We start from the raw sequence: 144,179 nt of genomic DNA, 5'->3' as shown, positions 1-144,179 counted from the left end.
CACTGGCCACAGCCTTTCTGCGAAAACCCGTTGGGGTTCTCCAGATAGCTGCACAGTCCCTTCCACACGGTCGAACGGACTACCGTCGTCGACTCCCATTACTTCTAAAACTTCCTCCCTGAGATCCTCATACCCTTTCCGTCCCTTCTTACTCTCATCTGAGAGGCACTGAAGGATTGTGCAATCCAGGGAGAAAAGCAACATTTTCGCCTGTTCCTGATCATCACAGTCATTAATGGCTGCTGTCTCCTCTCTCTCCCTGAAATGAATCGAGGGATCTCCCTTTACTGTGAGTCTTGCGAGGTGGCTTACCATGGACCTTAATTGCTGGGCAGCGTAGGGCACCATGAGCTGGTTCTGGTGGGGTCCGGCATCACCGTTTGTGGCGTTGGGACAGAACCTCTGGTGCCGAGCAGGACACATTGGTGCCGGTCCCGGCATTGCTACGAGTGGCTGTTCTTCCTCATATTCCACCTCGGCTACCTCCTCTTTTACCACCCCCTGTTTATCCGGCCAAGCCTCACTGTAGCTCGGCAGTGCTGAGGGTTCGGTGGCTGGTGCCTCAACTACTTCGGCTGGAATAGGCTGTTTCGATTCCTTTAAAAAGCCCATGTGACTGGCTTTCTGTTGTGTCCGTGTGTTAATAGAGACACTGAAGACAGGAGTTGGTTTTACAGGCGTTTACTGAACAAAGTCTGGAGGGGAACTAACTGATACAACACAATATACAGGCTTATATAGCCCGAGTGGTCATTACTGGCATTACAGTAGACAAGGGGCTCTTAAAAGCACATACACTACAATTCCTCCCCTTTTAGCCAACCAGTACATAATATTTTAAGTAATCATTAATTACATGTTACAAGAAAAATAATCTACACATTGCTGCAGTTAATCAATTATAAGTCAGTCTCTCTGGAGGCTTCCTGACTCGGTCCGGATAACGCCTCGGTGGTGTAGTAGTTTCTGGTGGTGTAGTAGGTTCTTTTGGCAAGGCTGATTCGGCTTGAATGCCAGTGTCGGGTTCATCGGGTTCCAGTATCACCGGATCGGAGCTAGATACTATGGGTATCTCTACTTCATCATTAGGCATATAGAGTTGTGGTGTAGGTTGTCCCTTTTCGGATGACTCTATGATTTGGTCAGCATGGCGCCTTATTATGCTTTCTCCAATGTCCACGGTATACATCAGCGGTCCTAGTCGTGTGCAGATAGTTCCAGGCTGCCATTTCTCGGTATGGTAGTCCCGGGCCAAAACTTGTTGACCTATCTGGAAGGTTCTAGTTGGCCTTTCATTCATGCCTTGAAATTGCTGGTTCTCCACGTCCCTTCTGATGTTTGGCTTGATCAAATCCAGCCGGCATCTTAGGCTTCTATTGAAGAACATCATGGCGGGAGTTTGGTTTGTAGCCACATGTGTTGCATTCCTGTACGCAAACAAGAAGTTATCCACCTTATGCTGAAGTTTTATGTCTTCATTACGCATGGCCTTTATGGCCTTCTTGAAGGTCTGGACAAACCTTTCAGCCAATCCATTGGTGGCGGAATGGTATGGGGCGGACGTGTAGTGCTTAACCCCATTGTTTTTTAAGAACTTCCTGAATTCTTCGGACACAAATTGCGGTCCATTATCAGAACAGTTCTGTTCAGGCAGCCCATTCCTGGCAAATATGATCCTTAATACTGTGATGGTTTTTTCCGTGGTGGTGGAGGACATCTTTATTACCTCCGGCCACTTGGAGTGTGCATCAACCGTGATTATGAACATTGAGTCCATAAATGGACCAGCAAAGTTGATGTGTACCCTTTGCCATGGAGATGAGGGCCACTCCCATGGATGTAGAGGGGCTTGTGGTGGAGCCTTTTGGACCTTCTGGCATCCTAGGCAGCTCTTGGTCATTTCTTCGATGTCTCCATCGATACCTGGCCACCATACAAACGCCCTGGCTAGGTTCTTCATTTTCACTCCACCCAGATGCCCCTCGTGAAGCTCCTTTAGAACTTTATCCTGGAGTTTGGGTGGAATCACCACTCTGGATCCACACATCAAGGTTCCTCGGCACACTGACAGCTGTTCTCTTCTTTGCGAGAATGCTGGCAACAGTGGTTCGCCATGTGCTGGCCATCCCTTCACTGTTAAATCATAGACTCGTGAGAGAGTCGGGTCATTTCTAGTTTCCCTTTCAATGGCAGAATTTGTTATTGGTAGACATTCGACTATGGTAGGGTGGAAAATTTCCACTGGGTCTACGGTAGGTGCCTCTTCTACCGTTGGCAACGGTAGGCGCGATAAACCGTCAGCATTCCCATGCTGTTTTGATCCTTTGTATTCTATGTTATATTGGTGTGCCCCTAGAGAAAGGGACCACCTCTGTAGCCTTTGCGCTGTCATAATGGGAACACCCTTTTTAGGGTTGAATATGGAGATGAGGGGTTGATGGTCAGTCAACAAAGTAAATTTTTGTCCGTGTAGGTAATGGTTGAATTTCTTCACTCCCCATACCAGGCTGAGTGCTTCCCTGTCGATTTGGGCATAGTTACGCTCAGCTGAGTTCAATGAGCGTGACGCAAAAGCTATCGGCCGTTCCGAGCCATCAGGGAATTTATGCGATAATACCGCTCCTACGCCGTAAGGGGATGCATCACACGCCAGTCTGATTGGCAGCGATGGGTTGTAATGAGCCAAAACTTCTTTGGACGTGATTAAGTCTTTGCATTTATGGAAGGCACGTTTACAGTCTTCGCTCCATTTCCAAATTACTCCTGTTTGTAGCAGTTCATTAAGAGGGTGCAGAAGAGTTGATAAGTTCGGTAAAAATTTATGATAGTAATTTATGAAACATTTTCAGGTGCTGGGGCTTTTATGACCGCTTCAATTTTTTCAGGTGACTTATGCAACCCTTCCTTATTAATAGTGTGGCCACAATATGATATTTGATTCTGGAAAAATTCTCACTTGGGGCGATTTGCTCGTAGGCCCCGTTCTCTCAGCCTAGTGAGCACCTGCTCCAAATTGGCAAGGTGCTCGTTGTCGTTTTCTCCTGTTACAAGGATGTCGTCTAGGTAGCATTGAGTCCCCGGAATCCCTTGGAGAACTTGCTCCATAGCTCTTTGCCAGATAGCTGGAGCGGATGCTACTCCGAAAACCAGTCGATTGTACTGGTACAGGCCTTTGTGTGTATTTATCGTGAGATACTTTTTAGAGGCCTCTTCAACCTCCATCTGTAGATATGCCTGTGCCAAGTCAATTTGGTGAAACGTTTCCCTCCGGATAGTGAGGCGAAAATATCTTCTATCCTCGGAAGAGGATACTGTACCGTGTGAAGGACCGGGTTTACAGTCACCTTGAAGTCTCCACAGATGCGAATTTTTCTCTGTTCTTCAGATTTATCATTATTCAACGTTTTCTTCATGGCTGGGACGATGGGTGTTGCCCACTCGCTCCAATCTATTTTGGATAATACGCCTGCCTTTTCCAAATTCTCCAGCTCTGCCTCAACTGCTGGACGAATTGCGTATGGCACCGGTCTTGCCTTAAAAAACTTGGGAATTGCCGCATCTTCCACTTTTATTGAGGCGGTGATGCCTTTCAAGGTTCCTAGTTTCTCTTGAAACACTTCTTTGACGTTGGCCAAGATGTCTTTTAATCGTTCAGGTATGATGTTATCATCATTTTTTTCCTTACTGGTCACCGTCAGTGCTTGAATGGAGTGCCAGTCTAAACGTATTTTCTTGATCCATTCACGTCCCAACAGCGGTGGACCACCATCTTGTAGAACGTATAAATACAACTTTTGTATTTCCTTGCCGTTGTATACAACAGGCACCCTTATTTTTCCTTTGGGGTACACTTTCTGCCCCGTATATGTTTTCAAGATAATGGATGTGTCTTTTAAAGGTATATGCGGAAATAGCCGCTCGTAATCCCGTCAATTTATGACGGTCAGAGCTGATCCTGTATCTAGCTCCATTTTAACTGGGGACCCTGCTATCGTGTGGGTAACGCAAATGGTCTGGTAATCTTCTTTGGCAATTACATTATGTAATTTGAGACAGCTTAGTCTCTTGTTTTTGAAGTCGCTATCGCTCTTCTGGTCTTCGGAGCTACTGTCCGTCATCATTTGTACCTTTCTGTACTTTTCTTTATTGATTTTTTTCTTCCTGTCCGTGGATTTTTTTTGTCCAGATCGGCATACCCGTGCAATGTGTCCAATCTTTCCGCATTGCCTGCATGCTTTGTTCTTGAACCAGCAGTCCCTCTGGTCATGGGTGGATCTGCCGCAGCGATAACATCTCTCGAAACCCTGTGTCATTTCATGGGTGCCGAAGTCTTGTGTCTTTTGTTGTATCTCTGCAGCTCCTCTTGCAGCTGCTTCATATGATACAGCCATACTGAAAGCCTTGTCCAGTGTTAAATCTTTCTCAGAAAGCAGCCTTTTCTGTGTTCCTTCACTTAGGAGACCGCAGACGAATTTGTCTCGAAGATAATCTGATAGTCCTGCACCGAATTGGCAGTGCTTTGATAGCTTTCTTAATTCGGTGAGGTAATCAGCGTTACTTTCATTTTTGTGTTGATTCCTCTTGAAGAATTTGAATCGTTCCGCTATCAGCAGCGGTTTTGGGTTTAAGTGCTCCTGTAGGGTATCAACAATTTCTTTAAAATTCTTGTCCTTTGGTTTGGCTGGAGTGATTAAGTTTCGTAACAGCCCGTATGTCTTTGCGCCCATTAGATTTAGAAGTACTGACGCTTTTTTATCATTTTCTATTCCATTTGCGGTACAATATACCTCCACTCTTTCCACATATGTGGTCCAATCCTGTATATCGTTATCAAAAGCATCAATATTGCCAGCCTTAGGCATCCTGGAAAAAAAATGGCACTTCCCGCGCTTTTCTTTCTTTTCTGCAGAAAAGATATGGCGCTTCCCACGCTTCCCCGCCGCTGCTGCCAATGACAACGCTGTTTTCCGCGTTTTAAAAAAAAAAAAAATTTTATTATTTATTTACAGGTGGAGACTCGTTCCCGCCGGACTCTCTCTGCTAGGTCTGAACACCGACCTGCTTGCAGCGCCGGCCGTCTCCCGAGTGCTCCCTCCCCGTCTGTTACTGCTTGCCTCTGCCTTCGCTGCTTGGCCTCGCTGCAGAGCCAGCCGCTGGAGCCCCAGCCCGACGCCCAGGAAGGATTATTGCAGCACCTGCCACCAGCTCGGCTAGCTGGTGAAACCACAGCTTTTTTCTTTTCTTTGCTTCGACTTTGGACGTCAGAGGAATCGATGTCCTTGAGGTGCTGCCGAATTGCAGGTAAGTCCGTTTCCAATTCATCGCCACTGTTGTGTCCGTGTGTTAATAGAGACACTGAAGACAGGAGTTGGTTTCACAGGTGTTTACTGAACAAAGTCTGGAGGGGAACTAACTGATACAACACAATATACAGGCTTATATAGCCCGAGTGGCCATTACCGGCATTACAGTACACAGGGGGCTCTTAAAGGCACATACACTACACTTTCGGGCTGACGAGACACAGCATGCCTTTTGCCTTAACCAGGGCCATTCTCAGGTCCTCTATGGTCTTTTGGCAGGGGCCATGGTCTGTGCTCTCGAACCCGTGCTCGAGGACTAGCTTGTAAGCTGCCTTAACCTCCACTACTCTCTCCTCCTGCGCTCTTAGCTGTTGTGCGAGGCGGGCGTTTTTCTCCCGTATCCTCGTTTCATTGATCTTTGCCTCAGTAACCTGGCACTCCAGGTACTCTATCCTAGCCTGATGTTGACTAGCTACCACTTGGCATTCCTGATTCAGCGCGTGAAGCGCTGTGATGAGTTTTTCCCCACCCATGGCCTTTTCCTCTATCTCTGCTGCCTGGGTTGTGATCCTGGCTGCCTGTGCTGCAACGACTCAGTCCAAGATCTGGACTTGCTTCTTGTAACACATCTTAGCCACACTGCCTTCTCCACTGACTTCTTATGCTCTTTGCTCTCTGTCCACCTGATGGTTGCGTCCACCGGACGCCCATCCTGTAAGAGATCGGAAATCCACTGCTTAGTGAGATTTACCTTGTCAAAGACATAATCTGCTATCCTCTCATCCATACCATTTCGCCCATTCGCAGGGCTACGGGGAAAGGGCAGTGGAGCTGAAGTGCTCTTGCAGAGAGCCGGCACAGGCTCAACGGGCCAAACATACTCCTTCTGTGCTGTAACCATTCTATGATTCTATGATTCTAGTAGGCAGGACTGCTAAACATACTGGTGAGATGAGGTCAGTGTAAAATCAAGAAGCTGATTTAATATGCAGAATACACATGACTGAATAGAATAGTAATTCCAGGATTTTCCAACTTCTTCTATAATGATTGCTGTGACACATAAAACAACAAAAGCACCCTGAATGGCAGGCAGAAGGCATGGTTGCTTCCTGGTCAGCCTCTAGCCATAAAAACTGAATGGTTATAGTTTAATGTCCAACTCAGTCCAAGGCCTGCCTCGCATTGCCATTGCTTGAAGTGCCTGCTTTAACCAAACGTTGTTCTCCCTTTTTGTCACTTCTGATCACAGGAAGTCGGTGTAGGGGTGGCTATCGCTCAAACTTCTCCCCTGTTCAGTGATTCACCAGTAGGCCTGGCAATAAAACCGAGTAATGTATCTCTTCCCAAGAGTAGATTCTCGGCAGACACTATGGTCATGTAAATAGGCTATGCCCATGATAAAGGTGAGGATGTGTGCAGGAAGTCTGAAATGAGATGACAAATTAACTATTGTCCCCAAACATTGTAGCGCATAGCTGTCAGATTAAAATATAAACTCCTCTTTGTCTCAGGGGCTGTGAAGTGTAGCTGTAAGGAGAATTTTAACCCTGTGAAAACCTATTTTAAGTTAAAACACACCACTTAAGTGTAACTGGTTTCTAAATCCTTTCGTGAAAAAAGTCAAAAATCCCAAAACACAACAACAGAAAACTGTAAGTGCGAAATCTACTCAAAGCTGTGTGTCTTTTGATAATAGTTTTTCGACTTTTGTTTTTTGGTTGGGCTTACGTCAATTTTTTACAGCACTGAGCTTTTCTCTGCTAAAGACTGCATTTTTTTTGTGATGTGTCTCCAACCAAGTGTAACGTTCATTAGATGCTAATATGCTTGAAGCTCAATAAGGTAAAATAGAGCAAACAAATTTAAATTAGGTTTTTAAAAAAGGTTTCGTACATGGGATAAAACTAGTCACATTTTTTTTCTGAGGGGGTGGGAGGTGGAGAATAAAGAACTCAAAACCTTAGTTTCAGTTTCTGTAGCATGTTCACCCTTCAACAACAACCCATAGATTGACTTAATACTGGGTTGGGAGATTCTCTACAAATATTGACACACTCTGAAATGCTTCCTGTCCTAAACTCAACTATCTAAAGGAACGCAGTGCTGTAATTAAGGAAAGTGTTTGTATTAGTAGACAGCAACAAAATTAATATGCTAATAAGTCAGCAACTGCAGAAAAATATGGCATTTTGATGACATGGGAACAGGCATGTTATTGACCTTATGGATACCTCTCAAACATCTTCTGGTCATGAGGTTAATAATTATGATCTAATTGGGATTACGGAAACATGGTTGCAGGGTGAGCAGGGCTGGGAGCTTAACATACAGGGGTATTCAGTATTTAGGAAGGATCGACAAAAAAGAAAGGGAGGAGGGGTAGCATTGCTAGTAAAAGAGGGGATAAATGCAATTGAAAAGAAGGATATTAACTCAGTTAATACAGAATCTATATGGGTGGAGCTAAGAAATAGCGAGGGGCGAAAAACATTAATAGGAGTGGTATATAGGCCTCCAAATAGTAAAATAGAGGTTAGGGAGGGCATCACGAGGGAAATTAGAGAAGCGTGCAATAAGAGCACAGCTGTCATCATAGGTGACTTTAACTTACATATAGATTGGACTAGCCTAATCAGTAAAAATAATGAGGAGGAGGAATTCCTTGAGTGTTTAAGGGATGGTTATCTGGATCAATATGTCGAGGAACCAACTCGGGAACAGGCTATATTGGACTGGGTACTGTGCAATGAGAAGGGACTAATCAGTAATCTTGTTGTACGGGGACCCTTGGGTCAGAGCGATCATAACATGATCGATTTCTCACTCGAAATGGAGAGCGAAGAAATTGACTCAGAGACTAAGGTCCTGAATTTAAACAAGGGGAATTATGATGCCATGAGACGGGAACTGAGTAGGTCTGATTGGACAACGTTCCTGGGAGGACTGGAGGTAGATAAACAATGGCAAACATTTAAAGATAGAATGACAAAATTGCAAAAATTGTTTATACCAATCTGGCATAAAAGGAAATCTAAAAAGGTGACTCAACCGTGGATAACAGGGGAAATTAGAGACAGCATAAAATCCAAAGATAGGGCGTATAAAATAGCCAAAAAAAGCGCCAGAGCGGAAGATTGGGAACAGTTTAAGATAGAGCAAAGGAGGGCAAAGGGCATGATCAAGAGGGGCAAAATAGCTTACGAAAACAAGCTGGCGGAAAATATAAAAACTAACTCCAAAAGCTTTTATAAATATATCAAAAGGAAAAGACTGGTGAAAACCAAAGTTGGTCCATTGCAGTCAGATACGGGGGAATATATAATGGGAAATAAGGAAATGGCAGATCAACTAAATACATACTTTGGGTCAGTCTTTACGAAGGAAGACACAAAAAACCTCCCTGGGATATCGGGAAAAATAGGGACATTGGCAAAGGAGGAACTGACGCAAATCAATATCTCTAAGGATATGGTGTTAAGGAAGCTAAAGGGATTGAAGGTGGACAAATCCCCAGGGCCTGATAACATGCATCCTAGGGTACTGAAGGAGGTGGCCCTAGAGATAGCGGATGCACTAAGGATGATTTTTCAGAATTCATTAGACTCGGGAACAGTGCCGATGGATTGGAGGGTAGCTAACGTTACCCCACTATTCAAAAAGGGGGGTAGGGAAAAAGCAGGTAATTACAGACCTGTAAGCCTTACATCAGTTGTGGGCAAAATGCTGGAGTCCATCATTAAGGATGAAATAGCGGAGCACTTAGCAAATGGGGACAGGATAGGACAGAGTCAACATGGATTTACAAAGGGTAAATCGTGCTTGACTAATCTATTGGAATTTTTTGAGGGAGTAACTGGTAGAATAGATGGGGGAGAGCCAGTAGATGTGGTGTACCTGGACTTCCAAAAGGCCTTCGATAAGGTCCCACATAAAAGATTAGCATGGAAAATTGAGGCTCATGGGATAAAGGGGAAAGTTTTGGCGTGGATAGGGAACTGGCTGTCAGATAGAAAACAGAGAGTTGGAATAAACGGCTCATTTTCTGAATGGCAGGCAGTAACAAGTGGGGTACCACAGGGATCTGTCCTGGGCCCCCAGCTGTTCACAATTTACATTAATGACCTGGATCAGGGAGTCGGATGCAGCATTTCCAAATTTGCAGACGACACTAAACTAGGAGGGGGGGTGGGCTCAGAGGAAGAGACCAGGAAGCTCCAGAGCGATTTGGACAGACTGGGCGATTGGGCGGATAAATGGCAGATGCACTATAATGTGGACAAGTGCGAAGTTATCCACCTTGGGTGCAGGAACGGGAGGGCAAATTATTATTTAAATGGCAATAGATTGGGAGAGGGGGAAGTACAGAGAGACCTGGGTGTTCTTGTACACCAGTCACTGAAGGCGAGCATGCAGGTGCAACAGGCGGTCAAGAAGGCAAACGGTATGCTGGCCTTCATAGCAAAAGGGTTAGAATACAGGAACAGGGATACCTTGCTGCAGCTGTACAGGGCACTGGTGAGACCACACCTCGAGTACTGTGTACAGTTTTGGTCGCCTCATCTGAGGAAGGATGTTCTTGCCATGGAGGGGGTGCAGCGGCGATTCACCAGGCTGATACCAGGAATGGCGGGAATGACCTATGAGGAGAGACTATGTAGTTTAGGGATGTACACACTGGAGTTTAGAAGATTGAGAGGGGACCTCATAGAAGTGTATAAAATTCTGACAGGTCTAGACAGACTGGATGCAGAAGGAATGTTTCCCTTGGCGGGTGAGAACAGAACTAGAGGACATAATTTAAGGATAAGGGCTAAACCATTTAGGACAGAGATGAGGGGGAATTTCTTCACTCAGAGAGTGGTGAACCTGTGGAACTCATTGCCACAGAGGGCAGTGTACGCCAGCTCATTAAATATATTTAAGAGGGAATTAGATATATTTCTACGGGCAAAAGGGGTTAAGGGTTACGGAGAGAAGGCGGGGACGGGATACTGAATTAAAGGATCAGCCATGATCTCATCGAATGGCGGAGCAGGCACGAAGGGCCGAATGGCCTACTCCTGCTCCTATCTTCTATGTATCTATGTATCTATGTATCTAGTCATTTGTTTCATTGCTGTTTGTGGGATCTTGCTATGTGCAAACTGGCTGCTGCATTTCCCACACTTCAAAAGTACTTCATTGACTGTATAGTACTTTGAGACATCCTGAGGCCATGAAAGGCGCTATAGAAATACAAATTATTTATTTTCTTTAACCTGGGCTACAATACCATGCATTGTACTGATTACCTCCTTTATTGTCATTTTTGACTATAAACCCTTAATTCTTTTTGATTGATCCTTGTGTATTTTTTTCAGATAACATCCTTTATATTGATAATTTCTATCTGTTGGCACTTACTTATCAAGAACATCAAGAACTTTATTATCAGTGTCACATTACAGCCTCAGAGTTCCCTGAGTTAACATTATAATCTCAATCTCCATAACATGTCAGTATTGATTACTGGATATGGGGAATGGCTTATGGAAAGATGTTTTATTACTAAACAGCTCATTTTGCATGAGCCACTGAGAAAAATTGCACCACATTTGAATTCCAGAGAAAAGGGTATGTTGAATATATGGAAAACAAGCTTTTGTGAAAACCCACAGAAAACAAATTAAAGTGGAGAGGGTGAATAAAGTCATAGTAAAAGTATAACCTAAAGGAAAGAAGTACTGCTCCAAATGTGAACAACAGGAAATACAGTGGAAAGTTTCTGATTCTGGTATCCCATGATACCATATTGGAACAAGACTTTCTCTTCCCACAATGTTCTTATTCACATGGCCAATAAGTTCTTTGTTAACTCTATTAGATCTAGTCAGTAAATAACACATGTGGCAATGGAAGTTTGTAACCAAGTCGGTTCTTTGTGGCACACTCGGTGATCCAATACCAAAGGCAGACAGGCCCATAATACTCCAGAGCACTATCTTTGATTGGCCAGACAGCCTGGCTCATTAATGGGATCTGGAGGGAAGATTGGAGGATTAGATGCCCTAATAGGTTAAGTCATTCTAAATGAACTAGCAGCAGAAAGCCTACCAATGCACTGTGCTGTTAGGCTGAACAGACTTAACTAGCCCTGAGCACACTTGGGCATCATTAAGTTTTGACTCTTTCCACATAAGCTCTTAGAGTCAGAGAAGTGAGGTGTTCCTAAAGGGAGAGAGTGTGGCATACACAGATTTTGGGCATACAGAAACTCGACCTGTGTGGATTCTTCAGTAGCTTAGTTTGGAGATTCCTAAGCACAGTGATGGGTTTCCAGGCATATCATCCTATTCATCATTAAAACTGCCTGTTTTCATCTGTGCAGTATTATTTGCCTCTGTCTCTGCCTCGGCCTCTCTGCGGCTGAAACCCTAGACTTGATTCTTCTAATGCTCTCCTTGTTGGCCTTCCATCCTCCACAAACTCTTATTTTGTCATAAATGCAGCTCCCTGTATCCTGTTCCACACTAAGTGCTATCACTACCCATCCTTGGTAATCTACACTCTCTGCCCTCCAAAATATTTAAACTCCTTGTCCTTGTCTTTAAATCCCTCCATTGTCTTGCCTCACCCTTTGCAAACTGATTCAATTTTCTAACCACCGCCTGCCCCTTCCCCCTTTGGCTCTTCATTGGCAGAGGTGTCTTTAACCACCTTAGCCCCACTCTCTGGAATTCCCTCTATAAACCACTTCACCTCTCCATTTCTCCCTTCTCCTTTGAAAATCTTCACAAGCCCATCTTTTTGATAAGGTTCCAGTGACTCTTGGTCTCTCCCTCCATAGGGTGACGTCTGTTTCTCTATCTTATTTTCATTTGTGAAGCACCTTGGGATGTTTTTCACATTAAAGGCTCCCCATCAATGCAAGTTGTTGTGTTAAAATTAACAGACAGAATCATGGACTGTGCATAGCCTGCCATTTTCCAAGGATACACTGCTTATGGACACTGATCCCCTGCTCCAATCACTGGATCCTGGAATCACCCCTTTAATAGTAACAACCGGCTGATCAATGAGTTTCCAGAATCTGTCAAAGAGTGTTGGCAAGATCTTGACAATTAAATAGCCATTGAATCATCATGTGCCATGACACAGCATAATCTGACAAACCAGCTTTTAAATCACCCAACAAGTGGACGGATTTCTCGATACTAAATTTGTTACTTCACAGCAACAACTTCAGGCTCAGCAGGGTCAATGTACAGTCAAAATTATTTACTGTCTGAACGCACCCCAGATGAAGATAACCTTTGTTCCTCGACCTGTGCTGAATTATTGTTACATATGAACATAGCTGTGGAAAAAAAATGGTAAAGCATCATCTGGTAGAAGGTCACAAGTTGAACACATTAACGAGGACATGTTTAATGTAAAAAAATAGCTGTAACTCATGTCAGTGAGGCTCAGTGAAAGATTTACAAGAGATTCCGTCAGCAGGCAGATGTAACAGCAAAGGAAAACTGCAGAGAATATGTATAGAATCAGAAAGCAATTTCAAAGGAAGTCAGTCTCATTCTGACGATATCCTTGTCTTTCTGATGTGGAAAGATTCTGCCTGAGACAATTCAGAAATAATGAAACAGTAGCCATTTGAACTGATAAATACTCATGCACAAAACATTAGGTAACATTTATATAGCCTAGTTTTAATTTCTTATCACACAATTCACTCTTCTCCCATGTGATTTCTTCCATCCACTTCAATCTCTTCAAACAGTCCCACGGTCCAGGCTGGCAGATCCAATACCCAGGCCCATCTCATCCTTACATTACCTGCTAATCCTGTTAACGTGAAGATTTAGCTCAATGACTATCTCTGCAAATTCATTCTCGGTTAGTGAGTGGAAACAAAGCTGCTATTACTGCTCCAGTTTTAATAGCAGCCATTGCTTTCAACCTGCTGTATTCAGGAGTTCAGTGGGAATAGTACCAGGATTCCTACATTACAATAGTGACTGCATTTCAAAAGTACTTAATTGGCTGTAAAGTGCTTTGGGACGTCCTGAGGTTGTGAAAGGCGCTATATAAATGCAAGTTCTTTCTCTCTTTTTTAATTTTATTGTTTTTAAAATTATGCTTACATATATTGATGGCGGAGCAGGCTCGAGGGGCTGTATGGCCGACTCCTGCTCCTAATTCTTATGCTCTTATATCATAGGTGCAGAAAATCATAAAAATGAATGGACAGAAAATCATAGGGAGCGCAAGCCCGAAGTCCTTGATATGTACTCCCCGTGGGGGATTTTATTAAATTATCTCCATGTGCTCATCAAGGGGAGTGTCAGTGCTGGGGAATAAAACATTTTTCATTTCAGGCACCCAGTGTCCGCATTATGCATCGCATGGTCGGGTATAACATAGTTAAACATAAAGTAAAGCTGCTTTTGAGCAAGACCAGTACTAGCATTGCCAGTTCCCCACACACAGGTCCTGGGCAACTGGCTGTTAGTCAAAGTAAATCTGCTGAAATGTGCTAAAACCGACAGGTCGGAAGGCCATTTTGTATTGAGTATTCCTGGCTGCTGGCTAGAGTGAATCTGGCAAGTTTAACTTCAGATTATAGCCAATTGTGTAAGACTCATGCATCAGGAGCCAGTGGTGCCAGTGTAAGTCTTGCCTGGTATAAGTGCAGCTTAAGTCTAACAGTAAGCCAACAGTCAGGTGGGGGGGGGGGGGTGGAGGGGTGGGAACTGGGTGCCAAGAGAAGACAGGATATGCTCTCACTGCAGTCAGGGAGTAGTTGAGACAGAGATGCACTTCCTCACAGCCTGTGGAAAATATCAGGGCATCAGAGAGAATTTCTATCAAAAATTCTCACAAATATGCCCTGAATTCAGAAATCTGACTGACAACCAAAAACTCCCATTCCTACTGGGGGAGGAGAGAAGCTGTGTAACACTGGCGGCACACTATGTTACAGCTTGCCATGAACAGAGGGACAACCAGTAAACTAAGACAAGAGTATATATAAACAAGGCGAAAATATATTTATAAACTCAGGGATATACCTGTTTATACACTGTATGAATGGAACCGCGTTTATGTGTTCAACCATAAATGTATTTTGATGCTTTGGCAACATAAGATGTACCTTATCATGCCAATAAAGCGATTTGTATTGTATTGTATTGGGTGCAGCTCTGCAGCGATATAGCATGGCTGTCTGGACAAGCAGAAGAATCTCTCACTTTCCTCAGTGTGATCAATCGCTCTCTGATCAATCACTCTAGGTGAGGCAGTACTTTGAAATTGGCCCCCTCCACCACTGTTGTCTCGGCAGTGTTGGGTGCTAGGAATGCACGGAGCCACTGATACCAGCATTGCTAAGACGTGAATGACAGGAAATACTTAAAATGTTGTATTCTCATTATTAGCGTAACATTTGGTTGTTTCCCCCTGCCCCCACCCCCTGCCAACCCCCCCGCCGCCCCCCCACCCCAAATATGGGTAGTGGAAAGTTCGAGTAAGTAACAAAAAGCTAGTATCAGTAATGGTAACCATGTAACTACCAGATTGTCGTAAAAACCCATCTGGTTCACTGATGTCCTGTAGGGAAGGAAATCTGCCGTCCTTACCTGGTCTGGTCTATATGTGACTCCAGATCCATAGCAATGTGGTTGACTCTTAAATGCCCTCTGAAATAGCCCAGCAAGCCACTCAGTTGGTCCAAACAGCTATGATAAAGTATAATAAGAATAAAACTGGACGGACCACCCAGCATCGACCTAGGCATGGAATTTGGACACAACAAACGCACACCCAGCCCAGTCAACCCTGCAAAGTCCTCCTCACTAACATCTGGGGAATTGTACCAAAAATTGGGAGAGTTGTCCCACAGACTAGTTAAGCAACAGCCTGTCATAGTCATACTCACAGAATCATACTTTTCATCCAACATCCCAGACTCCTCCATCACCACCGGCAGGACAGACCTACCAGGGGTGGTGGCACAGTGGTATACAGCCAGGAGGGAGTGGCCCTGGAAGTCTACAAAATTGATTCCGGACAACATGAAGTCTCATAGGGTCAGGTCAAACATAGGCAAGCAAACCTCATGCTGATTACCACCTACCGCCCTCCCTCAGCTAACGAATCAGTACTCCTCCAGGTTGGACACCACTTGGAAGAAGCACCGAGGGCAGAAAGGTCACACAGAATGTGCACTGGGTGGGGGACTTCAATGTCCATCACCAAGAGTGGCTCGGTAGCACCACTACTGACCGAGCTGGCTGAGTCCTGAAAGACATAGCTACCAGATTGGGCTTGTGGCAGATGGTGAAGGAACCAACACGAGGGGAAAAACCTACTTGAACTCATCCTCACCAATCTACCTGTCGCAGATGCATCTGTCCAAGACAGTATTGGTAGCAGCGACCACCGCACAGTCCTTGTGGAGATGAAGTCCCATCTTCACACTGAGGACACCTTCCATAGTGTTATGTGACATTACCACCGTGCTAAATGGGATAAATTCAGAACATATCTAGCAGCTCAAAACGGGGCTTCCATGAGGTTCTGTGGGCCATCAGCAGCAGCAGAATTGTATTCCACCACAATCTGTAACATCATGACCTGGCATATCCCTCACTCTACCATTACCATCAAGCCAGGGGACCAATCCTGGTTCAATGAGAAGTATAGAAGAGCATGCCAGGAGCAGCACCAGGCATACCTAAAAATGAGGCACCAACCTGGGAAAGCTACAACACAGGGCAACGTGCATGCTAAGCAGCGGAAGCAGCATGCTGTAGACAGAGCTAAACGATCGCACAACCAACAGATCAGATCAAAGCTCTGCAGCCCTACAACATCCAGTCGTGAATGGAGGTGGATAATTAAACAACTAATGGAAAGAAGAGGGTCCATGAATATCCCCATCCTCAGCGATGGCGGAACCCAGCATGTGAGTGCAAAAGACAAGGCTGAAGCATTTGCAGCTATCTTTGGCCAGAAGTGCAGAGTGGATGATCCATATTGGCCTCCTCCTGAGAATCCCACCAGAAGCCAGTCTTCAGCCAATTTGATTCACTCCACGTAATATCAAGAAACGGCTGAGCACACTGGATACAGCAAAGGCTATGAGCCCCAACAACATCCCAGCTGCAGTGCTGAAGCCTTCTGCTCCAGAACTAGCCGCGCCTCTAGCCAAGCTGTTCCAGTGAAACTAAACATAGGCATCTACCCGACAAAGTGGAAAATTGCCCAGGTATGTCTTGCCCACAAAAAAGCAAGACAAATCCAATCCGGCCAATTACCGCCCCATCAGCCTACTCACAATTATTAGCAAAGTGATGACAGTGCTATCAAGTGGCACTTACCAATATCCTGCTCATTGATGCTCAGTTTAGGTTCTGCTTGGGCCACTTGGCTCCAGACCTCATTATAGCCTTGGAAACATGGACAAAAGAGCTGAATTCCAGAGGTGAGCTGAGAGCGACTGCCCTTAACATCAAGGCAGCCTTTGACCAAGTGTGGCATCGAGGGGCCATAGTAAAATTGAAGTCAATGGGAATCAAAGTGAAAACTCTCCACTGGCTGGAGTCATACCTAGCACAAAGGAAGATGGTTGTGGTTGTCGGAGGCCAATCATCTCAGCGCGAGGACGTTGCTGCAGGAGCTCCTCATTGCAGTGCCCTAGTACCAATTATCTTCAGCTGCTTTATCGATGACCTTCCCTCCATCATAAAGTCAGAAAAGAGGATATTAGCTGATGATTGCACAGTCTCCAGTTCCATTCATAATTCCTCACATAATGAAGCAGTCCGTACCTGCATGCAACAAGATCGGAACAACATTCAGGCTTAGGCTGATAAATGGCAATTAACATTTGCGCAACATAACTGCCAGGAAATGACTCTCTCCAACAAGAGAGAGTCTAACCACCTCTCCTTGACATTCAATGGTATTACCATTGTCGAATCCCCCACCATTAACATCCTGGGGGTCACCATTAACCAGAAACTTATTGGACCAGCCACATAAATGCCGTGACTACAAGAGCAGGTCAGAGGCTGGGTATTCTGTGGCGAGTGTCTCACCTCCTGACTCCCCAAAGCCTTTCCACTATCTAAAAGGCACAAATCAGGAGTGTGATGGAATACTCTCCACTTGCCTGGATGAGTGCAGCTCCAACAACACTCAAGAAGCTCAACACCATCCAGGAGAAAGCAGCTCGCTTGATTAGGACTCCAAACACCACCTTAAACATTCACTCCCTCCACCACTGGCGCACCATGGCTACAGTGTGTACCATCTACAAGATGCACTGCAGCAACTCGCCAAGGCTTCTTCGGCAGCACCTCCCAAACCCACGACCTCTACCACCTAGAAGGATCCTGACTTGGAAATATATTGCCGTTCCTTTATCGTCGCTGGGTGAAAATCATGGAACTCCCTCCCTAACAGCACTGTGGGAGTACCTTTACCGCATGGAACGCAGTGGTTGAAGAAGACGGCTCACCACCACCTTCTCAAGGGCAATTAGGGATGGGCAATAAATGCTGGCCTTGCCAGTGCCGCCCATATCCTGTGAATACATTTTTAAACATGGAAACCCACCACAATTCCCACTACGAACTGCCCTGTTGCTCCCAATTACTATGGCCCAGAAGTAGCAGAAATCATACAGCGCTACTAAAACATAAGGGGGGAAAAGTTATTCCCTCAGCACCGCCCATTAGCACCAGTAGATGGCGCTAATGGGGTGTTAGACCAGTATTGCTGGGGTGAGGTGAATCCAGGGCCATATGCCAAATCTGGCCCTCCCCGTAGTGCTGCCAGTAAGATGTTTCACCGGGAATGTCAACGCCAGGTAGATCGTGACATCAGTGAGTCTGCAATGCTCACTGGCCACCCGATTTAAAAATTGACTCTCGCCACTTACCTCACCATCTGGAGGAAACACTGACAGGGAGAGCTGGCATGCAGCACCAGGAAGCTGGCTCCAGGGATGTTATTAAAAGGAATCATCAGTAATCACTAGCAGCTGTCAGGTTAGGGCAGTTTCAGTGTTTTTTTGTTAGTTTCATCCGCTGCAAAAGTTTTGTTCAGTAATTTCAAGGTTCTTTTGTATCAGGAGTCTTCTGGCAACTAAAAGGTAGCTACATTTATTCTTCAAAGATTCAAACTGCTACACTTGGTAACATTAATGGCAGCTGTACAGGCAGTCAACCTCGCCCTCCAGGATCTAAGGTGGAAGGAGTGGAGGCAGCGAGAAATATGGGAACATATGCGCAGAGGGAGGAGGAGGGCCATCAGGGCTCTCAACAGGAGAGGCCTTACCCTCTGAGGATATTCCGAGAGCACCTCTCCTACCTTCAATTAAGTGAAGAGCAGTGTATTAGAAGGCTATGCTTCGCCAAGGAGGTGGTCACAGAACTCTGCTACCTCCTGTAAGCAGACCTCCAGCCTCAGACCACGATCATGGCTCTCCCAGTGGCAGTCAAGGTCACTGTGGCCCTCAATTTCAGTAGATCCTTCCAGTCTGCAACAGGAGACATAGCTAACATCTCATAGTTCGCTATCCATCGCTCCATCCGGGAGGTCACTGAGGCTCTCTACAGCAGGAGAAGGGATTACATTGGCTTTCCGATCACCAGAGAGGAGCAGGACAAGCATGCATGTGGTTTTGCTAAGATAGCGGGATTCCCCATGGGGCAAGGCGCCAATGACGCGGGCACCGCATAACAATCCTGAGATCTTCCATAACCGCAAAGGCTACCATTCACTTAATGTGTAGTTGGTGTGCAACCACAGACAGTGAATCCTCAATGTGAATGCCTTCATCCTACGCCAGACCGGTGTGCCAGCACTCTTCCAGCCATCATGTCAAGCTCGAGGGTGGCTGCTGGGAGACAAGGGCTACCTGCTCTCCACCTGGCTCATGACTCCCCTCCGCAACCCCAACACTCATGCCCAGCACTCATATAATGAGAGCCATGCTGTCACCAGAACATCATCGAGCAGACCATCGGCTTAATTAAGCAAGGGTTCCGCTGCATTGACCACGCGGGAGGAGTCCTCCGGTACTCACCGGAGTGGGTGTCCTATTTTGTCGTGGTCTGCTGCATGCTCCACAACTTGGCCATCATGAGGGCGCAGCCCTTGCCAGCAGGGATTGAGGGACCACCTCAGGAGGACGAGGCAGAGGAAGATGAGGATGAGGAGGAAGAGGATGAGGAGAAGGAGGAACAGGAGGGAGGGAGGAGGCAGCAAGACAATCGATCTTCTGGACGGGCTCTCCATGACTGGCTTATCAGACTCCGATTCACATGAATGAAACCCCAGATTCCTGTAGCTCACCGCATCCCCATCATACACTCCCTGTCTCATGGCGTATCACGGCGTCCTCCTGGGTGCAAAGGTGAAATGAGGGAGACCACAAAATATTCCAAAGACCATTAATAAATTTATCTCTAAACATATCACACATATCACATGAATTCAAAAAATGAATGACCCTTGTGCCTGCCATAGTTTAATAGCTGTCATTGTGTGCAAGGTGTGAGATGTGGGTGTGAGTGTTGCTAGGTAGAGATTGTTGGTGGGTGAGTGCTGGGGGTGTGGTGCTTTGGGCAGTGTGTGAAGATTGTGGTACAGATGGTGGTATGTAGCATTTGTTGAAGCATTCACTCACCCTGACCACCCGAGTGAGGTTGTTAAATTTCTTCCTACACTGTGTGTGGGTCCTGGGACCACAGTCCTGCCCGAGATGTGCTGTGCTACTTCCCTCCACATGATGCGAAAGACTTGTGGCAAGGGCCTCCTGCCCCTTGCCAGGTAGAGCGCCGCCCTTCGTCTCTCCACAGCGAAAACCAATACCTCCAATGCTTCATCGGAGAATCTGTGGGCTCTCTCCCTGGGGCATGGGCCTGCCATGAGCACACCTGCTTCAGTCCTCCGGCTCTTTCATGTTCTGCTTCTACTTGCTGAGGCAGCTGCACAGCCAGCAATGCTGAGAATGAGGTGCTGCAGCATCAATGAACCTCCCCTTTAAGTAGTGAAAAAAGCCTGTGACAATGATGAGTTGTGATTAGACTGCACCCGATATTGGTCCACCCTTTAAGTCTAATGCCAATGAGCTTGGGTTTTAAGACTTAATTTGGGAGTCCAATCCTTTTATTGAGCAGTGAGCATGAATTTTTCGTGCAGTCTAAAGCATTTGCGCCTGTTGCTAATTCTTCAACTTTTTTACTGACACCACCCATTCCTGGGCTATAATGAATTTCTAGCCCAAGGTTTCTCAAAGCACCCTGAAAGAAAATTGAGATATGTGACACTCCATTTAAAACATGGAGTAAAATGCTACTGCAGTCCTTCCCTGGTTCCTGCATTGTCTACCATTCCCTCCAAGAATATGATTGCAAAGTGTAATGTTCCAGTCATACTTTCAAAAGCTTCAGACTGCATGCAATGCAAACTGAAGGTTATCTCCTAGGGTTTATAGTAAAAGTTGCTCCCAGTCCATTAAATGACATTACATGACCTGCCTGACACATGTACTGACTTTTCATTTATGATTTACATCAACAGGAGATTCAGAGCAGCCATTTATAGTCAGCTTGATGTGAACTTCCTGCTTTGTAAAAACTAACGAAATGGAGGGAAAAGTAACAGGGCCTTTTACTCAAAATTGAACAGAATAAATAACTTATCTCCCCTCACTCCTCCCCCCACAACCCCCTACGCCCGCCCCCTCCCCCAATACTGATCACACTCCCTGGCCTGCTGTTCCAACTGTGCTCCAAATTCACAAAGAATTGGAAACTGTAGTGTATGTACCTTTAAGAGAGAACTACTTTTACAGCTCCTGTATACTGTAGTACTGGCAGTGACCACACCTGTATATAAGCCTTGAGCTTGCCTCTGTACCCCAGTCTTGAGATTACCCTACTCCAGTAAATACCTGTTGCTTGTTAAGTTACAGCATCCGTGTGGTTATTGAAAAACATCATACTCTCAGAATCACGGATCTAACAGTGGCGACGAGTGTCGATTCGAATCTACCTGCAACTCTGCATTTCCCTTCGAGGATTCACTCCGGGAGGGCGGTGGAAGAAAGTCAAGGCCAGAAACACGGGCGTCGACCACGAGCAACCGCCCAGTCATCCGGCAGAGAGTGAACATTGCAGGGGAGGCTGTGGAGAGCCGGGCTTGGTTCCCCAGCCACGACGATCAGCAATAGACTGACGACAGGTACAGCGCAGACCCTTCCCGGACAGCGGCGGCTGGAGCCGACCGACGGCGGAGAGAAAGCCGAGCAGCGTCGACGGGGTAAGACAGAGGGTGAAGCGCACAGGGCGCAGCCGGGGGTTGAAAACCGAGCGGCGTCGAGGAAAAACAAAATGGAGAGAGAGAGGGTAAAGCAACAGCCGGGTTCAGGACCGAGCGGCGGAAACGGGAAAGGCGCACAAAAAAGAAAAAAGAATGCACAGAGCACAGCCAGGGCTCAAGGGCTGAACAGTGTCCGCGGGGAGAAGAAGGGAGAGCGCAGGAGATGCCATTGAGCCGCGGAAAAGAAGGGAGAGCGCGGGAGACGCCATTTTTAGAAGCCGCAGCGGAGAAGAAGGGCGAGCGCGGGAAGGAAGGAAAGCATGGGAGATGCCATTTTGTGCCAGCGGAGAAGAAGGGGAAGCGCGAGAGACGACATTTTTGACAGTTGAATCACACCCAGGGATGCCGAAGAGTGGCAGTATCTCTACGTTCGACAATGAAGTCGAAGATTGGGCGACATATGTGGAACATATTGAGGTGTACTGCAGGGCGAATGAAGTGCCAGATGCTAGGAAAGCACTGGTTTTGTTAAATTCCATGGGTGCCAAAACTTATGGGTTACTGCGAAACCTAATAACCCCAGAGAAGCCTGTGAACAAGAATTTCGAAAGCATAGTAGAAATCCTACAGGACCACTTAAACCCCACACCGCTGCTGATAGCAGAACGATTTAAGTTCCATAAAAGGAACCAACACAAAGACGAAAGCAATGCTGAGTACCTAACGGAACTGCGCAAGCTATCGAAACACTGCCAGTTTGGAGCGGGACTAGCAGATACGTTAAGGGACAAGTTTGTGTGTGGGCTGCAAAGTGAAGGAACCCAGAAACAGCTTCTATCAGAAAAGGATCTTACGCTGGACAAGGCTTTCAGTATGGCAGTATCACATGAAGCAGCCGCAAGGGGCGCTGCAGAGATACAATGGAGACCGCAAGAATATGGCACCAATGAAATGTCCTATGGAACAGGGAAGTGCTATCGCTGTGGCAGAACAACACATGACCAGAAGGATTGTTGGTTCAAGGACCAAGTGTGCAGACAGTGAGGAAAAGCAGGACACATAGCAAGAGTCTGCAGGTCTGGGAAGAAAACCAACAGTAAGAAATCTCCACAGGAGAAGTACAAAAAGGTACACCAGGTGATGGACAGTGGTTCAGATGAACAGAAAAGTGACACAGACTCCGGAAGCAAGGAGCTGGGTTGTCTGAAACTACATAAGGTAACCAAAATGGAGGATCACCAGACTATCTGGGTTACACTCAAGATAGACGGAGTCCAAGTGAAAATGGAATTGGACACAGGATCAGCCCTAACAGTCATAAACCAAAGGGACTACAAGCGGCTATTTTCACATATACCCTTGAAAGCTACAGAGATTGTCTTGAAGACGTACACGGGGCAAAAAGTCTACCCCAAAGGAAAAATAAGGGTGAAAGTGATATATAAAGGCCAGGAAATACCTAAAATGGATATATATGTATTGCCAGATGGAGGACCACCACTGCTAGGACGTGAATGGATCCGGAAGATACAATTAGATTGGCATTCCATACAGGCACTGAAGGTTGAGGCCAAAAAGGATGACGACGTCACACCTGGACGACTGTCAAAAATGCTAACTGACACAAAAGAAGTGTTCCAGGAGGGACTCGGAACACTAAAAGGCATAACAGCAACGATTAAAATAGAGGAAAATGCAAGCCCAAAATTTCTTAAGGCCAGACCAGTGCCTTATGCGATCAGACCAGCGGTCGAAGCAGAGCTGGAAGGGTTGGAACATTCTGGAGTACTGTCCAAAGTAGACTGGAGCGAGTGGGCTACACCCATCGTTCCTGTAATGAAGAGGTAATTGAGTAATACGCCTGGGGAACCAAAGAAGGTCCGCATCTGTGGGGATTTTAAGGTGACAGTGAACCCAGTCCTTCACACAGTACAATATCCGCTTCCACGAATTGAGGATATTTTCGCCTCGCTATCTGGAGGTAAACGCTTCACCAAAATTGACCTAGCCCAGGCGTACTTGCAAATGGAGGTAAAAGAAGCCTCGAAAAAATACCTTACGATTAACACTCATAAAGGTCTTTATCAATACAACCAGCTGGTGTTCGGGGTAGCATCGGCTCCGGCTATTTGGCAAAGGGCGATGGATCAAGTCCTGCAAGGGATTCCAGGGACCCAGTGTTATTTGGACGACATCCTGGTCACAGGCGAAAATGACAGTGATCACCTCACCAACTTGGAGAAGGTGCTCACCAGATTAAAGGAATATGGGCTACGAGCTAATCGCCACAAGTGCGAGTTTTTCAGAAGCAGATCTTGTAATGTGGCCACGTCATCAATGAAGAGGGGTTACATAAGTCCCCTGAAAAGATTGAGGCAGTAGTCAAGGCTCCAGCACCGGAAAATGTGTCACAACTGAGGTCGTTCCTCGGGCTGGTAACCTACTACCATAAGTTCTTACCAAATTTGTCCACGGTATTACACCCACTGAACACCCTACTGCAAAGAGGGGTACCATGGAAATGGAATGACGAACGTAGATGAGCTTTCCAGAAGTGTAAAGAATTGATCACATCAAAAGAGGTGTTGGCCCATTTCAACCCAGCACTACCAATTCGTTTGGCATGTGATGCATCACCCTATGGTATTGGAGCGGTGCTGTCGCACAAATTCTCGGACGGGTTGGAGAGGCCAGTAGCCTTTGCGTCTCGGTCACTAACCTCAGCCAAGCGCAACTATGCCCAGATTGACAGGGAGGCCCTCAGCCTAGTATGGGGAGTAAAAAAATTCAACCACTATCTGCATGGGCAGAAGTTCACCTTGCTGACTGACCACCAACCACTTGTCTCCACCTTTAATCCTAAGAAGGGCGTTCCAGTGCTGACGGCACAACGGTTACAAAGATGGTCCCTGTTTCTAGGGGTGAATCAATATGAAATAGAATATAAAGGCACGAAACAGCATGGAAACGCTGATGGGCTATCGCGCCTGCCACTGCCTACTGTGGAGGAAGCACCAGCAGTGGACCCTATTGAGATATTTTATTCGTCAATAATTGAGCGATTGCCAGTAACGAACGCGGATATAGAGAAGGAGACCCGCAATGATCCGACGCTGTCTCGGGTATATGATTTGACGGTCAGGGGATGGCCAACACATGGCGACTCACTGTTGCCAGCATTCTCATCCAGAAGAGAACAGCTGTCAGTATGCCAGGGGACAGTGATGTGTGGATCCAGAGTGGTGATTCCACCCAAGTTAAGGGAGAGAGTGCTAAATGAGCTACATGAAGGTCATCTGGGGGGAGTGAAAATGATAAGCCTTGCTAGGGCTTATGTGTGGTGGCCGGGAATCGATCAACAAATCGAAGACCTAACCAAGAGCTGCTCAGGATGCCAGAAGGTCCAAAATGCACTACCACATGCCCCTCTACACCCATGGGAGTGGCCCTCTTCTCCATGGCAATGGGTGCATATTGATGTTGCTGGTCCATTCATGGACTCAATGTTCTTAATAGCAGTGGATGCTCATTCGAAGTGGCCTGAGGTGATAAAAATGTCCTCAACCACTACAGAGAAAACGATTGCAGTCCTACGGACCATATTTGCCAGAAACGGCTTGCCAGAGCAGATTTGCTCTGATAATGGACCACAGTTTGTGTCCGAAGAGTTTCGAAAATTTATGAGAAGGAATGGGGTAAGGCATTACACATCCACCCCGTATCATCCAGCCACAAATGGATTGGCTGAGAGGTTCGTACAAACCTTTAAGAAGGCGATAAAGGCCATGTGCGACGATGAAATTCCATTACAGCATAAGGTGGACAATTTCTTATTAGCCTACCGAAACGCGACACATGCAGTTACCAACCAGACCCCGGCCATGATGTTCTTTAACCGAAGGTTGCGATCTCGTCTGGACTTGCTCAGGCCAAATGTGCGAAGAAATGTTGAAGATAAACAATTCCAGCACATCAATGAGAAGCCGACAAGGAGCTTCAATGTAGGACAACCAGTCTTGGCCCGTGACTACCGAACAGAGAAATGGCAACCCGGAACGATATGCACACGGCAGGGGCCATTAATGTACACAGTGGATGTCGGGGAGAACATTGTGAGACGCCACGTTGATCAGATCTTAGCGTCACAGGAACGAGTCAACCCCATGTCTTGCGTACCTGGGGATGAACCCGACATACCGGTAGCATCTACCTCTGAACCAGTAGCAGTGGAACCCGATGAACTAACCGATGAAAAGGGGCCAGAATCGCCTCCCCACCAAGAACAAGAACCTCAGGAAAGGCGCTATCCCGAAAGAATCAGGAAGCCGCCCCAAAGACTGAATCTATAAAGGGACTATTGTTGTTTAATGTACATGTTAAAGTGTTAATTGTTATTTGAATATTATGGGTACTACTAATCTAAAAGGGGAGGAATTGTAGTGTATGTACCTTTAAGAGAGAACTACTTTTACAGCTCCTGTATACTGTAGTACCGGCAGTGACCACACCTGTATATAAGCCTTGAGCATGCCTCTGTACCCCAGTCTTGAGACTACCCTACTCCAGTAAATACCTGTTGATTGTTAAGTTACAGCATCCGTGTGGTTATTGAAAAACATCATACTCTCAGAATCACGGATCTAACAGAAACTTGCATCCCAGGCTTGAACAGTAAAGCACATGCCTATACATGCTGCAGTTTACAAAATCCTTTCCTACTAATCTCGTTGGAGACTAACAATCAGATTTGAAACTGCTTCTTACTACCAATACACACAGCCTGACTGTAAATATATCTGCCTGCTGATTACACCTGGGTATTACTGTACAGACTACATGCAAGTAAAAACCGGGCACTAAAAACGTTTGAGCTTGTATACATAGAATTATGCAAAAGCTTTGTTTACAATATAAATCGACAGGAAGAGCAAATGCAGCATGCTGGTGGCATACTGGCAATGACATCATAAGCAGGCAATAGTAGCAGAAGCTGGCACAAGAACTGAGAATGGGCTTATTCTGGTTATTGTATACTAACAACAAAATGACAGCCTTATCAAATAAAACTAATGATCATGGAATACGGTAATGGAATTAGGGAAAGGCTGGTGTGAACACTGAACTGGTAATGCTATAGGAACTATATCTACATGGTGCTGAACCTGTAGTGGCAAGACAAGTAGCACATTTGACAGCACCTAGCTCTTAAGGCTGTAACCCAATTTTCCAGCTCCATTTCATTTTTCTGTCCTGATGAAATAAGCTGCATACACCACCAGTAGGCTTTGTGAATTCATTCATGGTGCATCTACCACTAATAAACTAATATGTATTGTGTCACTGTTGGATACAGGTTTCTAAAACTGGAGGGTTCATTTTCTCATCTCTAGTGCCCTCTGCACACGTCAGTTCACCAGGTCTTACTGATCAGGAAAAGGAGCGGAGACCCATAACATCAGTGTCTCTGTCCCTTTTGTGCATTACACGCATTGCTAGCAAGCGGAAGCAAGCAAGAGCCTCATTATTATACACAAATGATGTGAGCTAAGTTAAGTCTTTTTACAGAAATTATGCCGGGTCTACCCCAGTTCAAAAGGATGGCCATGGGTCCTTGGAACTGAGCAGTACCTAGAAATAAGTGTAAAGGGCCAGAAAGAAAATTCACCCAGCAGTTTTAAGGCCATTTCTAATCCAGTTATCTTAATTTTGATTCTTTTCTTTTTGTCTTCAAAGCCATTACTGGCATCAGTGGGTTTCTCAGTGAGAATCCCTGTATCTGAGGTGCTTGAAGAAGAGAAGAACTATAAAAATGGATGTCAAGCAGGTCAGGCTACATGAGAAGGGATCTGTGCCCACCCACTGGCGCCTGCACACCCGCAGCTTCAGACAGACATGACAGGATCACACTTTCATAGAATCATAGAAATTTATGGCACAGAAGGAGGCCATTTGGCCCATCATGTCTGTGCTGGTCAAAAAAGAGCTGTCCAGCCTAATCCCACTTTCCAGCCCTTGGTCAATAGCCTTGTAGGTTACAACACTTCAAGTGCATTTCCAAGTACTTTTTAAATGTGATGAGGGTTCCTGCCTCTACCACCCTTTCAGGCAATGAGTTCCAGACCTCAACCATCCTCTGGCTAAAAAAATGTCTCCTCAACTCCACTCTAATCCTTCTACCAATTACTTTAAATCTATGCCCCCTGGTTATTGACCTCACTGCTAAGGGAAATAGTTGTTTCCTATCCACTCTATCTAGGCCCCTCATAATTTTATATACCTCAATTAGGTCTCCCCTCAGCCTCCTCTGTTCCAAAGAAAACAACCCCAGCCTATCCAATCTTTCCTCATAGCTACAATTCTCCAGTCCCGGCAACATCCTTGTAAATCACCTCTGTACCCTCTCTAGTGCAATCACATCTTTCCTGTAATGTGGTGACCAGAACTGTACACAGTACTCAAGCTATGGCCTAACTAGTGTTTTATACAGTTCTAGCATAACCTCTCTGCTCTTATATTCTATGCCTCGGCTAATAAAGGAAAGTATCTCATATGCCTTCTTAACCACCTTATCTACCTGTCCTGCTACCTTCAGGGATCTGTGGACATGCACTCCAAGATCCCTCTGATCCACTGTATTTCTCAGTATCCTACCATTTATTGTGCATTCCCTTGCTTTGTTAGCCCTCCCCAAATGCATTACCTCACATTTCTCCATTTTATCAAATGAGTAGTGGATGTGGTGGCTCTAAAGGTAATTTATGACAGTCAATCCAATGGCACAGGTACATGGAAATGCTTGACCAACTATTTTTCAAAACACCCCAATTCCAGTGGTACAACATGAAAGTAGGCATGTGTGGACGATCATCAACCAGCAAAACCAAATTGGTTGCACTTGCCACAATGCTACCAGTAATGTTTGCGGGCATTGCTGCGCCTGTCTGGCAACGAATGTGGGAAATTATCTTCACAGGGTCCTGGTCAGCTGAAAGACAGATGCAGTACTTTACCATCAGCTATAAGGACACCTGCTGCTAACATGCATTATAGGGCTAGCACAGTCGTCTGCAGCCTCAACCTGTCTCCACTTCCTTTTAAGCATGCCAGAGCCATATGATGCAGTTCCAACATTTGCATGCCGTTATTGTATGACTGCCCTTTTGCGGATGGGTATATTTTGTACCCGCCACAGTTCTGGTGGAATTCCTGAAGGGTGGGAAAAGAAGCAGGGACTCAGCATGACCAAGTAATGAGAACCTCCTGCTACTGTCCAGCTGTGGTTGCACTATAAAAGCAAAGAATTCGTAGTCTCCATGAATATGACAAATTCCCATCACTCAACCTGTGATGCCCTCTTTCTGCCTTGTACCAGCATTTACAATATTGCCACAACTGAAACCAACAAACAGTGGCCAGAAAAAGTATAAATAAAATGATCTTGTGCTATTTACATTGTGCTAAGTTCCCTAATCCCTACACCTATGCATCTCTTTATTCACCGCATATAGTGCGCTTGACCTACTTTTCAACCTTATACTGTGGTGAACTACTTCCCAAATGAGAGGAACGGCTGTGGTGGCAGCTTGTTGTGGCCTCACTAGGATAGTCATGCTTAAAATATTTGGATGCAGTGACACACAATGGCTGGAATTTTCCCTACCTGGGTGGGTCCGGTGCGGGCGGTGGTCATGACAGGTTGCGATCCCGTTGCTGGCTCCATCCCATGCCACAGAATGGCTTTACATTAATAGGGCCTATTAAGCCCGCCCTGCGTGTTACCCAGCCCAATTAAATGGTGCGGGTCTGGTGATATCATTCATGACGTGTTTTCAGCTGGGATCTTTAAAGGGGCCATGGCCACATTATATTTGAAGGTCAATGTAACATAGTGCTGTCAGCGCACTACAGCATTGGAGTGCTGCAAACACTTTGACAATGACTGCACAGAGAAAGAGGGCTGCACCCAGGTTCTCCAGGGCATGCAGGGAGGTCCTTTTCCCTTCCAATGGGTGGAAGAGACCTCCGCAGGAAACCAAAACAACCTGGTTGAAGATTGCAGAGGAGGTCAACAGCAGGGATGTGGTCAGGAGGACCTGGGTACAATGCCGCAAACATTTCACTTATCTCATTAGATCAGGAAATGTGAGTACAAAGCTGCACTGAACTTCATCCTGCTGTACCTCTCATCAATTCTCCATCACTCTACCTTCCCTACCCTACTCCTGCACATCCTTACTCACACCAACATACCTTGCACATCCACCCATACCTCTCTATCTGTATTATCACATCCCCATCTCACCAGCCACCCCTCACACTCACCCTCATCCTAGTGCAATCATACCTACTAACAACACACAAGGAGGCCACTTGGCATTGCGACCCCAATCCATTATAGTCTCCCTCTAAAGATGTAACCCATCCATAGTGTAGTGGTGTCAACTGGTGTCTCACAACTCACAAGTGAGCAAGAGCATATGGTGGAGGCAGGGACACCAGTGGAGACTCCTCGCCGGAGGGCTCAGGATGCCCCCACCTCTGCTCAGACTCTGAACCTCGGGGGCCATCCAGAAAGAGGGTGATCGTGGAGGTGCAGGAAAAAGTGCAGGGGAACCTGACAGGTTTTGCGAGTGCGATGTCTGCAAATGTTCAGATAATGGAGGTGTCCCTCTCCAACATGAGCACCACCGTGTCGCAAGCGATGGTGACTTTATGCTCCTCCATGGATAGGATGTCCACCTACATGGAGCAGCTAATGCGGCACTCATGGGAGCACATGGTCTCTATGGAGAATAGATGGCTATCTATGGAGAATAGATGTCTATCTATGGAGAATAGATGGCAGAGGCTCATACACCTCCTCTCTAGGAGGGATGTCAGCATCAATGTGGGTCCTCATGGCTCTCCAGCTCCTTGGCAGCAGGGAAGTGAGCAGGCTGCCTCTACCTCTGCTGAAGCCACAGGGCTAGCACCTCATAGAAGCACACAGAAGAGAAAGATGACACACAAGTAGATTCAAAAAGGTAAGCACTTGGGTGTTTTATCCAGTGTTTATGTAAAGTTTACGTTAATGTGCTGTCAAACATAAAAATCTTTATTTTCAACACTTTCCGGCCTTGGTCAGATTTGTGTGCATCTTTGGAAATGGCTTAGTAAGTTGCAGTGAATGATGAGACATAGCGGTACCTCCAGCAATGGTGGTGAGTGTGAAAGGAATGGTTTGGTCATTGTAGGGATGCTTTATGGTGTTGGTGTGGGGTCGTGCCAACCTGGCGCATCAAGTGGCAGCAATATGGGTGTACAGTGTCAAGTTAAGTAAATCTGGCCATGATGAGGCCATCCCTGGCCTCCAGGGCAGCAATGTGCTTAGGTGCTGGTGCTCTCTGTCCTACGTAAGAACATAAGAACATAAGAAGTAGGAGCAGGAGTAGGCCATACGGCCCCTCGGGCCTGCTCTGCCATTCAATAGGTCATGGCTGATCCGAATCTAGACTCACGTCCACTTCCCTGCCCTCTCCCCGTAACCCCTAATTCCCTTATCTGCTAGGAAACTGTCTATCTCCATTTTACATTTATTTAATGTTGCAGCTTCCACAGCTCTCTGGGGTAGCAAATTCCATAGATTTACTACCCTCTGAGTGAAGAAGTTTCTCCTCATCTCAGTTTTGAAAGGGCAGCCCCTTATTCTAAGATTATGCCCCCTAGTTCTAGTCTCACCCATCAGTGGAAACATCCTCACCGCATCCACCTGATCAAGCCCCCTCACAATCTTATATGTTTCGATAAGATCGCCTCTCATTCTTCTGAACTCCAATGAGTAGAGTCCCAACCTACTCAACCTTTCCTCATACGTCAACCCCCTCATCTCCAGAATCAACCGAGTGAACCTTCTCTGAACCGCCTCGAGAGCAAGTATATCTTTTCTTAAATATGGAAACCAAAACTGCACGCAGTATTCCAGGTGTGGCCTCACCAATACCCTATATAACTGCAGCAAGATTTCCCTGTTTTTATACTCCATCCCCCTTGCAATAAAAGCCAAGATTCCATTGGCCTTCCTGATCACCTGCTGCACCTGCATATTAACTTTTTGTGTTTCATGCACCAGGATCCCCAGATCCTTTTGTACTGTAGCACTTTGCAGTTTCTCTCCATTTAGATAATAACTTGCTCTTTGATTTTTTCTGCCAAAGTGCATAACCTCACACTTTCCAACATTATATTGCATCTGCCAAATCTCTGCCCACTCACTTAGCCTGTCTTTGTCCTTTTGCAGGTTTTTTATGTCCTCCTCACTCACTGCTTTCCCTCCCATCTTTGTATCGTCGGCAAACTTGGATATGTTGCACTCGGTCCCTTCCTCCAAATCATTAATATAGATTGTAAAGAGTTGGGGTCCCAGCGCTGACCCCTGCAGAACACCACTGGTTACTGATTGCCAGCCCGAGAATGAACCATTTATCCCAACTCTTTGTTTTCTGTTAGATAGCCAATCTTCCACCCATGCCAGTATATTACCCCCAATCCCGTGATATTTTATCTTGATCAGTAATCTTTTGTGTGGAACCTTGTCAAATGCCTTTTGGAAGTCCAAATACACTACATCCACTTGTTCCCCTTTATCCACCCTGTATGTTACGTCCTCAAAGAATTTGAGCAAATTTGTCAAACATGACTTCCCCTTCAAAAAACCATGCTGACTCTGTCCTATTAAATTATGTTTATCCAAATGCTCTGTTACTGTTTCCTTAATAATGGACTCCAACATTTTGCCAACCACAGGTGTTAGGCTAACTGGTCTATAGTTTCCGGCTTTTTGTCTACTTCCCTTCTTAAATAAGGGTGTTACATTAGCAGTTTTCCAATCTGCCGGGACCTTTCCTGAGTCCAGGGAGTTTTGGAAAATAATCACCAATGCATCCACAATCCCTACCGCCACTTCTCTCAAGACCCTAGGATGTAAGCCATCAGGTCCAGGGGATTTATCCACCTTAAGTCCCATAATTTTACTGAGTACCATCTCCTTAGTGATTTTAATCGTGTTTAGCTCCTCCCCCCCCCCATTGCCCCCTGTTTGTTCAGTGTTGGGATATTTTTAGTGTCCTCTACTGTAAAGACTGATACAAAATGTTTGTTCAGCGTCTTTGCCATCTCCATGTTCCCCATCACTAGTTTCCCGGTCCCACCCTCTAAGGGACCAACGTTCACTTTAGCCACCCTTTTTCTTTTTATAAAGCTGTAGAAACTCTTGCTATCTGTTTTTATATTTTTTGCTAGTTTACTTTCATAATCTATCTTCCCTTTCTTAATTAATCTTTTAGTTATTGTTTGCTGGCTTTTAAATGCTTCCCAATCTTCTATCCTCCCACTAGATTTGGCTACTTTATATGCCCTTGTTTTCTGTCGGATACTATCCTTTATTACTTTACTAAGCCACGGATGGCTGTCTTTTCTTTTACTCCCCTTTTTCCTCGGTGGAATATATTTATCTTGAAAGATGCGAAATATCTCCTTGAATGTAGACCACTGCTCTTGTACCGTCTTACACTTTAATCTGTTTTCCCAGTCCACTTTAGTCAATTCTACTCTCATACCTTCATAGTCTCCTTTATTTAAGCTCAGTACACTGGTTTGAGATCCAACTCTCTCACCCTCAAACTGAATTTGGAATTCAACCATATTATGGTCACTCATTCCAAGGGGATTCTTTACTAGGACTTTTTTATTAATCCTGTCTCATTACACAGGACCAGATCTAAGATTGCCTGCCCCCTTTTTGGTTCAGTTACATACTGCTCAAGGAACCCATCCCTAATACACTCTATGAACTCTTCCTCAAGGCTGCCATGCCCAATTTGATTAGTCCAGTCAATATGAAAGTTAAAATCCCCCATGATTATAGCTGTTCCCTTATTACAAGCCCCAACTATTTCCTGATTTATACACCGACCAACAGAGTTGCAACTGTTAGGAGGCCTATAGACTACGCCCACTAGTGACTTTTTCCCCTTATTATTCCTTATCTCCACCCAAACTGTTTCACTATCCTGATCCTTTGACCCAATATCAATTCTGACTATTGCAGTGATTCCATCCTTGATTAACATAGCAACCCCACCTCCCTTTCCTTCCTGTCTGTCCTTCCTAATTGTCAAATACCCTTGTATGTTTAGTTCCCAGTCATGATCATCTTGCAGCCATGTTTCCGTAATGGCCACCAGATCATACCCATGTGTAGTTATTTGTACCGTCAACTCATCTATTTTGTTACGAATGCTGCGTGCATTCAGATAAAGAACTTTCAAATATGTTTTCTGACAATTTATTCCTGCTTTTACCCCCTTTACTACTTTACCATTATACATTCTGTCCCTTCCTGACACGCTCTGGTTCATAATTCCCCCACTGCTACCTTGCTCTATTGCCTTCTCCGCTGTCATTTTTATTTTTCACTCTCTTAAAACCTCCCCCCCACTAATTAGTTTAAAGCCCTCTCTACAGCCCTAGTTATTCAATTCGCCAGGACTCTAGTCCCAACACTGGCCAAGTGAAGTCCGTCCCAATGGAACAGCTCTCTCCCGTCCCAGTACTGATGCCAGTGTCCCAAGAAGCAAAACCCATTTCTCCCACAACAGTCTTTGAGCTATGCATTTAACTCTCTAATTTTATTTACCCTAGCCAAATTTGCACGTGGCTCAGGTAGTAATCCAAAGATTATTACCCTTGTGGTTCTGCTTTTTAATTTGGCCCCTAGCTGCTCAAACTCCCTCAGCAGAACCTCTTTCCTTGTCCTATCTATGTCGTTGGTACCAACATGGACCATGACAACTGGATCCTCCCCCTCCCACTCCAAGTTTCTCTCCAGCCAGAGGAGATGTCCTTAACCCTGGCAGCATCAGGTGATTGCAAAGAAGGATGGTGGTGTTGTTGTTGGTGCTACTGGTGTGTCTGGTGCTGCTGGTGTTGGGGCTCATCGTGGTCAGATTCTGAGGACCAAGGTGAGAGAGTGTAAATGGCACCCATGTTGATGGAATAGATGGCAGGTGAAGTAGAGATGACAAAAGCAATCTGTCAATGGTGAGAGAGGTTCTTCCAATGAGGTGACACTGGATGGAGACTTTGCTGGAAAGACTTGCAGCCGCATATTCTGTGCTGGGAATGCAGTGAGCAACAGCTTCTGCCTGAGGAAAGTGATCAGCTGTCAGGTAACATAGAAACATAGAAACATAGAAGATAGGAGCAGGAGGAGGCCATTCGTCCCCTTGAGCCTGCTCCGGCATTCAATGTGATCATGGCTGATCATCCAAGTTCAGTACCCGGTACCTGCTTTCTCCCCATACCCCTTGATCCCTTTAGCCTTTAGAAATATATCCAACTCCTTCTTGAATATATTTAATGAATTGGCCTCTACTGCCTTCTGTGGTAGAGAATTCCACAGGTTCACCACTCTCTGGTTGAAGAAATTCCTCCTCATTTCTGTCCTAAAAGGCCTACCCCTTATCCTTAGACTGTGACCCCTGGTTCTGGATTCCCCGACCATCGGGAACATCCTCCCTGCATCTAGTCTGTCCAGTCCTGCCAGAATTTTATAAGTTTCAATGAGATCCCCTCTCATTCTTCTAAACTCCAGCAAGTACAAGCCCAATCAACGCAATCTCTCCTCATACGTCATTCCTGCCATCCCAGGCATCAGCCTGGTGAATCTTCGCTGAACTCCTCCCATGGCAAGAATATCCTTCCTCAGATAAGGCAAACAAAACTGCACACAATACTCAAGATGTGGTCTCACCATGGCGCTGTACAACTGTAGCAAGACATCCTTGTTCTTATACTCAAACCCTCTCGCTATGAAGGCCAACATACCATTTGCCTTCTTAGCCGCCTGCTGCACCTGCATGCTTACCTTCAGCGACTGCTGCACAAGGACACCCAGGTCTCGTTGCACTTCCCCTTCTCCCAATCTATTGCCATTCAGATAATAATCTGCCTTCCTGTTTTTGACACCAAAGTGGATAACCTCACATTTATCCACGTTATATTGCATCTGCCATGCTTCTGCCCAATCACCCAACCTGTCCAAATCATCCTGTAGTTTCTTGGCATCCTCCTCACAGCACATTCGTCCACCCAGCTTTGTGTCACCTGCAAATTTGGAGATATTACATCTAGTTCCCTTGTCTAGATCATTAATATATATTGTGAATAGCTGGGGTCCAAGGACCGATCCCTGCGGTACCCCACTAGTCACTGCCTGCCACTCAGAAAAAGACCCGTTTATTTCAACTCTTTGCTTTCTATCTGCCAACCAGTTCTCTATTCAAGTCAATACCTTGCCCCCAAAAGCAGGCCTTATGCCCACCCAAGAGCACAGACGGGACCTCGGTTTAACGTCTCATCCGAAAGACGGCACCTCCAACAGTACAGCGCTCCCGCAGCACTGCACTGGAGTGTCAGCCTAGATTTTTGTGCTCAAGTCTCTGGAGTGGGACTTGAACCAACAAGCTTCTGACCCAGAGGCAAGAGTGCTACCCACTGAGCTTTTATACTACATTTCATGCTGTCAACTAATCAGCTGGATCAATGGCCACTCAACTCCTGCCTCAGGTTGACAGACGTGGCTCCCGAGCAGTGTGGTTCCCATGGCCATCCAGTTAAATTAAAAAGGTACGGTTAAAAAGATTCTTAAGGGTCTGAGAACAAGCTAATAATACTTTAAATTGGGTCGCTCGCCTCTGTTTGTCGGGTCGCTACAGCGCTGACAGACGCACCCGAGGGAAAGGCACGTGGGGGCGGGATGACGGCAGGTTCCCGACCTGCTCCCAAAAATATCAACTTTCCCACCCGACCTGCCTCCGATCACGTCTGCAACATCCCCAGAAAATTCCGGGCAATATCTCTGTAACAGCTAGAGTATATCCTATGCTTGTCTGCTCTCTGGCATTCCCTTATTCCTTCAAATGGGAATTGGGGTCACCTCCTGGATGAGAGGTTGCCTTCTCCTACCACACCCTCAGTGTTGGGCCTCCCAGATGGATGCCCCACAATCTGCAAGAGAGCAACCTGTAGTGTGTTTCCAGTATGGGTAAAACCTGCTGTCACAGCTATTTCCAAATCATCACGCAGTGTATAAAATCCAGCTGCGAAACCTCCTCTAACTGAGTGCCCACGGTATTGATGCCAATCACAGTGCTCATCAGAGGGCTCTTTTCTGTGCTTCAATGATTTGAGGTTCCCTGCAGAGGTTCACAAAGACGGCTCTCCATGCTGGAACACACCTACATTTCTTTTCACCACAGTTAAATAAATAATTTTAACACAGTAAGAAAAAAAAACACCTTATGCTTGTAGGGATAATTATTCTTCCTTGGTTAATCCCCTGTCTATGGGTTTCTTTAAAGTTGCAAATCAAGAATGCTTTCTATGGGATTATGTTGATTAGAAACCATGACCCCAGCTAGTTAATCTGTGTTACACATTGGTTGATTGAGTTGTGTTTATTGGAGAAAACCCTGGCACTAACATCACAATCATTTGTTTTTTTTCATCTGTTAAACAAGAAAAGAAGCTTGGCCCAGCTGGGTGTGAGGAACACGTCTTAAGAATTCATTAACCCTCAGGCAAAAGCTCACAATCTCTTTATTTTCTCCTTCGGGCTTCCCATGAAGAGAGAAAAAAAGCAGCTCTGCTTGGTAGATTTTTACTTTGATTTTAAACTTTGAGATTGAGATCATTCAAAGTCTCAGAACACTGTAATTAGCAGTTGTAAGCAAACATCTTGCTCCCTATTAGAAGCATAAATTGAATTTTACACTGGTCACCTGAAGACAAGGTTGTTAGCCTGTTCCCTACCTGCCATACAGACCACTCTGGGACTTCGAATGACATTATTATTAATCAACAAGATTTCAGCTTTGCAATTCTCTATTGCCTTGTGTTGGAAAGGTCTATACGTCAGAAATGACGGGCATTGTTATTTGCATTTGACACAAAGTTGTTGTAGAAATGACCACGTTGAGCTAAAATGCAAAAATACTGTTGTATAGGTTAGAAATTACTGTTGGCATATTCATAAGAACATTTAATGTGCTTGTATCAAATTCCTCTCCACTATTTTAATGGCGATGTTAACCTGGATTAAGTCCCAATTGAAACAACAGAGAGAAACATTTGATATTCACACCAACAGTAATTTCCACTCATATCACTTCTCACTGCTGTGCAATGTGCACATTGTATTAATGTTCGAAATGAAGATCTAAGCTGACTTCTGGTCCACTTGAATGGCAATACCAGCATTTTATAGTGCAGCACTGGAGAAAATTGTCGCACAACACTGGAAAGTCCCTGGATTATTCTATCTTGCTTTCCTTAGTATTGTATTTATTATTTTAGAACTCTTGTCCCATCGGGCTGTAACTGGAGTCCTATCCACAAGTTTATCTGCTGTGTCTAAAGGATTTCTTGCAATAGCCCTGTGTTTATGAAAAGTAGTTGTTGTAGTGTATGTAACTGTTCTACCTTTAAGAGAACTATTGTATGTAACCGTCCCCCTTTAAGAGAACTATTTTAGGTGTGGCACTATTTCATCTTGGCTGCTGTATACTGTAATACCAACAGTGACCACACCGGTATATAAGTGCTGCGTCAGGATTTATTGGGCAGATTCGCCCTGACCTTCGAATAGTAAAGTCCTGTTAAAGTTACTCTTGTAGTCTGTGTATTAATTCGCCATAATACCTACAGACTTTACAGTGGCGACGAGTTCGATCTTACCCTGCGGCAACAATACTTCCGAAGCAGTTAACGAGCGTCGAGAAGAGGCACCCGCCCTCGTCATTCTGCTGAGAGAAAACTCGAGTCTGCAGAGCAAGGAAGAAGGAAGAATTCAGACACGAAGCCTTCCATCAGCAACAGGCACTGATTGTCCCTTCTGCCACGGTGGTGAGTGAGCCGATCAGCACGAGAAGCAAGTCGGCCACGGTGACTGTGATTAAAGGGAAAATAAAAAAATAAACGGAGGATAAGGGCGGTGAACTCGACCACGGTCGGGGAAAGGAGCCGGACAGAAGTCGGGCCCAGAGGCGCTGAGACTGGGGCAGCGTGGAGCACGGAAGCCGCGGTACAAGCGGGCTGGGAGACGCAACGGCGTCGTGAGACAGCTAGACCGCGACCGGCGAAAAAGGCCGGGCAGCGACCGAGGCCACGAAGCGCTGCGACCGGGATCGTAAGGCGCGGGAAGATATAAAAATAAATAAACCGCGGTGAACTCAGCCGCAGCCGGGGAGGAAAGCACCGGACTGCGAGAGGGCTGGGAGGCGCGCTTGGAGTGAAAAAGGCCGGGCAGCGACTGAGGCCACGAAGCGCTGCAACCGGGATCGTAAGGCGCGGGAAGATATAAAAATAAATAAATCGCGGAGAACTCAGCCGCAGCCGGGGAGGAAAGCACCGGACTGCGAGAGGGCTGGGAGGCGCGATTGGAAGCCGCTGAGGGAGAGACAGAGCCCGAGCGAGCGGGAGGGACAGAGCCCGAGCGAGGGAGACTGAGCGAGATCCAGCCCAGCGGCTGAAACTGTTCGCCGTCAACGGGTTGTACCCAGCGCCGGTTGCCCTGCTGAGAAAAGGGAACAAGGAACGTACTGAAGCCGACGCGCAGGCTGCGAACCCCGAAAGCCAGTGGTCGTCGCCCGAGGGAAAAGCTTACCCCTCCCGCCAGGGGAAGAAACGCGGGAAGCCGCCAGTAGGCGGGGAAGAAGACAGAAGCGGGAAACCGCCATTTTGAAAGTGGGCGGGGAAAGAAGACAAGCGCGGGAAACCGCCACTTTGGAAAAAAAAAAGTTAAAGAAATATTTCGTTGTTGTTTCTCAGGAAGAGGGTGAAGATGCCTAAGCGTAGTAACATCAACGGTTTCGATTCCGATGTGGAAGATTGGGCCACGTATGTAGAACGCATCGAGATATATTGTAAGGTCAATAAGATAGCAAATTATGACAAAGCTCTAACCTTACTAAACTCAATGGGTGCGAAGACATACGGGTTATTGAAGCATCTTCTATCACCAGCTAAACCGGCGGATCAGTCTTTCGCTTATATTGTTGCTGTCCTGAAGGATCATTTGAACCCCGCACCGCTGATGTTAGCGGAACGATCTAAATTTTACGTGAGAACGCAACTAAAAGAGGAAAGCAACGCAGAGTACCTGGTTGAACTGTGTAGACTAGCAAAATACTGCCAGTTTGGGGTAAATCTGTCAGAGGCACTGAGAGACAAGTTCGTGTGCGGAATGTCGAAGGAAGGAATACAAAAATGACTGCTCGAAGAGAACGATCTTACACTTGAGAAGGCTGTCCTTATTGCAGCATCGCACGAAGCCGCAGCGAGAGGCACGGCGGAAATGCAGCGGAAGACAGCGGTACTCAGTATGGATCAAATGACTTCGGGTACAACGAAATGTTATCGTTGTGGGAAGACAACACACGACCAGAACCAATGCTGGTTTAAAAACCAGGAATGTAGAAAATGTGGCAAGCTTGGTCACATAGCTAAGGTATGCCGGTCAGGGAAGAAGACCAACAACAACAAAAAAAAGTCACCGCAGGAAAAGTACAACAAGGTACACAAGGTGGCTGAGAAGAGTTCAGATGAACAGAATTCGGATTCAGACCCAAACGGCCAGGAACTGGGTAGTCTGAGAATTCACAATGTGAGTAAAGAAACCGACCTACAAACTATATGGGTCATGCTAAAAATAGCCAGAGTCCGAGTGAAAATGGAATTGGACACAGGATCAGCCCTATCAGTCATAAATCGAAAGGATTACAACCGGCTATTCTCACATATACCCTTGAGAGATACTAAGTTTGTATTGCAGACATACATGGGGCATAAAGTATACCCCATGGGAAAGATAAGAGTCAAGGTGAGAGACAGGGGCAAAGAACACCCAGGAACGGATTTATATGTACTACCTGAGGGAGGACTACCAATTCTAGGACGGGAGTGGATCAAGAAAATAAACATGGAATGGCACTACCTAAAAGCAATAACGAGTGAGGACTCGGTGCAGACAATCAACTCAGACTCTGAAACGGATGACGATAAGACCAGCCCAAGTACGAAAGACAAGTCTAAAATGGACTTGCTGACTAAGGTTGGAAAAACGAAGGCGTGCATAAATGCTTATGCTCCAGAGGAGAACAAAGTTGCAGAACAGAATTCCACTGAACAACAACAACATAGCTTGACAGCGAATTCTGAGTCTGTCCAGGTTACAGACATATACATTACTGAGGAACACCGAGCTCGAACTCAACTCCATTGCAAATTACGACAGCAATTAGAACAATTGAGTTGCCGTCTCGAGCAAGAGATGAAAGCAATGCAAAAGTTCTTGGACACCGAATGGGAGAATCTGGAAAGACAACAGAAGCAGCTGAGGGAGAAAAGGGAGCAGGAGCACACAAACCGTCTACGCGAGGAGGCCAAACGAATCAAAGCTGATTCGGGTTCTGAAGGTGCGTGCTCTAATCTGGTGGAACATGATGTTCAGCAACTGAAGGCGCTTGTTAGCAGGTTGCAGGCAGAAAAGGCTGAGTTGGCCGACATGACTTCCGAGCTCCTACTGAAGTTGGGTGCAGCATCACCGGACGATTCAATTGTGGAAATTCGAATGGTGGAGGCTGCGGATGATGGCGAAGTAGAAACAGCAAAGGAGCCCCAGGGCAAGGTTATAAACAGCCCTGCAGCTAATGGGAAACGGATGATGGCAGAAGAATTAACAGTCAGCCAACTCCTTCATATGCTGAGGGACAAGACTCTAAAATGGAAAAAACTTGAACACGAGCCTCAATCTTCAAAGAAAATGGGTTCGGAGCTCTCAAAAATTATTGAAATAGCTGAGGTGGCAACACAGACTGAGAAGACTGCAGCAGAGCAGCCCTTGGATGCCAAAAGTACGCTGACTCGCGTCAATGTAGAACAACGGAATGCTGAAACAGCTACTTCAGTAGAAGGATTGAATAGTCCGATCAATCAATCTCCGAATGAAGTTGAAGCATTGAAATCACAAATGAGGTCATTAGTAAAAGACTTGCAGGAAGCCCAGGAAAAGCGGGATGAAGCTGAACGCATGAAGAAGTCTCTTCAGGAAAGATGTCTGGATTTGGAACAAAAGTTGGCTAACGTCCAGCTGGGTAAGGAGGAAATAGAAGACCCTCTCGCTGGTCTAGCTCAGGACGACACCGAATATTACCATGACCTGTTGAGCGACACTGAATATTACGATGACCTGGTCTGCCCAGCTTGTGCTGAAAACTCCCAAAGTGCCGAAACCATGATGAATCACCTAAAGTCTAAGGAACATCGGGAGATGGTGGCGCTACTACGGGAAAAGGAGGATGAGAGGGAGGAACTGTGCATGCAGCTGGCAGCTGACAGTGGAGCCCAGAGAGTCTCCAGGAAGCAGAAAAGGAAAAGATGAAGCAGAAGACGCTGACCATCTGAACCATTATCACCTCTACCAGATCACGCACGTGGTCCCTCCGAACGGAGCCAAATCAGTTGGGAAGTAGAGAAACTTCCCAAGGCAATCTAGCTGTTTGTAGAAGTCAACAATGCTGGTTCAGAAGTGACGGAAGTTCAAGCTGTTAAGTTAGGGAAGGACTATTGGATGAGTCACTCCAGCAACGTGAACCGACTACACCACAAGGAACTGCTACACCATGGAGGCGTTGTCCGGACCGAGTCAAGAAGCACAGGAGACGCCTCCACAGAGACTGAATCTGTGAACTGTTTCCCGCAGAGACTGAATCTGTGAACTGTTTTCCGCAGAGACTAAATCTGTGAACTGTTTTCCGCAGAGACTATATCTGTGAACTGTTTTTACATGAAGTGAATATATGTTATGTTTAATGGGGAATAAGTATGTTGTAAGCTAAAAAGGGAGGATTGTAGTGTATGTAACTGTTCTACCTTTAAGAGAACTATTGTATGTAACCGTCCCCCTTTAAGAGAACTATTTTAGGTGTGGCACTATTTGATCTTGGCTGCTGTATACTGTAATACCGACGGTGACCACACCGGTATATAAGTGCTGTGCCAGGATTTATTGGGCAGATTCGCCCTGACCTTCGAATAGTAAAGTCCTGTTAAAGTTACTCTTGTAGTCTGTGTATTAATTCGCCATAATACCTACAGACTTTACAGTTGTATTTTTAACAAACTTTTTTTTCCACTCTTGTTCACTTCTGTGCTGAAGGCACCAACTCTCAGTGGTGTATGGTTCCACGAGTACAAGTTACATTGATGCCCAAAAGTGTGTGGCTCCCAGCATGCACTTGACTGTGCTAAGAATTCTAATCTGCCACTGCATTCTCGTTTAGGTTGCCCCGTGTCTGTTGTAACTTTGGAGGAGGAGCTACAGAAACTCTTCCGAAAAGAAAAGAAAGACTTGCATTTATGCAGCGCCTTTCACAACCACTGGACATCTCCAAGCACATTACAGCCAATGAAGTACATTTTTTGAAGTGTAGTCACTGTTATAATGTAGGAAACATGGCAGCCAAATTGCGCATAGCAAGCTCCCACAAACAACAGCAATGTGATAATGACCAGATAATCTGTTTTTGTTATGTTGATTGAGGGATATATATTGGCCAGGATCTGCAGCTCTTACATCAAAGTTACAGTGGATGAGTGAGAGAACCCCCATGGGAATTCACCCCATGTAACAAAACTGTATAATTTTCATTTTTATGAATAAAAGAAACAAATATTTCAAAAAAGAAATTAAATGGAGAGTTGATCCTGTAGTCAAACATGGGTAGACGTCAGCAGATATACCATGAATGCATATACCACACGTAGAGTGAGGAATCTGGTTGTAATTGGTTACAATTTGACGACTGCACTGGCATCTCTGCATAAAAATATAATCAGATATGTACTCCTGTGACTTGAATAAACTACTGACTGTTAGAGTCTTGGTTCACACCCATGATTTCCTGATCTTGACTGTTCTCAGGGCAGGCTGTGAACTGAGGTCAGACAATTCCCCAATCCCCACACAGAGGGAGAAATAATTAGAGGATGTCACTCATGGCCACTCTCGTGCACCTCCTTCTGCCTTGTCATAGTTGGCAGAGATCCAAGAATAGGTCATCTGTCTGTACTCTTTGGCTTTTGAATGCTGCATATTTATTTCAAAACTGTATATATTTTTTTAATTAATTGTCGGCATGTGGGTGTTGCTAGCAAGGTCAACGTTTATTGCCTACCTTTAGCTGCCCTTGAAAGGTGGTGGTCAGCCTTCATCTTGAACCTCTGTAGTCCGTGTAGTGAAGGTACTTCCACAGTGCTGTTAGGGAGGGAGTTCCATGATTTTGAACCAATGACAATGAAGGAATGGCAATATATGTCCAAGTCAGGATGGTGTGTGACTTGGAGAGTTATTCGATGTGGTGGAGGTCGTGGGTTTGGGAGGTGCTGCTGAAGAAGTTTTGGCGAGTTGCTGCAGTGCATCCTGTAGGTGGTGCACACTGCAGCCACAGTACACCGATGGCGGAGGGAGTGAATGTTTAAGCCAGTGGATCAAGTGCCGATCAAGTGGACTGCTTTTTCCTGGATAGTGTCGAAAATCTTGAGTGTTGTTGGAGCTGCACTCATCCAGGCAAGTGGAGAGTATTCCACCACACTCCTGACTTGTGCCTTGTAGGTGGTAGAGGGGCTTTGGGGAGTCAGGAGGTGAGACACTCGCTGCAGAATACCCAGCCTCTGACCTGCTCTAGTAGCCACGGCATTTATGTGGCTGGTCCAGTTGAATTTCTGGTCAATGGTGAGCCCCCAGGATGTTGATGGTGGGGGATTCAGTGATGGTAATGCCATTGAATGTCAAAGGGAGGAGGTTAGGCTCTTTTTTGTTGGAGATAGTCATTCCCTGACACTTGTGTGGTACGAATGTTACTTGCCACTCATCAGCCCAAGCCTCGATGTCGTCCAGGTCTTGCTGAATGCGAGCATGGACTGCTTCATTATTGAAGGAATTGTGAATGGAATTGAACACTGTGCAGTCATCAGCAAACAGCCCCACTTATGACCTTATAATGGAGGCAAGGTCATTGATGAAGTAGCTGAAGATAATTAGCCCTAGGACACTGCCCTGAGGAACTCAGGCTGCTGTGATGATAGGCCTCCAATGACCACAACCACCTTCCTGTGTGCTAGGTATGACTCCAGCCAGTGGCGAGTTTTCCCCCCGATTCCCATCGACTTCAGTTTTACTCGGGCTCTTTGGTGCCACGCTCGGTCAAATGCTGCCTTGATGTTAAGGGCAGTCACTCTCACCTCCCCTCTGGAATTCTTTTTTTCGTATAATGAAGGCTCCGTATGATAAAATTCCATGGTATTTGGAAATACTTCAAGATGCTTTGACTCACTGCCATAAGCCTTCAACCTTCTGCTGTATTTTTTAAATCATGGTAATTGAAATTTGAGGCAGTGCAAGGCGCAAGTCCTAGGTTTAGTGTTGTATATAATCACAGTGCTGTAGCTTCCATTTGGAGCTTGGTTTTTCACTTTGCTTTGTATTTCCAATTAGTGTGTGAGAGAAAATAAAAATGATTCTGCACAATATTTCCACCTGTTTCTTGAAATATTGTAACACCATCAAATTTCTTATTATATCTTACATTTCTCATGTTTTTTCCTTCTTCAGGCTGTAACCTAGACTTTAAGTACAAGGCTTAAATGATAAGTCCCTTTTCCAACTGTATGATTAGTGCAGTGGGCCAGGAAACTGTAATTGAAAGTTTTCAGAGCACATGATTATTGGTCCTAGTACAATATCAGTAGCTATTCATGTCGAGACAGGTATAGGTGGCTGTGAAATTCCACTATAAGTAAGCAATCCTACAACATATATGCCAGTGTTATACTGCAATTCTTTGTGCCAAATTAATGCCAGATTCAGCACAATAACTGTAGTATTCAACAGCTGACTCTCGCTCCACCTCCACTGAGACTCATCCATGTAGATGCCTTGTCAATGAAGCAGCACTCAGCTCTAACATTGAAGTGGGAGCCAACACAGTACTTCTCAATCAAATTGTGCATTATAACTGCCCTAACCATTAGCAGAAATACCATTCTTCAGAGCAGATTTGTACTGGTGATTAAGGCTATTAATACGTCAGTAGGTGGAGCATGCATGACTCAGAACACCCAGGGTAACCACAGAGGAATATTTCTACTGCTACCATGTTTAATTGGTGATCATATAGCTGCAACTTGTGACAATTAAAAGTATCCCACGAAAAATGTTGAGTTACTGATTGTTATAAATCTCATCATCATAAGAAACTACTCATGAAATAACACTGGACAGCCAGCTGGTGGCACCGTCCAAGGAGTATAAATACTCAGGCGTGGCCCAGCTTGCCCAGGGACAGTTTGTAAGACAGGAACTAGTGAAGTACAACTAGACCTCCATGTTTTGAAACAAGTTGATTAAAGCCTTGCTTTATACTCGAACCAAGTGCGTAGTGAGTTTTATTACATCACTGATGTTATTAGAGTGATGCAGTGATCCCTTGATAACTATAGGTTACATATTGGGGTTCAGTAGTTTGTAGAAAATAAGCAGTTCCCAACATGTATTTTATTTATTTATCCAATATACAAACAAGCAGAAGTATGTCTCACAGGTTCTGAATTTGGAGTGACACATTGCACACCAGCACATTTGCTTCAAGTGTAAATCAACATCCTTTTTAATGTATTTTGTAGTTCTGTGTGTTGCCAATTAATGCCAGTACATCATTTAGAAAAAGAAGTTCCTTTGGTTACTAACAGGGAGTGTGCACCATTGAATACAAGTTAGCTTTTGCGTTCTGGGCTTTGTACCTGTTGTAAAATAAATTCACACCTTTTTAAAAAAAGTACTTAATTGGCTGTATGGTGCTTTGAGATGTCCAGTGGTTGTGAAAGGCGCTATATAAATACAAGTCTTTCTTTCTTTTAGGTGTTCCGGCCCTACATCAGAACCAACCCTATGTTGAAGGCAGAACGATTGAATTTTATGGACCTCGAATTTCCTGGAGCCACTTGCATAGCTCGGCAGGACACCTGCGCTTGCAAGAGTGAATCAGTGACAAGGGTCCCGGACCCTCCACCCCGCCCTCTTCAAAACGGGCCAAAGATATTTTTTTAATTACGTTTTGGCTCCCACTGAAGCCACACCAACTAGAGAAATCAATTACCTTACTCTAGTGATGGTTTGAGGTCTTTAGAAGGCCTCAAAGGGAATTATGGCCGCTCTTAACGGGCATGAGTTCTGCTGATACCTTTCAAGGGTTTAAAAGGAGGAATTTCCCAAGGAAGCTCAGGAAATCCGCCAACATGCCACCTTGATCGAGGAGGGTACGTGCAGGAGATCCATCCATGGCCTCTGTGACCGGAATTTAAAGGTCCGGTCCAAATGGGGTCAAATTCTGACAGAGCCTGGATCGGGCCCATGTTCCAGGTTGTAAATGGCTGTCAATGCAACTTAGGCCCCCTGCAGCCCCAGGAATTTCAGGGCCCAAGTAATTTAAACAAAAACATGGAGACAAGAATCAGTTGCACAGGGCAAGAAAACTTGAAGGACAGGAACAATTTTCACTTAGTTTAATGTATAGTGCGGTTAATCTTGTGAATGTTGGAAAAATGCTTCCTTTTACAAGAGAGACGTGTGGGTATACATGGAAAAGGTGACAAATTATTCATTTGTGGAACAGAAGTTGCAAGTCATAGTGTTAAAAACTAAATGCCAAGAGTTTCCACTTTGGGTGCAAACGGCGATTCAGATGCAAATTGCGCTAAAAATTGCGCTAGTATTGAGAAGTGTTCTTTTTTCACAAGTTTTCATAGAGTCATAGAGTCATACAGTTATACAGCACAGAAAGAGGTCCTTCGAACAATCGTGTCCATGCCGGCCATCAAGCCCTATCTATTCGAATCCCATTTTCCAGCACTTGGTCCGTAGCCTTGTATGCTATGGTGTTTCAAGTGCTCATCTAAATGCTTCTTGAATGTTGTGCGGGTTCCTGCCTCTACCACCCTTTCAGGCAGGGACTTCCAGATTCCAGCCACCCTCTGGGTGAAAAAGTTTTTCCTCAAATCCCCTCTAAACCGCCTGCCCCTTACCTTGAAACTATGCCCCCTGGTTATTGACCCCTCTACTAAGGGGAAAAGTCCCATTCTACCTACCCTATCTATGCCCCTCATAATTTTGTACACCTCAATCAGGTCCCCCGTCAGCCTTCTCTGTTCAAAGGAAATCAACCCCAGCCTGTCCAGTCTCTCTTCATAGCTGAAGTGCTCCAGCCCAGGTAACATCCTGGTGAATCTCCTCTGCACCCTCTCCAATGCAATCACATCCTTCCTATAGTGGCAATCAGAACTGCAAACAGTATTCCAGCTGTGGCCTAACTAGCGTTTTGTGCAGCTCCATCATAACCTCCCTGCTCTTATATTCTATGCCTCGGCTAATGAAGGCAAGTATCCCATATGCCTTCTTAACCACCTTATCTACCTGTCCTGCTGCCTTCAGGGATCTACGTACTGTACATGCACACCAAGGTCCCCCTAATCCTTTGTCTTTCCTAGGGTCCTACCATTCATTGTGTATTCCCTTGCCTTGTTAGTCCTCCCAAAATGCATCATCTCACACTTTTCACCTGTGGAATTCTCTGCCACAGAGGGCGGTGGAGACCAGTTCATTAAGTATATTCAAGAAAGAGTTGGATATATTTCTTAAGGCTAAAGGGATCAAGGGATATGGGGAGAAGGCAGGGACAGGGTACTGAATTTGGATGATCAGCCATGATCTCATTGAATGGCGGAGCAGGCTCGAGGGGCCGAATGGCCTACTCCTGCTCCTATCTTCTATGTATCTATGTATTTTCAGGGTTAAATTCCATTTGCCACTGTTCTGCCCATCTGACCAACCCATCTATATCGTCCTGTAGCCTGAGGCTTCCCTCCTCGCTATTTACCACCACTTCCCACCACTCCACCAATTTTTATGTCATCTGCGAACTTACTGATCATACCTCCTACATTTATATCTAAATCATTAATGTACACTACAAACAGCAAAGGACCCAGCACCGATCCCTGCAGTATACCACTGGACACAGGCTTCCAGTCACAAAAACAACCTTCGACCATCACCCTCTGCCTCCTGCCACTAAGCCAATTTTGGATCCAATGTGCCAAATTGCCCTGGATCCCTTGGGCTCTTACCTTCTTGACCAGTCTCCCATGTGGGACTTTGTCAAAAGCCTTACTGAAGTCCATGTAGACTACATCAACTGCACTACCCTCATCCACACACCTAGTCACCCCCTCGAAAAATTCAATCAAATTGGTTAGACATGATCTCCCCCTGACAAAGCCATGCTGACTATTCTTGATTAATCCCTGCCTCTCCAAGTGGAGACTAATTCTGTCCCTCAGAATTTTTTCCAATAATTTCCCTACCACTGATGTTAGGCTCACTGGCCTGTAATTCCTTGGTTTATCCCTACTACCCTTCTTGAATAATGGTACTATGTTAGCTGTCCTCCAGTCCTCTGGCACATCCCCTGTGGCCAGAGAGGTTCTGAAAATTTGTGTCAGAGCCCCTGCAATCTCCTCCCTTGCCTCACACAGCAGCCTGGGAAATTTTCGGTAAAATTCATATGCATATTGCCATGAACCGGTGCAATAGAATGTAATGTTTTTTTTTAAATTTTGCTTTAAAAATATTCTGTGATGCCTTTAAGAGTGGTAACCCAGTATGGTTCTATCAATACAGCTGAAAATTGGTTTATCACAAAAAAATATAAGCATTTTAATCAGTGTCTAGTCCACCACCTGCGAGTAACCTGATTTTAATTAACTGAACATGACTTTAAGAAAACTAAACAGAACCATTTACTAGTTATATTGGTGTACAGTAGTCAGTTTCTTAGTAAATTAAAGAAAATGTGTTTAATACCTTTAGAATGTGCCTATTAGTGTCCTTGCGGCAAAATAAAGCTTAATTTTAAAGCCTCCTCGAAGGCCCGCAAACGAGTGCAATTAGTGGAAACTCGCCATGTTGATTAATTCGATCTGGGGGGTGTGGCCAGTTTGCTGGGCGGGGCCGGCTTCCAGCACAATGTTTTTTTAAACCAGCACAAAAGGTCACGGAAACTCGACTGGCGCTGATTTTAATTTGCGCTTAAAATTCTGTGATCTTTCGTCGATTTAGTTAAAATTGTACTGAAAAACCAGCGCAACCGAGCGGAAACTCCAGGCCAGAGGTTCTGCCAGAAAGAAATTAAACATATTGCTGGAACTGGAGAAAGAAAATATCGTAGTTACTTATCAGTGTGCAATCTGTAACTTTCTCATTGTTTTCTTGTGACAGGCAATCAAACTGTCAATAATTCATCCCAAGTCATTTGCTTAACCTCACATCACAGTTACAATTTATGAGATGCAAAACCCACTGATTTTCCATTGGAGTCTCTCACTGACAATCTGGTTGTAGTGTATGTAACCGTTCTACCTTTAAGAGAACTATTGTATGTAACCGTCCACCTTTAAGAGAACTATTTTAGGTGTTGCACTACTTTATCTTGGCTGCTGTATACTGTAATACCAGGAGTGACCACACCGGTATATAAGTGCTGTGTAAGGATTTATTGGGCAGATTCGCCCTGACCTTCGAATAGTAAAGTCCTGTTAAAGTTACTCTTGTAGTCTGTGTATTAATTCACCATATAACCCACAGACTTTACAGTGGCGACGGGTTCGATCTTACCCTGCGGCAGCGACACACCCGAAGCAGTTAACGAGTGTCGAGAAGAGGCACCCGCCCTCATCGTTCTGCTGAGAGAAGACTCGAGTCTGCAGAGCAAGGAAGAAGGAAGGATTCAGACACGAAGCCTTCCATCAGCAATAGGCTGTTATTGTCCCTTCTGCCACGGCGGTGAGTGAGCCGATCAGCCAAGAGAAGCAAGTCGGCCACGTTGACTGTGAGTAGGGGGAAAATAAAAAGAAACGGAGGATAAGGGCGGTGAACTCGACCACGGTCGGGGGAAAGGAGCCGGACAGAAGTCGGGCCCAGAGGCGCTGAGACTGGGGCAGCATAGGGCACGGAAGCCACGGTACAAGCGGGAACGCAGCCGGTGTGAGAGACCGGGCTACAAGCGGGAACGCAGCCGATGTGATAGACCGGGCTACAAGCGGGCTGGGAGACGCAACAGCGTCGTGAGACAGCTAGACCGCGACCGGCGAAAAAGGCCGGGCAGCTACCGAGGCCGCGAGGCGCTGCAACCGGGATCGTAAGGCGCGGAAGATATAAGAATAAATAAAACCGCGGAGAACTCAGCCGCAGCCGGGGGAGGAAAGGACCGGACTGCGAGAGGGCTGGGAGGCGCGATTGGAAGCCGCTGAGGGAGAGACAGAGCCCGAGTGAAGGGGGAACGGGACCGAGCGAGGGAGACCGAGCGAGATTCCGCCCAGCGGCTGGAACTGTTCGCCGCCAACGGGTTGTCCCCAGCGCCGGTTGCCGGCCGAGAAAAGGGAACAAGGAACGCACTGAAGCCGGCGCGCAAGCTGCGAACTCCGAAAGCCAGCGGTCGTCGCCCGAAGGAAAGCTTACCCCTCCCGCCAGGGGAAGAAACGCGGGAAGCCGCCAGTAGGCGGGGGAGAAGACAGAAGCGGGAAACCGCCATTTTGAAAGTGGGCGGGGAAGAAGACAAGCGCGGGAAACCGCCATTTTTGGAAAAAAAAAAGTAACGAACAAATTCGTTGTGGGTTCTCAAAAAGATAGTGAAGATGCCTAAGCATGGTAACATCAACAACTTCGATTCCGAGGTGGAAGATTGGTCCACGTACGTAGAACGCATCGAGATATATTGTGAGGCCAATAAAATAGCAGATGATGATAAAGCTCTCACCTTATTAAACGCAATGGGGGCGAAGACATACGGGCTATTGAAGCATCTTCTATCACCAGCTAAACCGGCGGATCAGACTTTCGCTGATATTGTTGCTGTCCTGAAGGATCATTTGAACCCCACACCGCTGATGTTGGCGGAACGATTCAAATTTTATGCGAGAACGCAACGGAAAGAGGAAAGCAACGCGGAATACTTGGTCGAACTGCGTAGACTAGCGAAATACTGCCAGTTTGGGGAAAATCTGACAGAGGCATTGAGAGACAAGTTCGTGTGCGGGTTGTCGAGGGAAGGAACACAAAAGCGACTGCTCGAAGAGAACGATCTTACACTTGACAAGGCTGTCCTTATTGCAGCATCACACAAAGCAGCCGCGAGAGGCACTGCGGAAATGCAGCTGAAGGCAGCGGTACTCAGCGTGGATCAAATGACTTCGGGTACAACAAAATGTTATCGTTGTGGGAAGACAACACATGACCAGAACCAATGCTGGTTTAAAAACCAGGAATGTAGAAAATGTGGCAAGCTTGGTCACATAGCTAAAGTATGCCGGTCAGGAAAGAAGACCAACAACAGAAAAAAGTCACCGCAGGAAAAGTACAGCAAGGTACACAAGGTGGCTGAGAAGAGTTCAGATGAACAGAATTCGGATTCAGACCCAAACGGCCAGGAACTGGGTAGTCTGAGAATTTACAATGTGAGTAAGGAAGCTGACCTACAAACTATCTGAGTCACACTAAAAGTAGCCGGAGTCCAAGTGAAAATGGAATTGGACACAGGATCAGCCCTATCAGTCATAAATCGAAGGGATTACAACCGGCTATTCTCACATATACCCTTGAGAGATACCAAGATCGTATTGCAGACATACACGGGGCATAAAGTATACCCCATGGGAAAGATACAAGTCAAGGTGAGAGACAGGGGCAAAGAACACCAAGGAATGGACTTATATGTACTACCTGAGGGAGGTCCACCACTTCTGGGACGGGAGTGGATCAGGGAAATAAACATGGAATGGCACTACCTAAAAGCAATAACGAGTGAGAACTCGGTGAAGACAATCAGCTCAGACTCTGAAACGGATGACGACAAGACCAGCCCAGGTGCGAAAGACAAGTCTAAAATGGACTTGCTGACTAAGGTTGGAAAAACGAAGGAGTGCATAAATACTAATGCTTCAAAGGAGAACAAAGTTTCAGAACAGAATTCCACTGAACAACAACAACATAGTTTGGCAGAGAATTCTGAGTCTGTCCAGTTTACAGACATGCACACGTCTGAGGAACACCGGGCTCGAACTCAACTCCATTTCAAATTACAACAGCAATTAGAACAATTGAGTTGCCGTCTCGAGCAAGAGATAAAAGCAATGAAAACGTTCTTTGACACAGAGTGGGAGAATCTGGAAAGACAACAGAAACAGCTGAGGGAGAAAAGGGAGCAGGAGCACACAAACCATCTGCGCAAGGAGGCCAAACGAATCAAAGCTGATTCGGTTTCTGAAGGTGCGTGCTCTAATCTGGTGGAGCAAGATGTTCAGCAACTGAAGGCGCTTGTTAGCAGATTGCAGGCAGAAAAGGCTGAGTTGGTCGCCATGAATTCCGAGCTCCTACTGAAGTTGGGTGCAGCATCACCGGACGATTCATTTGTGGAAATTCGAATGGTGGAGGCTGCGGATGATGGCGAAGTAGAAACAGCAAAGGAGCCCCAGGGCAAGGTTACAAACAGCCCTGCAGCTACTGGGAAACGGATGAGGTCAGAAGAGTCAACGGTCAGCCAACTCCTTCATATGCGGAGGGACAAGACTCTGAAATGGGAACAATTTGGACATGAGTCTAAATCTTCAAAGGAGAGGGGTTTGGAGCTCCCAAAAGTTATTGGAATAGCTGAGGTTGCAACACAGACTGAGAAGATGGTAGCAGAGCAAACCTTGGATGCCAAAAGTACGCTGATTCACGTCAATGTTGAACAACAGAATGCTGAAACAGCTGCTCCAGTAGAGGGATTGAATAATACAATCAATCAATCCCCCAATGAAGTTGAAGTATTGAAATCATGAATGAGGTCATTAGTAAAAGACTTGCAGGAAGCCCAGAAAAAGCTGGATGAAACTGAACGCATGAAGAAGTCTCTTCAGGAAAGATGCCTGGATTTGGAACAAAAGCTGGCTAACGTCCAGCTGGGTATGGAGGAAATAGAAGACCCTCTCGCTGGCCTAGCTCAGGACGACACCGAATATTACCATGACCTGTTGGACGACACCGAATATTACCATGACCTGCTCTGCCCAGCTTGTGATGAAAACTCCCAAAGTGCAGAAACCATGAAGAATCACCTAAAGTCTAAGGAACATCGGGAGATGGTGGCGCTACTACGGAAAAAGGAGGACGAGAAGGAGGAACGGTGTATGCAGCTGGCAGCTGACAGTGGAGCCCAGAGAGTCTCCAAGAAGCAGAAAAGGAAAAGACGAAGCAGAAGATGATGACCATCTGAACCATTATCACCTCTACCAGGTCATGCACGTGGTCTCTCCGTACGGAGCCAAATCAGTTTGGAAGTAGAAAAACTTCCCAAGGTACTCAAGCTTTTAGAAGTCAACAATGCTGGTTCAGAAGTGACGGAAGTTCAAGCTGTTAAGTCCAGTGAAGGACTATTGGATGAGTCACTCCAGCAACGTGAACCGACTACACCGAGACTGAATCTGTGAACTGTTTTCCCGCAGAGACTGAATCTGTGAACTGTTTCCGCAGAGACTACATCTGTGAACTGTTTTTACATGAAGTTGGATATATGTTATGTTTAATGGGGAATAAGTATGTTGTAAGCTAAAAAGGGAGGATTGTAGTGTATGTAACCGTTCTACCTTTAAGAGAACTATTGTATGTAACCGTCCACCTTTAAGAGAACTATTTTAGGTGTTGCACTACTTTATCTTGGCTGCTGTATACTGTAATACCGGGAGTGACCACACCGGTATATAAGTGCTGTGTAAGGATTTATTGGGCAGATTCGCCCTGACCTTCGAATAGTAAAGTCCTGTTAAAGTTACTCTTGTAGTCTGTGTATTAATTCATCATATAACCCACAGACTTTACACTGGTGTTTGAGGATTTACTAATCCCGAAGATCTTTCTGCTCTTCCTTAAACATGTAAGTGCATCAAATGTTTCTTTTGGGAGAAGAGGCCTTCGTGTGTATGCAATTGCAAAACTCCTGCCCCAGATTTGAACCCAAAACAGAGAATGTAACAAGCATATCACGCTGATCTATAAGCCCACTGAGCCAACTGACTGAAAAAGGGTGAGAGTTCATGATTTATCTTTTTTCTGAGGCAAGAAAGGTCTGAGCTAATTAAATTCAAATATTTGTGAAGCCAAAGACAAGAAAATATCCCAATACAGCAGCCAAGGTTGTAAGCCTCCATAAGCCACTGCACACTCACTCAAGGTTCTTCATCAGTAGGCTGCCAGTTGTCCAATAGCAATTTGCACAGTAGATCACTAATAATTAGATGCCACTGGATCACCAAATATCAGATGTCCCTCATGTAATGTATGTAACTTTAAGGGGGAGAACTACTTTTTACAGCTCCTGTATCCTGTAGTACCGGCAGTGACCACACCTGTATATAAACCCTGAGTAGTGATCTGGACAGTCAGTTGCAGTTTGAACCCTCATTCAGTAAACACCTGTTCATCGTTTCCTGCAGTCTGTTGTCTGATTATTGAAGGACACAACATTAAGATACACGGATATAACATTGGCGACGACGCAGATTCGAACCTACCTGCAACTCTGCATCACCTCCCAGGGATTCGCTCCTGGAGAACAGTGGAAGGAGGTCGAGTCCAGAAGCACGGGCGTCGACCACGGGCAACCGCCCAGTCATCCAGCGGAGATTTGAGCATCGCAGGGGAGGCTGTCGAGAGCCAGGCTTGGCTTTCCAGTCACAGCGGTCCAGCGAAATGGGCTGGCAACAGGTACTGCGCAGGCCCTTCCCGGACAGCGGCGGCTAGAACTGACCGAGCGGCACAGAAAAAGGCCGAGCAGCGTCGACGGGGGAGAGAGAGAGGGCAGAGCGCACAGGGCGCAGCCGGTGTTCAGGACCGAGCGGCATCAATGGGGAGAGAGACGAGAGAGAGCAGAGCGCAGCCGGTGTTCAAGGGCCGAGCAGCGTCAACAGGGGAGAGAGGCGCGCAGGAAAAAGCGAGGTGCTGCCATTGCCACGAGAACCGCAGAGAGTGGCATTGGCAGCAGCGCAGGAGCAGCACACGAAACCCACAGGGTGTCGCCATTTGCCACGAGGACCGCCGAGAGCGGCGTTGGCAGCAGCGCGGGAGACGCCATTTTAAGCCGCAGCGGGGAAGAAAGGAAAGCGCGGGAGATGCCATTTTAAGCCGCAGCGTGGAAGAAAGGAAAGCGCGGGAGATGCTACTTTAAGCCAGTCTAACCACACCCAAAAATGCCGAAGAGTGGCAGTATCACAGCGTTCGACAATGAAGTCGAAGATTGGACGACATATGTCGAACGCATAGAAGTATACTGCAAGGCGAATGAAGTGCCAGATGACAAGAAAGCGCTGGTATTGTTGAATTCAATGGGTGCAAAAACGTATGGCTTACTACGAAACCTAGTAACCCCAGAGAAGCCAGTAGAAAAGGATTTTGAAAACATAGTATCAATCCTACAGGACCACTTAAACCCCACACTGCTGCTGATAGCAGAAAGATTTAAGTTTCACAAAAGGAACCAGCATAAAGATGAAAGTAATGCTGAGTATTTAACGGAACTGCGCAAGCTATCGAAACACTGCCAGTTTGGAACAGGACTAGCAGATACTTTAAGGGACAAGTTTGTGTGTGGGCTTCAAAGTGAAGGAACCCAGAAACGGCTTCTATCAGAAAAGGATCTTACGCTGGATAAGGCTTTCAGCATTGCAGTATCACATGAAGCAGCAGCATGGGGCGCTGCAGAGATACAACGGAGACCGCAAGAATATGGCACAAATGAAATGTCATACGGAACAGTGAAGTGCTATCGCTGCGGCAGAACAACACACGACCATAATAATTGCTGGTTCAAGGACAAAGTGTGCAGACAGTGTGGAAAAGTAGGACACATAGCAAGAGTCTGCAGGTCGGGAAAGAAAACCAGCAGCAAGACATCTCCACAGGAGAAGTACAAGAAGGTACATAAGGTGACGGAGAGTAGTGCAGATGAACAGAAGAGTGATACAGACTCCGGAAGCAAGGAGCTGGGTTGTCTGAAACTACATAATGTGATCAAAACGGAGGATCACCAAACTATCTGGGTCACGCTCAAGATAGCAGGAGTCCAAGTGAAAATGGAATTGGACACAGGATCAGCCCTAACAGTCATAAACCGAAGGGACTACAAGCGGCTATTCTCACATATATCCTTGAGAGATACAAAGATTGTCTTGAAGACGTACACGGGGCAAAAAGTCTACCCCAAAGGAAAAATAAGGGTGAACGTTATATATAACGGCAAGGAAACACCAAAAATGGACCTATATGTATTGCCAGATGGGGAACCACCACTACTAGGACGTGAATGTATCCGGAAGATACAGCTAGATTGGCATTCCATACAAGCACTGACTGTAGATGCCAAAAAGGATGATGACGTCACACCTGGACGACTGTCAAAAATGCTAACTGATGCACAAGAAGTGTTCCAGCAGGGAGTCGGAACACTAAAAGGCATAACAGCGATGATCAAAATAGAGGAAAATGCAAGCCCAAAGTTTTTTAAGGCCAGACCGGTACCTTATGCGATCCGCCCAGCTGTCGTAGCAGAGCTGGAAGGTTTGGAACATTCAGGAGTACTGTCCAAAGTGGACTGGAGCAAGTGGGCTACACGCTTCGTTCCTGTAATGAAGAGGTCATTGAGTAATACGCCTGGGGAACCAAAGAAGGTTCGCATCTGTGGGGACTTTAAGGTGACAGTGAACCCAGTCCTTCACACTGTACAATATCCGCTTCCGCGGATTGAAGATATTTTCGCCTCGCTATCTGGAGGGAAACGCTTCACTAAGATTGATCTGGCCCAGGCATACCTGCAAATGGAGGTAGAAGAAGCCTCGAAACAGTACCTCACGATCAACACTCATAAAGGCCTCTACCAATACAACTGGCTGGTGTTCGGGGTAGCATTAGCTCCGGCTATTTGGCAAAGGGCAATGGAACAAGTCCTGCAAGGGATTCCAGGGACCCAGTGTTATTTGGACGACATCCTGGTCACGGGTGAAAATGACAGTGATCACCTCGCCAACCTGGAGCAGGTGCTCACTAGATTGAAGGAATATGGGCTCCGAGCTAATCAGCACAAATGCGAGTTTTTCCAGAAGCAGGTCTCGTATTATGGCCACGTTATTGATAAAGAGGGGTTACATAAGACCCCTGAAAAGATTGAGGCAGTAGTCAAGGCTCCAGCACCGGAAAATGTGTCACAACTGAGGTCGTTCCTCGGGCTGGTGAACTACTACCATAAGTTCTTGCCGAATTTGTCTACCGTACTACACCCACTGAACACCCTACTGCAAACGGGGGTACCATGGAAGTGGAGTGACGAATGTAAACGAGCTTTCCAGAAGAGCAAAGCATTGATCGCATCAAAAGAGGTGTTGGCTTATTTCAACCCAGCACTACCAATTCGGTTGGCGTGTGATGCATCACCCTATGGCATTGGAGCGGTGCTGTCGCACAAATTCCCGGTCGGCTCGGAGAGGCCAGTAGCCTTTGCGTCTCGGTCACTAACCTCAGCCGAGCGTAACTACGCCCAGATTGACAGGGAGGCCCTCAGCCTAGTGTGGGGAGTGAAAAAGTTCAATCGCTATCTGCACGGGCAGAAGTTCACCTTGCTGACTGACCACCAACCACTTGTCTCCATCTTTAATCCAAAGAAGGGCGTTCCGGTCATGACTGCGCAACGGCTACAAAGATGGTCCCTTTTTCTAGGGGCGCAGCAATATGAAATCGAGTATAAGGGCATGAAACAGCATGGAAACGCTGATGGGCTATCACGCTTACCACTGCCTACTGCGGAGGAAGCACCAGCAGTGGATCCTGTCGAAATATTTCATTCGACTATAATTGAATGCTTGCCAGTAACTAACGCTGGTATAGAGAAGGAGACCCGAAATGACCCGACACTGTCTCGGGTATATGATTTGACGGTGAAGGGATGGCCAGCACATGGCGACTCACTGTTGCCAGCATTCTCATCCAGAAGAGAACAGCTGTCAGTATGCCAGGGGACCTTGATGTGTGGATCCCGAGTGGTAATTCCACCCAAGTTAAGGGAGAGAGTGCTCAATGAGCTTCACGAAGGTCATCTGGGAGGGGTGAAAATGAAAAGCCTTGCTAGGGCTTATGTGTGGTGGCCGGGGATCGATCAGCAATCGAGGACCTGACAAAGAGCTGCTCAGGATGCCAGAAGGTCCAAAATGCACCACCACATGCCCCTCTACACCCATGGGAGTGGCCCTCATCTCCATGGCAACGGGTGCATATTGATTTTGCTGGTCCATTCATGGACTAAATGTTTTTAATAGCCGTGGATGCGCACTCGAAATGGCCTGAGGTGATCAAAATGTCCTCCACCAACACGGAGAAAACTATTGCAGTCCTACAGACCATTTTTGCCAGGAACGGCTTGCCAGAGCAGATTTGCTCTGATAACGGACCACAGTTTGTGTCCGAAGAGTTTTGAAGATTTATGAAAAGGAATGGGGTAAGGCATTACACATCCGCCCTGTATCATCCAGCCACAAATGGATTGGCTGAGAGGTTCGTACAAACCTTTAAAAAAGCAGTAAAGGCCATGTGCGATGACGACATTCCACTGCAGCATAAGGTGGACAATTTCCTGTTAGCCTACAGAAATGCGACACATGCAGTCACCAACCAGGCCCCGGCCATGATGTTCTTTAACCGAAGGTTGAGATCTCGTCTGGATTTGCTCAGACCAAATGTACAAAGAGATGTTGAGAATAAGCAATTCCAGCACATCAATGAGAAGCCGACAAGGAGCTTCAATGTAGGGCAACCAGTCTTGGCCCACGACTACCGAACAGAGAAATGGCAACCAGGAACGATATGCACACGGCAGGGGCCACTAATGTACACATTGGATGTTGGGGAGAACATCGTGAGACGCCATGCTGACCAGATCCTAGAGTCACAGGAACGAGTCAACCCCATGTCTCGGCCATACATACCTGGTGAGGAACCCGACGTACAGGTCGCATCTACCTCAGAAACAATAGCATTGGAAGCTGATGAATCAACTGACGACAGGGTGTTAGAATCGCCTCCGCACCAAGAGCGAGACACTCGGGAAAGGCGTTATCCAGAAAGAATCAGGAAGCCTCCCCAAAGACTGAATTTATAAATAGACTATTTTCAGTTAATGTTGCATGTTAAAAGTGTTAATTGTAATTAGTTTGATATTTAATTGTTAAATGAGTGTTATGGTACTGTTAATCTAAAAGGGGAGGAATTGTAATGTACTGTATGTACCTTTAAGGGGGAGAACTACTTTTTACAGCTCCTGTATCCTGTAGTACCGGCAGTGACCACACCTGTATATAAACCCTGAGCAGTGATCTGTGCAGTCAGTTGCAGTTTGAACCCTCATTCAGTAAACACCTGTTGATCGTTCCCTGCAGTCTGTTGTCTGATTATTGAAGGACACAACATTAAGATACACGGATATAACACCTCACCAGACCAACAAGTGAGGACTGATGAAAAATCCAAAGAGATGAAGAATATGATAAAGCCGCATTTAATGGTGTGGCAAGTGGCTTTCACAGAGGACTACCGCTGGGCGTCCAAAGCACCCCCCTGTTTCAGATGGTACACCCCTTTTAATATGCAAATCAGGTTTCTCTGATTCACTTAGAACCCCGATTGCCATTTTATGATTGAACCGGCTAGAGCGTGCACTCTCTGATCAGTTCCACAGGCGTCCGATATGAAGAGACTCTGAGAAGGTAAACTTGAAATTATTTTTGTTTGGCCTGGAGGAGCAGGAATGCTCTTCCGGGCCACTGCTGGTCTGGGCTCATCCCCTCGGCCTCGTCTCCCCCCCTTCTCCCCAGGAGTGACGTGCAGCAGCCAGTGGTGTCCAGTAGCCGACATACTTGTGGGCCAAAGCAGACAAGTTGCCTCAGGACACCTGTTTGGTGTCCGAAACTCGCCGGCCTGATTTAAATGAGGCACGGGCCTCATAATCGCACCCTGGGCCCTCTTCACCTCGGGTACAGGCGACTGGGCCCACTGGTTAGGATTAATGGCGTGGTAAGGTGACCAGACACATTTCTAGGCTCTTACCATCCCATTAACGGCAATTTTACCAAGTCAACCCCATTATGCCTCATATTCTTCATCTTTCTGGAGATTGGATTAGATTTTTCATAGTCTTTATTACTTGTTGGTCTGGTGAGGGACATCTGATATTTAGTGATTTAGCAGCATCTAATTATTCACTGCCAGTCGGCCACCCAAAAGTCAAAATCCACCCCAATATTTGAGCTAACAGGCATGCCCACACTACCAGATCTGACCATACTAACAGATCTGCCCACACTATCAGGCCTACCCACACTACTAGATCTGCCCACACTCACAGATCTGCCCACACTACCAGATCAGCCCACACTACTAGATCTGCCCACACTATCAGGCCTACCCACACTAACAGACCTGCCCACACTAACAGACCTGCCCACACTAACAGATCTGCCCACACTAACAGGCCTGCCCATATTAACAGACCTGCCCACACTAACAGATCTGCCCACACTAACAGATCTGCCCACACTAACAGGCCTGCCCATATTAACAGACCTGCCCACACTAACAGATCTGCCCACACTAACAGACCTGCCCACACTAACAGACCTGCCCACACTAACAGACCTGCCCACACTAACAGATCTGCCCACTCTAACAGACCTGCCCACACTAACAGACCTGCCCACACTAACAGATCTGCCCACTCTAACAGATCTGCCCACACTAACAGACCTGCCCACACTAACAGATCTGCCCACTCTAACAGACCTGCCCACACTAACAGATCTGCCCACTCTAACAGACCTGCCCACATTAACAGATCTGCCCACACTAACAGACCTGCCCACACTAACAGATCTGCCCACACTAACAGATCTGCCCACTCTAACAGACCTGCCCACACTAACAGATCTGCCCACACTAACAGATCTGCCCACTCTAACAGACCTGCCCACATTAACAGATCTGCCCACACTAACAGGCTTGCCCACACTAACAGATCTGCCCACACTAACAGATCTGCCCACACTAACAGACCTGCCCACACTAACAGATCTGCCCACACTAACAGGCCTGCCCACATTAACAGATCTGCCCACACTAACAGACCTGCCCACATTAACAGATCTGCCCACTCTAACAGGCCTGCCCACATTAACAGATCTGCCCACACTAACAGATCTGCCCACACTAACAGGCCTGCCCACACTAACAGATCTGCCCACACTAACAGACCTGCCCACATTAACAGATCTGCCCACTCTAACAGGCCTGCCCACATTAACAGATCTGCCCACACTAACAGACCTGCCCACATTAACAGATCTGCCCACTCTAACAGGCCTGCCCACATTAACAGATCTGCCCACACTAACAGATCTGCCCACACTAACAGGCCTGCCCACACTAACAGATCTGCCCACACTAACAGACCTGCCCACACTAACAGATCTGCCCACACTAACAGGCCTGCCCACATTAACAGATCTGCCCACACTAACAGGCCTGCCCACATTAACAGACCTGCCCACACTAACAGACCTGCCCACTCTAACAGGCCTGCCCACATTAACAGATCTGCCCACACTAACAGGCCTGCCCACTCTAACAGGCCTGCCCACACTAACAGACCTGCCCACACTAACAGGCCTGCCCACTCTAACAGGCCTGCCCACATTAACAGATCTGCCCACACTAACAGATCTGCCCACATTAACAGATCTGCCCACACTAACAGGCCTGCCCACACTAACAGATCTGCCCATATTAACAGACCTGCCCACACTAACAGACCTGCCCACACTAACAGACCTGCCCATATTAACAGACCTGCCCACACTAACAGACCTGCCCATATTAACAGACCTGCCCACACTAACAGATCTGCCCACACTAACAGACCTGCCCACACTAACAGATCTGCCCACTCTAACAGGCCTGCCCATATTAACAGACCTGCCCATATTAACAGACCTGCCCATATTAACAGACCTGCCCACACTAACAGACCTGCCCACACTAACAGACCTGCCCACACTAACAGATCTGCCCACACTAACAGACCTGCCCACACTAACAGATCTGCCCACACTAACAGATCTGCCCACTCTAACAGGCCTGCCCATATTAACAGACCTGCCCATATTAACAGACCTGCCCATATTAACAGACCTGCCCACACTAACAGACCTGCCCACACTAACAGACCTGCCCACACTAACAGATCTGCCCACACTAACAGACCTGCCCACACTAACAGATCTGCCCACGCTAACAGACCTGCCCACACTAACAGATCTGCCCACGCTAACAGATCTGCCCACACTAACAGATCTGCCCACTCTAACAGGCCTGCCCATATTAACAGACCTGCCCATATTAACAGACCTGCCCATATTAACAGACCTGCCCACACTAACAGATCTGCCCACACTAACAGACCTGCCCACACTAACAGATCTGCCCACGCTAACAGACCTGCCCACACTAACAGGCCTGCCCATATTAACAGACCTGCCCACATTACCAGATCTGCCCACACTAACAGACCTGCCCATATTAACAGACCTGCCCACACTAACAGATCTGCCCACACTAACAGACCTGCCCATATTAACAGACCTGCCCACACTAACAGATCTGCCCACACTAACAGATCTGCCCACACTAACAGGCCTGCCCATATTAACAGACCTGCCCACACTAACAGACCTGCCCATATTAACAGACCTGCCCACACTAACAGATCTGCCCACACTAACAGATCTGCCCACACTAACAGACCTGCCCACACTAACAGATCTGCCCACACTAACAGGCCTGCCCACACTAACAGACCTGCCCACATTAACAGATCTGCCCACACTAACAGACCTGCCCATATTAACAGACCTGCCCACACTAACAGATCTGCCCACACTAACAGATCTGCCCACACTAACAGGCCTGCCCATATTAACAGACCTGCCCACACTAACAGACCTGCCCATATTAACAGACCTGCCCACACTAACAGATCTGCCCACACTAACAGATCTGCCCACACTAACAGACCTGCCCACACTAACAGATCTGCCCACACTAACAGATCTGCCCACACTAACAGACCTGCCCACATTAACAGATCTGCCCACTCTAACAGGCCTGCCCACATTAACAGATCTGCCCACACTAACAGATCTGCCCACACTAACAGACCTGCCCACACTAACAGATCTGCCCACACTAACAGACCTGCCCACACTAACAGATCTGCCCACACTAACAGGCCTGCCCACACTAACAGATCTGCCCACACTAACAGATCTGCCCACACTAACAGGCCTGCCCACACTAACAGATCTGCCCACACTAACAGGCCTGCCCACATTAACAGATCTGCCCACACTAACAGGCCTGCCCACATTAACAGACCTGCCCACTCTAACAGGCCTGCCCACATTAACAGATCTGCCCACACTAACAGATCTGCCCACACTAACAGGCCTGCCCACTCTAACAGGCCTGCCCACACTAACAGACCTGCCCACACTAACAGATCTGCCCACACTAACAGGCCTGCCCACACTAACAGATCTGCCCACACTAACAGGCCTGCCCACATTAACAGATCTGCCCACACTAACAGGCCTGCCCACATTAACAGACCTGCCCACTCTAACAGGCCTGCCCACATTAACAGATCTGCCCACACTAACAGATCTGCCCACATTAACAGATCTGCCCACACTAACAGGCCTGCCCACACTAACAGATCTGCCCATATTAACAGACCTGCCCACACTAACAGACCTGCCCATATTAACAGACCTGCCCACACTAACAGACCTGCCCATATTAACAGACCTGCCCACACTAACAGATCTGCCCACACTAACAGACCTGCCCATATTAACAGACCTGCCCATATTAACAGACCTGCCCACACTAACAGACCTGCCCATATTAACAGACCTGCCCACACTAACAGACCTGCCCATATTAACAGACCTGCCCACACTAACAGACCTGCCCACACTAACAGATCTGCCCACACTAACAGACCTGCCCACACTAACAGATCTGCCCACACTAACAGATCTGCCCACACTAACAGACCTGCCCACACTAACAGATCTGCCCACACTAACAGATCTGCCCACACTAACAGACCTGCCCACACTAACAGATCTGCCCACGCTAACAGACCTGCCCACACTAACAGATCTGCCCACACTAACAGATCTGCCCACACTAACAGGCCTGCCCATATTAACAGACCTGCCCACATTACCAGATCTGCCCACACTAACAGACCTGCCCACACTAACAGATCTGCCCACACTAACAGATCTGCCCATATTAACAGACCTGCCCACACTAACAGACCTGCCCATATTAACAGACCTGCCCACACTAACAGACCTGCCCATATTAACAGACCTGCCCACACTAACAGATCTGCCCACACTAACAGACCTGCCCATATTAACAGACCTGCCCATATTAACAGACCTGCCCACACTAACAGACCTGCCCATATTAACAGACCTGCCCACACTAACAGACCTGCCCATATTAACAGACCTGCCCACACTAACAGACCTGCCCACACTAACAGATCTGCCCACACTAACAGACCTGCCCACACTAACAGATCTCCCCACACTAACAGATCTGCCCACACTAACAGACCTGCCCACACTAACAGATCTGCCCACACTAACAGATCTGCCCACACTAACAGACCTGCCCACACTAACAGATCTGCCCACGCTAACAGACCTGCCCACACTAACAGATCTGCCCACACTAACAGACCTGCCCATATTAACAGACCTGCCCACACTAACAGATCTGCCCACACTAACAGACCTGCCCATATTAACAGACCTGCCCACACTAACAGATCTGCCCACACTAACAGATCTGCCCACACTAACAGGCCTGCCCATATTAACAGACCTGCCCACATTACCAGATCTGCCCACACTAACAGACCTGCCCATATTAACAGATCTGCCCACACTAACAGATCTGCCCACACTAACAGATCTGCCCACACTAACAGACCTGCCCATATTAACAGACCTGCCCACACTAACAGACCTACCCACACTAACAGACCTGCCCACACTAACAGATCTGCCCACACTAACAGACCTACCCACACTAACAGACCTGCCCACACTAACAGACCTGCCCATATTAACAGACCTGCCCACACTAACAGACCTGCCCACACTAACAGACCTGCCCATATTAACAGACCTGCCCACACTAACAGACCTGCCCACACTAACAGACCTGCCCACACTAACAGACCTGCCCATATTAACAGACCTGCCCACACTAACAGATCTGCCCACACTAACAGACCTGCCCATATTAACAGACCTGCCCACACTAACAGATCTGCCCACACTAACAGACCTGCCCATATTAACAGACCTGCCCACACTAACAGATCTGCCCACACTAACAGATCTGCCCACACTAACAGATCTGCCCACACTAACAGATCTGCCCACACTAACAGACCTGCCCATATTAACAGACCTGCCCACACTAACAGACCTGCCCACACTAACAGACCTACCCACACTAACAGACCTGCCCACACTAACAGACCTACCCACACTAACAGACCTGCCCACACTAACAGACCTGCCCATATTAACAGACCTGCCCACACTAACAGACCTGCCCACACTAACAGACCTGCCCACACTAACAGATCTGCCCACACTAACAGACCTGCCCACACTAACAGACCTGCCCACACTAACAGACCTGCCCACACTAACAGACCTGCCCACACTAACAGATCTGCCCACACTAACAGACCTGCCCACACTAACAGACCTGCCCACACTAACAGATCTGCCCACACTAACAGACCTGCCCACACTAACAGATCTGCCCACACTAACAGACCTGCCCACACTAACAGACCTGCCCACACTAACAGGCCTGCCCATATTAACAGACCTGCCCACACTAACAGACCTGCCCACACTAACAGACCTACCCACACTAACAGACCTGCCCACACTAACAGACCTGCCCACACTAACAGACCTGCCCACACTAACAGGCCTGCCCATATTAACAGACCTGCCCACACTAACAGATCTGCCCACACTAACAGACCTGCCCACACTAACAGGCCTGCCCATATTAACAGACCTGCCCACACTAACAGATCTGCCCACTCTAACAGGCCTGCCCACACTAACAGATCTGCCCACACTAACAGATCTGCCCACTCTAACAGGCCTGCCCACACTAACAGATCTGCCCACACTAACAGACCTGCCCACACTAACAGACCTGCCCACACTAACAGACCTGCCCACACTAACAGGCCTGCCCATATTAACAGACCTGCCCACACTAACAGACCTGCCCACACTAACAGGCCTGCCCATATTAACAGACCTGCCCACACTAACAGATCTGCCCACTCTAACAGGCCTGCCCACACTAACAGATCTGCCCACACTAACAGACCTGCCCACACTAACAGGCCTGCCCATATTAACAGACCTGCCCACACTAACAGATCTGCCCACTCTAACAGGCCTGCCCACACTAACAGATCTGCCCACACTAACAGATCTGCCCACTCTAACAGGCCTGCCCACACTAACAGATCTGCCCACTCTAACAGACCTGCCCACACTAACAGACCTGCCCACACTAACAGGCCTGCCCATATTAACAGACCTGCCCACACTAACAGATCTGCCCACACTAACAGGCCTGCCCACACTAACAGACCTGCCCACACTAACAGATCTGCCCACTCTAACAGGCCTGCCCACACTAACAGGCCTGCCCACACTAACAGATCTGCCCACACTAACAGACCTGCCCACACTAACAGATCTGCCCACTCTAACAGGCCTGCCCACACTAACAGATCTGCCCACTCTAACAGGCCTGCCCACTCTAACAGGCCTGCCCACACTAACAGATCTGCCCACACTAACAGACCTGCCCACACTAACAGATCTGCCCACTCTAACAGGCCTGCCCACACTAACAGATCTGCCCACACTAACAGATCTGCCCACTCTAACAGGCCTGCCCACACTAACAGATCTGCCCACACTAACAGACCTGCCCACACTAACAGGCCTGCCCATATTAACAGACCTGCCCACACTACCAGATCTGCCCACACTAACAGATCTGCCCACTCTAACAGGCCTGCCCACACTAACAGGCCTGCCCACACTAACAGATCTGCCCACACTAACAGACCTGCCCACACTAACAGATCTGCCCACTCTAACAGGCCTGCCCACACTAACAGATCTGCCCACACTAACAGACCTGCCCACACTAACAGATCTGCCCACTCTAACAGACCTGCCCACACTAACAGACCTGCCCACACTAACAGACCTGCCCACACTAACAGACCTGCCCACACTAACAGACCTGCCCACACTAACAGACCAGCCCACACTAACAGACCTGCCCACACTAACAGACCAGCCCACACTACCAGATCTGCCCACACTAACAGATCTGCCCACACTAACAGACCTGCCCACACTAACAGATCTGCCCACTCTAACAGGCCTGCCCACACTAACAGACCTGCCCACACTACCAGACCTGCCCACACTAACAGACCTGCCCACACTAACAGACTTGCCCACACTAACAGACCTGCCCACACTACCAGATCTGCCCACACTAACAGACCTGCCCACACTAACAGACCTGCCCACATTAACAGACCTGCCCACACTAACAGACTTGCCCACACTAACAGACCTGCCCACATTAACAGACCTGCCCACACTAACAGACCTGCCCACACTAACAGACCTGCCCACACTAACAGACCTGCCCACACTACCAGATCTGCCCACACTAACAGACCTGCCCACACTAACAGACCTGCCCACACTACCAGATCTGCCCACACTAACAGACCTGCCCACATTAACAGACCTGCCCACACTAACAGACCTGCCCACACTAACAGACCTGCCCACACTAACAGACCTGCCCACACTAACAGACCTGCCCACACTACCAGATCTGCCCACACTAACAGACCTGCCCACATTAACAGACCTGCCCACATTAACAGACCTGCCCACACTAACAGACCTGCCCACACTAACAGACCTGCCCACACTAACAGACCTGCCCACACTAACAGACCTGCCCACACTAACAGACCTGCCCACACTAACAGACCTGCCCACACTAACAGACTTGCCCACACTAACAGACCTGCCCACACTACCAGATCTGCCCACACTAACAGACCTGCCCACATTAACAGACCTGCCCACACTAACAGACCTGCCCACACTAACAGACCTGCCCACATTAACAGACCTGCCCACACTAACAGACTTGCCCACACTAACAGACCTGCCCACATTAACAGATCTGCCCACACTAACAGACCTGCCCACATTAACAGACCTGCCCACACTAACAGACTTGCCCACACTAACAGACCTGCCCACGCTAACAGACCTGCCCACACTAACAGACCTGCCCACATTAACAGATCTGCCCACACTAACAGACCTGCCCACACTAACAGACCTGCCCACACTAACAGACCTGCCCACATTAACAGATCTGCCCACACTAACAGATCTGCCCACACTAACAGACCTGCCCACACTAACAGACTTGCCCACACTAACAGACCTGCCCACGCTAACAGACCTGCCCACACTAACAGACCTGCCCACATTAACAGATCTGCCCACACTAACAGACCTGCCCACACTAACAGACCTGCCCACATTAACAGACCTGCCCACACTAACAGACTTGCCCACACTAACAGACTTGCCCACACTACCAGATCTGCCCACACTAACAGATCTGCCCACACTAACAGACCTGCCCACACTACCAGATCTGCCCACACTAACAGACCTGCCCACATTAACAGACCTGCCCACACTAACAGACTTGCCCACACTACCAGATCTGCCCACATTACCAGATCTGCCCACACTAACAGACCTGCCCACATTACCAGATCTGCCCACACTAACAGACCTGCCCACATTAACAGATCTGCCCACACTAACAGACTTGCCCACACTAACAGACTTGCCCACATTACCAGATCTGCCCACACTAACAGACCTGCCCACATTAACAGATCTGCCCACATTAACAGACTTGCCCACACTAACAGACTTGCCCACATTACCAGATCTGCCCACACTAACAGACCTGCCCACATTAACAGACCTGCCCACACTAACAGACCTGTCCACACTAACAGACTTGCCCACACTAACAGACTTGCCCACATTACCAGATCTGCCCACACTAACAGACCTGCCCACATTAACAGATCTGCCCACACTAACAGACCTGCCCACACTAACAGACCTGCCCACACTAACAGACCTGTCCACACTAACAGATCTGTCCACACTAACAGACCTGCCCACACTAACAGACCTGCCCACACTAACAGACCTGCCCACACTAACAGACCTGCCCACACTAACAGACCTGCCCACACTAACAGGCCTGCCCACACTAACAGGCCTGCCCACACTAACAGATCTGCCCACACTAACAGACCTGCCCACACTAACAGACCTGCCCACACTAACAGACCTGCCCACACTAACAGACCTGCCCACACTAACAGACTTGCCCACACTAACAGACCTGCCCACACTAACAGACCTGCCCACACTAACAGACCTGCCCACACTAACAGACCTGCCCACACTAACAGACCTGCCCACACTAACAGACCTGCCCACACTAACAGACTTGCCCACACTAACAGACCTGCCCACACTAACAGACCTGCCCACACTAACAGACCTGCCCACATTACCAGACCTGCCCACACTAACAGACCTGCCCACATTACCAGACCTGCCCACACTAACAGACCTGCCCACACTACCAGGCCTGCCCACACTACCAGGCCTGCCCACACTAACAGGCCTGCCCACATTACCAGACCTGCCCACACTAACAGACCTGCCCACACTACCAGGCCTGCCCACACTAACAGATCTGCCCACACTAACAGACCTGCCCACATTACCAGACCTGCCCACACTAACAGACCTGCCCACACTACCAGGCCTGCCCACACTAACAGATCTGCCCACACTAACAGACCTGCCCACACTAACAGATCTGCCCACACTAACAGACCTGCCCACATTACCAGACCTGCCCACACTAACAGACCTGCCCACACTACCAGGCCTGCCCACACTAACAGATCTGCCCACACTAACAGATCTGCCCACACTAACAGACCTGCCCACATTACCAGACCTGCCCACACTAACAGACCTGCCCACACTACCAGGCCTGCCCACACTAACAGACCTGCCCACATTACCAGACCTGCCCACACTAACAGACCTGCCCACATTACCAGACCTGCCCACACTAACAGACCTGCCCACATTACCAGACCTGCCCACACTAACAGACCTGCCCACATTACCAGACCTGCCCACACTAACAGACCTGCCCACATTACCAGACCTGCCCACACTAACAGACTTGCCCACACTACCAGGCCTGCCCACACTAACAGACCTGCCCACACTACCAGGCCTGCCCACACTAACAGACCTGCCCACACTACCAGGCCTGCCCACACTAACAGACCTGCCCACACTACCAGACCTGCCCACACTAACAGACTTGCCCGCACTAACAGACCTGCCCACATTAACAGATCTGTCCACACTAACTGACCTGCCCGCACTAGCAGACCTGCCCACACTAACTGCCAGGTTATATATTTGTAGTAAAATCTTTTCTGGAACAATTGTCACCTGCTTAATTCATCCTAAGCTACAGGACTATGAAAGATTCTAGTAAGCTATGCTATTTCTTGTCACCTATAATTAGTTCCCTATCACAGCACCAACCTAAGCTTTGACAGATGACAATAGAGCTCCGGAAAACTCCAGGAGCTTTCTCCTGAAGTGCCAATCGTTGCACACAATGCACCAAATTTCATCCATTGTTCGAACCTAGTTAAATGTAACCAGCTAAAGGAACATAATGAACTAGAAGACAAGAGGGTTTTTTTTTTACAGAACTTGCACCTTTTTACAACCGTTAAACTGAACCAGCAGATGAATCAAAGACAACTTCCTTCCTTCTAAACATGTGCAGATGTTTAACAGACTGGAAAAGAGAGCACACGTTATAAAGATCATGAGGTGAACTTCCGTGAGGATTCTCCCAATCATTTGCTGTAACTTCGGCCGATGAGCTGCAGAAACCCTGGAAAAAAATTGAGTAAATCGCATTTATGCTGTTTTTCTGTGGCTCTTTATGGCCAACTTTATGGCAGACCATCAGGAGAACCACTGTGGAAATTGACCCCCCCATGTGATTTTTTGGGATGGGTGAAGGAACTTTGGGAACAGTGCGTAAGGCTCTCATATTTCGCCACACATGGGAACCATCCTTTTCTTTTCCAATGCATATTATTTTCAATAGGAGCCAATACCATATAAAACCTGACAGAAAACTTCAATAGACTAGGTTATGTGTAAACCTAGGAAAACGTTATCATACATTGACAGTGATGAATGCATCATTATCTTCCTCAAATGCTGCGTTGGCGATTTAAGAAGTAACATGGAATGTCAAAAGAAGTCAACAAATTTACTACAGACAGCCAATTTAATTGTACTTGAAAGTAAAAGTGAATAACCTTGCTACATTGAATCAGATTCACTGCTACATAGAATTATCAGGCATTGTTTTGATATTTACATCTCTGACTGTCAATACTAAACATTAGTTTGACAAGGGCCTTCATTTAATATTTCTTTTGCATAACTATCTAACCTCAGAGGCAGAGAATGCGTTTTCCTTTGTACAAAAAAGGAGCATTGTCAAAGATAAATGGAAATGAAAACCTTGGATGTGCGCAGGCAGTATATCCAGCTGACAAGAGTGAAAGGTTTCCTACTTATATGAGTTATGGATGATATCAACCTTTCCCGGCTAGATTTTGAGCAATCACCTGGCCTTTAAACTACAGCTCATAAGTAGAGACTCCATGGAGGGTATATTAGAACGGGAAGGCAGCGGGCCAACACTCATCTGATCCTGTCGGCCAAGGGCCCAAGCCATTTCAAGGGCTAGACCTCATTTCCAGGCTGCCGGCAAGCTGCACACCCTGAATGGCTGTCCCACTGCAGTTTGTCGGCTCCGCGCTGGAGCAATATCACGTGGCTCTGATGCCGAGCCAGTCGGTAGGCAGGTAGGTGGAGGTGGGGTGTGTGGGGGGAGGGTGAGCCTGGGGCAGCAGCAGCCCATAGTGTTCCTGTGGAGCCTGAGGACTGTAACAATGAAACTCCCTTGTGATCTGAGCTGGATCTCCGTGTCTCGCGCACGTGTATTTCTTCGATCTCTGCAAAGGTGGTCCAAGCCCATAGAATCATAGAAATTTACAGCACAGAAGGAGGCCCTTTTGGCCCATCCTGGCTGTGCTGAGTCTTTGAAAGAGCAGTCCTGCTTAGTCCCACACCCCCGCTTTTTCTCCGTAACCCTGTAAGTTCCTAATCCTCAAGCACCTGTCCAACTCCCTTTTAAAATTATTTATGGAATCAGCTCCCATCACCTTTTCAGGTAGAGCGTTTCGGATCCCGACAGCTCTCTGTGTGAAAATATTTCTCCTCAAATCCCCTCTAGATTTTTTTTCCGGTGATTTTGGATCTATGGCCTCTAGTTATTGACCCACTCACCAGAGAGAATAATTTTTCACTATTTCCTCTATCAAAACCTCTCATCATCTTGAAAACCTCTATTAGGTCACCACTTAACCTTCTCTGTTCCAAGGAGAACAGTCCTAACTTTTCCAACCTCCCCTCATAACATAGAAACATAGAAAAATAGGAGCAGGAGTAGGCCATTCAGCCCTTCTCGGCCTAACTGAAGTCCCTCATCCCTGGTAACATCCTGGTAATCCTCCTCTGTACCCTTTCTAAGCCTTTACTTCTTTCCTGAAGTGTGGTGCTCAGAATTGTCCGCAGTACTCCAGCTGAGGCCTAACCAGTGGTTTATAAAGTTCTAGCATGATCTATTTGCTTTTATATTCTATTCCTATATTAATAAACCCAAGTAACCCATATGTTTTTAACCACCTCATCAACTTGCGATCTCACCTTTAAGGATTTGTACTTTTCAAAATCATGCCATTTATAGTATACTGCCTTTGCATATTGGTCTTCCCAAAGTGCATCACTTCATACTTCTCCGCATTGAACTCCATCTGCCATGTTTCTGCCCATTTCACCATCCTGTCTTCATCATCATCCTGAATCCTGTAACTATCCTCATCATGATTTGCCAAGTTTTGTATCATCTGCAAACTTTATAATGCTGCTCCCTACACTTGAGTCTAGGTCGTTTATAAAAATTGAAAAGAGTAAGGGAACCAAAACTGACCCTCGGGGAACACTACTGCAAACCACCTCCCAATCTGAAAAACATCCACCCACCACCACCCTTTGCTTCCAGTCGCTAAGCCAATTTTGTATCCATACCACCACTTTCCCCTCAATTCCATGGGCTTCCATCTTTTTAATAAGCCTCCTGAATGGCACTTTGTCAACTGCCTTCTGAAAGTCCATATGTAAAACATCTACTGCACTACCTTGATCAACCTTCTCTGTTGCCTCATCAAAGAATTCAATCAAGTTAGTCAGACACGATTTACCTTCAAAATATCCATGCTGGCTTTCCTTGATTAACCCATTACAGCCAGAAAAGGGAGAATTTATAATGGGGAACAAGGAAATGGCAGAGCAATTAAACAAATACTTTGGTTCTGTCTTCACGGAAGAGGACACAAGTAACTTCCCAGAAATGCTAGGGAACCAAGGGTCCAGTGAGAAGGAGGAATTAAAGGAAATTAGTATTGGTAAAAAAATAGTGCTGGAGAAATTAATGGGACTGAAAGCTGATAAATCCCCAGGGCCTGATAATGTGCATCCCAGAGTACTAAAAGAGGTAGCCATGGAAATAGTGGATGCATTGGTTGTCATCTTCCAAAATTCTATAAATTATGGAACAGTTCCTGCAGATTGGAGGATGGCAAATGTAACCCCACTATTTAAAAAAGGAGGGAGAGAAAACCGGGAACTACAGACCGATTAGCCTAACATCAATATTAGGGAAAATGCTAGAGTCTATTATAAAGGATGTGATAACAGGACACTTAAAAAATATCAACGGGATTAGACAAAGTCAACATGGATTTATGAAAGGGAAATCGTGTTTGACAAACCTACTGGAGTTTTTTTGAGGCTGTAACTGATAGAATAGATATGGGAGAACCGAATAGATATGGGAGAACCAGTGGATGTGGTGTATTTGGATTTTCAGAAGGTCTTTGATAAAGTCCCACATAAGAGGTTAGTGTACAAAATTAAAGCACATGGGATTGGGGGTAATATACTGGCATGGATTGAAAATTGGTTAACAGACAGGAAACAGGGAGTAGGAATAAATGGGTCTTTTTCAGGGTGGCAGGTGGTGATTAGTGGGGTACCGCAGGGATCAGTGCTTCGGCCCCAGCTATTCACAATATATATCAATGATTTGGATGAGGGAACCAAATGTAATATTTTCAAGTTTGCTGATGACATGAAAGTAGGTGGGATTGTGAGTTGTGAGAAGGATGCAAAGAGGCTTTAAAGCAATTTAGACAAGTTGAGTGAGTGGGCAAATACATGGCAGATGCAGTATAATGTGGATAAATGTGAAGTTATCCACTTCGGTAGGAAAAACAGAAAGGCAGAGTTGTAGGAATTGATGTATTCCTAACTAATAACTGAGGTCGACTCAGGAGAACAATCAAACAGGTCTTTAATGTAGGATTTAATGAATTCCAGAAAACAGCAGAGATCAACACAGGAGAGCCATTGTACAGGTCTTTACCGAACGGGGATGCCACGAGGACTGGCTAGGCAGTCCCATGGTTCGCGTTGTGATGTCATCGCGTTTGCCCGCATATTCCCGCGCTTGGGTGGTCACATGATTTGCGATGTGACGTCATCGCGTTTGCCCGTGTTTGGGCGGTCACGTGATTTGTGACGTGACGTCATCGCATTTGCCTGTGTTTGGGCGGTCACGTGATTTGCGACGTGATGTCATCGCGTTTGCCCGTGCTCTTAAAGGGGCCATGCCCCATACATGCAAACTCTGTATACAAAACCCAGTAATGCCCAACTGAATGGTACAGGTTAAGGCTGGTGTTAGAACATTGTTAAAGGGAATTATATACAGTTAGCTAGCTTAACCCAGTGGTACCGCCACATGCGGCCCCCCAGAATTTGCTTTAACGGACAAAGTCAAACGGTGAGGTGGTCTGACGAGCCTGTCCGAACGACTCCTGTAGTCTCGAAGCGGAGGCTGCTGGGCGGCTGGTGGTCTGGCGGGCGGTCGCACTTGATCTGCCGTAACGACGATGGGTGTCCGACCTCATCACGGCAGTTGTGCAGTCTAGGCGTGGCGGGCGAGGACCAAAGGTGCTGGTCCCAAGCGGTCGACCGAAATGTGGTGGTCTTGAGCGGATCCTTACGTGCGTCATGGCGAATAAAACGTATTCAGCCTTGTGAAGGACCGTAGAAACGTGAGACCTCTGCAGCCCGTGGTTCGAAACGGGCCCGGTGCGAAACAGCTGGGCGCCTCGTAGTGACTGGCAGGCTGGGTAGACGTGGACCATGGCTCTGTTGATGCTGTTAGAAAGTCCCCTGTCGAACGAAATATCTGCGGCAATGCCAAAACAGGCGATCCAGGAGGAAATGAACGTGGGTCTTGTCAGGTCGGGGAACTCGCCGAGCAGGCGAGCGAACTCTTCAGGAGTCGGGAACGCACAAACGGTGCATGCCGTAGTGTTACTGCGGTAACACAGAAGAATTAACAGTTGCTGCGTTGATCAGCTGCCGGTTCAAGGGTGAGGCCGTGATCAGTGATGACAGCAATTTTCCTGCGTGGCTGATCACCACCGCGGCCGCGGGAGGCCCGTTAGACCCGTACCTCATTGGTTGCAGTGTCGGTTGTTGTTTCATTTTTGGGGAAAACTGCCGGGAGGGCGGCAACGCTTCGCTTTCGCGCCGAACTGTGCGCGGTAGATTACACAACCCAGCAGGCTGAGGAGCTGGGGCGGCGTCTGCGGGGGATGAGTCGTCATGGTTCATGAGGGATGAGTCCTCGTGGGTTGCGAGGGGTGAGTCCTCGTGGGTTACGAGGGGTGAGTCCCCGTGGCATCTCCGCGGGGGCGCGCTCCGATCTTGTGGGCCCGAAAACCTGCAGTACCCGCGCTTCGAGGGATTCATACTTGCTGTTCCGTTAGGGGATGTCGAGGAGGCGGGCGATCCGAGAGGCGGTAGAGCTGTCGAGTGTAGAGACCACGTACCGGTGCTTGGTCTGCACCGGATCGATGTTGCGCAAGGTGAACGGGGCTTCTACCAGAATAAAGCACGAGGGCGCTTGCTGCTCCCTGAATTGTGGTAGCTTTCGCGAAACAGCGTTTGCTTCCATGGCGTGCTTCTTTTGTGAAAAACGTTCACAAAAATCGGGGTCACCAATGTAGGAATTAATGTATTCCTAACTAATAACTTAGGTCGACTCAGGAGAACAATCAAACAGGTCTTTAATGTAGTATTTGACGAATTCCAGAAAATAGCAGAGATCGACACAGGAGAGCCATTGTACAGGTCTTCACCGAACGGGGATGCCACGAGGACTGGCTAGGCAGTCCCGTGGTTCGTGTCGTGGCGTCATCGCGTTTGCCCACGTTTTCCTGCGCTTGGGTGGTCACGTGATTTGCGACGTGACGTCATCGCGTTTGCCCGCGTTTGGGCGGTCACGTGATTTGCGACGTGACGTCATCGCGTTTGCCCGCGTTTGGGCGGTCACGTGATTTGCGACGTGACGTCATCGCGTTTGCCCGCGTTTGGGCGGTCACGTGATTTGCGACGTGACGTCATCGCGTTTGCCCGCGTTTGGGCGGTCACGTGATTTGCGACGTGACGTCATCGCGTTTGCCTGCGCTCTTAAACGGGCCACGCCCCGTACATGCAAACTCTGTATACAAAACCCAGTAATGCCCAACTGAATGGTACAGGTTAAGGCTGGTGTTAGAACATCGTTAAAGGGAATTATATACAGTTAGCTAGCTTAACCCAGTGGTACCGCCACAGAGTATTATTTAAATGGTGATAGATTGGAAATGTTGATGTACAGAGGGACCCGGGTGTCATTGTACACCAGTCACTGAAAGCAAACATGCAGCTGCAGCAAGCAGTTAGGAAGGCAAATGGTATGTTGGCCTTCATTGCAAGATGATTTGAGTACAGGAGCAAGGATGTCTTACTACAGTTATACAAGGCCTTGGTGAGACCACACCTGGAGTACTGTGTGCAGTTTTGGTCTCCTTACCTAAGAAAGGATATACTTGCCATAGAGGGAGTGCAGCGAACGTTCATCAGACTGATTCCTGGGATGGCAGGACTGTCGTATGAGGAGAGATTGGGTCGACTAAGCCTGTATTCACCAGAGTTTAGAAGAATGAGAGGGGATCTCATTGAAACGTATAAAATTCTGACAGGGCTAGACAGACTGGATGCAGGGAGGATGTTTCCCCTGGCTGGGGAATCTAGAACGAGGGGTCATAGTCTTAGGATACGGGGTAGGACATTTAGGACTGAGATGAGGAGAAATTTCTTCACTCAGAGGGTGGTGAACCTGTGGAATTCTCTGCTACAGAAGGCTGTGGAGGCCAAGTCACTGAATATATTTAAGAAGGAGACAGATAGATTTCTAGACACAAATGGCATCAAGGGGTATGGGGAGAGAGCAGGAATATGGTATTGAGATAGAGGATCAGCCATGATCATATTGAATGGCGGAGCAGGCTCGGAAGGGCGAATGGCCTACTCCTGCTCCTATTTTTCTATGTTCTGTGTTTCTATGCTTTTCGAAATGAAAGTTTAATTTGTCCCTGATAATGGTTTTAACATTAGATGTGCTAAATTTTGGTTTGGTTTCTAATTTGCTTTATTCCACAGTGAGGTGCAATGTGAAGGGTAACAGGTATGATCAAAAATTGCTTACTTCAATCAATGTAAAACAAAAACTCCCCCCTCCCCAGACATTACATCACCATTTACGCAGAGAGAACGAGAGCAGCTCCAATGAATTCCCTGGCCAAAATAAAGAATGTGCTGTGGCGGTACCACCGGTTGTCCCTTACATATAGATATATACATAATTCCCTTTAACTTACCTAACTGTATGTACTTAACTTACTTATGCATGTATAACTTACCTGTTGGGGCCGTTGCCCCTTTAACTTACCTGTTGGGCCGTTGCCCCTTTAAGAGGCGACCTAACGCGCTGACGTCACGCATCACGTGACGCACGCGCGCCGGCCGCCGGCCCGACTCGGTCTTCCAAGACGGCCGCCGGCACAGCCCGGCCTACCGCGACTTCGGCCGCATCGGCCAGCCGACGGGAGCGACGCGATCTTCCGCCCCCGCGGCAAGCACCGGCACAGCCCGGCCTCTCGGCCTCAACGGCCAGCCTCCGTACCGGGAGATGCGCTGATGCAACGATGCGGCCACGTGATGCCCCAAGCGCGGGCAAACGTGACGACGCGCATCACGTGACACCCTAAGCGCGGGAAACGCGACCGAGCGTGATGACGTCATCACGCTCCCCACAGGACTGCGAACTCAGTCCTCGTGGAGTCCCCGCTGGGACAAGACCTATACCACGGTGCTCCTACAGTCAGCCATCTTACCTGATGTAATTAGTCTGTTCCTGTAAATAAACAACTTGTTAATAGTTTGTCGAAGTCAAACTCTCTTATTTAGTGGCGATCTACACGAACCGCTACATTGGTGACCCAACAACATGAGTACGGGAGTTCATCAATTCCTACACTACAATTGGTGACCCCGTATCCGTGAACGATTTTCACGGTAGCAACGCGCAGCCTGACCCTCGTTTTCACAGAGGTAGAGCACGACCAACGGCAACCGTCGACCACCAGCGCTACAATTGGTGGGTTTGTGAACGTCTTTCACAAACGAAGCACGCTATGGAAGCATCAGCCGTTCCGCTGTCGCTACCGCAATCCAGGGAGCCACAGTCTCCCTCGTGCTTTTTGAAGGTAGAAGCCCCGTTCGCAGAGAACATCAATGCGGCATAGACCACGCACATGCTCACAGTCCCCGTATTCGACTATTCTACCGCCTCACGGATCGTCCGCCTCTACGTCCAAAGCAACAGCAAGTATAAATCACTCCAAGCCCGGGGTACAGCATGTTCGGGCCCACAAGATTGGAGCGCGCCCTGCGGGGATACCACGAGGACTCACCCCCGCGAAACATGAGGACCCACTCCTCGCACACAAAGACCCATCCCTCGCGAACCATGAGGACTCATCCCTCGTGAAAAACGACGACTCCTCCGCCGACGACGCACCAGCCCTTCAGCCTGCTGGTTGTGTTACCTACTACACGATTCGGCGTGAACAACAGGCGTGCCGCCCTCCCGGCTGTTTTCTCCTAAATCTACAACTGTTACAAGTGTTGCCGCCCTCCAGGCAGAGTTAACCCCTCCTGAAAGCAACAACAACCTGGACCGTTGCCGCCCTTTCTCCAGTTTTCCCTTTAACAAACGCAAACCTCTACTGAAGCTGCACACATCGAGGACGGGTCCAACGGGCATCCTGCGGCCGCGATCAGCCACGTGAAAGTTGCTAGCCTCACCGATCACAGGTTAACACAGTAACTCTTCACCCTCTGTTGTGTTAACATCGTAGCACTATGGCACGCACCGTTCTGCATGTTCCAGCCTCCTGAAGGTTTCGCTCACCTGTTGGCGAGTTCACTCACCTCGCCTGTCAAGTCCTTCGGGAACGTTCGTTTGGTGTTCCTGCAGAGTTCGGCATAACAAGGACTTGTTCCAACATCAACAGAGCCATCGCCCGCATCCGCCCATCCTGCCCGTCACTCTGACAAGGCCTGCTGTTTCGCATGTCTCCACGGTCCTTCGCCTGACGGATACACTTTATTCGCCAAGACGCGCGTATGGATCCCCTCATGAGCAGCATCTTCGGACCTCACTCGCTAAGTCGAGACAGCACGACCACCGAGACCACCAGCTCGTCAGACCATCTCATCCTTGGACTTTCGTTAAAGTGAATTCTGGGGGGGCCCATGTGGCGGTACCACCGGTTGTCCCTTACATATAGATATATATACATAATTCCCTTTAACTTACCTAACTGTATGTACTTAACTTACTTATGTATGTATAACTTACCTGTTGGGGCCGTTGCCCCTTTAACTTACCTGTTGGGCCGTTGCCCCTTTAAGAGGCGACCTAACGCGCTGACGTCACGCATCACGTGACGCACGCGCGCCGGCCGCCGGCCCGACTAGGTCTTCCAAGACGGCCACCAGCACAGCCCGGCCTACCGCAACTTTGGCCGCATCAGCCAGCCGACGTAAGCGACGCGATCTTCTGCCCCTGCGGCAAGCACCGGCACAGCCCGGCCTCTCGGCCTCAACGGCCAGCCTCCATACTGGGAGACGCGCTGATGCAACGACGTGGTCACGTGATGCCACAAGCGCGGGCAAACGTGACGACGTGCATCACGTGACGCCCTAAGCGCGGGAAACGCGACCGAGCGTGATGACTTCATCACGCTCCCCACAGGACAGCGAACTCAGTCCTCATGGAGTCCCCGCTGGGACAAGACCTATACCACGGTGCTCCTACAGTCAGCCATCTTACCTGATGTAATTCGTCTGTTCCTGTAAATAAACAACTTGTTAATAGTTCGTCGAAGTCAAACTCTCTTATTTAGTGGCGATCTACACGAACCGCTACATTGGTGGCCCAACAACATGAGTACGGGAGTTCATCAATTCCTACACTACAATTGGTGACCCCGTATCCGTGAACGATTTTCACGGTAGCAACGCGCAGCCTGATCCTCGTTTTCACAGAGGTAGAGCACGACCAACGGCAACCATCATCCACCAGCGCTACAATTGGTGGGTTTGTGAACGGCTTTAACAAACGAAGCACGCTATGGAAGCATCAGCCGTTCCGCTGTCGCTATCGCAATCCAGGGAGCCACAGTCTCCCTCGTGCTTTATGAAGGTAGAAGCCCCGTTCGCCGAGAACATCGATGCAGCATAGACCACGCACGTGCTCACGGTCCCCGTATTCGACTATTCTACCGCCTCACGGATCGTCCGCCTCTACGTCCAAAGCAACAGCAAGTATAAATCTCTCCAAGCCCGGGGTACAGCATGTTCGGGCCCACAAGATTGGAGCGCGCCCTGCGGGGATACCACGAGGACTCACCCCCGCGAAACATGAGGACCCACTCCTCGCGCACGAAGACCCATCCCTCGCGAACCACGAGGACTCATCCGTCGTGAAAAACGACGACTCCTTCTCCACCGACGACGCACCAGCCCTTCAGCCTGCTGGTTGTGTTACCTACTACGCGATTCGGCATGAACAACAGGCGTGCCGCCCTCCCGGCTGTTTTCTCCTAAATCTACAACTGTTACAAGTGTTGCCGCCCTCCAGGCAGAGTTAACCCCTCCTGAAAGCAACAACAACCTGGACCGTTGCCGCCCTTTCTCCAGTTTTCCCTTTAACAAACGCAAACCTCTACTGAAGCTGCACACATCGAGGACGGGTCCAACGGGCATCCTGCGGCCGCGATCAGCCACGTGAAAGTTGCTAGCCTCACCGATCACAGGTTAACACAGTAACTCTTCACCCTCTGTTGTGTTAACGTCGTAGCACTATGGCACGCACCGTTCTGCATGTTCCAGCCTCCTGAAGGTTTCGCTCACCTGTTGGCGAGTTCACTCACCTCGCCTGTCAAGTCCTTCGGGAACGTTCGTTTGGTGTTCCTGCAGAGTTCGGCATAACAAGGGCTTGTTCCAACATCAACAGAGTCATCGCCCGCGTCCGCCCAACCTGCCCGTCACTCTGACAAGGCCTGCTGTTTCGCATGTCTCCACGGTCCTTCGCCTGACGGATACACTTTATTCGCCAAGACGCGCGTATGGATCCCCTCATGAGCAGCATCTTCGGACCTCACTCGCTAAGTCAAGACAGCACGACCACCGAGACCACCAGCTCGTCAGACCATCTCATCCTTGGACTTTCGTTAAATTGAATTCTGGGGGGGCCCATGTGGCGGTACCACCGGTTGTCCCTTACCTATAGATAATATACATAATTCCCTTTAACTTACCTAACTGTATGTATTTAACTTACTTATGTATGTATATCTTACCTGTTGGGGCCTTTGCCCCTTTAACTTACCTGTTGGGCCATTGCCCCTTTAAGAGGCGACCTAACGCGCTGACGTCACGCATCACGTGACGCACGCGCGCCGGCCGCCGGCCCGACTAGGTCTTCCAAGACGACCACCGGCACAGCCCGGCCTACCGCGACTTCGGCCGCATCGGCCAGCCGACGGGAGCGACGCGATCTTCTGCCCCCGCGGCAAGCACCGGCACAGCCCGGCCTCTCGGCCTCAACGGCCAGCCTCCGTACCGGGAGACGCGCTGACGCAACGATGTGGTCACGTGATGCCCCAAGCACGGGCAAACATGACGACGCGCATCACGTGACGCCCTAAGCGCGGGAAACGCGACCGAGCGTGATGACGTCATCACGCTCCCCACAGGACAGCGAACTCAGTCCTCGTGGAATCCCCGCTGGGACAAGACCTATACCACGGTGCTCCTACAGTCAGCCATCTTACCTGATGTAATTAGTCTGTTCCTGTAAATAAACAACTTGTTAATAGTTCGTCGAAGTCAAACTCTCTTATTTAGTGGCGATCTACACGAACCGCAATGCTATCCCACACTTTGGTGGGTCGTCTTAACTTAAAGAGAATATCCTCTTTGAATTTCTGTTCTATAGTCCTGGGGCAAAAATACTCTGTCTGCAGTTCTTTTCAGCCTGACTGCCTATGCAGCTCTTTTCCGAAAAGCAGCCTGCATTCCTTGGTGTCTGCGTTCAGCTTTAATCCTGAGTTGTTCATGATCAGAAAGTGATTCAAACATTCCCAGCAAAATGGGGGAGAAATTCGGTATCGCCCCGTTTGGGGCGCAATTATCGTCTGGGTGCAAAGTTTAGCGCCTGGCACTAGTTATCGCCTCCGACTGCAAACTTGGCTTCTATCGCCCCCGGAGGTGTTTGGAGCGCTAAATCAGGTGCTACACACCTGTCTTAAGGCGCCAACGCCGAGGAGCGAGGCGCTACCTCAGAGTGCTGGCGAAGCTCATGTGATGTCAGTCAGCAATGGAACACAGACACATTGGCGCTGGCCAGTTCTTAAAGGGGAGGGTTGATCTTGCTCTCCATCCACACCCTGCTCATTGCAGCCTTGAATCTTGGCCTGGAGAGACCTGTACATCAAATCTGCTGGAAAAAACAATGGAGAGGACCAGGGAAAGAGCTCAGAGTGCAGCCCCCATAGTCTCTTCTAAATCGATGTAAGGAAGTTCAAATCAAAATGAACCTGCAAAGTGCTGCTCAGTACCCAAAACTCCTTCACACAGTGTTGAATCTCTCAATAAGTCTCTCTCTCTCTCAGAATGCATGGTGCAAAAATGTCGCCGACAAAAAAAGGCAGGAAGTGGTCGCCTTTAAATAGTGCTCCCCCAGTCCCTTCCTGACTGCAAAACACTCCCCTCAACCTGTCGTTGCTAGTGGCAGGCGGTAAGACAGGGGGCGCCACTCAATATCTGGTCCAGGACGCTACTGGGGCGTTGCACGCTTGACTGTTGTCACGATCTGCGGGCGCAGGAGATCGTGGCGGTAGTGTTTAACGCCACCGCAAAATGGTCAATTGCGCGAGCGGCACAAACATTGCCTTGCCTGGGCGCTAGTTGCTTTGTGCACCATTAGCGCCCTCTTAGAGCGCTAACAGGAGGTGCAAAGCAACCAAATTTTTCTCCCAATGGGTGCAAAGTGTTTATCTCTCACAGAGACAAGACAACAAATTGTTTATGATTTGGTTTCTGGGATAAACAACCTCATTTTAGTATATTAATCACCTTGTGCTTGACTTTAGACTTACAAGCCAACATGGCTCTCCTGAGAAACTAACCCCTTTAAATAACAACAATAATAACAACATTTAAATAGCACCTTTAATGTAGAAAAACATCCCAAAGCACTTTAACTCAAATAATTTATATCTTGATCCTTTCTGTGAATAAATGGCCAAACAATCCTGAAATGCCAAATTTTGGTGTGTGAGCACTGATCGGGTGGGCGGTGGTATGTTCCACCGACCCGCTCATGTTAGTGAGTGGCCCGATCCATTTTCATGGTCGAGCCTCTTTTAAATGTAAAAGCTGCCAGAGCTAATCATGGGTCCTATAGGCAGCTTGCCAATTGGGAAGGTGGGAAATCTGTCTGGGCTGCTGCTATTTGAAGGCAGCCTCTGCCTTTTAAAAGGAGAGGTGCACTTTTCATGCTGGTTATTGGCAATCGATTTGCAGAATCTTTTGGCAAAATTACTTTGACCTCCAGATTTACTGATGAATGTGCTCATTGAGTAAGTGAGCAGCAGGAAGGTGGACCTATTCCCCTTTGATTAATAGTGCCCTGGAAACTTTGCCAATGGAGAGAAGTTGCAGAGCATGTCAATGCTGCAAACATTGCGCCCAGGACCTGGCTGCATTGCAGGAAGGAATTTATTCACCTCACCAGGTCTGCCAAAGTAAGACCATTTCAAATCTCTTACACTCTGCACAGCCTTGCACCACCCTACTTTAGCCCCAGCACCAGCAATTGTTCCTTTTTCTGCTTCCCATGCCTCTCCTCCAATCACAAAATAACACTTCACTGCCAGCTTGTGTTGCATTCTGTAGCACGGCACCAGTATTCTGCAGCCAACCATGGAGCATGTGGTCACCTCAATGGATGCAGCAGCTGGGCCCTCCATGCATGCAGGAGTCTCTGGCACCACTATTAGTATCTCTGAGTGATGCTCATACTGGGGCCATGCAGGCTCTGGGCTCCACCATCTTCTACACCTTGAACAGATCAGTGGGAGAACTGAGGCACAACCCGATAGCAGGGTTAGTAGTCCTGCAATGGGATTAGAACACGTTGCCATCCTTCATGATGACAGCATATCTGGGCCCTCATGACACCCTCCACTAAGGCTCTGCTGGTGCCTGAAACCCACCTTGTCTGGACTGCCCCGAAGGTCATTGAGTTTACTACAGTCTGCAGCTGGGCCTGATTCCTAGAGGTCGCCAACCATCAGCATCTCATGAACACTTGACTGAGCCACAGCGGCCTTCCATCTCCCATGCGGAAGTCACTAAGGGAGCACTTCATAGGAGCGCTGATTTCTTCATGGTGAAATATGGGTTGGTATTGAGAGGAAGATCTTTTTTGTAAGTTGCAGGGTCAGCACTGCAAAGGATAAGGAGAAGGTTCGGTCATCATTATCAATATACCATTTCAATAATCACTGTGTTGGAGCTCAACTGAAGAATGGAGATTGCCTGATTTTCTGTCCATTTTCTGACTGGCCATTTTGGCTTCAGATTTTTCTCATATGCAGTAACTGTAATTGTAATCTGTCTTTCTATTGTGAAATGTGCTGGGCTATTACCTATAGTTGCAATTGGCGATGTTCTGTAACTCAGTAACACTAAGAAAAGATCCTCATTTCAGAATTCAATTTGTACTTTCTGTGACAGGTCTTTGTCAGCAATGCCAATCACAATTCTGATCTGAATGTGCCAGTTTTTGTGTGATCCAAATTCAGACTGCAGCAAATTCCTAAAGATTTTGAATGACTGATCCTACAGCTTTTCTCATTTTCTGACTGTCCGTGGTAAAGTGCCTTTTGATAGGTTATTATATTTGCCACAAAGCATTCATCAAATTCAAAGTATTCATCAGGTTTTTGCATCACAGTTTCACAGTTATTTTTCTGATCTTCTGACTCAAATGTGCAAGCGTTACTCTTTTTTTCTGCTTCTTGACCCATACCATAAACGAGAGCACTAACCTGTACACCACCATGGTGATGCTTTGCCACGGACTGAACCGTGAAAATATTTCTTTTCATGCTGACCACAGCAGTGCCTGGCTGATGATAAAACTCTGGTGGTCAAATTGCATGCCCTGAATAACCTGTACTGGTCTCGCTAGATGTACGCCTATCCAGTTATCCAGTCAGCTAAACACTCATTCAAATAACTCCTTGAGAAATAGGGTGCAGTTTTGAAGCTTTACTTGAATAAAATTGTGAAACTGTAAACAAAGACAAAGTATGTTTTGTACACAGAGCTGAGTACTATACAGATAGACTACCTTTTATCCGAACTTCCGAAAACCGAAACCCTCTAAAAACCGAAGGTTTTTTTGTTCAGCGTAAGTCGTGCGCACGACATGACCAGAGTGGCGCACGACTTACGCTGAGCAGAGGGTCAGCGTAAGTTGTGCGCACGACCCCGACCCCCGCCGACGACCCCCCGCGGACCACCCCGCAGAACCCCGCCGACCCCCCTGCCGACCCCGACCCCCGCCGACCCCCCCACGGACCCCCGCCGACCCCCCGCCGACCCCGACTCCCGCCAACCACCCCGCTGACCCCCCCGCGGACCCCCGCTGACCCACCCCGCCGACCCCCCCCGCCGACCACCCCGCCGACCCCCCCGCCGACCCCGACCTCCGCCGACCACCCCGCCGACACCCCCGCCGACCCCGACCCCCACCGACCCCCCCGCCGACCCCCACCGCCGACCCGGACGACCCCCACTCCCGACCCCCCGCCGACCCCACCCGCGGACCCCCGCCGACCCCCCCCGCCGACCCCCCCGCGGACACCCGTCGACTCCCCCCGCCGACCCCCCCGCGGACCCCCGCCGACCCCGACTCCCGCCGACCCCCCCGCCGACCCCGACCCCCGCCGACCCCGACCCCCGCCGACCCTCCCGCCGACCCCGACTCCCGCCGACCCCGACCCCCACCGACCCCGACGACACCCACCCCCGACCCCCCGCTGACCCCCCGCGGACCCCCGCCGACCCACCCCCGACAAATTTCCCAGTCTTATAAAATACCTTCCGAAATCCGAAATTTTCCGAAAACCAAAACACGGCTGGTCCCGAGGTTTTCGGATAAAGGATAGTCTACCTGTACATTAGATGTTACATAAGATACAAACATGTTTATGAAAACAGAATAGACTAACTGTATAAGTAAATAGCACTGAAGCTAAACCTCGGTAGCTAACAGCTAATAAACTTCTTATGGATAAAGTATTGTCAAAATACTATACCGACAAGGTTGTTATCATGTTACTAAACAAGGATACTCACAGACATTACATCTTGCCTAGCGTATAAGGAAGGATGGAGGAGGATTGAGAATGGCTGCCTCATGTGGGCTTTGTTCACAACTCAGCAAAACACTCCCTGGAATATTACTTCCGGGGCAGACAGGAAGAAGGTCAAATAACACACTGCTATACAATAACTACCACTAGAGGGTGCAATCTGCATGTAATAAGTCCAGAACACTCCCCGTCTGGGATCGTTAACGACCCCACATAATCCTAACTCTACTTGTCATTGGAGTCCTCTGGCGACAAAAGAAGGACCACCTCAGAGACAGGCCGAGAGAAGACCTTGGCTGTTCCTTCTTTGACGACTCTCAAGTCCACCTTTCTCACTCTGCCGTCCTGGCTGGGAAGGGACTTCACGATGATAGCCATAGGCCATTCATTCCTTTTTGCCTGACTGTCCTTCATCAAGACAACATCTCCTTCTTTGAGATCTGGCCTCTTGTCCTGCCACTTGCGTCGGCTTTGCAGTGTGTTGAGGTATTCCCATCGCCACCTGCCCCAAAACGTGTCTGCCAGACTTTGAACCCGTTTCCATTCTTGCTTGAAGAGTTCTCTTTTCCCAAACTCCCCTGGAGGACAAGGGGAAACACCTGTCTTCTGGGTCAAAAGCATGGCCGGAGTGAGGATGAGGGGCGATTCTGGGTCTGAAGATACTGGGATGAGGGGCCTTGCATTCATCACGGCGGTGACCTCAGCCATCAGTGTGGTCAAGACTGCATGTGTAAGGCACGATGATCTACCTTGGAGAAGCATGCAGTCGAGGATGCGGCGGGCAATGCCGATCATGCGCTCCCATGCGCCACCCATGTGGGATGAGTGAGGTGGGTTGAATACCCAGGTACATTTCTGCTCTTGGAGATACTTCTCCACACTCTCTGAGCTGGAACTTGATCCATCCATCTTCAGCTCTCGGCAAGCGCCAACAAAGTTTGTGCTGCAATCCGAGCGTATCTGCTTTGCCGGGCCTCTGATTGAGAAAAACCTTCTCAGAGCGTTTATGAAGCTGGAGGCGCTCATTGTTTCTATAACTTCGATGTGTACAGCTCTTGTGGACATACATGAGAACATCACCGCCCACCTTTTGCTATTGGCGTGTCCTCCTCTGGTGCGGCGTGAGACCACGTCCCATGGTCCGAAGACATCTATGCCTACGTAGGTGAAAGGTGGTGCTACTTGTAGCCACTCGGCTGGCAGATCTGCCATCTGTTGGTGCTCTGTCTTCCCACGGAGTTTCTTGCAGGTGACACATTTGAAAAGCGTGCCGCTGATGCATCTCTTAGCTCCAACCAACCAGAGTCTGTCTGCTCTGATGGCACTTTCAGTGAAATGTCTGCCCTGGTGCTTCACGGCCTCATGATGATGATGCACAAGCAGAGTAGCCAGGTGATGACGACCTGGAATGAGGATGGGTTTGGTTGCATTCGTTCCTAGTTGAGACTGCGATATGCGTCCCCCAACTCTGAGAAGTCCGTCGGTGTCGACGATAAGATGCAGCTTCCGTAGACTGCTGTGAGGGAGCAGGTTGCATTCTGCTGCTATGCACTTCAACTCTTCTGAGTAACACTCGTGTTGGACGCTCTTCATCACAAGGATTGTGGCTCTCTCAAGCTCCTCTTCAGAGAGACTCTTACGACAGATGTGCCACCCATGGCAGCTACTCTCTTGTGTAGGCTGGGAGAAGGTATGAGCTATGTGGCTTAGGTGTGCTACTGTCTTTATGAGAGTGTTCCATTTGGAGAAACGCTCGAAGCGTTTGGTGCTCATCAGGTCCTTAGAGATTTGAGTAATTTTCGCTGTGACTTGTGGGCGTATCTCAGAGTCAGAAACAGGGTTGAGGAGGTCGAATGACTCATTGAGTTCAGAGGAGTGCAGGGACGGATCCTGAAGAAAAGCAGGTCCTGACAGCCATGTCGTGCTGCTGAGAAGGGACGTTGTTACAGATCTAGACCCATGGTCAGCTGGGTTCAGGTCTGTGGGGACGTACCTCCACTGGTCAGGGGATGTGGACTGTCGGATACGTTGGACCCTGTTGTTCACGTAGACGTAGAACCGTCAAATTTGGTTATGGATGTATCCTAGCACCACTTTGCTGTCTGCATAATACTTGATGCTGTCGAACTTCAGATCCATCTCCTCCACTATGAACTCTGCAATCGCAACTGCTAATACTGCTGCGCACAGTTCCAATCTGGGTATGGTGAGGTCGGGCTGGGGTGCCAACTTGGCCTTTCCAAAGACGAAGCCGACTTTGCTTTGTCCATCTTGAGTGGTGACCTTCAGATAAGCCACACCTGCGATGGCCTTAGCGGATGCGTCTGCAAAGACACAAAGCTCCTTGAATTGGACATTTGAGGGAGAGAAGGACGTATAGGAGCAAAGTATTTGGATCTCCTGTAAGTCTTGAAGTGAGTCTCTCCATGTTCCACTCTGCTTCCATCTCTTCAGGGAGGGGTGAATCCCACTCTTCAGCGCTTGTGGAGAGTTCCCTGAGGAGCAGCCTGCCTTGTATGGTGACAGGGGCTGTTGACTGTAGAGAGCACTCCTCCACGTGTGAAGGGTTTCTTGTCATCTAAGGCTTGGAACATGAACGTGTCTGTTGCTATGTTCCAAGACACCCCTAGGCTACGCTGTAGGGGGAGGTCATCAGTGAAGAGGACTAGATCCTTGACATCCTTAGCACGATCTTCAGGGGGGAATGTCTCCATTACTGCTGGTCTGTTAGAGGCTATCTTGTGTAGCCTGAGGTTGGATAGTGCAAGTAGTTCCTGAGCTCGTCCAAAGGTACTGATGGCCTCTGCTTCGGTTGGGAATGACTTCAGTGCATCGTCGACGTAGAACTTTCGTTCGATGAACCCTCTCACATCACTGCCAAAGTCATCTTCTTCTTCCTTGGCAGCCCTCCTTAGTCCGTATATGGCAACAGCAGGGGACGGGCTATTGCCAAAGACATGGACACGCATTCTGTAGTCCACAATGTCTCTGCTGGGGTCGTTGCCGCGATACCACAGGAAGCGGAGGAAGTCTCTGTGGTCTTCTCTCACCACAAAGCAGTGAAACATGTGCTGGATATCAGCAGTGATGGCGATGGGCTCTTTCCTGAACCTCATGAGTAGCCCCAAGAGGCTGTTGTTGAGATCGGGCCCTGTGAGGAGTACGTCGTTGAGAGAGACTCCCTGATATGGTGCACTGGAGTCAAACACCACGCAGATCTGTTCCGGCTTTTTGGGGTGATAGACTCCGAAGGAGGGTGTAAAGTCTGTGAGTTGTTTAGATAATTAATACACAGACTACCAGAGTAACTTAAAACAGGACTTTACTATTCGAAGGTCAGGGCGAATCTGCCAAATAAATCCTGACACAGCACTTATATACCGGTGTGGTCACCGTCGGTATTACAGTACACAGAAGCCAAAAAAGTAGTGCCACACCTAAAATAGTTCTCTTAAAGGTGAACGGTTACATACAATGGTTTTCTTAAAGGTAGACGGATACATACACTACAATCCTCCCTTTTTAGCTTACAACATACTTAGTCCCCCATTAAACATAACATATATTCAACTTCATGTAAAACAATTCATAGGTATAATCTATGCGGGAAACAGTTTACAGATTCAGTCTCTGCGGGAACAGTTCACAGATTCAGTCTCTGGTCTTGACTCGGTCCGAACAACATCTCTGTGGTGTAGCCGGTTCACATTGCTAGCGTGACTCATCCAATAGTCTTTCCCTTGACTTAACAGCTTGAACTTCCGTCCTGCTGAACCAGCAGTGCTGACTTTTACAAACAGCTGGACTGCCTTGGTAATTTTTCCTACTTGCCGACTGATTTGGCTCCCTTCGTAGGGCCCACGTACATGATCTGGTAGAAGTGATAATGATTTAGATGGTTATCACCTTCTGCTTCATCTTTTTCTTTTCTGCTTCTTGGAGACTCTCGGGGCTCCCTTATCAGCTGCCAGCTGTAGCGCCACCATCTCCCTATGTTCCTTAGACTTTAAGTGCCTCATCCTGATTTCTGCACTTTGGGAGTTTTCATCACAAGCTGGGCAGACCAAGTCCTCGTAATATTCCGTGTCACTCAACAGGTCATGGTAATATTCGGTGTCGTCCTGAACTAGTCTAGCGAGAGGGCCTGCTACTTCTTCCTTACCCAACTGGACGTTAGCCGACTGTTGTTCCCTCCCTAGACATCTTTCCTGAAGAGACTTCTTCATGCGTTCATATTCATCCCGCTCTTCCTGGGTTTCCTGCCAATCCTTCACTAATGACCTCATTTGTGATTTCAATACTTCCCCTTCCATCGGGGATTGATTGATCGGGCTATTCAATCCTTCTACTGGAGCAGCTGTTTCAACATTCTGTTGTTCACATAGACGTGATTCAGCGTACTTTTGGCATCCCAGTAAAATCTGTGTTGCAACCTCAGCTATTTCCATAACTTTTGAGAGCTCCGAACTCCTTCCCTTTGGAGATTGAAGCTCGTGTTCAGATTGTTCCCATTGCAGAGTCTTGTCCCTCAGCATATGAAGGAGTTGGCTGACCGTTAACTCTTCCACGGAAACACTGTGGATCAGAGTCTTCTCCATTTCATCCACCTTTTCCTCCAATGCTTTCACCTTCTTTTCCTCTTGTACTTTGGCTTTCAGCGCTCGGAGAAGTTGCGCCTTGATGCTCTCTAGCTCATGTTCAGGGGCCATTCTTACAGTCTCTGTGTTTCTTACAGTTTCCTTTTCTTCCACTGAAAGGATTCCCAGTTGAATCTGTTCTTCAAGTTGTTGAACCTCGGTCATTGCCGCCTCATATTTGTCTTGGGTTTCCTTCAATATTTTTATGAGTTCTTGGACATCTTGTCTTTCATGTTCTGCCATGTCTTTCACCTCTAATTTCTCATCTATGGATGGAACTTCTACCGATGAGTCTGTCTTGGCCTTGAGCTCATCAAGAATTTCCTGCAGCCTTTGGACTTCTTGCTCATGTTCAACCTTTAGTTGCTCATATGCTTCTACTGAAACTAGCTTTTCGGAGGTTGCCGAGTTAATCCCCTCCAGGATTGTAGCCTGGGCCTGTTCATACTGTTCCTTCAACTTCTCAAACTCTGCTTGTAAGGAATCGTAGAGAAGAACGGGAATAAAATCCTGGCTTCCTGACGATTCCTCTTCATTTGCTCCTTCCTGCAAATATTCTAACTCCTGAACAGCATAAGGGAGATGTGATCGGTAATTGGTCACAATGGCTCTATGGTCGCTCTCTGCTTGAGCTAGCTGCTTCTGTTGTCTTTCCAGATTCTCCCATTCGGTGTCATAGAACTTTTTCATTGTTTTCATCTCTTGTTCGAGACGGTAACTCACTTGTTCTACTTGCTGTCGTAATTTGAAATAAAGTTGAGTCCGAGCTCGGTGTTCGTCAGTCATGGATATGTCCGTAAACTGAACAGACTCAGAATTCTCTGTCAAACTATGTTGTCGTTGTTCGGTGGAGTTCTGTTCTGAAACTTTGTTCTTCACTGGAGCATAAGCCTTTATGCATGCCTTCGTTCTTCCAACCTTAGTCGGCAAGTCCATTTTAGCCTTGTCTTTCATATTTGGGTTGGTCTTATCGTCATCCGTTTCAGAATCTGAGCTGATTGTCTGCACCGAGTCCTCACTCGTTATGGCTTTTAGATAGTGCCATTCCATGTCTATTTTCTTGATCCACTCCCGTCCCAGAAGTGGTGGTCCTCCCTCAGGTAGTACGTATAAGTTCATTCTTGGGTGTTCTTTACCCCCATCTCTCACCTTGACTCTTATCTTCCCCATGGGGTATACTTTATGCCCCGTGTATGTCTGCAATACGAACTTGGTATCTCTTAAGGGTATATGTGAGAATAGCCGGTGGTAATCCCTTCGATTTATGACTGATAGAGCTGATCCAGTGTCCAACTCCATTTTCACTTGGACTCCAGCTATTTTTAGCATGACCCAGATAGTTTGTAGGTCAGCTTCCTTACTCACATTGTGAATTCTCAGACTGCCCAGCTCCTGGCCGTTTGGGTCTGAGTCCGAATTCTGTTCGTCTGAACTCTTCTCAGCCACCTTGTGTACCTTGTTGTACTTTTCCTGTGATGGCTTCCTTTGGTTGTTGGTCTTCTTCCCTGACCGGCATACCTTAGCTATGTGACCCAGTTTGCCACATTTCCTACATTCCTGGCTCTTAAACCAGCATTGGTTCTGGTCGTGTGTTGTCTTCCCACAACGATAGCATTTTGTTGTACTCGAGGTAATTTGATCCACACTGAGTGCCGCTGCCTTTAGCTGCATTTCCGCAGTTCCCTTCGCTGCGGCTTCGTGCGATGCTGCAATAAGGACAGCCCTGTCAAGTGTAAGGTCGTTCTCTTCGAGTAGTCGCTTTTGCGTTCCTTCCTTTGACAACCCGCACACGAACTTGTCTCGCAATGCCTCTGTCAGATTCCCTCCAAACTGGCAGTGTTTCGCTAGTCTATGCAGTTCGACCAAGTATTCTGTGTTGCTTTCGTCTTTCCTTTGCGTTCTCGCATGGAATTTGAATCGTTCCGCCAACATCAACGGTGTGGGGTTCAAGTGATCCTTCAGAACAGTCACAATATCATCGAAAGTCTGATCCACCGGTTTAGCTGGTGCTAGTAGATGCTTCAAGAGCCCGTATGTCTTCGCGCCCATCGAGTTTAGCAAGGTTATAGCTTTGTCATCTTCTTCTATTTTATTGGCCTCACAATAGATCTCAATGCGTTCCACATACGTGGCCCAGTCTTCTACTTCGGAATTAAAATCGTTGATGTTACCACGCTTAGGCATCTTCCTCTCTTCCTGATAACACCACGAATTATTTCTTTAAATTTTCTTTTATTTATTTATTTTTTCCAAGATGGCGGTTCCCGCGAAAATGGCGGTTTCCCGCGCTTATCTTCTCTCCCCGCCCACTTCAATGGCGGTTTCCCACTTCTGTCTTCTTCCCCGCCTAATGGCGGCTTCCCGCGTTTCTTCCCTAGCGGGAGGGGTACACTTTCCCCACGGGCGACGGCCGCTGGCTTTCAGGTTCACAGCCTGCGCGTCGGCTTCAGGGCTTTCCCTTTTCTCGGCAGGGCAACCGGCGCTGGGTACACCCCGTTGACGGCGAACAGTTTCAGCCGCTGGGCTGGCTCTTGCTCGGTTCCCCTTGCTCGGGCTCTGTCTCTCTCCCGCTCGCTCGGCTCTACCGGCGCTGGGTACACCTCGTTGACGGAGAACAGTTTCAGCCGCTGGACTGGCTCTCGCTCAGTTCCCCCTTGGTCGGCTCTGCCTCTCCCGCTCACTCGGCTCCCAATCGCGCCTCCCAGCCCTCTCGCAGTCCGGTGCTTCCCTCCCCGGCTGCGGCTGAGTTTATCTCTTCCCGCACCTACGCTCCCGGTCGCAGCGCTTCGTGGCTTCGGTCGCTGCCCGGCCTTTTTCGCCGGTCGCGGTCTAGCTGTCTCACGACGCCGTTGCATCCCCCAGCCTGTCTGTACCGCGGCTTCCTTGCTCCACGCTGCCCCAGTCTCAGCGCCTCTGGACCCGACTTCTGTCCGGCTCCTTTCCCCCTCGACCGTGGTCGAGTGCACCGCCCTTATCCTCCGGTTATTCTTTTTACTTTCCCTTACTCACAGTCACCGTGGCCGCCCTGCTTCTCGTGCTGATCGGCTCACTCCTCACCGTGGCAGAAGGGACAGTCAGTGCCTGTTGCTGATGGAAGTCTTTGTCTCTAACTTCTTCTTCCTTTCTAGTTCTGCAGCCTCGAGTTTTCTCCCAGCAGAACGACGAGGGCGGTTGCCTCTTCTCGACACTCGTTAACTGCTTCGGAAGTATTGTTGCCGCAGGGTACGATCGGACTCGTCGCCACTGTAAAGTCTGTGAGTTGTTTAGTTAATTAATACGCAGACTACCAGAGTAACTTAAAACAGGACTTTACTATTCGAAGGTCAGGGCGAATCTGCCAAATAAATCCTGACACAGCACTTATATACCGGTGTGGTCACCGTCGGTATTACAGTATACAGAAGCCAACAAAGTAGTGCCACACCTAAAATAGTTCTCTTAAAGGTGAACGGTTACATACAATGGTTTTCTTAAAGGTAGACGGATACATACACTACAGAGGGGAGGTACCAACACTCTTGGCCTTCCTGGAGTGGAGGAGCTAGCTCTGCATGATCGTTGACAAGCATTTTCTTGACAAACTCTAGGAAGTGTGCTTTCATCTTTGGCTTCTTCTCTAGTGTGAGACGGAGTGAGTTAAGACAATTATAGGCATACTCCCTGTTGTTCGGCAGCCATCATCTGGGGTTCTGGAAGGTTAAGGGTGCAACCCAGCTGTTAGAGCTGTCACGAGAGACCTCATTGTCCATAATCTGGAGGAATCTCATGTCGTCGATCGATGGAGCAAGTTTGTGGTCATTGGCGGTGCGACAGAAGACTGACTGACCCGGGTTCTCTCCAGTGAGCATCATCTGTGTGCTGTCTGTGGAGATCAGCGCTGGGGGGTTCTGAGGCGGGGCCATATGACTGAACTTCTCTGTCACTCGGATCTGACTACTGCATGGGGTAAGGTAGCTTGGACGACCATTCTCCAAGATGGAAATCTTGAGTGTGCTCACCTGAGATGGCTTGTGAGCACCTGAGGCACACGTCTCCAACAACGACCCAGCCGAGATCTAGCCTTTGGGCGAAAGGGGCGTTATGTGGACCGTTGATCTGTTTCCTTATCTTATGTACCCTCAGGATGTCCCTGCCCAACAACAGGAGTATGTCTGCGTCTGGATCAAGAGGTAGGATCTCGTCTGCAGTGCATCTCAGATGACTGTGGTGATGAGCTGCATTTGGAGTGGGAATCTCAGAACGGTTGTTGGGGACTTGATTACATTCAATCAGTGTAGGAAGGGGAGACTAATCTTCCTGTTGGCTGACTCAACAATATAAACACAGGCCCTCCTGCCGGCTGTCTCTGAAAGTCCAGCACACGTCTTCAGCGTGTAAGGCGACGGACTTCCTTTGACCCTGAAGATGTCGAAGAACTCAGATCTTGCTAGAGAACGGTTGCGTTGTTTGTCTAGTATGGCATACATCTTTTCAGATTCCTGGCGACATCCTACAGGGTACACATTAACGAGGCATAGCTTGGAGCATGCTCTTGCGCTCACTCCTTCTCCACACACCTCGGTGCACTTGGATGTAATCTCCGGATAGGCGGCTCCCTCTCTCTCCCCGCCGTGCTCTGAGGCGGGAGGAGACAACTCTGACTTCCAAGGAGCTGGGCCTGGGTGGAGTGCTGAAATGTGCCGATCACTTTCACATTCTGTGCATTTTGCATTTACCTTGCAGTTCTTGGCGAGATGGTTCATGGAGGAGCAGCACTTGAAACATATAGTGTTCTCTTTGAGGTACTGTTTGCAGTCTTCCAGGGACTTCTCTCTGAAGCCTCTGCTCTTCTTTAATGGATGGGGCTTGTTATGGATGGGGCATTGTTTGCTCATATCATCAGATTTCTTCTGATCCCTTGTGTTCTCGGTTGAAGACACTTGCATTTTGTGGACAGATATTGGTGTCTTTCCATGTCTGTCAAACTTGTCTCTTCTGGCAAGTGCTGTGTGGGAGGAGAAGAAGTTGAAGCTGGGGTCTGTCCTGGCTTTGGCTTCTCTATGGATGAAGTTGGCAAACACAGAGATTGGAGGGAAGGTAACGTTGTGCTTTAGCTTGAACCTTGACCCGAATGATGTCCACTTCTCCTGCAGATTGAATGGAAGCTTCTCAACGATGGGTCTTACCCCTCTGGAAGTGTCTAAGTATGATAGGCCAGGTAGGTAGCCGTCCTGCTTTGCAGCTTCGAGTTCCGAAAGCAGATCTCCAAGGTCGCGGAGCTTCTGGGGTTCCTTATTTGTCAACTTCGGAAAGTTCTCCAACCTGGCAAAGAGAGCCCTTTCAATGGCTTCAGGTGAGCCGTAGCTTTCTTCCAGCCTCGCCCAAGCCATCATCAACCCAGCTGGCGGATGTCTCACATTGACTGCTTTTATCCTGCGTGCCTGTCCGGCGGACTCTGGGCCGAACCATTTGATAAGGAGGTCAAGCTCTTCTCCTGCTGACAGGTCTAAGCCCGATATGGCACCGTGGAAGAAGGACTTCCAGGCCCAATAGTTCTCTGGTTTATCATCAAACATGGTTAACCCTGTAGTTACCAGCTGGCTGCGTGCAAGGTAGTTGGCAAGGTCGTAGGTGGTGGGGCCTATGCCATGGTCGCCTTGAGTAGGGACTCTGCTGGGGGTCTCAAGGAAACGAGAGGGGGTTTGTTGCTGACTTTCTCTCTTCAGCGCTCCATTCCTCTGCAGTGTCCTCTGTTTTGCAGGGGAGGATCCTGTGACTTGGGGCACGCAGTCCATTTTGAACTTGGTTGGTGACATGGGACATGTTATATGGTGTGCTTGAGTCTGTAGAGATGTGTGGGTCTTCATCTCTCTCTCTCGTAAACTGTGCATCAGCTTGGTCGCTCACTTAGTCTGTGGTGCGCTGTAGTCGACTCTGATGCAGAACGGGAATTGGAACTTTGCTAGCTGACTCAAGATCAGCTTCCATTAAAAGTGCCTCCAATATTTGTGCCTCAGCTAATGCAACATCTCTCTTTCTTCCTGCAGGGCGTCTAATGTGGCTTGGAGACAGGCCCGTTCAACTTTTATTTCCATTTCTTTCTTGTCATCTGCTGCCTCTGCCTTGGCCCGTGCTCTGGCGATGGCCATACTAACCCTAGAACCAGCCGATGACCATGAATCGGCTGATGACCTAGAACCAGCTGATGACCTGTAGTAACGAGAGCTTATAGACAGATTGTCACATTCTTCAGTTTCATCTAACTGTTTAAGGTCATCTACTTGCTGAGTAGCGTTTTCGGTATTGCCTCCTGCCATGATGATGTGAGGTAAGTGTGGAGTACAAGGTGAAGACTTAAGCTGGCTGTGTCTTGATGGCTTACTCTGCGCCTAGATGATGGCCACTTAACTCGAGTCCATGCTGCTCCACGTGGAGGATCGCCTCTCTTCATGGCTAGCCGTATTGCTGTCTTTTCACTGTACTGGTCTCGCTAGATGTACTCCTATCCAGTTATCCAGTCAGCTAAACACTCATTCAAATAACTCCTTGAGAAACAGGGTGCAGTTTTGAAGCTTTACTTGAATAAAATTGTGAAACTGTAAACAAAGACAAAGTATGTTTTGTACACAGAGCTGAGTACTATACATTAGATGTTACTTAAGATACAAACATGTTTATCAAAACAGAATAGACTAACTGTATAAGTAAATAGCACTGAAGCTAAACCTCGGTAGCTAACAGCTAAGAAACTTCTTATGGACAAAGTATTGTCAAAATACTATACCGACAAGGTTGTTATCATGTTACTAAACAAGGATACTCACAGACATTACGTCTTGCCTAGCGTATAGGGAAGGATGGAGGAGGACTGAAAATGGCTGCCTCATGTGGGCTTTGTTCACAACTCAGCAAAACATTCCCTGGAATACTACTTCCGGGGCAGACAGGAAGAAGGTCAAATAATGCACTGCTATACAATAACTACCACTAGAGGGTGCAATCTGCATGTAATAAGTCCAGAACATAACCTCTACTCATATTCTAACCCCGTGAGGCCACTAATGCAATTCCAGTTACCCCAGTGGCACTGCTCTTTGAATGCTGCATTCACCTGTATTGCTGAGATATCGCCTTGCACCCTAATGCAAGATCAATTCATTTGCGTGAAGCTACGGCACTCCTGGCATACATGGCATGACCCACTAGGAGTAAGGGGGTCAAAAGGTGGACACCCACTGTAGCAGCTCTAAAAGGCTCACTCTTACAGTAGGAAAAGAATGGTGAGTTTGTGCTGCAGAATGTAGCTTTTGAGGTGTTGTTGCCCTGAAAGAAGGGTGATCCTTTTTGGAACTGAGGAGCACCCTCCAGTGAACAGTAGCACCCGAGCAGTCTGGATGTGGCAGAAAGAATTAATGTTGTCTCACCTGAGCACCAAATCTGGGAGTCGATGAGAAATAAATTTACCCCGGTAAATTCTGCTGACATTTTGCTTAATTTTATAACAAGGGATCAGAACAACAATTCAGCTTTTAGGCTTGTGGCAGTAGCGCGGAGGGAGAATACACAGCATTCTAGCAACTGTTCATGTATTTTCCAAAAGCATGGGAGTGTCCATATTTTTTCTCTGTATTGCTGCTATGGTTTTGCCCTCTGGTCCATTAGATGTGGTAAGGAACAAACAAATAACAAGACTGGGAAAGGCTTTGCTATCAAATAAAATTTCCCTCATTCTTAAATAGCTTAAGAGCCAGATTAAGGTCCGTAGCAACTATTAGGTCCCTAATGACTCCACCACTCAGGTGCTTCAGCTAATAGAGTGAGCTAATAGGTTGGAGATTTTTGGCTTATCTTTTTAGAGCTTAGTATAGGATTTAGATGTCTAATTGGAATATCTGAAGCATATCAAACTCAAAGAAATGTTTACTTCCCATATATTTGAAATTTCCATTCAATGGGGGAAGAGGAGTTACAAATACTGTGGACAACCTTTGCTGACCTGACCTCCCTGCTTGTTTCTTTGATCATTCTCCCTTCAAGTGAGGCTTGGTGCCAGAATTGGGAGCTCGTGAAATGTACCCTTACATATCCCCGGAATTTGATTATTGTGACATTTGCTTTATGCTATTTGGACCACTGTGTTCATGAATTGTTTTAACTAGTTCCCACTTATGTATTCAAGTTAATTTGACAAGATTTTTCTCTTTAAACTTCTAAGGAAGGAAAATTTGATCCCAACATGTTATATGTTGTGTTATGCTATATTATTCTATGTTACATTACGTTGTGATGTTATGGAATGGTAGGTTGATCCTGGCAATTCACCATACAAGTTTCTAATCATAGGCATGCTGTCCAGGAGAATCACCCTGTCAAGAAACAGGTTAGCTGCCCACCATTCTCAGATAGAGAGCAGACACAAAAAAGAAAGGAGAGAAAATTAATTGAAGTATAATACTATATATTTTCATCCAGTTCAGGATGAAAGAAGATATAACATGCAGATAGACTCATTGTTGTACTTAACTGACTGAGCAAGAATTGGCAACGGAGTTCATTCAGAGCTTAGTATGATGGGACAGGGCACTGTTGGGAGCACTATCTCTTAAAGACTAGGGCCTAGAAATTCAGTTGCGTTAGCCAACCGTTAGCGCCATAAGAGGGGTAGATTTCGAGCGCTAGGCACTTAGCGCCCAGGCGCAGACCGATCTGCGCCTACGCCCAACTTCAGTTGACAGTTAGCGCCGGCGCAAAGTGTTTGCGCGCGCTCAGCTGCGCGCGCAGCTTATGACGTCATTTCGTCGTGCAACGCTGTTTGTGCGCCCCAAACCGGAACTTCAGTGGCGCCCGCCCAATGTGGGCGTGGCGCTGTTAAGAACTGTGAAGTGGAATGCAGCAGAGGCCCTGCAGGCCTCGGGGAGCGCTAATTAAAGGGCACTTACACTGAACTATAAAGGCCAGCCATTTTGCTGCAATGACTTTAGTGCTTTGGATTTCTGGACAGAGACCAAGGAACAGACCTTACTGATTTGGGACAAGATAGGAGAGGTATTTTTGGCTTCTGGCCAGAGCTTGGAAATTTGACTCATTGTGATTTCACTGTTTGCAAGTATATTATGGGGGCTGCATGGGGTTGCAACCCTCAGTTCCAGCATTATGTGCGAAGAGCTCGCAGACGCTGTGTGAGAGGGGCAGCCATGCCTAGACGCAGAGGGGCCATCAGGCGTCGCCAACGTAGGCCTTACCCACTCAGGGAATACCGGCAGCAGGTGTCCTATCTCACCATGACTGCCGCGCATTGTGTGAAGAGGCTGCGCTTCAGAAGGGAGGTGGTTGCAGAGATCTGCCAGCTGCTTCACAGAGATCTGCGTCCACAGCTGATGTGCAGGACGTCTCTGTCGGTGGAAGTGAAGGTCACGGTGGCTCTGAACTTTTATGCAAGCGGCTCCTTCCAAGCCGCTGCTGGGGACATAGCGAACATCTCCCAGTTCGCCGTGCATCGCTGCATCCGGCAGGTCACCGATGCCCTTTTCGCAAGGAGACACCAATTCATCTCCTTCCCCATGACCCTAGAGAGGCAGGAGCAGCGTGCAGTTGGATTTGCGAGGATCGCCGACTTCCCCATGGTGCAGGGCGCCATTGACTGCACGCATGTGGCTATGCGGGCACCTATCGACAATGCCGAGGATTACCGCAACCGGAAGGGCTACCATTCCCTCAATGTACAGCTGGTGTGTGACCACAGGCAGCGCATCCTAGCTGTCAATGCCCGCTTTCCAGGAAGCAGCCACAATGCATTTATCCTGCGCCAGACTACTGTGGCTGACATGTTCCAGGCACAGCCTCCCCCAAGAGGATGGCTTATCGGGGACAAGGGCTACCCTTTGTGTACATGGCTCATGACCCCGCTCCGCGCGCCCAGGACCCCTGCTGAGGAGGCATACAACGAAAGCCATCAAGCCACAAGGAACATCACAGAGCAAACGATTGGCGTCCTCAAGCAACGGTTCCGCTGCCTGGATCGTTCCGGCGGCTCTCTACAGTATTCGCCGGATAGAGTCTCCCAGTTCGTCGTCGTTTGCTGCATGCTGCACAACCTGGCTATCCGCAGGACTCAGGCACTGCCACCTCACGTTGGACCACCACCTCAGGAGGACGAGCAGGAGGACCATGAGGAGGAGGAGGAGGAGGAGGAGGAGGAGGAGTACCAGCCCAGGAGGGAGCCACAAGGTCCAAGGGCCGTCCGTCGGCGGCTTATTCAACGACACTTCTAGGCCCCCTGTCAGGGAATGGCTTGTGGCAATGAACGCACCTGAATGCAGCCGCTCCGCAAGCCCTCAGCCGGTTAACGCAACAACCACTTGAAACATCACACATGGACAAGCTGAATAAATAAAAAGCTTTATTTAACAAACTCAGGGCCCTTCCCACATGAAACACAAAAACAGACAAGACCCCCAAAAAACAGTCAAAAACATATCTCACTCCCACAACCTGGGGAGGAATAACAAAACTTGTCCATCCAATTGGCCTTCATCTTCGGCCTTACCAAAATAAACCCCCCCCATAGAGAATACAAACACCCCCATATGAAAAAACATTTGGCAACACACTCTACTTTGTGTGCCGAGAGGGCGAGTCCTTGTGCAGGCTTCTCCGGCCCCTGGCCGACCTGCTGCTCTGCCTCAACCTGGGCCCTGTGGGTGTTGCAAGGCTGGGGGAAGGCTCCTGAGGGGCACAATGCGTGACGGCAGATGCCCTTGGGGGTCGGCCTAGACGAGGTCGGGCCGGCTGCTGACTGCTGCAGCTGTGGCTGGCCAGCATCAGTCTTTCCAGCAGCTCATCGCAGCTTTGCTGGGGGAGTGGCAGTGGCGGCTGGAGCAATGGGGACAAGCTGGCTGATGCCAGGCGCTCGCTGGTCGCCAGAGACACTGGCAGTCGGCCGGGCTGGCACTGCAGCAAGCGCAGCAATCTGGTGAAGGACAGACCGCTGTGCTGCAGCAGCGCGGCGGGTGCCCTGGCGATGCGTCCGTGACACAGCGAGTGTGGCAGAAGTGAGTGCCCATACTGCCCTGGTCTGTGCCCGCATCAGACCAGCCAGTGTCTGCACGGCACCACTCATGAACTCTCGACTCGCGTCCTGTGATGCCTTGAATTCTGCCCGACTCGCGTCCTGTGATGCCCCGAATTGTTCGACACCCCTGGCCTGTGCTGCCGCGAGTTGTTCGAAACCCCTGGCCTGTGAGTCCCCGAAATTGGCCACACTATGAGCCAGGGACTCAATGGCCTGAGGCAACTGTGCCACAACCCCCATGAACTCGGTGTGGCGACGCTCCAAGTCCGCGGACATTTGATCAAGGAGGCGCACCTCCTGGGCGAGGACCGTCTCCGGACTGGAGGCCGGACTCTCCCTCTGGGGAGAAGGCGGCAGAGCTGGCCGACCCTTCCCGTGTGGCTGGACGCCACTGGGCCCAGCAGCTGCCCTCCCCTGCAACACTTCCCCCCTCTGGGGAGAAGGCAGCCGTGCTGGCCGACCCTTCCCGCGTGGCTGGACGCCACTGGGCACAGGAGCTACACCCCCCTGCAACACTTCCCCCTGGCTCTCCTCCAGGCAAGACGTGTCCCCTCCATTGCCATCCCCTGGCGCGGATGAGGGTTCCCCCGATGTGCCGCCTTCCTCTTGCTCCCCATCGTCCTCCTCTTCCAAGGGACTGACACTCGCAGCTTCAGGGACCTCCTCCTCACCAGCTGAAAGCAGGAAGGCACAAGCGTAGCTTTAGAGTGAGGACAGGGCGTCAGCGAGGGAGGCATGAGTGGTGGCATTATGCGCATTGGTGGGACAGTGGCAAAGGATGTAGATCTGAAGCGCAAGGGGACCGAGAGAGGTCCAAACGGTCATGTCCTTACCATTGGGGCCCAGCACAGGGTCGGCATCTCCAATAGCAACGGGGCCAATCACCCGGGCACGCATGAGTCGAGCCATGCGCTCCTCCAGGTCACTGAGCTCCTGGAACTGGGAATGGCCTCCCCCGGTGACAGTCCGGCTCTTCAGATTCTGTGCCAGCTTGGCCTGCAAGAGAAAGGACGGCCTCTAAGTCCAGTGTGGTGCCCTGTTGGTGTGTGCACTGCCTCCCATGGTCGAATAGCTTGGCCAGTGTGGTGCCCTGTTGGTGTGTGCACTGCCTCCCATGCTAGAATAGCTTGGCCAGTGTGTAAAGTGCAGAAAGTGCTATTGATGAGCATGCCAGTGCCATAGCTGCTGGAGGAGGGCTGGCCATTAGGCCTTTGAGGTCCCTTTGCCCATAATGTGAGGTGCACATGCAAGGATGAGGAGGACACTGGAAAGGGTACTCACCCTGACCAACCGAGTGAGGTCGTTAAACTTCTTCCGGCATTGGTCAGCAGTCCTGGGGACATCGCTGTTGGCTGTGACCCTCTGGGCGATTTCCCTCCAGGCTCTCCTGCACAGCCTCTTGGGAGCCTTCTTGCCACTGTCCGGGCACAAGATATCTCTTCTCTTCTCCAAACCCCTAAGCATCACCTTCAAATCATGGGCAGAGAAGCGCTGCGCTCGCTCACGGGCCCTCTGCATCGTTGCTGGCGCTATTTCTCTCCAGCAGCAGTGTTTAGGCCTAGCTGGAGGGCTGCAGTATCCAGGGCGTGGCAGCAGACCAAGTCGACCCTTCCCCCTTTAAGAGCTGGCCGGCGTCAGGGTGTCTGCTGTCAATCAAAACATGACCGCACCTGCGCTGCGCCCGGCCTCGGCGTTATCACTCTGCACCGCCGGCTTAGCGCCTAAAGAGAGGGGTGCAACGCCAGTTTTAGCGCTCGCCCAAACTCCTTGGCCAAAGCTACTGAATATCGGCGAAGTGGCCTCCACTTTCCGGCGGGCGCAAACTTTAGCGCCCGCCCGACTTTACCGCCCCAAAAGTGGCTGTACTGAATTTCTAGGCCTAGTTATTATAAGTATACATGATACGGAGTTCTGGGATAGGATTTATAACCTACAAATGGTCTGACCCAAAGGCTTCTGATCACCAAGTAAACAGCACAAGTGGGATATAAATTGCGTCCCACCGCTCCTCGTCACCATCTATTTGTTTACACCATACATTAAAGAAGAGATTCAAATTAAAATGAGAATTAATGCAAAGATTCATTTAAATACAAACATGGATTGCAGAATGATTCTGTTGACATTGTTGTGATTTTGTTTTCTTGCATTACTGCCTGCTCTTAATTATGATGTTAGCTCCATGAAATATGGGTGCTCATTCCATGAGATAATGTCCATATGGTTTTAAAATTATAAGCCTGTCTGCAGTTTTGAAGATCCTATGACAGAAAATCATAAAAAGTGGTGAAAATGTCCAGACCAATGCTTGCCTGGGAAAAAGTTCACAATAGCTAGCTTACCTAAGGATCTCAGTACAATGTACAGTTTTACTGGGTTGCCCTGGATAAATATCATTTTAATATGTAAATAATTCAATGACAGCTGACTGAAGTGACACTCATCTCCAAATATGTCATTATTCACTGTGAGTGGCACTGTCCCTGTTTCTAGCAGCTCTGTAAAAACAGCAAAAACATTTCTACCAACATATGAGTAAAGTTACAAACACATGCTACCATCAGCTGGCCACCAGCACTTGCTCACTGTTGGGCTGAATATTTAATCAGGAAGTTGTCAACGATTCACATTTTGAAGCCTGATATCCATGACACCCCTAATTTATGGCAGTTCCTGAGAAATATCATTCAAATATGTCTAAATTGATTTTTTTTGAACCCAGCGTATCAGTCTTATTCCATACGCTTTTTCAATATGAATTAAACAGAACCTTGAAGTTTCAGCCTCGGTGGAAATTTATACAAAATCACATTGAAATGCATCTGTCAGAGAATTCCCAGTGCCGCGTTGTTTGTATCTAAATAGAACTCTGAATGGTAATAGCAGGCTGAATTGGATGCCTGCTACTGTCATCGGGAATTAAACCATGCACAAGAACTCAATCATCAGCATCAGTGAGAAGCTCAGGATAGAAACATCAGCAAATTACCATAATAGTAAATAGCACACTGCTGCTTCTCCACTGATATACCTAAAGCCAAGACAGAGTCATACACACATGAAGCCCAGTAAGAAATTGTTCTACAATTGCATATTAATCCTTTTACTCATGGTGTCAATCTGTAAATAAGCTTAAATAAAATGTCCCAAATGCAGCATGATCCTATATATAGCATTGCGCTGAAGCTCTTCTTCCATTTTGTAGAATCAATACAAAATTTGCATCCATGTGACACTCTATGAATAAAGTATATTCAGTTTTTGTAGAAGTGCATATAAAAAAAAACAAGGCATAGAAACCAATGCCGAACACCACAAGTTTATGGTTCACATCTTTAAATGAACATATGTCTTGAACCCTCTTATCCCTCTGATCATATGAATTAACTTCCATTACCTACAAGTAGCATGGATGAAGAGTTGAATGTTATTAAATGAGAAGCTGCTACAGTCTTCTAACATTATTTGGTTTTATGTTTTTTTTAACCTTTCTGGAGCTTTTCTACTGAAACTTTACCACTGGAGTTTGTACCATTTGCTTCTGACCAGAAATGGAGGAGCGCAGAGATCTCGGAGGGTTGTAGGGCTGGAGGAGGTTAAGAGGTAGGGAGGGTCGAGGCCATGGAGGGATTTGAACACAAGGATGAGAATTTTTAAATTGTAGTGTTGCCAGACTGGGAGCCAATGTAGGTCAGCGAGCACAGGGGTGATGGGTGAATGGGACTTGCGTATCCCAAATGTCTTCTGTTTTGGAGCTTTATCAACTCATCCTTAATCATTTGAACCCTTACGTCTCTCTGAACTTCAACTCCTTTTAAAGCTTTACCAATTGGTGTTCCTTCCAAAATGTATCATCTCACATATTTCCACATTGAAGTTACGGCGAGAGATTGTGGAACCCCAACAGAAATTCTATCCCTAATGTCTCTACTCATTCAAGGACCTCCAGCTATTGCTGCATCCCTTTCTTTGTGAGAATGTCTAGTTTTTATCCTAATTATCTCCTACTTGAATATTTTCCACTGTCTGTCACTAGGTCAGGTTGTATTAGACACAATATATACAGCTGTCAATGGGAAACATTAGGAGAAAAATACTAAGTTAGTACAACCAAGCACATTAGGTCAATAAATATTTTGAATTAAATTTCCAGATGGCTCATCTGTAGTGGAGCAGATTTCTGTAGCAGGAAATGAATCGACGAACATACATGGCAGATGAACTCCAATTGAGGATAACAGTGGGCATAGTGTTTGGTTGGCCAGTTCATCGGGAACGTTTATTCAGGACTGCTTGTGAAGTTGGATCCTTATTGTGAAAGGTGCTTTCTGTTATAAGAACAAAAGAATATAAGAATTAGGAGCAGGGGTTTGCCATATGGCCCGTCAAGCCTGCTCCACCATTCAATAAGATCATGGCTGATCTTCGACCTCAACTCCACTTTCCCGCCTGATCCCCATATCCCTTGATTCCCCTAGAGTCCAAACATCTATCTATCTCAGCCTTGAATATACTCAAAGACTCAGCATCCACAGCCCTTTTGGGTAGAGAATTCCAAAGTTTCACAACCCTCTGCGTGAAGAAATTCCTCCTCATCTCAGTCTTAAATAGTCGACCCCTTATCTTGAGATTAGTTTTAGACTCTCCAGCCAGGGGAAACAACCTCTCAGCATTTGTCAATTCCCCTCATCACCTCTCATTCTTCTAAACCCCAGAGAGTATAGGTCCAGTCTACTCAATCTCTCCTCATAGGACAACCCTCTCATCCCAGGGATCAATCTAGTGAACCTTCCTTGCACTGCCTCTAAGGCATGTATGTCCTTTCTTAGATAAGGAGACCAAAACTGCACGGTACTCCAGGTGTGGTCTCACCAAAGCCCTGTACAATTGTAGTAAGACTTCCTTACTCTTATACTCCAACCCCCTTGCAATAAAGGCCAACATGCCATTTGCCTTCCTAATTGCTTGCTGTACCTACATGCTAACGTTCTGTGTTTCCCATACGAGGATACCTAAATCTCTCTGAACACCAATATTTAATAATTTCTCACCATTTAAAAAATATTCTGTTTTTCTATTCTTTATTACATTCCCACCTAGCTTTGTATCGTCAGCAAACTTGGATACATTGCACTTGGTCCCTTCATCTAAGTCTTTAATATAGATTGCAAATAGCTGAGGCCCCAGCACTGATCCTTGAGGCACCCCACTAGTTACAGCCTGCCAACCGGAAAATGACCCGTTTATGCCTACTCACTGTTTTCTGTCCATTAACCAATCCTCTATCCATGCTGATATATTACCCCCAACCCCATGAGGCCTTACTTATTGCTGTGTCTCTTAGCAACTGTTTGTTTCTACATTAGTTTTCTATTGTTGGGCAAAAAAAATTATTGCAAGTTGGTAGAGTTTTTCTAATAGATTTTTAAAACTGCACTGGATCTTTTGTCAGTGACTGTGCAGCTGTAGTTTTTAATGAGCTCATTAGAATCCAACTAAAAGTGTTCTTATGGACATACCACTCTAGTTTTGCAAGTTCAAGAGGAGGAAGATCAAAGAGGCATGCTGTGCAGATGACATTGCACCTTAGATGGTCCATTTGGTGACTTGTTTATACTAACACTTCTGTATACAGGAGCACAGGGGTACACATTGGCTTGGGTGATAGTACAAAACGGGTAATAGTCTGTATTACACACCAACCAATTTTATTTTCCTTTTAAGTCAATATAAAAGAAAATGAGGCGGAGTGCAAAATTGGCTGCCGATTCGCTACTGCCCAAGACAAAATTTGTACTCCAGCGTCTCTTATCTCGGCCTGTCTCAAACAATCTGCCAGCACTGAACTCTGTGCACTCCTGGAGTCAGACTTGGAGACCAGTTCCAACACCGGGATGGCCCTGTCAGTGGCAGTTAAGATTACAACTGCTTGAGCTGTCAAGCAGCAGGCTTCTTCCAGGCAAATGTGGGAGATTTCTGTCACATCCCCTAACCTTCAATTCACAGTTGTATCAGGCAGGTAACTGATGCTTTGTTTGCCAGGGTCGGGCATTTCATCACGTTTTCTGTGGAAAGCAGCCAGCAGCAAGAGAGAGGCCGCCACTTCTACTGTGTGGCACAAGTCCCACAAGTACAGGGCATAATTGACTTCTTTCATATGGTAATGCATGCCCCTAGCTCAAACGCAGTGCCAATCATGAACAGAAAGGGCTACCGTTCCATTAATGTACAGGTGGTCTTTGACCGTGGGAACTGAATCGCGCCTGTATATGTGCGCCACCCTGGTAGATCACATGATTCTTCGAGGCTGCGACAGTCAACAGTGCCAGCCTTATTTGAACGGCCAAGAGGGAATTGCTCTTGGGGTCTAAGGATATGGCAGCGCAGTTCCCAAGGACAAGAGCACAGGAGAGATACAATGCAGCTCATTGCATCCATCAGTGTCATAGTGGAATGCATGTTTGGCATCCTCAAACAGCAATTCCATTGCTTGCACAGCCAGTGTGAGTTCCACAGTAAAGCCTATTCAAGGCCTGTAAGATCTCTCTTACAAGCTTTAGCAACTTTGCCTGCAAAAGGGGCTATGATGGGCCATTGAGGAGAAGAAAGTCAAAAAGAAGAAAAAGGTGAGCACATCATGATTGAGAAGAATTGCCTGCTAGCCAAGCTGCTTATCATTAGACAACATCTAATTGCTCAAACCTTCAATAATAGCCCTTTCCTGCCAAGGCATAACAGTCCTCCACACATATTCAATCCTCTTACCAAATAAAGATTTCCTTCCATTGGATCCAGCTGTATATCAGTGGCCATTAATGTGGCCTTACTTATGGTATGACACATTCCAGTACCGGTCAATGACACTTTTGTTAACCCTTTCAGTGTATGATGTTTCTGTGATCACCTTGTTTTTCTCTGGTGTGTCCCCTTAGTCAACATCAGTGGTGTGTCTCTTCTACTTCCTAACCGTGTGGTCCTTCTAAATGTTCCCCAGTGGAAAAATGAATTAAGGCTGCTGGATATCAATGTGTGCATCGAGGGATGGATGTGGCCCAGTCCCTTCACCTGCTGGGTCCAAAGGTGGCCCTGCAAGTCAAAGCACCATGCTTCATGATGGTGCTGCTACCAACAAGCTCATCAAGTACAGTAACAGACTTACTTGCAGGTCCGTACATAGTGTGTAAAGGTAGGTTATATAGTTGAGATACCTAACTGGCCACACAAGCTCCGGATCTACCACGTGAACATCTTAAAACCCTACCTCTTTCACAAAGAAGTGGCCCTGCATATTTTTATTTTTTTATTTCTTTTTATTCATTGATGGGATGTGGGCGTCGCTGGCTAGGCCTGCATTTAGTGCCCATCCCTAATTGCCCTTGAGAAGATGGTGGTGAGCCGCCTTCTTGAACCGCTGCAGTCCATATGGTGTAGGTACACCCACAATGCTGTTAGGAAGGGAGTTCCAGGATTTTGGCCCAGCGACAGTGAAGGATCGGCGATACAGGTCCAAGTCAGGATGGTGTGTGGCTTGGAGGGGAACTTGTAGGTGGTGATGTTCCCATGCGTCTGCTGCCCTTGTCCTTCTAAGTGGTAGAGGTCGCGGGTTTGGAAGGTGCTGTTGAAGGAGCTTTGGCGAGTTGCTGCAGTGCATCTTGTAGATGGTACACACTCACTGCCTCAGTGAAGGGAGAGGAAGGCAAAATTATAGATCTCTTATCAAAGAGTTAAACATGTTCCTCAGTAGATGAAATCACTACATCAGCTCAGTTGTCTACCACACAGAAACAGCAAGCCAGGAAATTGCTATTTGGTTTTGCCCACTAAACAATGCAAAGCAGTTTAATGCAAGATCAACACTTAACACAGGGAACTACAGACCAGTTAGCCTGACATCAGCAGTAGGGAAAATGCTAGAATCTATTATTAAGGACATGGTAACAGGGCACATAGAAAATAATAATAGGATTGGGCACAGTCAACACGGATTTATGAAAGGGAAATCGTGTTTGACAAATCTGTTTTTTGAGGTTGTAACTAGCAGAATAGATAAAGGGGAACCAGTGGATGTGGTGTATTCATGCCATACAGTGTGAGAGGACATATAGGGCTGGATTTTCTTTGAGTTTGTGGGTAGCCCGTGTGACTCTGCCAATAACCCTCTGCTTTTTCTCAGGTCCCCATATTCAATGCAGCATGGGTTTGGAGTGGTAATATTACTCCTGACACAGTTATTGAAATTCATGAAATTCACAGGGTTGCCATATGGGGCTTTGAGAGCCACATCCATTCCATCAATTGCTCCTTACACCTTTGAAAACCCTGCCAGTCTGTAGAACTGCATAGCAGTCACTCCTTGTTTCTCTGGTTCCATTGGAAAGGGAAATAACTGTGCAGCATTCCTGAAGAGAGCATCAGTGATCTTTTTAATACAATGGTGAGCTGCTGCCTGATTAATGTGACAAAGGTCTCCAGATGCTGCTAGGGAGGATCCAGTAGCTTTTTGAGGCAGTGATGTGCAGAGAAGTCTTAGGAAGACCTTCTTGGTCTTTCAGCCCTGTTGATAGAGTAGGTATGTGTAAGAAACAAAGGGCCTCTGTAGCCTCACTCTAAGTGCCTTCAATCTAGCCTCTTCCATCTCCTCATCATAACAAAGAAATCCACATCTCCAGTTGAAAGATGTACATTTTATAGACCTGACTAAAACTAATGGCAACGTCTAACAGAACATCCAAAGTACCAAACAGTTCAATATGCAAAGTAACACCAACCTTCAGTTGTACCAAACAAAATGGCTTCCTCCGTTCAGTATCCACCGGAGGATACTTTTTCGATTCTCCTATTGCTACTTACATCGAGGCAGGTTAAATTAGAGGCAGGCTTGGGGCAAAAGTTGGGGATAATGGACCAAAGGAGTTAGCCACACTTGACCCCATTTAAATGTCCAAGGCAGACTCCTGGTGGGCCTTAAGGGGGACTGGTGATTTATTTGTCAGGAGAATTCCAGTTCAATGTTAAACTGGTGGTTTTGAGGAGTTAAGCATTTCTGCCCTATTTTACTCTATTTACCACCCAAATCTGACCCAAAAAAGGTGGTAATTCAGAGAAAAATCCAGCCCAGCATTTCAACTTGATGCCAAATCTGCAAACTACTCGCTAGGAAAATGAGACCAGTGCTCTTTTCACAAAAATCAGAGTTCTTTGGCCTATTTTGATGCCTATGATGGAATGAAAATTTCAGCCAGTCTAAGTTTACCTTTTTTACCCCTGGTACATTGTGCCAGTAGGAAGTAGTTCTTACTCATATCCTTTATATCAGTCAAACTACTCCTCAGTACTTGAACAGGAAATGTGCCACTTAGAACGGTATACTGTGCGCTTCTTAGTGTACCTGAAATATTTTCCGTAACTCAACAAAATATATGCTAAAGAGCTTTGACAATAGGCAAGCCTGAAACTTAATGCTGAGGAGGGCATTTACATTTGTACCTCATGAAAGTTATCATAATGAAAGTTACCCACTCCAGAGTATTTTAGCAAGGCTTTTTGCAGCAGTATTGTGGTTGTATACTTTGTAAATGCACTGTAATTAATAGCCAAGATTGACATCATGTTTCACTGTGATACTGCAATTTTGAACACCACTTAAAATTACGGCTGCTATTGTTCGAGGCTTTACCTCAAAAAGCCAACTTATACCAAAGCTGTTGCTGTCAGATAGCCACTGCCACCAACAGTTTAAACCAATTATTAATTGGAGTCCTACTACTTACAGCAATAGGCAAATAACATGCACTAATTAAATCCCCTTAATACTTTGTGCAGACTTCACCAGCGGCTCACCATGCAGCAGCTCTTAGCAGCCGTTCTGCACATATATCGCTCCCAATGTGGTAATGTGCTCCTTGCCTTAGTTTAAACACAGTCCAGCAGATGTCAATGAAAAGGTGCTCTGCGTATGTCGGAGAGATAGGTCTGTGATCTGCTCTTATTTTGTAGTCATTTCAGTCCTAACAAACATGAAGTAGGTTTCTTGCGCCAAATCCTTCTGACACACACCAGAGATAAAGAAACGGTGACATAGCTCTATGCAAACCTGCGTACTGTAGATTATGCATAAAACAAATTGTTATCTGTTGGCCGGATCACAACAGCTGTCTGTGTGTTTTGGCAACACATGATCTAGATGCAAAGAGGATGAATAAATCAAAAAGTTTGATTGTGAAACTAACTGATTATTTAATGCAGGTACATAATGAAATAAATAGGAGGCATCGCCACCCTGACCATTGAAACATTAACAGATCATTCTTGATGAGGTACAGCTGAGAAGTGACCAGCTCCTGGAGCCGCCAAGGGCGAGGGCTCCCCGCAAGGTGAGCCAGGTGGCTTGGAGGGAGGCGGCCGAGACCCTGAGTAGCACGTCATTCCATGCTGGGCGACCAGTACCGGAAAAAGTAGAGTGACCAGAGCAGGCGTGGTCAGCAGTCACTACACTTTCAAAGTTTTCAGAACCTAGTGTTTTATTTAAAATAGAGAGAAACAAGCAAACGTTAATTGTCTCTGTAACAGTTTTTTTGAAGGAAGGCTTGAGCTGGCAAGGTGTTGTTGTCCTTTTAATGCAGTGATGGGGTGGGGGAGGTGTTGGCAGAAGGTGGTTTTTCAGGCTAAGATGCGCTTGTTTACTCTAGGCAGAACCCAAAGGCAATTTAAAGTCATATAAGTCTGTTGCCAGGGGAAACAGCCTTTTCAAAAGTGGCCTGCTGATGAGTTCATCTCCTCAGAGCCCCTAAACAAGCTGTCACTTCGACACCTCCACCTCATGCACCCAACTCAAAGATCTGTGCACCCAACCTATTTTTTATGTTCTCTCCGCAGGGCAAGTTGACCCATAATGTGTGAGAGTACATGCAGATCGGAGGGGGTAGCCCCTACCTCAGGCAGCTTACACTTTATGAGGAAAGGGTCCTGTAGCTGCGGGGATTCCATGGTCTTTGAAATTATGAAGGGGTTTGATAGGGTGGATGTGTAGAAACTGTTTCACTGGTGGGTGTAGGGTGAGAAGAGGAAAGCTCCTCTGACAGTGTCTCAAATGACATTCGCTCTGTGTACACTGTCTAGGGGGCCAATAGTGAGTTTGTTGCAGTCCCTGACCATGGTGCCTCAAGGTCTTGCTCATCCTCCCTTTGCTCCTCCTCCATGTTGTCCATGATAATCAAGAACAGGGGAATGCGCCGTGGATAGGTCATTACAATGTTTTCACCTCTTTAATGTGTAGAGAGGGGAGTGGGGTCCCGAAAGTATTGCCTTCAGACTCTCTCAGGACTCTGGATGACAAAACTGGCAAGAAAAGACTGCCAAAACTGAGAGAATTAGAAAAAAAAACTCTGAGAACAATTTAATGACCGCTGGGATGAGGCTCCATAGCTTTAAGGGTTCCTTTGTTTGCCTCCCAGGCTGAGAATCATGTGATGGCCATAAATCACATCAATACCAGGTCACCTGCGCCATTATTTTTCAGTCCAAGTGGCTCCAGCGAGAACGCGGGCGTAAATCCAAGAAATTCATGCTCGTCATTGACTGCAATGGTGGGCGGAGCTGCGATGATGATCTTTTCTCAGTTGCGGCGTGGGCATCGGCAGAGCGGCACAAAAGTCCCAGGAGATTATGGTACAGTGGAAACAATGGCATAACACATTTAAGCCATTATTTCCTAGAACTGCTACACTGAAATAATGGCACACGCCCATTGATTCGCCATTACTATGGCACAAGTTTCCAGCAAATTCCAGCTCAATATCAATGAAACAAAAGAATTCATTCACAGCACTGTTCAAGTTCGTACTTGTTTGTGTATGATTAAAATGTTAGCATTTAAATGTGTTAAATATAGTTGCTAGTTTTACTTATTGAAGTAGGTAAAAGAAACACTCAGCGCATGACATACTGCCATTCTATTCAGGCTCCATACCACGTTTGCAGCAGGAGATTCATATTTATCACACACCATTATTTCTTATTTGCTTGTTCGATACTAAATTTAAATTCACAGCTGCAATTGGCCAACCCATGGGAGTAGAAAGAAAAATTGGCCAACAGTGGTTGTTGAGTTCAATTAAAAAAAAGGCGAAAGCCTTTTTAATTAACAGTTTTGTAAAAATGTATTTTACTCAAGATTAAGTGGAAGAGATGTTTTATTGTGTGTTTTAGCTGCCCGGCTGAAAGGATTTAAAAAAATGTAAAATGGATTAACTTTAGTCACTGCAGAGGGAGCTGGAGCTGAATTGGAAATGTTACACATCAGCTTTGTCATGATGTGTTGCACTTGCGTACTATGTTGATCTGGTGCTCTGTTGCCCTGTTTTGTTGAAACTTACATCATGGGATCTCAATGTTTAGCAAACAAATAAGGTTTCACAAAAGCTTTTTGACAAAGACAGCGGCCTAGAAATTAAGTGGGGTTAGTGCCCAATTAGAGGCGCTAGAGGGCCTTGCGCCGGAATTATAGCCGCTTCGGAAATTGATTTGGGCCCTACCATCGGTGTTAGCCGGTAGCGCTGCGCCGGCACCGATGACGTCATCGGTGTGCGCAGCGTCCCGGTTGCCGTGGTAACGCGGCCGGACGCCGAAATTCAGTTGCGGCCGCCTCGCCTGTGGCAGCCGCAACCAACGATTTTTCAAAAGTTTCTTGCTGGACTTAGCGCCGGCGCATTAAGGTGGCGCGTCGGCCGGCCGCTTTCCCGGCGGCCGCCTGCCCGCACCTCCCTCCCCGGACTCCTCCACCACCCCCCTGCGGCACAGATGTGTGTGGGCCTCGAGCCCGGCACTTCTCCGAGGTGCCGGGCTCATTTTTCGTGCGATTCCACCGGCCAGCGGTCGGCTGCAGGCAGCTCCTCCTTAACAGAAGGAGGAGACCAGCAGTACCCCAGCCTGCCGCACCGCATCGGGTGCCGCAGCGGGGGATTAGCGCCGCAATCCTGCATTCAGCGCCCATTGCGAGGCGCTGACACCCTCCATTAGCACCCGCAGCCGTCTGGGCGCGGCGCAGCTGAATTTTTGGCGGGCGCAGCGGCAATTAACGCTGGCGCTAAATTTCGGGCGCTACAGCCCTGGCGGAGGCAAACTCAATTTCTAGGCCAGCATCCCTTAATTGCCATTAATTTCAACCAGTAGTAAACAGGGTTTTCAGTCCAAGTGGCTCCAGCGAGAACGCGGGCGTAAATCTGAGAAATTCACGATCGCCTTTCACTGCCATGGTGAGCGGATCCGTGATGATGAACTTTCCTCGATTGCAGCATGGGCATTGGCAAAGCGGCACAAAAGTCCCAGAAAATTATGGCGCAGTGGAAACAATGGCATAACGCACTTAGGCCATTATCTGGTGAAAAACGTATTGGCCCGTATTTTCCGATCGCAGGCCTCCCTCGAGCGGAGGCCTGCGATCTGGAAAAATCTACGCCCTTACCCGAGGGCTCCCGGGACACACACGCTTCCACTCCTGGGCCTCTCCAAACTCCAAGTGCGCAGGGCCCACGTATCCCAGAGGCGCAGGTAGTTCGCAACGTCCCTGGGATCACGTGGGCCATGGGGAGCCAATCAAAGAAGGGAATCTCCCTTAATACACTTGACAGGAATACCTGTCAAATATATGAATGGAGATCACCCCAAAAACATAGTAAAACTTTAAATAATTCTTTTTAAAATCACATTTTTAAAATGACTTGAAATTACAATAAATTAAGTATTTTAAACAAAAATTTAATTTTTTGAAAAAATAATTAAAGTTTTTTTACAGGGCTAAAAATAAACTTGCCTCTTTTGAAAGTATTTTTAAATGATAATTTTTTAAAAACTTTTTTCAACTCTTATCCTGGTAAAAGCAGGCCTTACGCCCGCTTTTACCAGGTGTAAGAATTGTAAGTGTTTTCTGCGGGTGGAGGGCCTCCAAAAAGTGGAACGCTCCATCCACAGAGGCCCTTCTCCCGGGCAGCCGGAGGATCCATCAAGACCATTCTTGGCACATCGGAAATGCCGGTTTTCAGCGCATGCACTGTGCATGCCTGAAATTGGCATTTCCGATGTCCCTAAGGGTGGGTACACAGCGCGTACACACCCGTAGGGATCGGAATATCTGGGCCATAGATACCAATCTCTTCACAGCAATCAGCAGATGCAAGTGCATAGAGTTTTGAACCTTAATAACACGGAGTTGATTTGTTAGTTGTATTGTACATTACACAATAAAAAGAATAGGTGCGCATGTAGCATCTAGCTATAAAATGTATCAAAGCAAATACATGGTAGATGTCAATCATGTATTCTAAAATTCTTGTCAAAGTTCCCCACCTATGTCTCAGTGGAGCATAATATATATTCTGGAAAGAACTGGACAGTACTGTAGAAAATTTATATGGTTAAGAGACTATATCATTAAACTAGAGTCTCCATAGCAACGCATTGAACCCAGAATGTCACCCCCGTGGGAAAATTGTTGCTGTCACTGGAAGTTATCTTAAATCAATGGGTAGGTATTAATATTTGCACCATTTGCCAAGTGTGTCATGCTAAAGAGTGAACAACATATCTAAATGAATACCCAATTGAATACCCAGTGCAGCAAAGATTGCAATAGCTCAAAATATTACTGATGTCCATCAACATCATAGCTACAGTTTCAGATTCATGACAGAAATGTTCAACTTAATTGTCTCTCATATTCATGTATGGAACACCCTGATACAACTCTGAATGGAATTTTGTGTTTAAAAATATTTATATTTATAAACTGGGTGCATAAAAAAACTGCGAGCTTACAATACTTATAATCCATACCTTGAAGTTATTTTAACTATTGTGTAAAACAGGCAATTTTGGATCAGTTTGGATTGAAGACAATGTAAAGGAAAATTGGGCGGGGTGCACATAGGTGACGGTTTTATATTTCCGGTTTTACACCATTGACAATAGTTAAAATGAACCCCTTGTGAGCTACTTTCAACAAATAGAAGCTTAAAGTTATACCTTGAAAAGAATTTTGAGAAACTGTCTAAGTTGCTATTGCTTTTTAGCCTCCGGAGATCCTACTTATAAACAAATTGAGGATATTAAGCATCTGTGTAATGTGCAAAAATTGCTCTTGGGAAGTGGTAACTCACAAATCAGATGTTTGAAATACAATGTGGGTAGTAGCTTGATATTTAAATGTAAAGGTCAAAGTGGTTGAATCGCATTTAAATAGGTTATTCCACTTAAACTGTTATTGTAGACCTAGAGGGCATGAGTACAAAAATGATAAATCTGAAGGAAGACTAAAGGTTATTCGACATTTTTCCATCACAAAGTAAAAATTACATTAAATTGAGCCCCATCAGTTCTAATTGATGTGTCAATTAACTCCACTATGAAGGAAATGGTTTATATCAGGTCATGAAAGAATTGTAGGGTTTAGAGGAAGTAAAATTATAGATGACTAAATTTTCCATGGAGCACTATAGAGTGGATTTTCCTGACTCTTGCCCCTCGGAGATTGCTCAATTCCCCAAGTGTATAGGGCAGGAGAGAGGGACGCAGACCTAGATTGCCCGGTCTTTGCTTTGTTAACACAATTTAGCACCCAGACCAGACAGCGGCATGTGAATGACATAGTATTACATAGTATTTACAGAACGCTAATAGCCCATTTGGCCCAACAGATCTAGTGTTTATGCTCCACATGAGCCTCCTCCCAACTTACTTTGCATCACCCTATCAGCATGTCCTTCTATTCCTTTCTCCCTCTAGCTTCTCCTTAAATGCATTATTTATGTAAATAAAGCAGGAGGGGGCATTCCCGGCTTTCCACTTCATTTCTGCATCGCTAGCTGGGTGTGCCCAGAAAACAGAACACTGTGGACTGCCCCCGACATTCAAAAGGTCCACAGGGGTCCTGGGGCCTGTCTGTAGACTTCAGGTAGGGACATTTTTTTAAAAATTTAAATTTCAAGACCCCCCCAAGATGTTGATAGCTGAGTTGACAGACTTGACACGTGGAAGTCTGAACCTTTCTGCTGGGGTTAATCCCTTCCAAGAAGTAGGCCTGTATGTTGGGCACCCCCGAGCGATGTAAGTGGCCCAGGACAGGAAATCCTAGCAGTGCATAAATTGGCACTTTAGATGCACTGCTTTTATGTGGTGCTGGAGGCATGGGGTGCATCTCGGGTTCCCAGCTTCACTTGGAAACTGTGTTAAGTGGTGATGGTTCAAGGGTGCTCCTGCTCCACCCCTCCCTGCCCCAGAAAGAGATACATGCCCTCTTGGCCCCAACAGATACACCTTCGAGGTACAAGTCATGTTCCTTGGCCTGGATTCCCAAGGTGACCCCCACAACTGCTATTTGGCAGGCCTCTTCTCACTGGCCTTACTGGCTGCTGATCCTGCTCAGACCTGCTCCTAGACCGAAGGAGCGGGATCATCCAGCATAGAGTCTTTACCCATGGCTGTGTAATGGCCCACCCGCTCTGAGTCAAAGGCCTTTTTTTTGTTTTTCACTTTTTTGTACATTATATTAAAGTCCATACATTTATCAGACAGTCAGTAAATTGTTGAAGTTGCTGAATCCCTTATGCCTACGGATTCCAGTTGCCTGTTTAAATTAAAAACTGCTGGTAAAACATCTGGATCAGAATTCTCAAATTATGATACAAAGACTGGGAAAAATGAAAAATATTACTTCTGCTGACCACAAAAAATAACTTTTTAAAATAATATTCCTTTGAGAAATTTTTAGCTTCTCATACTTTTGAATATTTTCTTAGTGAATTAATAAATAAGATGACTTGCAAAATGTAAACATAATTCTGAATGCTAACTACAATAATATTTTATTTAACCAAACAAGAGCCAATATCAGCATCATTGCAAAGCTTTAGACAAAAACAGCCACAACGGCTGTAACTTCATGTAATTTCAAACCATGCTACAATATTAGAAAAGATGGTTGTTTCAGTTTTGAGAGCTACAATTTTAAGCCCCCAAAAACAGTTTTGCTAAATACAAAATAGCCAAAAGTAAACACACAAAATGAAAAATGAAAGTGGAACCAATAGTTAGAATCCCATTTGAACCCCTAGATAAGATTATAAAACTATTCTGTGTTGTACATCATTCATGCCTGCCAACCTCAAAAACTAGGAAAAGCTGACCAGCAGCTTCAAGAAAGATGACAAATGTGAGAGCAACCCTAAAAAGTCATAACATGTGATGATGAAAAATTACATTGTAGTTACAGCATAAGCCTCATTTAGGCCTCAGGTTTCATGCAAAGTTATTTAAAAAAGCACATAGCACCATAACGCAGCATTTTCACCAGCTTTACCCTTTTATACCTTTAGCACCCATTTGGATTGGGAGCGAGGGAAGCTCCAGGAGTTCTCAATGTGGTAAAATATTTATTTTTCTCATTTTTTTCAATGTTTACAGTATATTTTAGTGCAATGTTGTAGTTATCACAGATCTTTCCTATATTTCTAACAATTCAATTTTTCAAATTCAGAAAAACTTTAATGTTGGTTATTTTTGCTCCTACAGCTAAGCCTGTTTTTAAAGTGTCTCAAATATAGTATTGTATGGCTTAGGTAGTACAAGAAGGATGCTGGAGATTAGGAAGGCCCAGACCATATGTGCAGATATTAAGTGCGTTTATCTGTCAACATCCGAGGACAACAGACTCAACTTCCTGCGGGTCAGCAGGATGCCAATTGTATTTTTTGCCATTTGTGCCAAGTACACTTGGAAGCAATTGCAGTAGAAAGATGTCACCTGCCTCAGTTGTTGTGCTGTTGACTCAACATCAGCTAATGTGCCGATTACAGGTGCCTCGTGGATCAGTCAGCATGGCCAGCAGCACAGTCATCTGCTGTCCCACTGAATACCATGTCGCAGTTATCCAATGTCACCACACTGCCACATTTACCAAAGTACAAGGAGGCCACTGATGGCTGCCATATGCCCAACCTGAAACCCATCCTGGTTGCAAGCAAGTGACCATATTTGTGCTATAGCGGTTTGATTGGAGAAGCTCTTGGAAGATAAAAGTGTGGCATTGCTTTTCATTGCAAGTTGCAGCTGGAATGTGTGCTCCACTGAGATGGCTGGGCTTTCTCTTGTTTGAGATGGTCATCACCTGGTACTTATGTGGCACAAATGTCCATCAAAGCCTGGATGTTATCCACACCCTGCTGTAGGCTGGCATAGGCGGCTTCATTATTGGAGGAGTTGTGAATGGAGCTGAACACTGTAGAATCGTCAGTGAACAGCCCCATTCCTGACTTTATAATTGAAGGAAGGTCATTGATGAAGCCGCTGAAGATAGTTGAGCCAAGGACGTTTCATAGGAACATAGGAACAGGAGTAGGCCAATCAGCCCCTTGAGCCTGTTCTGCCATTCAATCATATCATGACTAATCTGTAGCTCAATGTCATTTACCCACCTTTGTTCCACATCCCTTTATTCCTTGAGGAACTCCTGCCATGAGGTGCTGGGGTTGTGATGACTGACCTCCAACAACACCAACCAACTTCCTTTGCATCAGGAATAACTCGTTACTGGAGCATTTTTCTTTTGATGTCCATTGACTTCAGATTTGCGAGGGAGAATACTGCCTTGATGTTACGTTCATCTCTCCTCTCATGTCCATGGCCGGATCGCAGTTGTGATAAGGCCCGGAGCCAAGTGGGTCTGACAGAACCAGAAACGGGAACTGGTGATCTGGTGTTGGTTGTTGCCACTCTCCAACTGATCTATTTGGTCTGCCTGGATGGTTCTGACAGCCTCCATTTCTACCTTTATCATAGAAATTTACGGCACAGAAGGAGGCCATTTGGCCCATTGTGTCTGTGATGGCTGAAAAAGAACTATCTACCCTAATCCCACTTTCCAGCTCTTGATCCGTAACCTTGTAGGTTACAACACAATTCCTAAACATAAACTGATTGCTTCTTATTAACCTCCAAATACAAGTTAAAAAAAGATCTTTTTTTGTGAAACACTGACAAGCTGACACATGAATTGAATCTCTGACCATGAGCTTAAAATGTTGGTTAGCATGTATGTGATATCAACAGCCAACATCATCACAGTTATAAGTTGTTCAATTCAAGAGTATGGAATGATAATCAACAATTGATTATTGGAAAATAATAGTTCATGTATATTATAGCAATGATAAGAACCATTCAACTGTTCCAGAATTTGACAATGTTCCAGTTTCAAAAAATTACCAGCAAGTATGGATTTTACCTTAATAATGGGAGAGAATCTTTATTTCTGATAATCTTTTCTCCTCCTATTACGCATTTGCTCTCAATGATTAGATTTTATTCTATATGTAGGTTCCTAGGATTAGATGCTAAAATGTTATACATTAAGAGAAATATAACAGCAGATAATGGAAAGAGATATATATTATATACCAGGTTGGTGCTGTTGGGTGAAATTCATTGTACAGTGCACATATAGGCCTAGAAATTCCCACCCGTTGCCACCAGATTCGGGTGAAAAAATGGCTCTTCCGCCCACTGCCGGCGGGTCCTGCAGCGGCCACCATTTTCAGATGGCCGGCACTGCTGCTGATGTCCACGCTCACGAGGGATATGTAGATTATGCAGATCGTGATGTCAGTGAGTGGGCAACGCTCACTTGATGCCCAGTCTGCGAGTTTCAACTTCGCCATTCCACTTACCGGCATGCCTAAAATCTGATGAGCTGAGCCAGCATTGACAAGCAGGAAGGAGGCTCCAGCAGCGGTATTTAAAGGGATCATCAGCAAGTACTTGCACCTGACATGGTTCTGCAGTTCAACTGGTTCTGTGCAACTTTCTGCTACTCCAGCAGTTTTATTAACGTCTTTCAATGATCTAAGGTTGTTGGAAATGGAGAGCGCCTTCATTCCTTTTTAAAGGTTTCCTTTCACGACACTTGCTCACAGTCATGGGGGCTCTACTGGCATTCCCCTTCGCGTCCAGTATCTTAGGGAGAGGGAGCGGAGACAGCGAAGAAGACGAGAAGATGGAGGAGGAGGGCCAGGAGGATGCTCAAAAGGAAGCCTTACCCACCTAGGGTCTTCTGAAAGCACTTTTCTTATATCCGCTTAAGCGAGGAGCAGTGTATTAGGAGGCTTCGCTTCACCAAGGAGGCGATCACAGAACTCTGCCACCTCCTGCAACCAAACTTGCAGCCTGAGAGCAGGGTGAACACGGATCTCCCAGTGGCAGTCAAGGTCACCGTCGCCCTCAATTTCTTTGTCAGCAGATCCTTCCAATGTGCAGCAGGAGACATAGCTGACATCTCCTAGTTTGCCGCCCATCGCTGCATCCGGGAGATCATTGAGGCTCTCTACACCATGAGAAGGGACTACATTTTCTTCTCTCTGAGCAGAGAGAAGCAGGACAAACACACATGTGGCTTTGCAGGATAGCGGGCTTCCCCATGGTGCAGGGCACCATCGACGGCACTCACATGCCTTTGCAGGTACCGTATAACAATCCTGGGATCTTCCATAACCACAAAGGCTACCACTCACTTCCTGATGGTCAATGCTCACTACCCTAGCAGCAGCTATGATGCCTTCATCCTGCGTCAGTCCAGTGTGCCAGCAATCTTACAGGCACCATATCAAACTCGAGAGTGGCTGCTCGGAGTGTAAGATTCTCAAAATTCACAGATCCCCCAAAGCTAGAAGAAAACCCTAAGGAAAATGACTTTGGACTCTTTCTAACAAGCTTCAGGATGATAAAATATGCATTGGGCCTAACAGAGGGAGATTCAAGGTCGGAAACCAAGATTTTGCATTTTAAAAGGCATGTTGGGCCTGTAAAGGGAGAAAAGGCTGCAACAGGGAATGGGATCAACCTCTGTAAAGACAGTTTGGGTATTGGAGTAAATCAAATTGTCTGGGGAACTGTGTAACCTCACTCAGCCCCTATCAGACATTAGCATCCTAACAATCAACCCACGGAGGAGCAGTCCCCACCCAAAACACAAGACTCATCCAAAACATGCATAATGCAAATCACCTCACCAACCTACATAGAAATCTCGGGCTCAGACAGGAGACTCGAAACCTGAGTATAGCTATGACAATTAACTAGGTGCTCAACAGCTCATTGAATAATCAGTGCAGCATCCCGAAACCATTTTACACATTTCTAATCAAGTTACCATTAACGAGCCTGCCCAAATCAAACAATAAACTGGGACTGATTTGGTGCGCAGATTAGAAGGCCCCTCAAAGTATAATTGAAGGCCTGTTTTCTCAAGAAGACAGTTCTCTCTAGAAGCAACACACAAGAAGAAACCGGAGCATCGAGACGGGGCAGCATTCTACCGTACACCCAAGTTCAACAGCTTCAGTGACCCAGGACATCATTGGACAACTCACGGCAACAAGAGCCTTATGAAACTACCAACAAAATATTACCACCAACCAACCTGGTAATATTGAGCCACTGCGACCAAAGAAAAACAACTCAGGAGAAAACCGAAGATTCGAAAGTTTTTCCACCCTACAATCTATTCCTGACTTACCCCTGGGTAAGATTTTTACTTAAAAGGAACTTTAAACCCTATCTCTACAGAAAAAAAGTGGGTACTCACCCCATAAATCCAAAACGCACCCTACCGCATCAGCGGACTCGTGAAGACTGACCAGCAGATAGTCGAAGTCCTCTACCGCGTCCGGGGTATGGCAGACACTGACCAACACATCCAGTGAACCCCAAAACCACAAACCAGCTCAACTGTCAAGGATTTGTTTGGTGAGCATTATCCCTGGTCTTCTAGAGTTCAACTTAGCTAGGAAGTGGGATTGGAAGGGGTGAGGTATTTTCCACTGTATTTCCCTCGTATGTATTAAAATGTTCCCCATTTTTATTAGAGTATAAGATTGTTATGTTGTATTTTCTTTCTTGAATAAAGATCAAAGTTTCTTGCACCAAAACCAGTTGTCTGCTGCACTTTTGTCACCCCCCCCCCCAATAAGCCCAAGGTCTAGAATCAAGGGAGTGGGAGTGATTCGAACCGCTCATAAGTCAGTGGTGAGGCTGACCCACACACCACCCCCTACAGGAGACAGGGGCTATCCGCTCTGCTCTTGACTCATGATTCCCCTCCGCAACCCTAACACTTGTGCCCAGCACTCATATAATGAGAGCCATGCTTCCACCATGAACATCATCGAGCAGACCATCGGGCTACTGAAGCAACGGTTCCGCTGCCTTGACTGCTCAGTAGGAGCCCTCCAGTACACGTCAGAGCTGGTGTCCCATTTTGTGGTGATCTGCTGAATGCTTCACAACTTGGCCATCATGAGGGTGCAGCCCTTGCCACCAGGGATTGTGGGACCATCTCAGGAGGAGGACAAGGGAGCGGAGGAGGAGGAAGTGGAAGATGAGCAAGAGGAAGAGGAAGATGACAAGGAGGGAGGGAGAAGGCAGGCAGCCAATCTCCCTTCATGCTGAGCTGTCCGTGAATGCCTCATCAGACTCTGAATCCAATGAATGAAACCCCAGATCCCTGTTGCTCACCACATCCCCATCATACCATCCCTCTTTCAAGGAATACCACAGCGTCCTCATGGTCACAAAGCTGAAATGAGAGCCACCACAAAGGATTCCAAACAAAATTAATAAATTTATCCAAAATCAATTGACACGTATTTACACTTATGATATGAACTAATCCCCCTTGTCTAACCACCTCATGTCTGTCATTCGGCTGCCCTTTCCTGATCTAGTGCTCCTACGAAGTGCTCCCCCAATGGCTGCAGCATGGCTGGTGGAAGACTGCCGAGTTTCCATGGGGGAGACTTCAGATGGCCTTGCAGGATCACCTCGAGCAGCTTTGGGCCTAGAAGGCCCGGCTGTAGACTGCACCACCTCGGCACGAGAGCGGTCTGAGCTTGGGTGGCATCAAGCTGAGACTTCATGAGAGTGGTCTGCGCTTCCACTGCAGCACTAAGACATTGGATCACTTACGCCTGTGCTGCAATGGCAGCTACGGCATTGCCCATCACACGCAGCATCATGTCTGGGTCGACGGTCTCTTCGGGAGTTTTCCGCCATTTCTAGTCTAGAAATCCTGGGCTCCAAGCTCTGCACAGTGCCCTGTGCAATGTTGGCGGTGGACTCCTCCATGCTCCTTGACATTGCCAAGAGACTCTCTGGCAGCCTTGCCATTGCAACTATCATTTCAGTGTGCATGCCCCTCACCCTTCTTCTGAAGGCTGCCCCATCATGGTCCTCATCGGAGTCCTGTGCAACAGAACTCGTGCGCAAACCCGCCCTCCAGGGAGCTGGCCCATAAGCTATCCTTTGCCCCTTGCCTTGCTGCAACCCACTCGTGCCTGGTGCCTCACCCTGTGCAGATCCTACTTCTTCACTACCCTCTAAAGTACATGCAGTGACAGTTTCTGAGCTGGTGTCTGCGAGTAACAGATGCAGTGATGTGGTGTCTTCATCTTCTCCCCCCCGCACGCTCCTGCATCGCCTCAGGGACAGGCCGCTTGGGTGCTTGGTCTTGATTATCTGAAATTCAGAAAGGCACAAGAGTCGGGTTATGGTGAGGGGAGTGGGGGTGGGGGGAAGCAAGATATGCATGCGTACAGCACCAGCAGCTTGAAAGTGAGAAGAGATTGTGGGATGAGGGGGAAGTGGAATGTGAGAAGAACGATTAGGAATGAGCATACCGCTGTTGTCCCTATGGGCTTCAACCTCGCCGGTTGCCACGGCCTCCATTATCTGCCGCCCAATGATCTCCAGCAGTCTCTCCTCCAACTGGCCGAGGTCCTGGGTGGCAGCTTCCATGAGTGTTGGGGTTGTGGAGGGGAGTCATAAGCTAGATGCAGAATGGATAGCCCTTGTCTCCGAGCAGCCACCCTCGAATTTGATGCAGTGCCGGTAAGATTGCTGGCACACCGGGCTGACGCAGGATGAAGGCAGCATAGCTACTGCCAGGATAGCGGGCATTGACCATCAGGAAGCGTTGGGTGTGGTCACACACCAACTGCACATTAAGTGAGTGGTAGCTTGTCTTCCACTGCTCTCTCTGATTATGTGCGGCCTTGGCCTGCAAGAGAAAGAGAAGTGTGAGAGTGAGTGTGGTGCAATGTGTTTGGGTGATGTGCCTGCCATGATTGAATAGCTGTCGGTGTGTGTGAGATGTGGGTGTGAATGTTGCAGCAGTGGTAAGGTTGTGAGGATGAAGTGAAGCTCTGATTGGGAGGTGTGAGTGGTGATAGCTAGAGATTGTTGACAGGTGAGTACTGGGGGTGTAGTGTATTGAGCAGTGTGTGAGGCTTGTGTTGCAGATATGGCATTTTCTGAAGCCTTCAGTCACCTTGACCTGCATTAAACTTCTTTCAGCCCTGGATGGCCGACATTAGGACCACAGTGCTGGCCATCACACAGGCGGTTATTTCCTGCCAGAGCCTTCGAGAAGTGTGTAGCGAGGGCTTCTTGCCAGTCTGTGGGAAGAGGACAGTCTGCCTCCTCTCTACAGCCACAACCAGTGTCTCAAGAGCTGCGTCAAAGAATCTGCAGGCTCTCTCCCTGTGTTGAGGCTTCGCCACATGTTTCCACTGCCGTCTTCCTCCAGCTGAAGTTATAAGTGGCTTGACAATGAGATGCTGTGGCATCAATGCACCTCCTCTTTAAGTACTGAATAAAGTCTGTGCCAACCATGATTGGGAATCAGACTGGTCCTGATACTGGCCCACCTGTTGAGCGGTAAGCCTATGAGCAGCGGTTTTAGTGCTGAGATCAAGATAATGTCAATCATGTTAATGAGAACTGAACATGAATTTTGCATGCTATATGTGACCATTTTGACCTGGCTCAGCTTAACATCGTTGCCCCTCAAGACTGCCCATTTTGTGGCCATATCCATTTTCTAGGCTCTAGTTTCTTTTTTTACAGTCTATTTGTTTGTGGGGGTGTTTTTGCAGAAGTATGTGATTATATTTTCACAGAATACTAAAAGGCTCTCCACCTACATAGACTCTGATTTAATTTGTTTTATGTCTTATGATGATCCATTGCATTATTAACAAAGCTAGGGTATAATTTCTTATGTTTAAATACAACATTGGTTGTGTTAAAATAAGAAAGGTATAGCAGCTGGCAGTAGAACCAGTGTGAAAGATCTATACATTTCTGTGAATAAGATAAGCCATAAATCACCCAAATTGCTTGCCACTAATGATAATGTATCAATATATACATGATATGGATGCCAGCACATTCTAAAACTATGCAAAGATTAATCAATACTTTGAGAACATTCTTTGAAGCTTTCAAAATACATACATGTTTCTGTTGCATTGCCCTCCTCAAACTTAAAAATACTCTAATCAATGCTTATCTGTAGCTTTAAAAATATTAAAGCTTGTATATGATCTAACTTTTTGCAAGGATGAAATAGATGATAGATGACCATTAGGTGGTGGATTTGTAAATACCCAGCAATTATTTGTACTATAGGTGACACAACTTAGAATAAAAGAACATAAAAAGTAGGAGCAGGAGTCGGCCATACGGCCCCTTGAGCCTGCTCCGCCATTCAATAAGATCATGGCTGATTTTCGACCTCAACTTCACTTTCCCGCCCGATCTCCTACCTAACAAAAAGTTAGATAGTATCTAAACTTGAAATAGCCAAGGCTTTGGTAAGCAATGTACTTCTGCTCAAAAATTCTTGGACTCCTCTGGAAATCCTACCTTATACTCTCCCTGCACAGCCTGCGGTTTGTACACCTATTGATAGGGCGCACTATGGCAAATTCAAATGGAAATCTACCTCTCTCGCGTCTACCATCCTGGGCGTAAAAGAACAACTCACAATAGATCTTTTAGTACCACATCCTATGGCTACCAAATCCCAGAATTCCTACCCAGTGCTGCTATATCCCAGGGCCTCCTCCTCAATGCTGTCATCCAGGGGAAAAAAAATCAATTCTTATTGGATTTGTTAAGAACCTGAAATCAATGAATTGCTCATATCTGCAGTCAAAATGCCAGCATGGCTCTATTACTGGCATTTTGGCCTTTGAGTCAGAAGGTTGCAGATTCAGCTCCTTCTGCATAACCGGAGCACATCATCTAGACTGATAATTCTCTGGAGTATAGAGGGAGCACTGCATTGTTGGACATGTTGTCTTTCAGGTCAGGTGGTACAGTAATGACCCGTCTCGATTTTCAGGTAGGTGTAAAAGATCCCATGGCATTACTTGAAGAACAGCAGGAGTTTTCCTGCTGTCAGAGTCAACATTTACCCCTCATCCTGCACCACCAAAAAACAGGTTAACTGATGTATCTTATTTGCTGTTTGTGGGCCCAGCTGTGTGCAAATTGACTGCCGCATTTGTAAATCCAACAAAAGTGACTATGCTTCAAAGTGTAATTCACTGGGTGTGAAGAACCTTGGGACATCCTGTGGATGTGAATGGAACTATATAAATGCAAGTTGTTATTCTATCTTTCTATAAGCTTCTGTCAGTCTTTCGGGCAGAAAACTTCTCAATTGCATTCCGGCGTATTTCATTAAAATGCAGCCTATACTCATAGCATCGATCTTAGCTGTCATTTTCTCTCAGGCCTTTGTACATACAGTTCAGCTGGGCCCTGGGTTCACTGAGCCAAAATGGTACACACTATTCCTTAGAATGCCCTCTATTGGGAGCTCAAGTTTAATCTTTTGAAAACTGGTTTTGTCTTGCATCTCTTTACTTTGTCCTGCCCTACCTGCAAATTTGGACTGCTGCCAATAAATCAAAATATGTGAAGGACATATAAATGAGATTCACGCATCATTAGCATGCAACTCTCTACAGTAAACATGGGATTTGTCCTCAGAGTTGACCTAGCAATGCAAATCTGACATGAATCAGTTTGATCTAGTTATATTTTACTTGCACTGAGCACTGCACTATGCTTTACATTTTAGGTGGTATTTGAGCCCACTGTGCCTTATCCAATTACTTCAATGACAACATATTTATTTTTAAACTAAAAGTCATATCCATTGTTTCTTTCACAGCAAATTGTTACAAATTGACATTGTGCAAAGCAGAGCATAAGAGTATTGAAATGAAGAATATGACCAGTGAAACTGGGGCACTTTTGTACAATAACAGAGAGGCTAAGAGCAGGTCTGAGAAAGTTATTCAACATTCTGAAGAGCTTTGGTAAGAGGAACAGGCAAAGACTATTTCCACAGGTTGATGAGTCATTAACTCGAGGACATGAATTTAAGATCATCACCAAATGAATGAAGGGAAAAGTTAGAACGTTTTAATGCAGCAAATTCTTAGAAGATGAATGCCCTGTCAGTAACAGAGGAGGACGGAGAATCCATATTTGAAAAAGAAAACATTAACAGGTATGGAGAAAGGACAGGGGAATGGGAGTAAGCGGATAGCTCTTTCAAAGAGCAACACAGGCTCTTGTATGATGGGCTGAATGGCCTCTTCTTGTGCTGTAAAAATATATGATTTAAAAGTCATTCATCCTATCCAGCTTGCATCATCACTCAGCACCTGATCTATCTTTGTCCTTGTCAGTTACTTTTGAAAATCACCAGTCATCTCTATAATGGTAAACCCTCTGTATTGTCACATACTGTCTAGCATTGCCTGAAGGTTAAATAAATTCTTTGCTCAACTGCAAGTGGGATTTACTACCATGGATTTCACTGCTTATTGTAATAAGTGAAAGACCAGAAGCCACATTTTATCTTACATTGTAATATTCAACAATAAATGTACGTTAAAGTAATTAATCAAAGCCACAGCAGAAGCCCTAATATCATGCAACCAATTTATATTAACAATACAGAGAATACTCCGCAAAAAAGCAGAGATAAGCAAAACACGGTGGTCGGTAGGTGCAATATGGTGTCTATCTACATATCGTTTTTCGCAGTTTAAAGCAGCTGTCATGTATGATAATGTAACATAGAATGTTAGTAAATATTGAAATATATATTCTGCCTTCTGGCAGTCTCCCCACATTGCGTTGTTGTAATGTTTGTCAAGGTTTTTCTTGTGTCAGGTCAGATGGTTCAGTAGTTTGCAATTGGTACAGCAATGCTGAAACCTAAAGATGTAACATTTTAACAATTCTTTTAATTTATGAATAATCAAACCTAGAAATGGTCAGTCGGTCCGGATAATCTCTGAATTTCTGATTGGGGGAAGTGGTTGATGCAGAATTAGGGCTTTACAGAAGGGTGTTCAGAGCTGAAGAGGAGGTTTGGCACTGGTGGGTGATATTATACTAAATCCAAAGCCAGAAGACAGCCATGGGAAGTTTGAAAATGAAGGAAATGGTGGGAGGACTATTAAACTTCTGGGCATAATTGGGTGTTACAAACTCAGGTCTGCTATAGATATCTTCTTGAGTTCAGTGGCATCAGTCTTTCCTGTAAGCAATGTGAAAGCCCTTGCAGCTTTCCTATTTCAAAAGCATGGTGGCCTTTCTGTGCCCCTGTCTCTGTTTTATCTCCCTCTGTTCATAGCCAATCGGATGAATGACATTCCAACACAACAGATAAGAACATAAGAACATAAGAAATAGGAGCAGGAGTAGGCCAATCGACCCCTCGAGCCTGCTCCACCATTCAATAAGATCATGGCTGATCTGATCCTAACCTCAAATCTTCTATCACTCTCCATCCACCCGAACCCATGTGATCTCCCGGGAGAGGCGAAAAACCAGATAAAAGACCCAATGGCCAATTTGGGAGAAAAAAATCTGGGAAATTCCTCTCCGACCCATCTAGGCGATCGAAATTCTTCCAGGAGATCACTCTGTCCCTATATTTTCTACAGTACTTACCTTCTGTAAAGGCGATCTCCACCCCAGCCAAGAACAGGAATAAAACCATCTCCTGAAATCTAACACAGAATTAGAACACAGTAGGAGCAGAACCAGGCTACACGGCCCCTGGGCCCACTCCACTACCCACAGGGCCATGACCATTCCGAACCTAGACTCATGTCCAATTTCCTGCCCGCTCCCCGTAACCCTTAATTCCCTTTACTTCTAGGAAACTATCTATTTCTGTTTTAAATTTATTTAATGATGTAGCTTCCATAGCTTTCTGGGGCAGTAAATTCCACAAACCTACCACCCTCTGAGTGAAGAAGTTTCTCCTCATCTCAGTTTTGAAAGAGCAGCCCCTTATTCTAAGATTATGCCCCCTAGTTCTAGTTTCACCCATCATTGGGAACATCCTCACCGCATCCACCCGATCAAGCCCCTTCACAATCTTATATGTTTCAATAAGATCACCTCTCATTCTTCTGAACTCCAATGTGGCATAGTGGTTAGCACTGTTGCCTCACAGCGCCAGGGACCCGGGTTCGAATCCGGCCTCGGGTGACTGTCTGTGTGGAGTTTGCACATTCTCCCCGTGTTTGCGTGGGTTTCCTCCGGGTGCTCCGGTTTCCTCCCACAGTCCAAAGATGTGCGGGTTAGGTTGATTGGCTATGATAAATTAACCCTTAGTGTTAGGGGGACTAAATACGTGGGGTTACGGGGATAGGGTGGGATATGTGTTGGTGTAGGGGTTACGGGGGTCGGGTGGGATATGTGTCGGTGCAGGCTCGATGGGCCGAACTGGCCTCTATCTGCACTGTGGGGTTTCTGTGATTTCTGTGATTCTGTGAGTCCCAATCTACTCAACCTCTCCTCATATGACCACCCCCTCATCCCTGGGATTAACCGAGTGAACCTTCTTTGTACTGACTCGAGAGCAAGTATGTCTTTTCTTAAGTATGGACACCAAAACTGTATGCAGTATTCCAGGTGCGGTCTCACCAATACCTTGTACAACTGCAGCAATACGTCCCTGTTTTTATATTCCATCCCCCTAGCAATAAAAGCCAACATTCCATTGGCCTTCTTGATCACTTGCTGCACCTGCATACTAACTTTTTGAGTTTCGTGCACCAGGACCTCCAGATCCCTCTGTACTACAGTACTTTCCAGTTTCTTGCTATTAAGATAATAACTTGCTCTATGATTTTTCCTGCCAAAGTGCACAACCTCACACTTTCCAGTATTGTATTCCATCTGCCAAATCTCTGCCCACTTACTTAGCCTGTCTATGTCCCTTTGCAGGTTTTTATGTGCTCCTCACTCACTACTTTCCGTCCCATCTTTGTATCATCTGCAAACTTTGATATGTTACACTCGGTCCCCTCCTCCAAATCGTTAATATAGATTGTAAAGAGTTGGGGACCCAGCACTGACCCCTGCGGAATACCACTAGTTACTGGTTGCCAATCTGAGAATGAACCATTTATCCCAACTCTCTGCTTTCTGTTAGAGAGCCAATCCTCCAGCCACGCCAGAATATTACCCCCAATCCCGTGATTTTTTATCTTGAGCAATAATCTTTTGTGTGGCACCTTGTCAAATGCCTTTTGGAAGTCTAAATACACTACGTCCACTGGTTCCCCTTTATCCACCCTGTATGTTACTTCCTCAAAAAACTCCAGCAAATTTGTCAAACATGACTTCCCCTTCATGAAACCATGCTGAGTTTGTCCTATTAAATTATGTTTATCCAAATGTCCCGTTACTGTCTCCTTAATAATGGACTCTAACATTTTACCAACCACAGATGTTAGGCTAACAGGCCTATAGTTTCCAGCCTTCTGCCTACTACCCTTTTTAAATAAGGGTGTTACATTAGCAGTTTTCCAATCTGCCGGGACCTTTGCTGAGTCCAGGGAGTTTTGGAAAATTATTACCAATGCATCCACAATCCCTACCGCCACTTCCCTTAAGACCCTAGGATGCAAGCCATCAGGTCCAGGTGATTTATCTGCCTTGAGTCCCATTATATTACCAAGTACCACTTCCTTAGTGATTTTAATCGTATTTAGTTCCTCCCCCCCTAGAGCCCCCTGTTTGTCCAGTGTTGGGATATTCTTACTGTCCTCTACTGTAAAGACTGATACAAAATAATTGTTCAGCGTTTTTGCCATCTCCATGTTTACCACCATTAATTTCCCGGTCTCATCCTCTAAGGGACCAACATTTACTTTAGCCACCCTTTTTCTTTTTATATAACGATAGAAACTTTTGCTGTCTGTTTTTATATTTTTTGCTAATTTACTTTCATAATCTATCTTCCCTTTCTTAATCAATCTTTTAGTTATTTTTTGCTGTCTTTTAAAGACTTCCCAATCTTCCATCCTCCCACTAGATTTGGCTACCTTATATGCCCTTGTTTTTAGTCAGATACTATCCTTAATTACTTTACTTAGCCACAGATGGCTATCTTTTCTTTTACACCCTTTTTTCCTCAGTGGAATATATTTTTTTTGGAAGTTGTAAAATATCTCCTTAAAAGTACACCACTGATCATGTACTGTCTTACCCTTTAATCTATTTTCCCAGTCCACTCTAATCAATTCCGCTCTCATACCTTCATAGTCTCCTTTATTTAAGCTCAGCACGCTTGTTTGAGATCCAACCTTCTCACCCTCTAATTGAATTTGGAATTCAACCATGTTATGTTCACTCATTCCAAGGGGATCCTTTACTAGGACATTTTTAATTAATCCTGTCTCATTACACAGGACCAAATCTAAGGTTGCTTGCCCCCTGGTCGGTTCAGTTACATACTGCTCAAGAAACCCATCCCTAATACAGTCAATGAACTCATCCTCAAGGCTGCTCTGCCCAATTTGACTTGCCCAGTTAATATGATAATTAAAATCCCCCATAATTATAGCTGTTCCCTTATTACAAGCCTCAACTATTTCCTGATTAATACCCCGTCCAACAGAGTTGCAACTGTTCGGAGGCCTATAGACTACACCCACTAGTGTTTTTTTCCCCTTATTATTCCTTATCTCCACCCAAACTGTTTCACTATCCTGCTCCTTTGACCCAATATCATTTCTCTGTATTATAGTGATTCCTTCCTTTATTAACATAGCCACCCCACCTCCTCTCCCTTCCTGCCTGTCCTTCCTGATTGTTAAATAACCTGGTATGTTTAATTCCCGGTCATGGTCACTTTGCAGCCACGTTTCTGTAATGGCCACAAGATCATACCCATATGTCATTATTTGTGCCATTAACTCATTCATTTTGTTACGAATGCTACGTGCATTCAGATAAAGAACTTTCAAAAAAAAATTTAACACTTAGTTCCTGTTTTTTCCCTTTTTAGTACTTTACTTTTTACTCTATACCTTCTGTCTCTTCCTGACATGTTCTGTTTTTTAATTCCCCCACTGCTACCTAAGTCTATGACCTTCTCTGTTGTCATTTCTATTATTTGCTCTCTAGAAACCTCCCCCCAACTAATTAGTTTAAAGCCCTCTCTACAGCCCTAGTTATATGATTCGCCAGGACTCTAGTCCCAGCACTGGCCAAGTGGAGTCCATCCCAATCGAACAGCTCCCTCCTGTCCCAGTACTGGTGCCAGTGTCCCAAGAAGCAAAACCCATTTTTCCCACACCAGTCTTTGAGCCACGCATTTAACTCTTTAATTTTATTTATCCTAGCCAAATTCGCTCGTGGCTCAGGTAATAACCCAGAGATTATTACCCTTGAGGTTCTGTTTTTTAATTTAACCCCTAGCTGCTCATACTCCTTTAACAGAACCGTCTTCCTTGTCCTATCTGCGTCGTTTGTACCAACATGGACCAGGACAACTGGATCCTCCCCCTCCCACTCCAAGTTTCTTTCCAGCCCAGAGGAGATGTCCTTAACCCTGGCACCGGGCAGGCAACACAGCCTTCAGGACTCCTGCTCTTGACTGCAGAGAACCCTATCTATCCCCCTAATGATACTATCCCCTACCACTACAACATTTCTTTTTACTCCCTCCACTTGAATGGCCCCCTGTACCACAGTGCTGTGGTCAGGTTGCTCATCCTCCCTGCAGTCCCCGCTCCCGCCCTCACAGGGAGTAAGAACCTCGATCCTGCTTGACAAGAGCAAGGGCTGCGTCTCCTTCAACACTACATCCTGGATCCCTGTACCTTCCTCACTCGTAGTCACACCGTCCTGTCCCTGACCACGGACTACATCTGCAGTAATTAACTTCATAGGTGTGACCATCTCCTGAAACATAGAGTCCAGGAACTTCTCCCCCTCCCTGATGTGTTGCAGTGTCTGAAGCTCGGTCTCAAGCTCTTTAACATGGAGCTTGAGTTCCTCTAGCAGCAAACACTTATTGCAAATGTAATCACCGTGAACCTCAATGGGGTCCACCAGCTCCCACATTTCGCAACAGTGACACATCACCTGTTCACCCATATCTATGTAATTAATTAAATTTATTATTATTAGTTATGAAGGCCCTCTGCCCTGATGTAGATGATACTATTACACCACTATTCAATAGGACTTACCAACTTAAAGGAATAAAAGAGAAGGAAGAAAACCAACCAACCAGCTGATCACCAACCTCCTCCTTGAATACTGTCTGTGGGGCCTGTTTGCTTGACTCGTCTCGCTGCTCCACCTCCGCAGTGCTGTCTAAGCCTGGGAGTGGGCAACAAAACAGAACAAAAACACACCCTCACCTCCCACTTGCCCGAACTCTCCCTCTTACCAAACTCTAGCAGCACTCAATGCACAGCACTCCGTGCACAAGCACTAGTCCCGCCCCTTTTATACCCGGATTCTACTTCCGGGTTAAACTCCCCAACAATTTAATATACACTTAAAAATTAAACACACTTCAAATAATTAACTTTTTAACACACTAAAATTCACAAAATACACTTAAATGACTTTTCTCCCTCTTACCAAACTCTAGCAGCACTCAATGCACAACACTGTAAGATAAAAACAATGCAATATAAAAACAGAGAATGCTGGAAATACTCAGCATCCGCAGGTCAGGCAGCATCTGTAGAGAGAGAAACAGAGTTAACGTTTCAGGTCGATGACCATTCATGAGTTCTGATAAAAGGTCATCGACCTGAAACATTGGCCGCAATTTCCCCAACCTGGGCGGGTCCGTGGCGGGCGAGGTCTGTGGCAGGCCGTGAGCCTGTTGCTGCCTGCATCCCCCTGCAAGAAAAGACTTTGCCGTAATGGGGCTGGTTAAGCCCACCCAGTGCGTTACCCGGCCCAATTAAAAGGGACGGGTCTGGTGAAGTCAGCGCTGACGCCTTTGGTGCTGGTATATTTAAAGGGGCCATGGCCCCATTTCATTTCACTGCTCATTTCGGATTGTTCAACATAATGTTGGTGCTTGTTTGGTTCTAACATGAGTTCACAGAGGCAGAGGGCTGCTCCACAATTCTGCGATGACTTCCTCCATGTGCCTGTGGAGGGAGTCCGAGCATGCAGGGAGGTTCTCTTCCCTATCAGTAGCCACAAGAGACCTCCCCAGGAAACCAAGGCAGCCTGGCTCCAGATTGTACAGGAGGTCACAAGCAGGTCTGTGGTCATGAGGACCTGGGTGCAGTGCCGCAAGCGTTTCAATGATCTTATAAGATCAGGAAAAGTGAATGAAAAGCCACACTTACCTTCATGCTGCTGTGCCTCTCATCACATCCCCATCACTCTGCCTTCCCAACCCTACTCCTGCACATCCTTACTCGCACCAACATCCCTTGCATCTTCACCCATCTCTCTCTCTCTATCTACATTATCACATCCCCATCTTACTAACCGCCCCTCACACTCACCCACATCCTAGTGCAATCATACCAACTAACCACACACAAGGAGGCCACTAGGTATTGCTACCCCACTCCATCGTTGTCTCCCCTAAAGGTCTAACCCATCCATTCCTTAAACTCATTCCATCACTCTCACTCAACCTTCTCTAGCTTCCCACCTTGCAGGACCCACAACACAAAGGAGAGGCAGAGAATGGGATGAGGCCCTGAATCCCTAGCAATCCTCACCAGTGCGGAGGAGGCTGCCCTGGAGATCACTGGAGCGGTCGACCAGCCAGAAGTGGGGGATAGAGAGAGGGGCTCATCAGAACAATCTGTTTCCATACAGCTGCATGGCATTTATCAGTCACTCATATGGAGGCTGATGTCAAGAGACATTGAATGCTCATCATGTGCATAATGGTATCTGTATGCAATCCACATATGATATATCTAACTGATCTCTTTACTCTCCCACAGGTCCATCAAGACCACCCCCAACCCCCCCAACTGTCCAGGAGGAAGAGTGAGAGCACTCCTCAGAGGAGCCTCCAGCCTCTGAGGGTGCAGCGTCACCTGAGACAAGACAAGGCAAGCCAGCACCAGCGCAGATACGCGCACCTCAGTGAGTCCATCGTGAGGTACAGTAGTATCACCTGGTGTCTCACATGGCACATGTGAGTAAGAGGAGATGGTAGAGACAGGATCAGCAGTGGAGACTCCTCGACGGAGGGCACAGGAGTTGCCTAGCTCTGCTCAGCTGCATGCACACGCTGAGCCTTGGGGACCATCAAGGAAAAGGACGATCCTGGAGCTGCAGGAACAAGGGCAGGAGGCTCTGACAGGTTTTGCGAGAACGGTGAGTGCGAGTGTGCAGAGAATGGAGGAGTCCATCTCCAACATGAGCACCACCATGGCGCAGGCAATCGCGGCTGTCGGTTCCTCCATGGATAGGATGGCCACCTGCATGGAGGACCTAATGTGCCAGTCACACGAGCACATGGTCTTTATGCAAAATAGATGGGCATCTATGGAGGATAGATGGCTATCTATGGAGGAGAGAAACCAGAGGCTCATAGACACCCTTTCTAGGAGGGATGTCAGTGTAGATGTGGGTCCTCATGGCCCCACTGATGTGCAGCAAGGTGCTCTCCAGCCACTTGCTGGCAGAGAAGTGAGGGTGGCCCATGAGGGGGATGATGGTGGGAGGGGACATGGAAGTGGGGGCTCCTCTCCAAGCGCCCACACTTCTCCCCCCTTGCCAACCCCTTGGTCAGAGCCCCAGATGCCTCCCCAGACAGCAGAGGCTGAGTCTGCCCCTGCACAGTCGCAGGAGGACCAGACTTTGACGGGGCCATCACAGGTTCCAAAAGCCAGAGGACGACCGCAAAAGGCATCTAAGCAGGCGCAGCAGGGAAGTGAGGAGGCTGCCTCCACCTCTGCTGAAGCCACAGGGGTAGCACCACATAGAAGCACACGGAAAAGAAAGATGCCACACAAGTATAGTCATAAGGGTAGTCATTTGGGTGTTTTCTTAACTGTTATCGTTAAGTTTACATTCAAATCATCTTTTGTATTAAATAATTTATTTTGAAAACGTTGTGGTCCTTGACAAATGTGTGTGCACAATTGGAAGCGGCAGAGCGAGCGGGCAGGGCTACCTTAAGCTCCAGCAATGGTGGTGACTGTGAAAAGAATGGCTTGGTCATTGTAGGGATGCTTTATGGTGTGGCTGTGGGGTGATGCCAACCTTGCTATGCATGTGCCAGCCACATGACGGTGTTGCATTAAGTTAAGTAAATCTGGCTATGATGAGGCCATCCCTGACCTCTTGGGCAGCAATGTGGTCGTGTACTGGTGGAATCTGGATCGCCGGCTCCTCCAGTTCTTCCGCATCCTCTTCTTCCAACTCATGCTCCTCTTCCTCCTCCTCTGAAGAGGCTGTGCACTCTGCGCCTTCTTACTCATGCAGCGCTAATCCCTGCTGCTGCACTATGTTGTGCAGGGCGCAGCAGGCCACAACAATTCTGGAGACCCTACCTGTTGCATACTGAAGGGCTCCTCCAGATCTGTCTAGGCATCTGAAGTGCATTTTGAGCATGCCTATTGTCTGCCCTATGACACATCTGGTGGAGATGTGGCTTTGATTATAATGTTCCTCAGCCTCTTTACTTGGCCTCCTCAAAGGTGTCATGAGCCATGACGTCAGTGTATAGTCCTTGTCTCCAAGCAGCCAGCAGGAAAGTCTGTTTGGAGGTGTGTAGAGCTGAGGGACAGTGGACTGGCGCAGGATGAAAGAGTCATGACAGCTGCCAGGGAACTTGGCGTACACATGCATCAGTGGAAAATTTTATATAATGAGCAGACTTGTCAAAGAGGGCATCGGTGACCTGTGTGATGCATCTGTGGGTGGCTGACCACGAGATGCCACAAATGTCTGCTGCAGATCCCTGGAAGGAGCCTGAGGCGAAGAAGTTGAGTGTGCTGGTGCCTTTCACAGCTACTGGTAAGGGGCGTCCACCCATTCCTCTAGGCTGCAGGTCTTGCTCCAGCAATCTGCAAATGTCTGCAATGACCTGGCACAATAGCCTGAGCCTCCTGAAGCACTGTTGCTCAGTCATGTTGAGGAAGCTCATCCTCTGCCTGTATACCCTGTCTTGGGGGTATCGCCTCTGGCATGGTCCAGCCCTGCACTGATGCCCTATGCCCTGTGCAGCATCAGGTGGTTGAGGAGAAGATTGGCGGTCTTGTTGTTGGTGCTGCTGGTACGCCTGGTTCTGTTGGTGTTGCAGCTGATCGTGGTCAGATTCTGAGGACCAAGGTGAGAGAGTGTGAACGGTACCTATGCTGATGGAATAGATGGCAGGTGAAGTTGAGATGACAGAAGCGATCTGTCAATGGTGAGAGAGGTTGTTCCAATGAGGTGACACTGGATAGAGAGTTTACTCCAAACACCTGCAACCTGCATAAAACTCAATCTGTGTTCCAAATGCAGTAAGCAACAGCTTCTGAGCTTGGAAAGTGAGCAGCTGTGAGATGGGAGCTTTTATAGCACATTTCAAGCTGTCAAGTAATGAGCTGATTCAATGACCATTCAACTCCTGCCCAGCTTAACAGATGTGATCCCTGAGCAGCGTGGACCCTATGAGCAAGCAGGTAAATGCTAAAGATGAGCTCAAAGTTGTTCTTAATCCTCTGTTAACAAGGTCATAATGGCCTGAATTGCCTCTCAGGTCTGTGTGTCAGGTCTGCTCAGCACTGACAGATCTGACATTTGGTAAAGGCACGTGATAGCGGGTTGACAGTGGGGTTTCGACCCACTGTGGGGAAAAAAACACTTTCCCACCTGACCTGCCACCGGTTGCACCTGCTGAACCCCTGAAAAATCCAGCCCGTTAACTCAGTTTCTCTCTCCACAGATGCTGCCTGACTTGTTGAGTATTTCCAGCATTTTCTGTTTATATTTCAGAATTCCAGCATCTGCAGTATGCTTATAATTTACAGTTTATAGAGAAACATTAGGTAGTTCATTAGCACCTTACCCGACTTCAATTATCCTAAAATAAACAGCATAAAGGGCAAAGAGGTGGAGGAATTCTTGAAATACAGGAAACTTTCATTTAACCGGAGGTTAAATGTCCAGAAAGCTCTATCTACCGGCAAAATTCAGGAGCCGTTTCCTATAAGTTTTTTTACGTCTTGTTGCTTTTTTTTTTCCAGTCAGGCTCTGCAAGGTCTAGCTGAAGCTGTTGCTTAGCTACAGAGACGCTTTTAAGCTGCAGCCGACTGTTTTGAAGCTGTTGCTAAGCAACAGGGTTTGTTGATTCACATGGAGCTCAAAAGCTCCATATGTTTTAACATTAGCACTGGTTTCTACGGCAGTTTTGATGGTACGGCACCAGCTCGGTCCCATCAGTGCTGGATACCAGAAAGTTTCCTGTATGTACAAGAGAACTTTCTTGAAGCAGTGCTGGATCTAGTTCTGGGGAATGAAGTGGAGCAAGTAGAGCATTTTCAGTGGGGGAGCATTTGGGAAACAATGATCACAATATTATTAGATTTAGAGTAGTTATGGAAAAGGACAAGGAAAAATTAAATGTGAAAATACTCAACTGGAGTAGGGCTAATTTCAGTGAGCTGAAAAGGGATCTGTCCCAGGTGGATTGGAATCATAGATAGGCAGGTAAAACATTAATGAGCAATGGGAGGCCTTCAAAGAGGAGATAGTTTGGGTGCAGACTAAACACATTCCCACAAGGGGAAAAGGAAGGGCATCCAAAGTTAGATTTCCATGGATGACTAATAGAGATAAAAATTAAACAGAAAAGGAGGCTTATGGTAAATGTTGGGTTCACAATTCAGTAGAGTACCAAGCTGAATACAAAAAGTATAGGTGAGAACTGAAAAAATGAATTAAGAGGGTCAAAGAGAGTGTATAAGAATAGATTAGTGAGTAACATAAAAGGGAACCCAAAAGTCTTTTTATTATTAACATATAAATCTACAAGGCACAAGTCAGGAGTGTGATGGAATACTCTTCACTTGCCTGGATGAGTGCAGCTCCAACAACACTCAAGAAGTTCGAAACCATCCAGGCCAAAGTAGTCCGTTTGATTAGCAACTCAATCCACCACCTTAAACATTCACTCCCTCCACCACCAGCGCACTGTGGCTGCAGTGTGTACCATCTACAAGATGCACTGCAGTAATTTGCACACTCTCTGCTCATTCTTTCACACCAAGCAGAATAATGCTCTGAATGGGGTGCTCCTCCTGTTACTTGCTAATGCTGAATGGGTCTCTTTATTCTCTTTTCAAAGGTGAACGTCGCACATAACCTTCCCCCCCCACCCCCCCACCCCATGGTGGCGGACGACAGTGCCTCACCTCCAACTAGCACCGAGCACTCTAAATAATTGGGGTGCAGGCCATGGAGACTTTGTACCAGCCAAGTAATGTAAATGTTTGCTTCTACTTCATCTTCTTGCTAGCACCTAACCCTAACACTCAATGGAGGTAATTTTGACTTTGTGCGATGGTGTAAAATGGATCATAGCAAATCCAGTCAGTTTTAACATCTCTCCTGAATTTTATTTCCACTGAAGTCTGGAGAGATGTAAAATGGGTTGCCGACACACTTTCATCCATTTTACACTATCACACAAAGACAAAATTACCCCCCATCAGTGCAGTCACATTTGTATCTGTACTGCAAGGTACCATAGTGGTCAAATATTTTCCCTCAAATGTGTGACTTTAAAATATAATTTTTTGTTAGCTTAAAATGGCAGAGTGGTCCTCCAAATACCATCCTACACCACACACAGCGGTCCTTAATTTGTATATGTAATTATCTTGTTAAAACGAGAATGTCAGTATAGCACCACTGTTAAACCGTTTTGTGTCACCTGGCATTCTCCATAGCACTGTCGCAATACTGGAAGATTTTTTCATAATGGGAGCGCAGGCTTTCCTCTATTTGTGCTTGGCAG

This window comes from Somniosus microcephalus, chromosome 9 (genome assembly GCF_052327205.1).
Source record: "Somniosus microcephalus isolate GS21.2 chromosome 9, FLI_Smic_1.0, whole genome shotgun sequence".
NCBI lineage: Eukaryota > Metazoa > Chordata > Chondrichthyes > Squaliformes > Somniosidae > Somniosus > Somniosus microcephalus.
This window is presented reverse-complemented; position numbering follows the sequence as displayed.